Source organism: Pristiophorus japonicus, chromosome 7 (assembly GCF_044704955.1).
Source record: "Pristiophorus japonicus isolate sPriJap1 chromosome 7, sPriJap1.hap1, whole genome shotgun sequence".
Lineage (NCBI taxonomy): Eukaryota > Metazoa > Chordata > Chondrichthyes > Pristiophoridae > Pristiophorus > Pristiophorus japonicus.
This window is the reverse complement of record NC_091983.1, coordinates 172,335,253-172,479,431: the sequence shown is the minus strand read 5'-3', so window position 1 is coordinate 172,479,431 and position 144,179 is coordinate 172,335,253. Positions and strand designations below refer to the sequence as shown.

Genomic DNA, 144,179 nt, shown 5'->3' with positions numbered 1-144,179 from the left:
CATTTTCTCCTGCTATGAAAACAGAGACATTGGGGGTGATTTTCATTTTACTACTGCCCCGTTTGCATCTAAAATTGGATAAGTAGTGGGGCAAAAATCGTGTGGGAAGCAAAACCACAGACTTACCACTGGTTGTGTGTCTGTTCCAATATTCCGGTGGACATCGATTTAGGCAGCCAGAGCTCCCGCCAGAGGCCTAATAAATAAATGTTAATCGGGGTCAGATGATAGGGCAAGGATCCCCAAGGCCATTTTCATTTCTTCCCACATTGTGACTGCTTGATCGCAAACTCACTCACAGACCATGGGCAGTACAAGTCAGGAGATGGCCATTACAAGTGATATTTAAAGCAATCGCTGGCCTGTTCTCAGGTAAAACATAAACATTTTAGATGTTTTGTTTATATTACATGGTGATTATTTGCTGCTTAGACCGTTTAAAAAAGGCTTATACTGGTTGTAGAATGTTCTGAACTTTTAAGGGGCTTCTGGCAATACATTTTTTCTTCAATGTCGTCCATCTGACAATTTCACTCGGCAAGAGAAGGAGCAGTTGGAGGAAGAAGAAACAAACTGAAGAGAGCAAATAAAAGGCATGTGCTCACATGAATTCTCACCCTCCTAAGAGATTGTCAGCCCAGCACAACTTAGCTGCAGTGCATAAGAATGCTGCACTTCTCCAGGAAGTTGCCACAGAGTTGTGTACATAGGATTACGTAGGATATATGGCACAGAAACAGACCATTCGGCCCAATCAGTCCATGCCGGCGTTTATGCTCCACTCGAGCCTCCTCCCGTCTTTCCTCATCTAACTCTATCAGCGTAACCCTCGATTCCCTGTTCCCTCATATGCTTGCCCAGCCTTCTGCAACCCATTACCATGGCCAACACTGCATCAGTGACTGTTGCAGTAAAGGTCACTGCAACTTTCAACTTCCTTGCTTTCAGTTCCTTCCAGGCTACCACAGGGGATATTATTAACATCAGTCAGTCTGTAGTGCATGATTGGATTAAGGAGGTGAATTATGCCATTTTGCAAGAACAGACACTTCAATCACTTTCCCCATAGACAACCAGAAGTAGCAAGATATGTCTCTGGGATTTACACAGATTGCAGGCTACCCCAAGTCTTGGTGTCATTGACTGCGCCAAAATCATCCTGTGGACTCCGTCACATGGCCCCATTGCCCTCATGAAAAGCAAAGGCTTTCGCTCTATTAATGGACAACTGGTGTGTGATAATGGACAGTGTATCACACAAGTCTGTGCCCACTTTGCTGACAGTTGCCATGACATCTTTATTGCGGTAATCCTCCATTCACATCCCCCCATACCCCTTGTAAGGACTGGAAGCATCGAACCCCTAAGGATTTATTGGACATTGTCTGGACATTGCGTTTAATATTTTTCTCACCACCGAAAGAAAGCTGGAAGCTGTTTGTGGGAGGGGCCCAGGTGCGGCTCCATGTTGGACTTAGAATGATGGGCAGGGAGTCTGGAATAACAATGACCAACATAGGCAGGAGGTGGGCTAATGGAGTCCATTGTTAGGCAAGGTGACCTCGTCAATCAGTGATTACGTGGATGAGTTACCAGAACAATGGAGAGCCATTAAGCCCAGAATGCCTGGAACTGAAAATCCATCACTGGACTCAAACACAGGAAGCCTCGAAAACAAGGAACTTTATTGGGTAAAAGCAGAAGACACACCCACAGGAAGCCTCGAAACAAACTTCATTCAGCCTGAAAAGGCAAACGAATTTGGGATATAAAAGCATGCCATGTGGACACAGCTCTCTCTCTTGCCTCGCTGCTTCGCCCCTACAAGAATTCAACCTTCCGTATTGTGATGGAGAGCAGAAACCAGAAGATACACCTTTTCATCAGAAGAAGCAGCAAGTACGCCAGTGAAATCGGTGAGCATTTCTGCACTCACATCTTTTAAGATCACAGCCAGGGGGTATCGTGTGTTCTCCCAACCAAATTCTTAGGGGTTTACAGGGGCGGTGTTTTAGATGTTGGGGTACTTTGCATTAGGGGCCTGTTAGACAGGCCACACTGTGTATTGTACTGCATTTGTTTGTGTTACACACCAGAGTGTGTGTGGTTTTACCGGGTGTAGATGTGTGTTTTACTTTAATAAAGCATTGCCGGTTGAGACCGAGGTATTTGTCCGTGACTCATTCATCTGTTCAGTACAGTAATCACTCCCAGGTCTAGAACTAGTGTAATGTGGGGGTGCGTCAAAAATATCTAAGGGAAACCACTTACACCCCGCACACATTCTTTGCCTTGCATAGCAATTGAGAGGCTGGCTGCGTGGGAACAAGAGCTATGTCCTGCTCATTTGGCTCATGACTCATCTCGGCAATCCACACTTGATGGATGAACTGTGATACAATCAGATCCATGGCTCAACTACAGCCTCACTGAGAAAACCTTTGGAATCCTCAAGCACTAACTCTCCTGCTTGACAGGTCTGGTGGTTACCTGCAATACAGCCCCGAGAGAGTATCCCATAGTAGAGTGGTTTGCTCCATGCTGCATAACATACTCTGCATGGGGACAAAACATGGAACCATCATTGGACGAGGACCTTCATCATCATGAGGGGAATGACACTGATGGTGCAGAGGATGGCAAGGAAGCAGGAGGGCACCAACAGTTGCCTGCAGCAAGAGCTCTTTGGCAGCAGCTCATTAAAGTGTGCTTCAGTTGAACAATCCTTACTCCTCTGCATTAACAGTCATGTGCCACATCTGTCTCAGTCATGCCACCCTCAAATAAATTGTATCTGCCCAACATTGGGGGTAATATACTAGTATGGATTGAGGATTGGTTAACGGACAGAAAACAGAAAGTAGGAATAAATGGGTAATTTTCAGTTTCGCAGGCTGTAACAAATGGGGGGCCACAAACATCGGTGCTTCAGCCCCAGCTATTCACAATCTATGGGCTCAATTTTCCCCAATGCTGTTTTTTGGCTTATTTCAAGAGTTATGCCTGTGATTTTTGACCCCGACTACTCCAAAAAAATAACTATCTAGTTTCCCCGTTCTAATTTTTTTAATTGGCGCTGCGCAGCCTATCCCTTAGCTTCGGGGTTGGAGCCTAATGTTTGCGCCAAAAAGATGATGTCCACACTTCTGCGCATGCGCGGGGAAAAAAATGATGTTTTTTACACACCTGCTGTGGGCGCGCATGCCCAGTGCACCTCCCGGTCTGCATTCGGCCATTTTTAAAGAGTCAGTTGTGTGTGAGAACTTTAATTCTCGGTGGAAAAATTGGAGCTGCAATACAATATGCAATGTGGCTCAAGGACCAAGAATTTCTTACAGGATGAAGTGGAGGCACTAGTTACTGTAAGTGAGGCCAGATGGCACGAGCTGAACACCAGCGGAGGTCACATAAAAGTTTCACCAAAAGAAATGAAGAAACGCTGGAACCAACTATCACAAGATTACTGTGCAATGGTGACCACCCCGAGGTCTGGAGGCCAGTGCAAAAAGAAGTGGCAGGACCTTGGTCAAGTAGTTAGTGTAAGTAATATTTTCATTTATTTAATGGAATTGCAATTGTAAATGTGACCATCTGTATGTCCCACCCAGCAGAAAGACACCCTCTCTAAAAAGTTGCATTTTCATCTTTGCAGAGAAAGTTGGCACACAACAAAAGAGAGAGAACTCGAATAGGAGGAGGCCCGCAAATCTGCACCCACTGACACACTTGGAAGAGAGGGTCGCTGTTTTAATGCGTCCTGCCTGCAGAAAAGCAACCACCACTGCACAAGCTCACACTCGAGGGAGAGGGTAAACCCTGCAAACTTCACAGTCTGGCTTTTCTAAAAGTCATGTACCATGCGGGCTAGCCATGCTTCGGTTCATGGGGATGTCTCCGTCAGCTACGCTTCGGTTGATGCAATGTGCTATCATTCATCGTGGTCCTTCAAATCAGCCTACTGCCTGCGCTGTGTGTCCCTACTCATACCACCCTGCCCCCTCCTCTGCTGCTAACCATTTGTCTGTTCTGTTATATTTTGCAGTATTTGAGGCCAACCCTGACAAGGCTGAAGCCGATGCAGAAGGAGTTTCAGATGCAGACGAGGCTGAAGAGGAGAACATCTTCCAATCCCACCTTCCAGACCAAGAGCATGGGGGTGAGGGGGAGGGGCAGGGAGAGGGGGGGAATGAAGCCCCCACTGTTGTACTCACTCTGGAGGAGGTGCATATGCCGCCTATTGAGGTGCCAACCCCTTTCCTGAGTAGTACAAGTGTTGGGACATTCCATGGTTTCGCACAGTCCGAGGCTGCGGGTCCCAGTGCGATGCAACGAGCTACACCCAGGGTGAGGAGGGGAGGGAGAGCTCGACCACACTCTCCTGAGGTGCAGGATGTAACAGATGTGGTTCAGATTATGTCATTGAGTGTGGAGAGCATTGACCTCACGTGATCACTCCTGAATACCACCAGTGGGGTGGGTGATGAGATATCGAGACTGTCGGGAGAAGTAACAACACTCTCATGAGAAATGGGAACACCATCTGGGCACATGAGGGAGGGAATGTCACAGGTAGCTGAGACACTGTCAGGGCACATGAGGGAGGAAATGTCGGAGTTAGCTGCTGCAAGAGGGGAACATGCCCAGACCCCACCCCACCCGGCCATTGACGGAATCAGCTGCCACTCCCACTCCATTCCCCAGATCAGCCTCTGAAGAGGCCCAAGCCAGGCCTTCCATACTACTGCCTACCCACGCCTCCCATCAAGAAGTGTGCATTAGCCGAGATGCTCAAAAGAATAAGCTTGGTACCAACCCGAGAAATGCTAAGCCACCGCCTGCGGGCAGGGATGGAATCACCAAGACCAAGCGCAGCGGGCGGTCTTAGATAAGATGGAGGAGAGATGGGTGCAGCCTTTCTTTGCTGCTGCTGTTGTTGTTGTTATTATTATTGTTGTTACTGTTGTAACTGTTCTCAAATTAAAAGTGTTTTGTAGGTGATGTAAATTTACAAGTGAGAGGGGGGAGGCTGGGGGTAGGGAGTTGGCGGATGGCAGAAAATGGTAGTTGTTCAGCAGGGGAGCTCCCGAGGGAGCTGCCATCCCAGCGGCCATCTTAAGATGCCAACAAGGCTACGGAAGTGGATGGAACCCCTGCTGAGGCACTAAAGTATAGCGGAGAAGCGCTGTTGGTGCGGATACATGACCTCATCTCTCTCATCTGGAGGGAGGAGAGATTGCCGGGAGATCTCAGAGATGCAGTGATCGTGACCATCTTTAAAAAAGGGCACAAGACTGCGGTAACTACAGAGGAATCTCCCTGCTATCGGCCACTGGGAAAGTTGTCGCTAGAGTCCTCCTCAACCGTCTTCTCCCTGTGGCCGAGGAGCTCCTCCCAGTGTCACAATGCGGATTTCGGCCCCTGTGGGGCACAACGGACATGGTCTTTGCAGTGCGACAGCTGCAGGAAAAATGCAGGGAGCAGCACCAGCCCTTATACATGGCCTACTTCGACCTTACAAAGGCCTTTGACACTGTCAACCGCGAGAGTCTAAGGAGCGTCCTCCTCCGTTTCGGATGCTCACAAAAGTTCGTCAACATCCTCCACCTGCTCCACGACGACATGCAGGCCGTGATCCTTACCAACGGATCCATTACAGATCCAATCCATGTCCGGACTGGGGTCAAACAGGGCTGGGTCATCGCCCCAACCCTCTTCTCAATCTTGCTCACTGCCATGCCCCACCTCACAGTCTACAAGCTCCCCACTGGAGTGGAACTGAACTACAGAACCAGTGGGAAGCTATTCAACCTTCGCCGTCTCCAGGCCAGGTCCAAGACCACCCCAACCTCTGTCGTCGAGCTACAGTACGCGGACGACGCCTGCGTCTGTGCACATTCAAAGGCTGAACTCCAGGACATATTTACTGAGGCATACGAAAGCATGGGCCTTACGCTAAACGCCCATAAGACAAAGGTCCTCCACCAGCCTGTCCTTGCCGCACAGCATTGTCCCCCAGTCATCAAGATCCACAGTGCGGCCCTCAACAACGTGGACCATTTCCCATACCTCGGCAGCCTCTTATCAATAAAAGTAGACATTGATGAGGAGATTTAACACCACCTCCAGTGTGCCAGTGCAGCCTTCGGCCACCTGAGGAAAAGCGTGTTTAAAGACAAGGCCCTCAAATCTACCACCAACCTCATGGTCTACAGGGCTGTAGCAATACCCGCCCTCCTGTATGGCTCAGAGACATGGACCATGTACAGTAGACACCTCAAGTCGCTGGAGAAATACCACCAACAATGCCTCCGCAAGATCCTACAAATCCCCTGGGAGGACAGACATACCAACATTAGTGTCCACAACCAGGTCAACATCCCCAGCATTGAAACACTGACCACACTTGATCAGCTCCGCTGGGCAGGCCACATTGTCCGCATGCCAGACACGAGACTCCCAAAGCAAGCGCTCTACTCGGAACTTTTTCATGGCAAACGAGCCAAAGATGGACAGAGGAAACATTACAAGGTCACCCTCAAAGCCTCTCTGATAAAGTGTAACATCCCCACTGACACCTGGGAGTCCTTGGCCAAAGACTGCGCTAAGTGGAAGAAGTGCATCTGGGAGGGCACTGAGCACCTCGAGTCTCATCGCCAAGTGCATGCAGAAAACAAGCGCAGGCAGTGGATAGAACGTGCGGCAAACCAGTCCCACCCTCCCTTACCCTCAACGACTGTCTGTCCCGTCTGTGCCAGAGACTGTGGCTCTCGTATTGGACTGTTCAGCCACCTAAGGACTCATTCCAAGAGCAGAAGCAAGTCTTCCTCGATTCCGAGGGACTGCCTATTATGATGATGAAATTTACAAATTTAAAAGTTTGTAAGTGATCTTCAAGCTTTTAAGTGATCTTAAAGTTTATAAGTGATCTTAACTGAAAATGTTAAAGTTTGATACAAGAATATTTTTATTAAAGTTAAGTTAATTACAAACAAGTGTTAAACTTTTGAATAAAATATATTTTAAATTATAACTGAATCATTTCCATTATTTGTTCCATTATTAACACAACTTTTTGAACTAAAGAAGAATCATTTCCATTAGTTGTTCCATTAACACAACACAACATTACGGAACAGGTCCAAACAGTAAACGTGGTCCATTTGGAATAGTTGCCGCTGAGCCTTCAGGGAGCAAAGCATTCACAGATGAGCTGCTGGCGCAAGGCTCGAGCAATCGTTAAAGGGGCACGGCGGCCCGCCCTCGTCAGCCATCGTGCTTCAGTTCAGGTAGTTGCATGGCTTCCTTGTCCTCCTCCTCCGTTTTCTCGTCATCTGCATGTTCCTCCTCATCAGCCACTCTCACCTCAGGTGGGTCTTCTACTACCAGCTGCTGCTGCCTCATGATGGGTAAGTTGTGCAGCATGCAGCATACAACAGTGAACTGCCCGACAATCTCAGGGGAGTATTGCAAGTAGCCTCTGGAATAGTCCAGGCATCGGAAAGGCTGCTTCAAGATGCCATAAGTCCTCTCTATTATGCTGCGCATCGCAATGTGCGACATGTTTTATTCCCATTCAGCTTCTGTCTGGGTTATGTGTAGGGGCGTCATGAGCCAGATGGTGAGGCTGCTGCTGAAACATGGCAGATATAGCACTCATGTGTAGGATGAATGCATCATGAGTGCTCCCAGGGTATCTTGCATCAACTGCCATGATGCAGTACATGTCATCACACTCGAGCTGAGGAGAAATTTCTTCACTCAGAGGGTGGTGAATCTTTGGAATTCTCTACCCCAGAGGGCTGTGGATGCTCAGTTGTTGAGTATATTCAAGACAGAGATGGATAGATTTTTGGATATTAAGCGAATAAAGGGATATGGGGATAGTGCAGGAAAGTGGAGTTGAGGGAGAAGATCAGCTAAAATCTCATTGAATGGCGGAGAAGGCTCGAGGGGCCGAATGGCCTACTCCTATTTCATATGTTCTTATGTTCTTATTTTCATGTTATCTGACATTTCAGGGTCACCAATGATTACTGGAACATTCTCTGCTCACAAAGATTTTGAAAAATGGTTTTCATTTTATTGCCTTAAAGAAACGCCTACAAACTAATTATCAGCCTAGTGTGCGGCCCTAGTGCCTATCTTAAATGATCACTTTCCTACTCTACTACTCATACAAGGTACTGTACCATTGGCTGCAGCATGGGCAATTAAGGCTGCTGTGGCTCAGACTAGGAGTCTTGAGATGTTCATGGTCGGTGAGCTCTAGTAGCTCATCCTGACACTCGGGACCCTGCCACAGACTGCAGCAAATCAACGGCTGCCAGGGCAGTCTGACCCAGATGATGTTCTGGCACCAGGGTGGTAATTGTTCAGGGGACTGAGAGGGTCCAGACATGGTGTCACCCTGAGAGATGTTCCATTCACATTGCAAGAATGCCCCTGCTATCAGGCTGCGGCTCAGCACTCCCAATGACCTGCAGTAAGGCAAACAGTGGGGCATCCATGATGTAGATGAAGTCTCTATCCGTTCTGTCTCTCAGCTTGTCCAAGGTGGAACAGATGTTTAAGCCCAGAGCCTGTATGGCCCCAGTAGGATCATTTCTGAGTGATACTATTGCTGTTGTCACTGACTCCTGAAAGGAGGGTCCATCTGCAGCATCTGCACCAGAATCCCACGTTGGTAATGGACACCTGCACATGCTCTGAGATGTTGTGGTACCTCCCTGGCAGGCAGGCCAACGCATTGAGCATTGAGGGTGTGAGTGCAAGCAGAAGATGGTGCAAGCAGTGAAGTGTCCATTTCTGATTGAAAGATAGGCATGAGAAGCAAGGAAGAGAAGGATTGGTCGTACTGAGGTTAAAGTAGGGTAGTGAGGGGGTTTTCAGGAGTGATGTAAGGGAGAGACTTACTTTGGCAGTCTTAGTGGATTTATTCCTGTGCTGCAGCCAAGTGCTGGGAACAATTTATTTACATGTTCCGCCACCTTTCTTCACCGCTGCTGAGAAATTTGCCTGGGAACCTGTCACACTTCAGAGAGGAAGAGGAACTCTTTCCTGCTGCTGGCTTGATCTATGAGCACTTTCACTGCTGCAGCTGAGAATCCGGGGACACTGATTCTCACACTGCCACTGTTGATCCATCCACCATTAAAAAGGGCGCATCCTCGTTAAGGTGTGACGGGCTGCCTTTCAGTAGCAGCTACCATGCCAGATTTCCTGCACTCCCAACCGACAAACTGCCTGCAGGGAGCGCAATTGGCATTGGCAGCTCGTCGATTGCATTTAAGTTATGCCTGGCTACGAAAATGGCATGGGACCCCATGCTAACTTCATCAGACGGATAAATTGCTGTCCTACCCATCGCTTGCCCGATTCATGCCACATATGAAAAGCGGCCCCATTATACAGAGATGATACGCATCCACCCACTGTCATTCAGGCCCTGTGCTTAGATGGCGAGCATAAATTGGCACGCTCCTCGACAAGAATTTGGCGCAGAATGACATGAAAGTAGAGTGGAATCATTAGCAAAAGAGTGGATTATTCCTGAGAAATCTCATTAGCAAAATCTCTCTCAAATGATCTTTTTCCCAACAAGATAACAGACTCATCAAGAATACTTTATATTCTCAACTTTCCTTTTTAAAATTCATGGATAGTTTTGGTCTCCTTGATCCTAAAACCAAATTGTGAAACTATTTTATTTGGACCACAGAAAGGATACAAACTCAGTAATAAAAACTTTATTCAACGTAATATATATACCATTTTAAAAAGTGGTGAGGTTGGAAGGTAACAATAAAAGGGAAGGGCCACATAAGTGTCAATCAATGTTTGCACGCTCTCTTTCACTATGACCTTTCAAATTCTCTGAATTGTCATCTTTTGTCTGTGTGTTTACTGTTTAAATTTGTCCTCTTCATGCTGCTAGATAGTAAACAATAAGTAAGTAGATGAAGTAGGTGAATATGGATTAAGTAGGATTAGCAGGGGTAAAGTGAAAATGATAACTATTAAACAATTAAAATGCGATAAGAGAACATTCCTTCAGAGGGACAATGGTCCGGACTTTGCTCTCAGCGGCGAAGGAATGGTGCCAGCCGTTCATTACACTTGCACTTGCCCACAGACTTTCGCTGGGACTTTGCACTGGAACTTGCTATAAATTAGAGAGCCAAAATTGCACAGTGCCCTCGACAGAAGATCTGGGACCTCTATGAACAGAGTAAGCAACGGTGTATCTCCTTAACCATTCAGGTTGAAGAATCGTTAATGAGCAGCGCAGAGTCTGAACCAGGAAGTGTAAGTTAGAATATTTAATTCAATGTCAAATCAGGCACAGGAAGTGAAATAAAGAGAGGAAAAGAAAGATTGGATTAAGAGGGCAAGATGGAAGAGAGAGCGAGATGAAAAAGACAGAAAGGAAAGTAAAAAAAATTAAAATGTATAATATAATAACTAAATCAGGTAAGTACAGCAACGTCATGCTATTCAATGTATTTGAATGGTGAGCCCTTCAGCAAGATACCATTCTCATGGAGCATCTGGAGGAGCAGGGTATTTCAGAAAGTAACTTCCTGATTTCCGCGTTTAACCGCGCATGTGCAGTCGCCGAAGGTTGCTGTTTGATTTGCACTTTAATAACAGTGACCACTGTTAGCTTTACTGTTATGATGTCAATGTCTCATCTCTCTCATCTTGAGGGAGGAGAGCATGCCGAGAGATCTCAGAGATGCAGTGATCGTGACCATCTTTAAAAAAGGGAACAAGTTTGACTGTGGCAACTACAGAGGAATCTCCCTGCTATCAGCCACTGGGAAGGTTGTCGCCAGAGTGCTCCTCAACCGTCTTCTCCCTGTGGCCGAGAAGCTCCTCCCGGAGTCACAGTGCGGATTTTGCCCCCTACAGGGCACAACGGACATGATTTTTACAGTGCGACGGCTGCAGGAAAAATGCAAGGAACAGCACCAGCCCTTATACATGGCCTTCTTCGACCTCACAAAGGTCTTTGACACTGTCAACCGTGAGAGTCTACGTAGCGTCCTCCTCTGATTTGGATGCCCCCAAAAGATCGTCACCATCCACCGGCTGCTCCACGACGACATGCAGGCCGTTATCCTTACCAATGGATTCATCACAGACCCAATCCACGTTCGGACCGGGGTCAAACAGAGCTGAGTCATCGCCCCAACCCTCTTCTCAATCTTCCTCGCTGCCATGCTCCACCTCACAGTCAATAAGCTCCCCGTTGGAGTGGAACTAAACAACAGAACCAGTGGGAAGCTGTTCAAACTACGGTGTCTCCAGGCCAGGTCCAAGACCACTCCAACCTCTGTCGTCGAGCTACGCGGACGACGCCTGCATCTGCGCACATACAGAGGATGAAATCCAGGACATAGTCGACGTATTTATTGAGGCGTACAAAAGCATGGGCTTTACGCTAAACATCAGCAAGACTACCAGCCTGTCCTTATCGCACAGCACTGTCCCCCAGTTATCAAGATCCATGGCACGGCCCTGGACAACACGGACCACTTCCCCTATCTCGGAAGCCTCCTATCAACAAGAGCTGGCACTGCCGACGAGATCCAAAACTGCCTCCAATGCGCCAATGCAGCCTTCGGCCGCCTGAGGAAAAGAATGTTTGAAGACCAGGCCCTCAAAACTGCCACCAAGCTCATGGTCTACAGGGCTGAACGAGCGTACTATGCTTAAACAAAGGGGACGACAGTGGGATGAGGGCAGAGTTGGCTAAAGTAAACTGGAAACACAGAATAAACCGTGGCACAATTGAGGAACAGTGGAGGACTTTTAAGGAGCTCTTTCATAGCGCACAACAAAAATATATTCCAGTGAAAAAGAAGGGTGGTAAGAGAAGGGATAACCAGCCGTGGATAACCAAGGAAAGAAAGGAGAGTATCAAATCAAAGACCAATGCTTATAAGATGGCCAAGGTTAGTGGGAAACTAGAAGATTGGGAAAATTTTAAACAACAACAAAGAATGACGAAAAAAGCAATAAAGAAAGGAAAGATAGATTACGAAGGTAAACTTGTGCAAAACATAAAAACAGATAGTAAAAGTTTTTATAGATATATAAAATGGAAAAGAGTGACTAAAGTAAATGTTGGTCCCTTAGAAGATGAGAAGGGGATTTAATAATGGGAAATGTGGAAATGGCTGAGACCTTAAACAATTATTTTGCTTCGGTCTTCACAGTGGAAGACACAAAAACCATGCCAAAAATTGCTGGTCACAGGAATGTGGGAAGGGAGCACCTTGAGACAATCACTATCACTAGGGGGGTAGTGCTGGACAGACTAATGGGACTCAAGGTAGACAAGTCCCCTGGTCCTGACGAAATGCATCCCAGGGTATGAAAAGAGATGGCAGAGGTTATAGCAGATGCATTCGTTATAATCTACCAAAATTCTCTAGACTCTGGGGAGGTACCAGCGGATTGGAAAGCAGCTAGTGTAACGCCTCTGTTTAAAAAAGGGGGCAGACAAAAGGCAGGTAACTATAGGCCGGTTAGTTTAACATCTGTAGTGGGGAAAATGCTTGAAACTATCATTAAGGAAGAAATAGTGGGACATCTAGATAGGAATAGTGCAATCAAGCAGACACAGCATGGATTCATGAAGGGGAAATCATGTTTAACTAATTTACTGGAATTCTTTGAGGATATAACGAGCATGGAGAATAGAGGTGTGCCGATGGATGTGGTGTATTTAGATTTCCAAAAGGCATTCGATAAGGTGCCACACAAAAGGTAACTGCAGAAGATAGAGGTACGCGGAGTCAGAGGAAATGTATTAGCATGGATAGAGAATTGGCTGGCGAACAGAAAGCAGAGAGTCGGGATAAATGGGTCCTTTTCGGGTTGGAAATCGGTGGTTAGTGGTGTGCCACAGGGATCGGTGCTGGGACCACAACTGTTTACAATATACATAGATGACCTGGAAGAGGGGACAGAGTGTAGTGTAACAAAATTTGCAGATGACACAAAGATTAGTGGGAAAGCGAGTTGTGTAGAGGACACAGAGAGGCTGCAAAGAGATTTGGATAGGTTAAGCGAATGGGCTAAGGTTTGGCAGATGGAATACAATGTCGGAAAATGTGAGGAAAAAAAACAGTAAAAGGGAATATTATTTGAATGGGGAGAAATTACAACATGCTGTGGTGCAGAGGGACCTGGGGGTCCTTGTGCATGAATCCCAAAAAGTTAGTTTGCAGGTGCAGCAGGTAATCAGGAAGGCGAATGGAATGTTGGCCTTCATTGCGAGAGGGATGGAGTACAAAAGCAGGGAGGTCCTGCTGCAACTGTATAGAGTATTGGTAAGGCCGCACCTGGAGTACTGCGTGCAGTTTTGGTCACCTTACTTAAGGAAGGATATACTGGCTTTGGAGGGGGTACAGAGACGATTCACTGGGCTGATTCCGGAGATGAGAGGGTAACCTTATGATGATAGATTGAGTAGACTGGGTCTTTACTCGCTGGAGTTCAGAAGGATGAGGGGTGATCTTATAGAAACATTTAAAATAATGAAAGGGATAGACAAGATAGAGGCAGAGAGGTTGTTTCCACTGGTCGGGGAGACTAGACCTAGGGGGTACAGCCTCAAAATAAGGGGGAGCCAATTTAAAACCGAGTTGAGAAGGAATTTCTTCTCCCAGAGGGTTGTGAATCTGTGGAATTCTCTGCCCAAGGAAGCAGTTGAGGCTAGCTCATTGAATGTATTCAAGTCACAGATAGATAGATTTTTAACCAATAAGGGAATTAAGGGTTACGGGGAGCGGGCGGGTAAGTGGAGCTGAGTCCACGGCCAGATCAGCCATGATCTTATTGAATGGCGGAGCAGGCTCGAGGGGCTAGATGGCCTACTCCTGTTCCTAATTCTTATGTTCTTATGTTCTTATGTAATACCCACCCTCCTGTATGGCTCAGAACCATGGACCATGTACAGTAGACACCTCAAGTCACTGGAGAAATACCACCAACAATGATTCCGCAAGATCCTACAAATCCCTTGGGAGGTCAGGCGCACCAACATTAGCATCCTCGACCAGGCCTTGGGCAGGCCACATAGTTCGCATGCCAGACACGAGACTCCCAAAGCAAGCGCTCTACTCGGAACTCCTTCATGGCAAACGAGCCAAAGATGGGCAATGGAAACATTATAAGGACACCCTGAAATCCTCCCTGATAAAGTGCAACATCCCCACTGACACCTGGGAGACACTGGCCAAAGACCGCCCTAAGTGGAGGAAGCGTATCTGGGAGGGCGCTGAGCACCTCGAGTCTCGTCGCTGACAGCGTGCAAAAATCAAGCGCAGGCAGCGGAAAGAGCGTGCGGCAAACCAGTCCCACCCACCCCTTCCCTCAATGACTATCTGCCCCACCTGTGACAGAATCTGTGGTTCTCATATTGGAATGTACAATCACCTAAGAACTCATGTTAAGAGTGGAAGCAAGTCTTCCTCAATTCCGAGGGACTACCTATGATGATGATATTTCTACAGCAAAACCCAACCCCATTAAATTGCACAGGAAACTGTTGCATTAATATTAGGTAATAATGTATAAATTTATCTCTTTAATATACCAAAAATAAAGGCCCAGAAATTGCAGTCGGGATATTCCCATTCATACTTGAATGGTGAGTTCTGATATTCAAAATCACCATAAGTATGAATGGAAATACCCACAAAAACACAAACACTGAAAATAACTTTTTATAAAAATCACATATTTCAAATTAATAAAAATGGAATTTAATTAATTATTTAAAACAAAAATGTAATTCTTTGAAAAATAAATTGATATATTTTAAAGGGTCTAAAAGTTAACTTACCTTATTTTAAAGGAATTTAAATGTTCAATTTATTTTAAAGTATTTTTCTGTACTTTAAAATATTTATGCTGATAAAAGCAGGTCTTACGCCTGCTTTCATCAGTTGTAAGAATTTGAAGGGCATTTTCTGGGCAGGAGTTGGATAAATAGTCCAACACTCCGCCCACAGAGGCCTTTTACTTTTGGATGTGGTGGATCTGTCGAGAGGATTCACGACAGATCGCAAGTTCCGGGTTAAAGCTTCACATACCTAAACCCAGAACTTGCGGGGCCCTTACGGGCACAGGCACACCTCGCATGCAGCCTTACAGACCGTGAATTCAGGCCCCTTATCTCTGCACTCACATCCTGCATATAAAACTTTATTTCCAATGTCACTTGTTTCTCACAATTTTGTGCCAACGTTTTCCATTCTAAATTCCTATGCATATATTTATAATGAACAAGGTTGACCAATCCATCAACCTTCAACACCACTCCTCCAGTGTCCAGCTCAATGCGACTACCCTCGCATGTTTCCACTCTTAAATATCAAATCGTACACAGAGCATTTCCAGCAATAGCTTCTTATCGTGCCACCGCTCTGCTACCTTTGAAGTCCCCCAAGACTTAGCCTTGGCCTCTTTCTATTCCTCATCTACATTCTGCACCTTGGCATCTTCATCCACACACAAGATCCACTTCTATATGTAGGCTGACTATACCCAGCTTTACCTCTCCATCGCCTCTTTCAGACCCTCCACCACTTTTGGTTTGTCAGACTGCTTGACCAACATCCAGTCTTGGATAAGCAGAAATTTCCTCTAGTTAAACATCAGGAAGACTGAAGCCATTGTCTTCAGCCTCTGCCACAAACTCTGTTGCTTTGCCAGCAATTCCATCTCCCACCCTAACCACGGTCTCAGACTGAACAAGATTGTTCATAACATCAGTGTCCTACTTGACCTAAGCTGAGCCCCAGCCACAAATTGTGGCGTTAAATAAGTCAGATAATGTGCAGGACAAGGTTGTGCAGATGCCCTGATTTTTGTTGATTACGCTTGTCAATAGTTTCTTTGATTGAAGGCACATCATTGTTGTTCAGTACCCTGGAACATAACGTTGTCTATTGTATGGTTTTCTTTTGGTGGGGGGAGTTTTTGTTGCTTTGTTGTAATAAAATGGTCTGTTTGATCCTTTCCCATTGGTGTCTTGTGTATCATTGCAATATTCACTGGAGATGTGCCTTTATGGGGCCATACAGTGTGTCCAGTATTAGCTCCATCCCTCAGTTTCCTCCATTTAGGAGGACCGGTACATTATGAGCTGGCAACATGTGACTCTTGGTCTGGCAGTATCTCCACGCTGCCTCCCAGGTGAGTAGGGTGGCTATCCAATCGGGGCCTCACCAGGCTCCTCTTCGTCATCTTCCTCCTCCTGAGGTGGGCCTGCAATCCCCACCAGCAATGTCTGGCACCTCATAATGGCCAAGTTGTGCAGCATGCAGCACACCACAATGAATTTGGAAATCTGTTGATGGGCGTAATGATGGCTGCCTCCAGAGCGGTCAGGCATCAGTCTGCCTGTACAAGAGGACATATCTCTGTCAGCACTTCCTTCCGGAAGCGTAGCCTTCTCACACAGAGAGAGCTGGAGGTATGAGCGTTGGTGTCTGTACACCCGTGAGGGGTAAGCCCTCCTTCCCAGATGTCTTCGGCCTCTCCTCATCCGTGGCCCGACATGGCCAAGAGCCCTTGTTATATCTTGATTCCGCCTAGCAATAGTATGGAGGATGATACGCTGGCAAATGAGTAATTCCCCCATTAAATTCTTTCAGTGAAGATATAGGGAGACTATAATGGCAGATAAAAGTACCGCATTCAAGTCAGAGCTTCATGTTGCGTGCTGTGCACAAACGTTGCAGTCAATGTGATGTTGAAGCCTCCTCCCTCAAATTACAAATGCTGCAAATACTGCCTACTGGACCATGGGAACGTTTGTTTTTTCAGGCGTTTCCTGGGGTGTATAATGGGCATTCAGGCCTAATTTTGCACCCGGTGGGTCGCGGAGCATTGCACAACGATTGATGTCATGATTTTACTGAAACTGGAGGGCGGGGCGGTAAGTTTTTGCACTGTCGCAAAGCCTGAGCCGAATTTGCCAACCGATCAATAAAAGCTGGGCATCCGCCGTTATGCCTAAAAACACACTTTACCGCCCCTCCGGGGTGCTATCAGAGGCGCAAGGGAGCCAAAAATTCAGCCCTATACGTCTTGCATTCATTTCTAACATTACCTACTTTAATTTCCACATGTATACTGAATTTTCACCACATTTTCCAATAATAAATTAAAACAAATGAGGTCGACATGACCATCTTTTTGACATCAGTAGGTAGAAACTCCAGTTTCCTAATGAGTTTCTAAAAGTTGTGCAGCAATCTGAAATGTCACAGGTCACTGTTTAAATCTTAGATAAACCCACCAGATAGAAGCTTGAGAACAATTTCCAACACCATGTTGCATACAATCTAATAAAGCAAAGTTTTAATAACAGAGATCCAGCAACAGCTGAAATGCACCTCTACTAATACATTAATGTTTTGAATCTCAACAAAGTTCTCCTGATCTCCTGCTGTGACTTTGATGGGAAACCAGCAGAACCTTCTGCAGAAACAACATAAATGATCTTTCGCAGCCACTGCTGCTGTTTCTCTGGGGCTTCTGCTAATCTCACGTCGAAAAGACTTGCGTCTACTGCAAACTTTGCAAAATTTGTTTCATATAAAAGTCACGCTTTTCAATCATGCTTCTCAGTCACGCTTATTCATAGTCAAATTTATTCGAATTCTCCCCAAATTTATTGTAATCGACTCACCTCTGAATGATCCCATTTTAACACATGACCCAGGCTCGCACACTCAGCTGTATCACGCACTTCGTTAGTAACTACCACTCAGCACATGACTTTCTCCCTGCTGCACAAGAACATTTTACAGGTAAAAATGCTCTTACTCAATCCATAATAAAATTATTTTCCCAGCAACTAATAATACTATTCTGCCAGGTGATCCCTGTTTCTCGGCCTTGATTCTTCCTATACTGTACTATCAAATAAAATTTGATAGTTGTATGAACTAATAACTGCTGAATTAATAATCAATTATAGTTACATTTATTATTTAAACTAACAGATCTCTTGTGGGGTTGCTTATGGTAGGATAGAGGTTTTATAAGAATAGGGTTATATGCTAACTGGGACACTGACTTATTGACTTTGGTATTGATCCTGGAACCTGGGAAAGGGTTTGTCGGCACTGGGGGTTGGGAGGGTGAGTGATTCTACAAACACCAGAGGAAGAGGTTCTGGTGACAATGGCACTGGTCATGGGATCTGGGAGAATTGAAGAGGGAGGTCTCAGGGTCTGTCCGCACTGGGAATGGTTTTGGAATCTGGAAACATTGGGAATAGTGAGCATTGAGAGGGACTTTCAGGATCTGGGAAGTAGGTGGATGAAATCTGACAAGAAGATCCTTGGATTCAGCCTAGGGAGGGGATTTCAGAACGTTTGTGGGAAGACGGGGGGTGGGGTGTGGTGGATGACAGTATCTGGCAGTATTGTGAGGGGAGCAGAGTCTAGCAGCCTTTTGGGGGGTTAAAGGCCCATATGAATTGGATGCAAATTGCCCTTTGTACCTTTTGGAATATCAAATGCCACCGCCGCACCACATTCCCACTTAGCAGACTCTTCCTCAAACCATCCAAAGTCCCTTTTCTGCAGACTCAAGGTCCCCCCTGCTGCTTTTTCCACCATCAGTGGTTCCAGTATTTACATTCCTACCTTGAAGCATTGAAAAGTAAATGTTCTGGTTCTGCTCCTGGCACACACTCGAGCACATATCAGGAAATTGTACACTTCCAAGCAGTGATTTTCCATCCATTAAAATTAATGGATCGAAAGTCACAGGCTGGAGCTACATAATCTACCCAATATGCGCTCCTGGCGTGTGCCTGAAGAATATTAGAGGAAATCATACCCTCTATCTCACTATATGTGAGCTTGCCGACGTACACAGTCTTCAATAAACATAAATTTCCATAAACAAACACAAATGAGACCATAAAACATTCAAAAATTCATTATATATAAAAACTTGGAAACTATAAATTAACATTTTCCTTGTCCAAAAAACTGGTTTAGAAAGAAAACTCTTAATTGAATTTTTCACAAAAATTAACAGGTGACATAAAATTGTTTCTCAGTATAACAACAATTTGCATTTATATAGCACCTTTAACAGATGAAAACATCCCAAGGCAGTTTAGGAGCATAATCAAATAAAACAATAAATAATCTTTGTTTCTAACTGTTAACAATCATAAATATTGGGTATGGTAGTGTGGTGGTAATGGTAGTGTATTGGGTACAGAAGTGTGGTGATTATGGTAGTGTTTGGGTATGGTAGTGTGATGGTTATGGTAGTGTATTGGGTATGGTAGAGTGATGGTTATGGTAGTGTATTGGGTACGGTAGTGTGATGGTTATGGTAGTGTATTGGGTACGGTAGTGTGGTGGTTATGGTAGTGTATTGGGTACAGTAGTGTGGTGGTTATGGTAGTGTATTGGGTATGGTAGTGTGGTGGTTATGGTAGTGTATTGGGTACGGTAGTGTGGTGGTTATGGTAGTGTATTGGGTACGGTAGTGTGGTGGTTATGGTAGTGTATTGGGTATGGTAGTGTGGTGGTTATGGTAGTGTATTGGGTATGGTAGTGTGGTGGTTATGGTAGTGTATTGGTACGGTAGTGTGATGGTTATGGTAGTGTATTGGGTACAGTAGTGTGATGGTTATGGTAGTGTATTGGGTACGGTAGTGTGATGGTTATGGTAGTGTATTGGTACGGTAGTGTGATGGTTATGGTAGTGTATTGGTACGGTAGTGTGATGGTTATGGTAGTGTATTGGGTACAGTAGTGTGATGGTTATGGTAGTGTATTGGGTACAGTAGTGTGATGGTTATGGTAGTGTATTGGGTACGGTAGTGTGATAGTTATGGTAGTGTATTGGGTACGGTAGTGTGATGGTTATGGTAGTGTATTGGGTACAGTAGTGTGATGGTTATGGTAGTGTATTGGGTACAGTAGTGTGATGGTTATGGTAGTGTATTGGGTACGGTAGTGTGATGGTTATGGTAGTGTATTGGGTACAGTAGTGTGATGGTTATGGTAGTGTATTGGGTACAGTAGTGTGATGGTTATGGTAGTGTATTGGGTACAGTAGTGTGATGGTTATGGTAGTGTATTGGGTACAGTAGTGTGGTGGTTATGGTAGTGTATTGGGTACGGTAGTGTGATGATTATGGTAGTGTATTGGGTACAGTAGTGTGATGATTATGGTAGTGTATTGGGTATGGTAGTGTGGTGGTTATGGTAGTGTATTGGGTATGGTAGTGTGGTGGTAATGCTACTGACTAGTAATCCAGAGAAGGTGAATGCAAATCCCACTATGATAGTTTGAGAATTTGAATTCAGTTAAAAAATATCTGAATATATAAAGCTAGTATCAGTAAAAAGTAACAATGAAGCTATGATATTGTGGTAAAAATACACTAATGTTCTTTAGGTTGACTCTCAGATGTACCAAACCGCTAATGAAGAATAGGAATAAAACGGATGCACCTCCCGGCTGCTACCTAGGCATCGGATCAGGACACGATGAAGACACTAAAATCTGTGGACTGGTCCCACAAGCGACCTAACATAGTCATACTTACAGAATCATGCCTATCAGCCATCCCAGAGTCCTCCATCACCAAACTTGGACAGACACATGAGAAGAAGGTTATGCAATCGTGTGGGAGTGCCCCTGGGAGTTCTCAACATTGACTCTGAACCTCATGAAGTTTCATGGCATCAGGTCAAACATGGGCAAGGAAAACTCCTGCTGATTGCCACTTTCTGTTCTCCCTCAGCTGATGAACTCTTCCATATTGAATATAATTTAGAGAGAGCATTGATGGGAGCAAAGATGGGGAACTTCAATGTCCATTACCAAGAGGAGCTTGGTAGAACCACCACTGATCGTATTGGCCGAGTCCTGAAGGATATAACTGCCACAGTGGGCTTGCGACAGGTGTTGAGAAATCCAACATAATGGAATAACTTACTCAACCTCATTCTCACCAGTCTACCTGTTGCAGATGTATTGGGCAGAGTGACCATTGCACATTCCTTGTAGAGATGAAGTCCTGTCTTCACACTGAGGACACCCTCCATCGTGTTGTATGGCACGACCACTGTGCTAAGTCAGATAGATTAAGAACAGATCTAGCAATTCAAAACTGGACATCCATGAGAAGCAATGGGGCATAGGCAGCAGCAGAATTGTATAGCACCACAATGTGTATCCTCACACCTGGCATATATCCTCACTACTACATCAAATTAAGCCAGCTGGCCAACCCTGGTTCAATGAGAAATGTAGAAGAGCATGCCAGGAGCAGCACCAGGCGTACCTGAGAACGAAGTGCCAAACTGGTACAACACAGGTCTACATGCATGCTAAACAGCAAACAGCACATGGTAGAGACAGCTAAGTGATCCCAAAGCCACCAGATTAGGTCAAATCTCTGCAGTCCTGCCACATCCAGTCGTAAATGATGGTGGACAATTAAGCAATTCACGGGAGGAGGAAGTTCCATGAACGTCTCCATTCTCAGCATGGTGGAGCCCAGCACATGAATGCAAACGCCAAAGCTGATGCGTTTGCAACCATCATCAATCAGAAGTGCCGAGGTTGATCCTTCTCAGCTTCCTCATAAGATCCCCACCGTCACAAATGCCAGTCTACAGCCCAATTAGACTCACTTAACAGGGCATCAAGAAATGGCTGAGTCATCATAGGCAGTCCCTCGAAATCGAGGAAGACTAGCTTCCACTCCAAAAGTGAGCCCTCGGGTGACTGAGCAGTCCAATACAGGAATTACAGTCTCTGTCACAGGTGGGACAGACAGTCGTTGGAGGAAAGGGTGGGTGGGGAGTCTGGTTTGCCACATGCTCCCTCCGCTGCCTGCGCTTATTCTCTGTATGCTCTCAGCAATGAGACTCGAGGTGCTCAGCGCCCTCCCGGATGCTCTTCCTCCACCTAGGGACTCCCAGGTGTTGGTGGGGATGTCGCACCCCATCAAGGAGGCTCCACGGGTGTCCCCGAAATTCCTCCCCTGCCCATCTGGGGCTCGCCCGCCATGTAGGAGGTCCGAGTAGAACGCTGGCTTTGGGATTCTCGTGTCGGGCATGTGAACAATGTGGCCCGCTCAACGGAGCTGGTCTAGTGTGGTCAGTGCTTCGATGCTGGGGATGTTGGCCTGATCGAGAACACTAACATTGGTGCGTCTGTCCTCCCAGGGGATTTGCAGGATCTTGTGGAGGCATCGCTGGTGGTATTTCTCCAACGATTTGAGGTGTCTACTGTATATCGTCCACGTCTCTGAGCCATACAGGAGGGCGGGTATCACTACAGTCCTGTAGACCATGAGCTTGGTGGCAGATTTGAGGGCATGAACTTCAAACACTCTCTTCCTCTGGTGCACTGGAGGCGGTGTTGAACCTCGTCGTCAATGTCTGCTCTTGCTGATAATAGGCTCCCGAGGTATGGAAAGTGGCCCACGTTGTCCAGGGCCGCGCCGTGGATCTTGATGACTGGGGGGCAGTGCGGTGTGGTGCGGTCAGGTTGGTAGAGAATCTTTTTCTTATGGATGTTTAGTGTAAGGCCCATGCTTTCGTATGCCTCGGTGAAGATGTTGACGATGACTTGAGTTCAGCCTCTGAATGTGCACAGACGCAAGCATCACCCACATACGGTAGTTCGACGACAGAGGATGGGACAGTCTTGGATCTGGCCTGGAGGCGATGAAGGTTGAACAGTTCCCACTGGTTCTATAGTTTAGTTCCACTCCAGCGGGGAGCTTGTCGACTGTGAGATGGAGCACTGCAGTGAGGAAGATCGAGAAGAGGGTTAGCACGATGAAGCAGCCCTGTTTGACCCCAGTCTGGACATTGATTGGGTCAGTGATGGATCTGTTGGTCAGGATCATGGCTTGCATGTCGTCGTGCTGCAGGCGGAAGATGGCGATACACTTTTGGGTAAACTGAGTCTAGGGCCTCGACAACAGCCAATTGTAATGCTGAAGACCTGTGATACAGAAGTAGCCATGGCCCTTGCCAAGTTGTTACAGTACAGCTATAACACTGGCATCTATCTGATAATGTGGAAAACTGCCCAAGCATCTTCTGTCCACAAAACATAGAAACATAGAAAATAGGTGCAGGAGCAGGCCATTCAGCCCTTCTAGCCTGCACCGCCATTCAATGAGTTCATGGCTGAACATGAAACTTCTGTACCCCCTCCTGCTTTCTCGCCATACCCCTTGATTCCCGAGTAGTAAGGACTTCATCTAACTCCCTTTTGAATATATTTAGTGAATTGGCCTCAACTACTTTCTGTGGTAGAGAATTCCACAGGTTCACCACTCTCTGGGTGAAGAAGTTTCTCCTCATCTCGGTCCTAAATGGCTTACCCCTTATCCTTAGACTGTGACCCCTGGTTCTGGACTTCCCCAACATTGGGAACATTCTTCCTGCATCTAACCTGTCTAAACCCGTCAGAATTTTAAACGTTTCTATGAGGTCCCCTCTCATTCTTCTGAACTCCAGTGAATACAAGCCCAGTTGATCCAGTCTTTCTTAATAGGTCAGTCCCACCATCCCGGGAATCAGTCTGGTGAATCTTCGCTGCACTCCCTCAATAGCAAGAATGTCCTTCCTCAAGTTAGGAGACCAAAACTGTACACAATACTCCAGGTGTGGCCTCACCAAGGCCCTGTACAACTGTAGCAACACCTCCCTGCCCCTGTACTCAAATCCCCTCGCTATGAAGGCCAACATGCCATTTGCTTTCTTAACCGCCTGCTGTACCTGCATGCCAACCTTCAATGACTGATGTACCATGACACCCAGTTCTCGTTGCACCTTCCCTTTTCCTAATCTGTCACCATTCAGATAATAGTCTGTCTCTTTGTTTTTACCACCAAAGTGGATAACCTCACATTTATCCACATTATACTTCATCTGCCATGCATTTGCCCACTCACCTAACCTATCCAAGTCACTCTGCAGCCTCATAGCATCCACCTCGCAGCTCACACTGCCACCCAACTTAGTGTCATCCGCAAATTTGGAGATACTACATTTAATCCCCTCGTCTAAATCATTAATATACAATGTAAACAGCTGGGGCCCCAGCACAGAACCTTGTGGTACCCCACTAGTCACTGCCTGCCATTCTGAAAAGTACCCATTTACTCCTACTCTTTGCTTCCTGTCTGCCAACCAATTCTCAATCCATGTCAGCACACTACCCCCAATCCCATGTGCTTTAACTTTGCACATTAATCTCTTGTGTGGGACCTTGTCGAAAGCCTTCTGAAAGTCCAAATTACCACGTCAACTGGTTCTCCCTTGTCCACTCTACTGGAAACATCCTCAAAAAATTCCAGAAGATTTGTCAAGCATGATTTCCCTTTCACAAATCCATGCTGACTTGGACCTATCATATCACCTCTTTCCAAATGCACTGCTATGACATCCTTAATAATTGATTCCATCATTTTACCCACTACTGATGTCAGGCTGACCGGTCTATAATTCCCTGTTATCTCTCTCCCTCCTTTTTTAAAAAGTGGGGTTACATTGGCTACCCTCCACTCCATAGGAACTGATCCAGAGTCAATGGAATGTTGGAAAATGACTGTCAATGCATCCACTATTTCCAAGGCCGCCTCCTTAAGTACTCTGGGATGCAGTCCATCAGGCCCTGGGGATTTATCGGCCTTCAATCCCATCAATTTCCCCAACACAATTTCCCGACTAATAAGGATTTCCCTCAGTTCCTCCTCCTTACTAGACCCTTTTATATCCGGAAGGTTGTTTGTGTCCTCCTTCGTGAATACCGAACCAAAGTACTTGTTCAATTGGTCCGCCATTTCTTTGTTCCCCGTTATGACTTCCCCTGATTCTGACTGCAGGGGACCTACGTTTGTCTTTACTAACCTTTTTCTCTTTACATACCTATAGAAACTTTTGCAATCCACCTTAATGTTCCCTGCAAGCTTCTTCTCGTACTCCATTTTCCCTGCCCTAATCAAACCCTTTGTCCTCCTCTGCTGAGTTCTAAATTTCTCCCTGTCCCCGGGTTCGCTGCTATTTCTGGCCAATTTGTATGCCACTTCCTTGGCTTTAATACTATCCCTGATTTCCCTAGATAGCCACGGTTGAGCCACCTTCCCTTTTTTATTTTTACGCCAGACAGGAATGTACAATTGTTGTAATTCATCCATGCGGTCTCTAAATGTCTGCCATTGCCCATCCACAGTCAACCCCTTAAGTATCATTCACCAATCTATCCTAGCCAATTCACGCCTCATACCTTCAAAGTTACCCTTCTTTAAGTTCTGGACCATGGTCTCTGAAAAAGCAGGATAAATCCAAATTAGCCAATTACTGCCCTATCAGCCTACTTCCAGTCATCAGCAAAGTGACAGAAGGAGTCATCAACAATGCTTTCAAGTGGCAGTATTTATTCAGCATTAACCTGCTCAATGATGCTCAGTGTAGATTCCACCAGGGCCACTTGGCTGCAGATCCCATTATAGCTTTGTTCCAAACGTGGACGTGAGCTGAATTCAAGAGGGAAGGTGAGAGTGACTGCCCTTGACATTAAGCCTGCATTCAACTGAATGTGACACCTAGGAGCCTTAAGAAACCTGAAGTCAATGGGTATCAGGAGTCAACTCTCCAGTGGCTGCAGTCATACGTGGCACAAAGTAAGGTGGTTGTTGAAGGCCCCAGGATATCATTACAAAAGTTCCTCAGGATAGTGTCCTAGTTCTAACTATCTTCAGCTGCTTCATCAGTGACCTTCTGTCCAACATTTGGTCAGATGTAGGCTGTTTTCTGATGATTGCACAGTGTTCAACTCAATTCGTAATTCATCAAATAATGAAGTCGTCCATGTCTGCATACAGCAAGTGCTAGACAACATCCAGGCTTGGGCTGATAAATGGTAAGTAACATTCGTGCCACACAAGTGCCAGGCAATGACCATCTCCAACAAACGAGAGCCTAATCACCTCCCCTTGATATTCAACGGCATTACTAGCGCCGAGTTCCCCCCACCATCACTATCCTGGGAGTACAATTAACCAGAAATTCAATTGGACCAGCCAGATAAATGCTATGGCTATGAGCAGGTCTGAGGCTGGGTATTCTGTGGTGAGTGGTTCACCTCCTGACTTCCTAAAGCCTCTCCACCACCTTCAAGACATAAATCAGGAATGTGATAGCATGCTCTCCACTTGTCTGGATGGGTCCAGCTACAATGACACTCAACCAGCTCAATACCATCTGGGACAAAGCAGTCTACGTGATCGGCACCTTATCCACTAATCTAACCACCTACCCGCTCCACCACCGACATACCACAGCTGCAGAGTGTACTACTTACTGGATCCGCTGCAGTAATTCACCAAGGCTTATTCAGCAGCACCTTCCAAACTCATGGCCTTCACCAATTAGAAGGACAAGGGCAGCAGGTGCATGCAAACACCATCCTGCCCAAATCCCACACCATCCTAACGTGGACATATATCGCTGTAGCTTCAACGTCACTGGGTCAAAATCCAGGAGCTCCCTACCTAACAGCATTGTGGGAGCACTGTCAATGCATGGACTGCTGTGGTTCAAGAAGATGGCACACCACCAGCTTCTCAGGGCAACTAGAGATGGGCAATAAATGCCGAGAATAAATAATAAGAAAAATAAGTGCTCAGCTGCTCCAGCTGAGTTATTTGGAGCCCACTATATTTGCATCACATTTGGAGCCCTGTTGAGCTTTGCACAAATTCAGTGTGCAGGTACCCAGTGTAGTTCCTACCTTTCACTCACTGTATGTGAAGCCCCATACACTGTGCTACTGTTTTTAGAAGCACCCTAATCATAATGTTGGCTCTATTGTCTTAGGACTATATCTTTCTATATCACTGCATTATTATTCTGTTTGTAGGACAAGTTGACCTTTAGTTGCTTCAAACAAACCCCATCATAAATGGAGTTACCCCCTTTCAAACAGAAACCATAGGTTGGGAAAGCGTAGAGGGAGAGGAGGAGGGTGAAGCCAGAAACTTTCCCTGAGTCCCTAACTAGTACCAGAACATAACAGACAATGATACGAGTAGTGCTTGAAGGTAGTTAATTTGATATTTTGTTCTCTTTTGAATTCTTAGGAATATCAACTACTTAGGAACAGAAAGAAATACTGCTGCCTCAACCAGTGCTCCAAGCATGCCCGCAACTCATAATAACCTACATCATTATTTCACCAACTTTGCTAAGGAACAGCACAGCTCGACTCACTTGCCACTTTAAACTTATTCCATATTGAATTGCATCTCCCACCTATTGACCCAGTTATCTAAACAACCTGAATCCTCCTAAATACATTTGACCTGGTCCTCTTTATTTTGAATATGAATAGGATTAATTCTATGATGCCATGTTCCTAGCTGGGAGCCATACTCACAGGGAAGATTGGTTGGAGAAGTAGGACTACAATATTGTAGCTCTATCATTGGTCAGTGCCATCTTCAAGCATTGCTTCCTTGCAGGGAGTGAGGGATCATGGAGCTAGCCCTTATGTTCCATGCTCTGAAATAGGTCACCCATAACTTCATTCCTGCTTGATATCCATGGTCGGTGCTTCAAAGCAGCAGACCAATTCAATGAAAGACAATAGACTACACAATCGTATAACTCTTTATTGCAATTCATCAACACCCTGCTTGACGCCAGACTGGAGGATGAAATGGAATCACAGTGAAAAATAAATTTAATACAATGAATTTGAAAATTCTGAATATTTGGACCCAAACAATGGACTGGACAAATGAAAGGAAACTAGTCAAAGGCATGAAGTACTCTTGGTGAAAAAATTAAATTGGCCCAAGACAGTAAACTTAATTTATGTAATTTTGTTAGAACTTCACGGAGTATTTAAGCTGAATAACCTAAAAGCTGTTGTAAATGTATCACAATATCATAGCAGTTTGGGCCACAGATAGTGAACTGAATATTTTATAGAAGTTTGAAAATACTTAGTGGTATTTAGACAGTATTCTATAATGTGCAACTTTGCTGAATACAAGTCTAAATAACCAATAGGATGTACATTACTCATAACAGACTGTACAGAATTGACATATCTGCTCAAGACCTGAGACAGAGGTGGAGAATCTGGTCCACCTCTAATCTAGCTGCTCGAAGGTACGTCCTTCCAAGAACTAGCTGTTTGTAAAGTTGGAAAAAAATTCAAGATGCATGTTCATCCTGTTGCCTGGTCATGCCATGCTTCATGACCCATATTTGGTATGCAAGACCTAAGCATAGAATCCGTACTGTCCAGTCTTCTAGTGACCCCCAGAGTTATCTGAAAGAATTGAAAGAGCAAAGCAATTATTAGCCTGTACAGGTGGTAATAGGAACCAACTTGTTATTTGATAAGACTACTTAGTGACTTATCAAAAGGAGCCTCAAGTACTTTAGTGAGTGACAGAGACAAAAATGCAAACAGAACAATTTGCATGTCAAGAGGCCATCCATCCACCCCTATTGACTAGCACGTGCTACTTGTTTTCAATGCCTTAGTTATAACTGTGCTTCAAATAGATGAATTGTTAGTATGTCGTCAGTGACATGATGGTAATAATTGTAGCATTTGATCTACCAGCTGTGCTTGCAAAGGAAATGTCACGATCCTCATGTCCCAGTGTAATGATATTTTATATTGATAGCCCTTTGGTGGCAGTTTTGCATTAGTAATACATAGTACTACATTACATAGAATTTACAGCACATAAACATTTAGCCCAATAGGTCTATGCTGGTGTTTATGGTCCCACCTTACTTCATCGTACCCCAACAGCATATCCTTCAATGTCTTTCTCTCTCATGATAGCAATAACTGAACCTACTTTCCTTGTGCATTTTTATATCTTTTTTAAATTTATATTTTTTGGCAGTATTTTTATGCTGATCAAGATGAGAGATGTCAGCACTCCAAGGGTGGGAATAATATAGGAATAACAAGGGTGGGAATAACATAGGAATAACAAGGGTAGGAATAACATAGGAATAACAAGGGTGGGAATAAAATATGCAGAACAATACTCACACTGCTCTGCCACAACAATGTGCCTTTAGCCCAACCTCAGAATTCTGGATGTCTGTCTGCAGACCTGCACCCACTGGGAGCTGGGTGGATTACCCAACTTTTGTTCCTTAAGAACTTTCCGTCCAACACACAGATGGGAGAATTCCACCATTTCAGGACTGGGACAAATTCAAACCCATTAGAATCATAGAATCATAGAAATCTACAGCACGGAAGGAGGCCATTTTGGCCCATTGTGTCCGGCCGGCCGACCAAGAGCTATCCAGCCTAATCCCACTTTCCAGCTCTTGCTCCATAGCCCTGTAGGTTACGGCATTTTAAGTGCACATCCATGTATTTTTTAAAATGTGGTGAGGCTTTCTACTTCTACCACCCTTTCAGGCAGTGAGTTCCAGACCCCCACTACCCTCTGGGTGAAGAAATTTCCCCTCATATCTCCTCTAAACCTCCCCCAAATTACTTTAAATCTATGCTCCCTGGTTGTTGACCCCTTTGCCAAGGGAAACAGGTCCTTCCTATCTACTCTATCCAGGCCCCTCATAACTGTATACACCTCAAACAGGTCCCCACCATGCTTCCTCTGTTCTAAAGAAAACAGACCCAGCATCTCCAATCTTTGCTCATAGCCAAAATTATCCAAAGCTAAAAGCTCAGTTTTGAATCTTCTTTGGGAAATAAGGGTATGAAGGGATAAGGAGAAAAATCAGGGAATTGAGATCAAAAGGATAGACATGGTATGGCCAACAAAATGGCAGAACAGGCCTTCTCCTGTTCTTTCATGTGCTAATCCACAGTGTCCCTCCACCCCTCCTCCACACTATTTTGTGCCAGTTCTCCAAATGCATACTACTGACGGGAAACCTTGCCCGCAGGTGTGGATAATGAGAAATTGTGGACACATTAATTTTAGGGAACATTCAGAAAATCGGCCTATGTAAGTAAAAGTCAATACACTGACTGAATACACTGACTGAAGTATAAGCAAGGTTATATAAATACCATATACAGTTTAGCATTGCCAGAGGGCTGGAACAGAACTGCAGTCTATCCTTTCAACTAGGGAAAGTATATGGTGCAGGAAGATTTGTGAGCTTAGATGTGTATGAATCAAAAAATGTTGACTGACTAAGTAAATGGAGATGCATGCTATTTTTACAGCTGCTGTACTCACCAGATGCCAATCAAGTGAATGTCCAACTCTCAGATATCAGCCACTTTGCTATGGGGGATTAAACAATTTGCGCAGTTTGCGATATATGTACAGGGATTGACGCTGAGATTTTCACAATCTAGATGTAAGTGAATTGTCAGCCTTAAGTGGGTGTACTGAAGCAGCCTAACGTTGGTTGTCATCACAGGGATCAATCGGCAAGCAAAGGAATAAAAATCTGAGCCGTTGCTTGCTTGACCTTTGCTCAATATATTACACATGTAAGTCACATAGATCATGTGGGCATGTAATGCATTATGATAAAAGCAACTTCGTTAACTTCTGCTTGTGGCTGGGGAAGAGTTTCTGCTGAATTCAAAGAACAATCTTTGACCTTTGAATTTTAATTGTACCTGTACCAGGTTAAATGCTGATGGTGATATTCTGCCTCATTTCTCAATCATCCTTGTTCAACATATTTCTTTCTATCTATCTATTTATCTAGTTTAAGCTTTTGTATCTGATGTTTGTCGTAGAGCAGGAAGTGTTGATTCGCTGAACTGTTTCATTGACAAAAACCAACAAAGTACAAACCACTATCTATTCTGCAAACCATACTGATTGGCTGAAAGCACACTATTTACTTAAAATTAACCAATCAGAAAACACTATCTGTCAGGGGCACAGATGGGGTGTTCAGGGTGTTCAAAGTGGTCACAAAGTTCGATAATTTTTGTATAGGACCACCCCCTCAACAAGGAACGAATCATTCTGAGCCAATATGTTGTAGGGTCAAAAGTGGAAAAATACAGCAGAGTATCCAAACTCTGTGATTTGTGCTCTTTCCCACTGCTTTATCCAAATGTGCACAAACTTCCACAAATCTTAGTTACTTTACCAGTTTCAACTGCCTGCTCTGAAAAGTCTTTTTCCACAGTTTAGGCAATAAACCCAGTTTAGGCTTGGACCTTGTTCTTTTCGAGTTTTTGTTCGACAAAACTGTGTTTTTCTTTGCATTTGCATTATTTGAATTGTTAGATTAATGGAAGTAATAATGGCTTGAAATTTGCGGTTGGTAATGACGGCGAACAAACAGCATTCGTCGTCATTACCGCTCTGAAAGTGACCGTAACTTCAGGATTTAGCGACTGCGCATCGAAACACAGATAATCTGAATGTTGTGGTTAGTCATTCACTGCTCCGGCATTGGCTGCGCTGTGCCTTTATCCACCACCCCCATCCCCTCCCTTACCCCTACACCGCTTACTGCCCCCGCCCCTTGCCCCCCTCCTGCCCACCCCCACCCCTCCCACCTTCATTTCCTGGTTTGCTGTCTGTGAGAATTCTGCATTGCGATTGGCTGCTTAGATAGCTTGTTGATATTACTGCAGTTCCTCGCTTGGAATCCCCACTACACAGTGCTACAATCAACTGCACATCGAGAAAGGCCGACTTCTCACCACAGTGGTCACGAGATCTCTGTGGGGCAGCTTTCTTTGGGGTCAGCGGGCCACTGTTTCTATTTGAGCCTTATTGTGAAATTCCTGTTGGAAAAATAGACCATTTTAAGTCGTTTTGTTGATCTGGCAAACCTATACCCTGCCATGTATCCTACGTGGCTACTGTTGGTACTATCGCGAGGTGTGCTACCAGAGGGCACAGCAGTGGGAGACTCGTAGGTTACCTGTACAGATGTGCCTGGCCTAGTATAAATGGCAAGCCACCAGATGTGATCCTCACTCTGGAGTTAACTAATAAAGGACAAAGGTCACTACAGTTCAAGTACAACACACTGCCTCATGAAGTCATTATTAGAGCATCTAAGGACACTACAATTGGCGACGAGATTACGAACTTTCACGCGGAAATGGCTACCCTTGGTACCTTGCAGCAGTTCGCCAATGTTGATGATTGGGACGCCTTTGTGGAGAGGCTAGAACATTTCTTCACAGCAAATGACCTGGCAGGAGACAACCCAGCCACACTGGCTGATAAGCGCTGTGCTACCTTGCTAACCAGTTGTGGGCCCAAAGTCTATGGCCTCATCAGGGACTTGCTGACACCAGCGAAAACAACGACCAAGTCGTACAAGGAGCTCGTAACCCTGATCTAGGAGCAACTCAAGCCAAAGGAGAGCATCCTCACAGCCAGACACCGGTTTTACACCCACTGACGGTCTGAAGGCCAGGAAATTGTAAAGTATGCTGCAGACCTCAGAAGGCTGGCGGCACCTTGCGAGTTCGGCACCCACCTCAACGAAGCACTGCGGGACATTTTTGTCATTGGAATCGGCCATGAGGGCCTTCTGCACAAGGTATTGTCGGTGGATACCATAGTCACACTGCAGAAGGCCATCTCTGTGAGCCAGTCATTCATGACCTCGACCTGCTGCTCTCGGCAGATGTCTCACCCTCAGGACTCAAACCTGGCAGGTACTGTGCACAGAGTGGCGCTATTTAGAGGCTGGACTGTAGAGCGTGAACCCTCTCAGGAAAGAGAGAACAGGCCCCTGAGTCCCTTAACTCAGTCCGCCGAGGGGGGCTAATCGGGTAGCACCATGCTGGCATTGCGGAGGGAATCACAGGGCTCACCAGTGCCGCTTTAAAGACTATGTGTGTAAAGGCTGCAGCACAAAGAGCCACCTCTAGCGAATGTTTAAGAGAAACATGACTCACTGTGTCGATGAAGATTCTGCAGGTGGCCATGAATCCAGGGCGGATTATGAAACGATAGGCAGAGAGGCAGCTCAGCCCCACGATGAGGTATAGAGCATGTTTACCTGCACCACCGACTGTTCCCCGCTGAAGATGGAAGCTGAGACAGAGGGAGTTCCAGTCTTCATGGAAGTGGACATGGGGGCAAACCAGTCAGAGATGAATCAGGGAATCTTTAAGAGGCTATGGGACAATCCGGCTGAACGACCAGAGTTGGTTCCGGTTCAGGCAAAGCTGTGCACCTACACCGACGAAATTATCGTTGGTAGTGCGAATGTAAAGATACTCCATGATGGTGCAGTGCACAAGTTACCTCTGTGGATTGTTGCAGTTGATGGACCAATGCTGCTAGGTAGATGGAGAAGATCCATTGGAAATGGGAAGACTTCACCCCTCCAGCAATCGAAGCCCTCTGCGCTCAGAGGCAAAGCAAGCCCTCATCTGAGAGTGGCCCTGGCACCAGAGAGAAGACCAGCACAGCACCCGAGACACAGACTGCTCAGCACGACTGCGTGGAGATAATCCAGCTGAGACGACCTGAACGCACCTTCCAGGCTCCAGTGGCAGGACTCCGGAGGAAGAAAATTGGATCCAGAAGCAACTTCCCAACTTTGGAAGCAGAACCCGGGGAGAAGAGGATCACCACAGTCGACATCGTGGATGGAGGAAAGATGGCGCCCAAACCACTAGATGAGGTGCTGAAGACAAAGATGGCGGCGGCCAGACCACGAGGTGTAGCACTGATGGAGCAACATGTGGCACCAACAGAGAAGAGGATTGGGGTAAAGCAAGCAAGGCTCTCTTAAAGAAGGCCTGCAACCCACTACAATTAAAGGGATAGTTCCACACATTCAAGCACTGTAATAAGAACTGTAAATCAGAGCCAAATTGTGTAACTGATCATGTAAAATGTGTAACTGATAATCTGAATTGTGTATATGCAACCAGCGAGGAAAAGTCGCGTGATTATGTAAAATGTGTAATTGATGATTTGAACTGTGCACATGCAACCAGCGAGGAAAAGTTGCGCGATCACGATCGGACCCACAGAATGTCCATCATAAGTAAGGAAAAGCTGTACGATGCAGGATTCCCACTGCACGCAGCCAGTGCAGACACCCATCGGGAGCATACAGGTCCAGCGAGCTACCCAATGCTGTAGCCTGCATCCCGGGGACCAGAGTCATGCACCAAGAAGTGTGGCCACAAACAGCCAACACACACGAGCTGCACAGCAAGCGACCTCCGCAGGGCAATGGCACTGATATCGATACCATGCCCCTGGTCGGCTCGACCTCTCAGGCAACCGATGGCATCAATTGCCACGAGGCTGAAGGAGCAGACTGTACTAAGGCGCAGTCTCCAGACCCCATCGCCACCAAGGCTATACCCCTAGGGTCACCCGCCACTGTTCCCCAAAGGAAAGAGGCACCAGCCAGGATTCCAAACCAAACAACGCTCAGGCCAGCAAGTCAGCAGTTCCCTGGGCACTCCTTGACGACAGCTCCTCAGGGAGCTGCAGCCCCCTGGGGCACAAAGAAAGGACAGGGAGGTCACAGGCATTTGTGAACTATCTCGATGCTCGGGACCACGGCAACAGCCCCGAGAGCAGGCCACGCGAGACAACTGGGTTCACCCTGCCAGCACCGGGCACTGAGCTGCCACCAGACTGCAGGGACACAACCTAGCAGCTCCGGAACTAGCTTGCCCTCACACACTGTCACTGCATCGATAAGGCATCTAATGCACTTGTCGCACCACGGAACCACACACAAAAAAAAATGCAAAACCCACTTACCGGAACTTGAATGTACATGAATGCCAGGAGCCCTCGCCATAATCGATGTGGGAAGGGGGGAGAATGGAGTGGTCAGGGACACAAACACACTAACAGCAATCACCAGCACACTATTGCACCAACTACTCACCCAAGCTTGAAGTGACCTGCTAAAGGTCAACCAGACAGAGCCCACATAGAGCTAAGCCCAGAGTACAGTCAATGCAAAGGTGATTTGCACTGAGGGCTCAGGGGGGAGTGATGTCATATATCCGATATGGCTACTGTTGGTACTATCACGAGGTGTGCCACCAGAGGGCACAGCAGTGGGAGACTCGTAGGTTACCTGTACAGATGTGCCTGGCTTAGTATAAAATGCAGGCCATCAGGTGTGATCCTCACTCTGGAGTTAACTAATAAAGGACTAAGGTCACTACAGTTCAAGTGCAACACACTGCCTCACTGAGTCATTACCACAGCATATAAGGACACTACATACCCAAACAACCATTGAAAATAAATCCTGCCTACACCATTGACATCTGTAAAAAAAGCATTATGGGGTGGAATTTCTCCCCAGCTAGCTGGAAGACTGAATGCACTGGCTGGCCACTCAGCAGCCCTGGTGGGAGGCCCAGTCCAGTTTGAGGACTGAACTCATTAGCATCAGCTCAACCGGTTGTAGCAAGGTATCGAGTGTCCTGAGTGGCAATATCGGACAGCCTCTGGGCCAGAAGAACTAGGACGATGGAACAGGCATAAGGAGGGGGCTTAATTTCTGGAGGGGGGGAAATAGCGGCACTAGCAGTCCAGGCTGGTTTTCATGGAGCCTGAAAGGCCACTGTTGCTTCCACTGGTCCCGCAAAAAAAAAGAGCCAACTCACCTTTTGGATGCTCTTTGGCCAGGCCGCCAGTTGATACTTGTCGGAGCCTGTACAGCACACGCTCCACCCGGTTCGTTCCCGAAATGTCAATCAGAACCTACATTGCCTTCTGGTCTGGAAAAGCCTCGATTTTAAAATTCTCATCTTTGTTTTTAAATCCCTCCATGGCCTTGTACCTCCCTATCTCTGTAATCTCCCCCTCCTCCTACAACACTCAGAGATCTCTGCGCTCCTCCAATTCTGGCCTCATGCACAGCCCCGATTTTCACCATTCCACCATTGGTGACTGCACATTCAGTTGCCTGGGCCCCAAGCTCTGGAATTCCCTCCATGAACCTCTCTGCCTCTCTAGCTCTTTCTCCTCCTTACAATGCTCCTTAAAAACCTATCACATTGACCAAGCTTTTGGCCACCTGTCTTAATATCTCTTCAAGTGACTCTGTGTCAGAATTTGCCCGATAACGTTCCTGTGAAACACTTTGGATCATTTTTACTACGTTAAAAGTGCAAAATAATGCAAGTTTTTATGTACATTGTTTAAATTTTAAATAGTGCTACCGGCTGGCTCCGGGGGCCACTCCAGTTGCCCAGTGGTAGGCCAGGGGGAACCTTGGCTTGATCACAATGTCGGTGGCAATAGGGCATCAGGTCATAGCCCAACGATTTCAAAGCGATGCCAACCTGTTTCCATCAGGCAGAAGTACTGAAAGCTCAGCCCTATATCTCGTTGTTAACATTTCTATTCACTAATTGCTTAATAAAAGCTGCCATCGCATAAGTAATCAATCCAATCAATTATTTTTTTTAACTCATTTGAGCAGGTTGCTTTCACCCAGTCAACTATATACCCCAAAAATATAAATAAAATTAAACAGCTGTGAAAAAAGTTCACAATACTTCCCCCCCGCCCCTCCAAATTTATCAATTCTATATTCCAGTCGTCCCAAACAATTTGTTTCCTCTCGCAGAAACTCGGATATTGTGTTCCAATATTTTTTGTGTTTTACCCACTTAAAGTATCTTTAAGTGTGCAGCCTCTGTCTCTGATTTCAGTGCCACTCTTAATGCTTTAGTTGCTTTCTTTTTGGGAAACATATTCTGCAGCGACCTCTCAATTCTGGACATGCTCCTCAGATTCTCTTCTCTTTCCATGTCTTGGACCCCCCTATTCCCTTTGTACGGCCAAGTGCCAGCCACCCACTTTCACCAGTCCCCAAATCTACCCCACCACCCGTCTATGCCAGCACTGTCAGGATCCAAACACCTACCCTGCTTAACGCTGCTATACAAGAGTTCCCAACCCTGAGTGCTAACAGACCCCCAGCACGTGTTGTACAAACTCCTAAACAGCCAATCTTCTGCCTGATCATTTTATGCATCTACAAAGCTGTAAATGTTGGCTGTGCATTCTGGACTTTAACAAGGCCAAGTCATAGGGATTGAGTGTGTGTGTCATTAGTGGAACGTGTCTGAGACACACACGCACACAGTCAATGTGAAACGTGGAGTAGTAGCACCTAAAGGAAAAAAGTGTGGAGAATCACGAGCAAGGTTCCATGCCTGGACTATACATTTATAAAATTAGTCCTATTGTATAATAAAATGTTGGCCTAGAAGTTGAATCACACTGTGCTGTTTTACAGGTGTAAAGCAGGCGCTTAAGGATCCAATATGGCATTCCACAGTGGAAGTGTACTGTCCGCCTTATTGGTAACGGCTTCTCCAGACATATTAGGCCTTTTGCATATGCAAATAGGAGGGCTGACATGTGAGCCCACCTTTTGCAAATTGGATTGTGCATGACCCGCATGGCACATGCTGCCGACAGTTTCTTCAAGCATTTGTTCCTTAAAGGGACCTCTGGAAGTTGCCACCGGAAAGGTACATTTAAATTTATTTTACTTTGTTTATTATGGAGCGGGAAGGAACAGGAGTACCACCACCTTAAACCTATGGAAGAAAGAGAGAAAGAGAAAAAGAAAGAGAAAACGAAAGAAAGAAAAAGAAAGAAAGACTTGCATTTATATAGCGTGTTTCACAACCTCAGGATCTTCCAAAGTGCTTTGCAGCCAATGAAGGAGTGTAGTCACTGTTGTAATGCAGGAAATGCGGCAGCCAATTTGTGCACAGCATGCTCCCACAAACAACAATGTGAAAATGACCAGATAATCTGTTTTATTGATGTTGATTGAGGGATAAATATTGGGCAGGACACCAGGTATAACTCCCCTGCTCCTCTTTGATATAGTGCAATGGGATCTTTTACATCCAACTGAGAGAGCAGACGGAGCCTCAGTTTAACATCTCATCTGAAAGACAGCGTCTCCAACAGTGCAGGACTCCCTCACATTGCCTGAACCCACAACCTTCTGATTCAGAGGCGAGAGTGCTACAAACTGAGGGGCCGATTGGGGGTGGTAACCTTTCTGAGGCTGGACATTCTGCGACTGGTGCAGAAGTTGTGCCCCGGAAGCGAAATTGGGCTTACCACCCCGACAGGAAGTGGAGCGTAATGTCGCTCGCTCCACTTCCTCTCGCGGCGGGTTCGGGGGCACCAAGCATGCGCAACATGGAGTGCCACGTGGCCTCTCCAAGTAGCACTGAAGCGTTCCATGGGCCCTCCCCTTCCCTTAATGGGAAGGACCCAGCGAGCTCTGCATGGCTCTTGATGGGCATCCATTAGGTCACCGTTAGGGGTCCATTTGGGGTGCCGGGCTGCAGGATCGCGGCACCGACTCCGTGATATCTGCAGAGAAAGGCACGACTGGTAAGTCGGCAAAAAATAATGGCAGTGCGCAGTGGCGCGCACCTCCCCTTTAAATTTCGCCCGTGACCGGAATATGGCCCAGTTCGCGATCTGTGAGGCTGGCGCTGACATTGCCTGCGGCAACATCATGGAGCGCTGCCCAATTTCTGCTGCAGGACAAAAAGGGGTCGCCATGCATGCCGATGACATCATCGCAGGAGGCGCAGTGGCCTGGGGAGCTACCAGTGGGGGCGCAGCACCTCTGATATCGAGCCTCTGCTAACTTTGCGGGAGCTGGTAGCCCCAGAGACGCTAACGGCAGGCACACAGCAGGGGAATTCCTCCCCCCGAGTCACGGTTGACACTTATTCATCATTAAAGGGAATCTCTTTGGTGTCTATTTAAAAAGTCAGAAGTGAAAAGTTTTTTTGAAATGTTTTGGGGAGGTTTTTTTTACTTTTCAAGTAATGCCTAGATTTTTTTCCTCAAATTTTCAGTTGGTGCTGCATCTTTCTTTGCTGAATTTTATGGATCAGACCATGGAAGAAATGTTAGTGTAATGAGAGAAACAGCTGAATCAGTATTACAAATCTTGCAGACAAACTGACCGTACAGTGGCTCTTTCCAAGTGTTCTGCAGAGCAGGAAGGGGGCCCTGAAATTCCTTGGCCCGGATTCCGCCAATGATGCCAGGATTGGCCAGACCTCTGGCACTGACCCCATTGGAGAATGCAGCTCAGCTGCCGAGGTGGTGGGCATCCTTTCCACACGGTCCACACGTCAGCTGCCCACCCACCTTCTCCGAAAGGCTGCAAAATGTGGCTTTTTGAAGCAGAAGGCTAACAGTAAGAATTTTTTTTGTATTTAGTTGCTGTATCCTCTTGGTGACTGGATGAACTCCTTTTAGCAAAAGAGACTATTTGTTCTAGTATTGGGTAAGAAAGGGAAGGTTGGAATTTATAGATACAGCGGTATAGATATAGTTATGTTTTGGGCAGGACAAGATTGGTATCTAGTATACCTTTCCAAACAGTCACCAAGAGGAAGCAGCAACTAAAAAAAACTAACCACATCCACTAATCATTTTTAAGGATATATCTATCCAGCATGTTCAAACGAGGCAAGACAGCTTGGTGTGGATTGAAGACCAAGGCCCCTGTTGCAGCAGTCATACTCCCAGTCAGCTTAAGATGTCAGTCACTAGGGACGCCACTGTCGATGTCCCTAGAGTTACCATGCATTCCATGGGGGACTGCAGCTTATTAAGCAGTTATATGTGACAGTACAGATATGGATAGTGGACCCCCTGCAGCCACTACTAGACTTTGCAGGGTGCTTGGCACAACCTCTAATGTGCGGGTCAGCTGTAGCTCAGTGGTAGGACTTTTGCCCCGGAGTCCAGAAGGTCGTGGGTTCAAGTTAAACTCAGGTAGGCACTATTTTGAAGAAGAGCAAGGGAGTTTATTTTTCAATATTGCAATACTGTAAAATGCAATCACAAACCCTGTCACATCTGGAAATCAATCCTTCTTTATGCAAATAAGAAAGGTTTCATTCTGTTCAGACTATTATGATGATCTTGTGGACTATTTAGAAGAAGAGCAGGGGAGTTCTCCCCGGTGTCCTGGCCAATATTTATCCCTCAACAAACATCATCAAAACAGATAATCTGGTCATTATCACATTGCTGTTTGTGGGAGCTTGCTGTGCACAAATTAGCTGCCTCATTTCCTATAGTACAACAATGACTACTTTCTAAAAGTATTTCATTGCTGGTAAAGCACTTTGGGACATTCTAAAATCGTGAAAGGCGCTACATAAAGTTCTTATTCTTTTTCTAAATACGAAAATATATTGGTAGCCTTGCTGTTGCCTGCACAAATTGTTCGATTTGTTAAATATTTTTGTGCCTCCTCATCAGCCTGTGCAAGGCCACACTCCATGAATGCTTGCACAATCCCTCGTTACCAAACAAATATTTGAGGCCACCCTCTGCCGACCTTAGAACGGTGGATGCCTGGTCCTAACAGGCGTTCTTTGTGTCCAGTATTCAAAGGATGAAAATCACGAGAATTGCAAGCGAGAACATATTTCTCGGATTTGAACTGGGAAATTGGGAGGGTGGAGAAAGGTTCAAATTCACCACCAAAAATTCACCAAAAAATTGAGAGGGAGCAGGGGGAAAGGTCAGGGTCATTCTTGTTTTCTTATGCTTTATTGTTATTTAATATGCAAACTAATGCCGTAATAATTTTACACGATACCTATCTGGTCCTTGATCAGCTGCTCTCACTTTCTGAAAAAATCAATGGGCATCCTGTATAAATTCCAGTGTACAATTTATTGCAGTTTGCTTAATTATGGACCTACCCAAAGAATTAGCATCTGTAAGGGTAGAATTGGTATGAAACACTTTGCCAGTTTGAACACAATGGGCTAGAAATCGGGAACTAGCGCTATGACCGGTTTTTGGCCAGTATTTGAGGATTTTAATTTTTTTTTAACTGCCGGAATACCGGAAGGCTGTAAAATTTGGTGAGTAGCGCTAGCGGTAGCGGTACAATCCGATCTTACATGATGGGATTTGTGCACCGGAGTCAAATTCAGTGATGTGAAAAAAACGCACCTTCTGTGCATACGCAACTGTTTTTTTTCACCGAATTTTTTTTTCCAATTTTTTTTCCCCCCCCCGATTTCTTTTTCCCCACGATATTGGTCAGGTGTCAGGGTGTGTCCACACATGCGCAGTACACCCGGCTCTCAATCAGACATTTTGCAGACACAGACATCATGCAGCACGTTGATAGAGCAATTTAGTTTTGACATCAATGAGGCTCACATTACAGCCATAGAGTAGATGGGGGAGTTTAACAGGAGGGGTCGAGGTAAACCTTTCCAGTACGCCGTCGATGCCTGTGTCTGCGCACATTCAGAGGCTGAACTTCAAGTCATCATCAACATCTTCACCGAGGCGTACGAAAGCATGGGCTTTACACTAAACATCCGTAAGACAAAGGTCCTCCACCAACCTGACCCCGCTACACAGCAATGCCCCTCAGTCATCAAGATCCACGGTGTGGCCCTGGACATTTTCCATACCTCAGGAGTCTATTATCAGCAAGGGCAGACATCGACGACGAGGTTCAACACCGCCTCCAGTGCACCAGTGCAGCCTGCAGCCACTTCGGAAGAGAGTGTGCGAAGATCAGGCTCTCAAATCTGTCACCAAGCTTATGGTCTACAGGGCTGTAGTAATACCCGCCTTCCTGTATGGCTCAGAGACGTGAACCATGTACAGTAGACACCTCAAATCACTGGAGAAATACCACCAACGATGCCTCCACAAGATCCTGCAAATCCCCTGGGAGGACAGATGCACCAAAGTCCTTGATCAGGCCAACATCCCCAGCATCGAAGCACTGACCACACTCAACCAGCTCCGTTGGGTGGGCCACATTGTTCGCATGCCGGGCACAAGACTCCCAAAGCAAGCACTCTACTTGGAACTCCTACACGACAAGCGAGCCCAAGTGGGCAGAGTAAATGTTTCAAGGACATCCTCAAAGCCTCCCTGATAAAGTGCGACATCCCCACCAACACCTGGGAGTCCCTGGCCAAAGACCGCCCTAAGTGGAGGAAATGTATCTGGGAGGGCACTGAGCACTTCGAGTCTCATCGCCGAGAGCATGCAGAAACCAAGCGCAGGCAGCGGAAGGAACATGCAGCAAACCAGTCCCACCCACCTTTTCCTTCAACGACTGTCTGTCCCACCTGTGACAGAGACTGTAATTCCCGAATTGGACTGTTCAGTCACCTAAGAACTCACTTTTGGAGTGGAAGCAAGTCTTCCTCGATTTCGAGGGATTGCCTATGATGATTAACAGGAGAGGTCGAGGTAAACCCCCCACCCATTGTAAGAAGATTTTGGAACGCTGTTGCTGAGAAGGTGCCCTCAGTGGATGATAATCCTAGGAACTACCAGCAATGTCAGAAGAGGTGGAATGACCATTGCAGAGTGGTGAGAGTTAGTAATATTTTTGTTCATGCACTCGTTGATTACTTAAATTGTAAATCTGACACTGTAAGTAGATTTACTGCTGCAACCTTATTTGCCATGAATGATCGTTACAGACTATTAAGACTGATTTTTGACATCTTAAAAGATGTTTCTGCACGTCGATGTCTTCCTCATGAACCACGTGGAATTACCAGGGCTATTAAACAGAGGACTGTATTAAATGCACACAGTATGGTATAAGTGCTTTAATGGCTATCTGTGTGTGCCACAAGAGCAGAATAGCCCTCTGATAACCATCCCTATTGTCATTTTTGCAGAAAAAGCTGTAACACAATCTGCGCGAGCAGCGACAGACCTGTAAAGCCCTTACTCTACAGCATGAAACCACACGAGGCACATTCTGGGGACGAGGTCACTCTGTGACCTGCTCTCTTTATTTACAGGACTCCAAAGACGATGACCCTGTGTGGGACCTCCCTTTTTATACCTGTGTGATCAGGTAAGGAGTATCTCCCACAAGTTCACCCCTTCTGGTCAAGGTGTGCATCTATGTTGAGTGTATACAGTAATACATTGGTGTTACATTGTGGTTACATACATGACATCATCTTCCCCATCCAAAGTCTTATTGGGATCATTGTTTAGTCTTTCAGGTGGTCTACGCTCCCTCGTGGAGTGCCGCAGTTGGGGCTCTGGTTGTTGGACACTGACGTGAGTGTCTGTCACCTGTGGTGATTCCGGCCGGTCCGGGCTGACCACAGGGACTGTGCATTCTTCTGAATGCTCTTGTTGCTCGTTCACTGGTGGTGTGGTGAGCTCCATCTCATGGTCTTCTTCAGGTTCCTCCGTGTCGATGCTGAACCTTTTTTTCACTTGGTCCAGATGCTTACGGCATATCTGACCATTGTTGAGTTTTACCACGATGACCCTATTCCCCTCTTTGTCAATTACAGTGCCCTCAAGCCACTTGGGCCCCATGGCATGATTGAGGACGAATACACGATCATTTATTTCTATACACCTCCCCTCGAATTACGGTCATGGTACTCATTTTGTGACTTGCGCTTGCCCTCAAATATGTCGGTCAGGACTGGGTGAATGAGGGACAATCGAGTTTTGAGTGTCCATTTCATTAGTAGCTCTGCGGGCGGGACCCCCGTGAGCGAGTGCGGTCGGGATCTATAGGCCAGCAGGAGGCGCGATAGGCGGCATTGTAGGGAGAGTCCTTGAATCCCGAGCATACCTTGCTTAATGATTTGGACCGCACGTTCCGCCTGGCCATTGGAGGCCGGCTTGAACGGCGCAGTCCTGACGTGCTTGATGCTATTGCCCGACAAAAACTCTCGGAATTCGTAGCTTGTGAAACATGGGCCATTATCACTAACCAGGATGTCCGGCAAGCCATGGGTTGTAAAGATCACACGTAGGCTTTCCACAGTGGTGGATGACGTGCATGAATTCAGAACGATGCACTCGATCCATTTCGAGTACGCATCTACCACAATAAGGAACATCTTACCCATGAACGGGCCCGCGTAGTCAACATGAATGCGTGACCATGGCCTGGTGGGCCAGGGCCACGGGCTGAGCGGGGCCTCCCCGGGGGCATTGCCCAGCTGGGCACATGTCGTGCACCTGCGAACACAGTGTTCCAGGTCTGAACCAATTCCAGGCCACCAAACGTGTGACCGGGCAATGGCCTTCATCAGCATAATGCCTGGGTGCTCGGTGTGGAGTTCCCTGATGAACGCCTACCATGGGGCAGCCGGGTAGTTATGCCCCAGAAGGGCAGGGAGGCAGTCGACTTGGATGGAGAGCTCATCCAACCGTCTGTGGAACGGTCACAGTCAGGACACATTTCTTAATCAGGGATAGGAGGGGATCTCTCTTCGTCCAGATATTGATCTGGCGGGCTGTGATGGGGGAGCCTGCGCTGTCAAAGGCATCGACAGCCATGACCATCTCGGTGCTTTGCTCCGCTGCCCCTTCAGTGGTGGCCAGTCGAAGCCTGCTGAGCGCATCAGCGCAATTTTCAGTGCGGGACCGGTGCCGGCTGGTGTAGTCATAGGCAGCCAGCGAGAGAGTCCATCGCTGTATGCGAGCTGATGCGTTGGCATTGATGGCCTTGCTGTCTGACAACAGGGATGTTAATGGCTTGTGGTCCGTCTCTAATTCAAACTTCCTACCAAGGAGGTACTGATGCATTTTGTTTACACCATAGACACATGCAAGCACTTCCTTCTCAACCATCCCATATCCCCGTTCTGCTTGAGAGCGCGACCTGGAGGCATAAGCCACAGGTTGCAGTTGATGCTCAGCATTGCCCTGCTGCAACACGCACCTAACCCCATAGGATGATGCATCACACGTCAGAACCAATTTTTTTACAGGGGTCGTAAAGGGTCAACAACTTGTTTGAACAAAGTAGGTTTCACGCCCGATCAAAAGCCCGTTCCTGACAGTCCCCCCAAAACCAATCGCAACCCTTACGCAGGAGCACGTGTAGCGGCTCCAGCAATGTGCTCAAGTTCACCAAAAAGTTCCCAAAATAGTTCAACAGTCCCAGGAATGAACGCAACTCCGATATGTTGCAGGGTCTGGTTGCTCGTCGAATCGCCTCTGTTTTGGATTCGGTGGGCCGAATCCCATCTGCAGCAACCCTCCTGCCCAGAAACTCAACCTCAGGAGCTAAGAACACACATTTAGACTTCTTGAGTCGCAGGCCTACCCGGTCCAGTCAGCGTAGCATCTCCTCCAGGTTGTGGAGGTGTTCCTCGGTGTCTCGACCCGTGATGAGGATGTCGTCCTGGAATACGATCATTCCAGGAATGGATTTAAGCAGGCTTTCCATGTTGCGTTGAAAAATCGCGGCCGCTGATCGAATGCCAAACGGGCACTTGTTATAAACGAACAGTCCCTTGTGCGTGGTGATGGTGGTCAGTAGTTTCGATTCGTCGGCCAGTTCCTGGGTCATATAGGCTGAAGTGAGTTCCAACTTGGTGAACAGCTTGCCACCTGCCAGCGTGGCGAAGAGGTCCTCCACTCTCGGGAGCGGGTATTGATCTTGTAGGGACACCCGATTGATGGTGGCCTTGTAGTCGCCACAGATCCTGACAGAGCCATCCTCTTTTAGGATAGGAACAATGGGGCTCGCCCAGTCGCTGAATTCGACAGGCGAGATGATGCCCTCTCTCAACAGCCGGTCCAATTTGCTCTCGATCTTTTCCTGCATCACATACGGCACCGCTCTGGCTTTGTGGTACACTGGCCTGGCGTCCGGGGTGATGTGTGTCACTACTTTAGTGCCTTTGAAAGTCCCGCGCCCGGTTGGAATAGTGAATCGTATTGTTGTAGGACTTGTGAGCACGAACTTTGCTCCACAGATGACATTGCGTGAACATCTCCCCATTTCCAGTTCATCTTGGCTCACCAGCTCCTTCCCAACAGTGCGGGACCATTGCCCGGGACAATCCAGAGCGGCAACCGATTCACTAACCCATTGTGTGTGACAGCCAACATTGCACTGCCTAGCACCAGAATGATTTATTTGGTGTAAGTCCGTAATTGTGTCTCAATACCTGCTAATTTGGGTCTACTGGCTTTAAGTGGCCATAGCTTCTCAAATTGCTGAACTCCCATGAGTGACTGGCTGGCCCAAGTGTCCAGCTCCATGCGTTCAGTGATACCGTTTAATAAGACCCTCATCATCATTGGTGGCGTTCTGGTGTACAAACTGTGAATATCCGCCACATGGACCCGCTGAACCTCGGTGTCCATCAATTTGCCCCAAAAGTCATCCTGCCTCAAAGAACCCTCTTCTGGTCCATCCGCCTCATATTAGCCTTCCTGCACATTCGAGCAAAATGGCCACTGAGATTGCAGTTCTTGCAGACAAACTGTTGAAATCTGCAAGATCTAGCTGAGTGTTTTCCCCCACACCTCCAGCAGTTAAAGTTTCCATTGTTGGGGATAAAGGGACTATGGCCAGGCATTCTGCACTGACTGTCCCTTTGACTGCTCTTAAGTACCCTATTAGTGGGTGTCAATGGCCCCATTCCGGGTCGCATTGTCTACTGTGATGGCGTGAATGTCCGTTCAGCCTGCCATTGCCTCTGTTGTAGTCCTGCTCTGGGGTTTATTGCTGCCTGGGGAATGTCGGACTGCTGAGTCGCACTGATGATGTTGACTCCCTAATCCATCGCCGCGTTAGAGGCAGAATTGCGCGCGTATATTATTTTCGTCTCTTTCTCCCCCACCTTGAAAGTTTGCCGCCGCTTCCAAGGTCAAATCCTTGATCTCAATTAATTTGCGGAAAATTCCCGCATGACCGATGCCCTCGATAAAGAAGCCCCTTAGCATCTCCACCCTGCAGGCGTCTGTGAACTTAGAGGCTGGCCAAACGCCAGAGGTCCGCTACGAAGTCTGGTATGCTCTGTCCTTCACGACGCCGGTGGGTGTAGAATCTGTGTCGGGACATATGTATGCTACTCGCCGGTTTGAGGTGCTCCCTGATCAATTTTTAAAGTTCGTCAAAGATTTTGTCCGCCGGCTTTTCGGGTGCTAGTAAGTCCTTCATGAGCGCGTAAGTCTTTGGTCCGCAGCTGGTCAAAAGATGGCCCTTCACTTGTCGGCCGCTGCATCCCCCAGCCATTCTTTCATAACAAAGCTTTGCTGAAGCCTCTCAACAAAATCGTCCCAGTCTTCCCCAACACAGTACCGTTCCTCTGTGCTACGAGTGGCCATTCTCGTGGGCTGTGAATTCCCGTTTCTCGTCGCCAATGTAAAGTCCTTACTCTACAATATGAAACCACACGAGGCACATCCTGGGGATGACCTGCTCTCTTTATTTACAGGACTCCAAAGACGATGGCCTTGTGTGGGACCTCCCTTTTTCATACCTGTGTGATCAGGTAAGGAGTGTCTCCCACAAGTTCACCCCTTGTGGTCAAGGTGTGCATCTAGGTTGAGTGTATACAGTAATACAGTGGTGTTACATTGTGGTTACATACATGACAAGACCCACCCAATATACATCTTTTGACAGACTTGGAGGAACGCCTGGCAGGCTTAAATCGGTGCCCACGGGAGATCAACTACCCATGTGGTTGCTGAGCCCATGGTTAAAACTGAGGGTAAGTCCTGCCAAAACCCTGGGCTGGGTTGGGGTCATGTCATGTAATGTCTGTGGAGTCAGATTTGGGTAATGTGATGCAGTGTCTCTCGACGACATATAATGCAGTAGTGGTGGTCCTTCAAATAAGCCTGCTCTATGTAACCTTACTCATGTCACCCTGCCCCCTCCCCTGCTGCTAACCACTTGCCTGTTGTTTTCTATTTTGAAGATGAGGATTCTGAGGTGCCACATCATCCGATGCAAGCCTCCACCTCAGCCCATCATGAGTGGGTCAAAGACGAAGATAAGGGGCGCGCTGAGGACGCTCCATGGGAAGAACAACATCCCCAAACTGTTGCAGTGTGGGGTGTTGTTAGTGGTGGTGGAGGAGGTGATGGGAGTGGAGGGGGTGCTGGGAGTGTAGGGGGTGCTGGAGGTGGAGGGGGTGGAGAGGGTGGAGAGGGGTAGAGGGGGTGGAGGGGGGTGGAGGGGTTGCTGGGGGTGGAGGGGTTGCTGGGGGTGGAGAGGGTGGAGGGGGTGGAGAGGGTGGAGAGGGTGGAGGGGGCTGCTGGGGGTGGAGAGGGTGGAGGGGGTGGAGAGGGTGGAGAGGGTGGAGGGGGCTGCTGGGGGTGGAGAGGGTGGAGAGGGTGGAGGGGGTGGAGGGGGCTGCTGGGGGTGGAGGAGGTGGAGCGGATTTCTGGGAGTGGAGGTGCTGGGGGTGGAGGGGATGCTGGGGATGGAGGGGTGGAGGGGTGGAGGGGATGCTGGGGGTGGAAGGGGTGGAGGGGATTGCTGGGGGTGGAGGAGTTACTGGGGGTGGAAGGGCTGGAGGGGATTGCTAGGGGTGGAGAGGGTTGCTGGGGGTGGAGGGGTGGAGGGGTTGCTGGGGGTGGAGGGGGTTGCTGGGGATGGAGGGGTGGAGGGGTTGCGGGGGGTGGAGGGGGTTGCTGGGGATGGAGGGGTGGAGGGGTGGAGGTGTTGCTGGGGGTGGAGGGGGTTCCTGGGGGTGGAGGGTTGCTGGGGGTGGAAGGGGTGGAGGGGTTTCTGGGGGTGGAAGGGGCGGAGGGGATTGCTGGGGGTGGAGGGGTTGCTGGGGGTGGAAGGGGTGGAGGGGTTGCTGGGGGTGGAAGGGGCAGAGGGGATTGCTGGGGGTGGAAGGGGCGGAGGGGATTGCTGGGGGTGGAGGGGTTGCTGGGGGTGGAAGGGGTGGAGGGGTTGCTGGGGGTGGAAGGGGCGGAGGGGATTGACGGGGGTGGAAGGGGCGGAGGGGATTGCTGGGGGTGGAGGGGTTGCTGGGGGTGGAAGGGGTGGAGGGGTTGCTGGGGGTGGAAGGGGCGGAGGGGATTGCTGGGGGTGGAAGGGGTGGAGGGGTTGCTGGGGGTGAAAGGGGCGGAGGGGATTGCTGGGGGTGGAAGGGGTGGAGGGGTTGCTGGGGGTGAAAGGGGCGGAGGGGATTGCTGGGGGTGGAAGGGGCAGAGGGGATTGCTGGGGGTGGAGGGGTTGCTGGGGGTGGAAGGGGTGGAGGCGTTGCTGGGGGTGGAAGGGGCGGAGGGGATTGCTGGGGGTGGAAGGGGCAGAGGGGATTGCTGGGGGTGGAGGGGTTGCTGGGTGTGGAAGGGGTGGAGGGGTTGCTGGGGGTGGAAGGGGCGGAGGGGATTGCTGGGAGTGGAGGGGTTGCTGGAGGTGGAAGGGGTGGAAGGGTTGCTGGGGGTGGAGGGGGTGGAGGAAGCGATGCAGTAAGCACGTGTTTTAGCTGCTGCCCCAAGTTCTTCGGAGGAAGCCACTTTTACAGGCTTTGTCCCATCTGAGGCAGTGGGACCAAGTGGTGTGCAGCAACGCAGCCCCAGGGTAGAATCTCGTATGCCATCTCTGCGGAGGTGGAGTCAGCAAAGCCGGTCGACTGAAAGACAGGCAGACGCATACCTCGATATGGTAGGACAGTCAAGGGAGAGCATCGAACTGGGTCGAGAGCTCCTCCAGGCCCTGGATGGCATTTCCAGCAACATCACCGCACAATCTGCTGCAATCTGGGAGAACACTGAGGCTATCAATGCTCTGTGTCCCCCAATCTCATTCCACCCAAACCGACAGCACCTGGCCTTCTATACCCCGACCTTCTCCAGCAGGTCCAATGGCGACTCCATTGTCTCTCCCCCAACAACAGCAGCGCCCTGCGCAGGGCATCTTGCTGCATACAGCCTTGGTGCCCACATGGGTAGGAGTAGGGGCAAGAAGCGAGGCAGGGGTGGGGTGGGGGAGGGTTTAAGATCGGGAGGAAAGGTGGCTGCAGTTAAATAGAAGTTCAGTGCAGGGTGTGTTGTTTTGTTCCTCTTTTGTTTTGTAAGATTTTTACAAATTGTTTCAAGCAAAAAATGTATTTAAATTTCAAAATTAAAGTTTACCAACCAAGTTTCTACAATATAAAAATGTTTTAAAAATGTAACAATGTTTTAGAAAATCTTTTGTACACCTTAACAATTCTTGTGCAGTGTCTCATTTGTCGACTAAGAGGGGTAAAACTCAACATGGTGGGATAGTGGGCAGGCAAAGGTGAAACGTGCCTTTCACTGTTCAACAAAGCGTTCATTTATGAGCTGCTGACGTAAGGCTTTTGCAGTGGTGAAATGGCCACAAGGCCTCCCCTGTGGTGGTGGCATGGGTTCACCGCCAGGCTCCTCGTCTTCTTCCTCCTCCTCCTCATCCTTCTCCCCTCTCTCCTCAGGTGGTCCTGCAGTTCCCAATGGCAATTCTTGTCCCCTCATGATGGCTAAGTTATGTAGCATAGAGCACACCACAACAAACTCAGCGAGCTGGTGAGGGGATTATTGCAGGCAGCCTCCAGAGTGGTCCAGGTATCGGAAGCACTGCTTCAGCACTCCAATTGTCTTTTTGACGATATTGCATGTGGCTATATGGCTGTTATTATAGTGATGCTCGGTTTCAGTCTGAGGATTCTGGAGGAGGCTCATGAGCCAGGTGGCAAGGCCGCATCCTTTGTCCCCCAGCATCCAGCTCTGACCTTGTGGTTGACGCTCGAACAGGCCTGAGACAGTACTCTCATGCAAGATGAAAGCATCATGGATGCTCCCTGGAAACTGGGCACTGACTGCCATGATACGCGGTGTATGGTTGCAGACGATCTGTATGTTCAGGGAGTGGAATCCCTTTCGGTTTCGGTAAACCTCTGGCTCCTCTAAAGGTGCTCGCAGGGCAATGTGCGTACAGTCAATGACACCCTGAACCTTGGGGGAAGCCAGCAATTCATGTAAAACCCACAGCCCTGTCACTCTGTGCCTCCCTGGTCATTGGGAAGTTAATAAAGTCCATCCTGCGTGCGTACAGTGCAGTAGTCACCTGGCGATGTGTAGCATGCTGCGAGATGCAGCATATGTCCCCTGCTGATGCCTGAAAGGAGCCGAAGGCATAGAAGCCAAGTGCCGCAGTCACCTTTACCTCGACGGGCAGTGCAGTCCTGTTCCCACTGGTAGGCTATAGGTCTGTCTTTATGAGCTGGCATATCTCTCTGACCATCTCTTTTCGAAAGCACAGCTTTCGAACGCACTGTGCCTCAGAGAGCTGCAAGTAAACTCGTGGGGGCAAAGACTTCCTCCCCATACGTCTGCGACCTCTTCGGTTACACTCATAATACTGCTATATGCTGCATAGAAAAAGCAGCCAGCATTATTGGCAGAGATATTATAGTCCCTGTCATGTATTCAACCATCATTGTAACCCATGTATAAACTGACCTAAGTTGTACACTGTGAGAACTAGGTGGTGAACTTGTGGGAGACAGCCCTAACCTGAACTTTCAGGTATAAAAGGGGAAGCTCAAGCATGGGCCTCATGTGCATTTATACTGTATAGTAAGGATATATCATTGGCGACGAGAAACTGGGATTTAAACCACGCGAGCATGGCCACTAGCAGCAGAGACGAGAGGTACTGTGTTGGGGATGATTGGGACTATTTTATTGAGAGACTACAGCAAAGTTTCGTCACTAAGGAATGGTTGGGCCAGGAGTCGGCCGACAAGGGCAGGGCTCATCTCTTGACGGTTTGTGGATCCAGGACGTATTCCCTGATGAAGGACCTTCTAGCACCAGAGAAGCCGGCGGACAAGACGTTTAAAGAGCTTAGTAAGTTGATCGGGGAACACATTAAACCGGCGAGCAGCATGCACATGGCGAGATGATGCCTTCCCTCAGCAAGCGGTCCAATTTACATTCTATCTTTTCCCACATCACGTACAGCACCGTTCTGGCCTTGTGGTGTACTGGCCTGGCGTCCAGGTTTATGAGAATCACTACCTTGGCCCCCATGAAAGTGCCAATGCTGGGTTGGAATAGTGAATCAAATTTGTCCAGGACCAGGATACTCACTCCACAGAAAAAATTGCATTGACATCGCCCCATTTCCAGTTCATGACAGCAAGCCAGCTCCTCCCCAGTAGTGCAGGACCGTCCCCCGGGACAATCCAGAGTGGCAACCTGTTCTCCGAATCTTTGTGGGTCACGACTACCGTGGTGCTGCCTAGCACCGGAATGATCTCCTTTGTGTATGTCCATAGCTGTGCGTCAATCGGCGATAATTTTGGCCTCCTGGCATTGGACGGCCACAACTTGTCGAACTGTTTGATGCTCATCAGGGACTGGCTGGCCCCCGTGTCTAGCTCCATTGATACTGGGATGCCATTGAGGAGCACTTTCATCATTATCGGTGGCGTCCTGGTGTATGAACTGTATATGTTCTCCACATGAACTCGCTGAACTTCAGCTTCCAGCGATTTCCCCCAGTGTTCATTTGGCCTCCTGGGGGTAACATCGGGCCCGTCCTCCTCGTATATCAGCCTGGCTGCAGGCTTCCTGCACATACGCGCCAAGTGACCGCTGTCGAATTCAGTGACTGGGCGAGCCCAATTGTGTCGGTGCTCAAGGCGGATGGGTCGGTCAGGATATGTGGTGATTACAAGGCCACCATCAACTGGGTGTCACTCCAAGACCAGTACCTGCTACTGAGAGCGGAGGACCTCTTTGCGACGCTATCCAGTGGCAAACTTTTTACAAAATTGGACCTGACCTCAGCTTACATGACCCAGGAGCTGGCGAGTGAGTCGAAGAAGCTGACCACCATCACGACACACAAGGGGTTGTTTGAGTACAACAGATGCCCATTCGAGATTCGTTCGGCCGCCACGATCTTTCAACGAAATATGGAAAGCCTCCTCAAGTCGATTCCAAGGACAGTGGTTTTTCAAGACGACATCCTCATCACGGGTCGCAATACTGAAGAACACCTCCACAACCTGGAGGAGGTGCTACACAGACTGGACCAGGTAGGGCTGTGACTGAAAAAGGCGAAGTGCGTCTTCCTAGCTCCAGAGGTAGAATTCCTGGGGATGAGGATAGCAGCAGACGGGATCAGATCTACCGCGTCCAAGACGGAAGCGATCCAGAGAGCACCCAGACCCCATAACACAATGGAGCTGCATTCGTTCCTGGGGCTCCTGAACTATTTTGGTAACTTTCTTCCCAAATTAAGCACGCTGTTAGAGCCGCTCCTACGCAAAGGTCGCGAATGGGTTTGCGAGGACAGCCAGGAAGGGCTTTTAATAGAGCACGCAATTTGTTATGCTCAAACAATCTGTTAACGCTATATGACCCATGTAAGAAACTTGTGTTAACGTGCGATGCGTCGTCCTATGGTGTCGGGTGTGTGTTGCAGCATGTTAATGCCAAGGGTCAGTTACAGCCGGTAGCTTATGCCTCCAGAAGTCTGTCCCAGGCAGAAAGGGGTTACGGGATGGTAGAAAAGGAAGCGCTCGCACGTGTATATGCAGTAAAGAAAATGCACCAGTACCTGTTTGGCAGGAAATTTGAGCTGGAGACAGATCACAAACCCCTAACGTCCCTTTTTGCCGACAACAAGGTCATAAATGCAAATGCATCGGCCCGCATACAGAGGTGGGCACTCACGTTAGCCGCCTATGACTATACAATTCGGCACAGACCAGGCACCGAAAACTGCGCCGATGCACTCAGCAGGCTCCCACTAGCCACCACCGAGGGGGCTACCGAGCATGCTGCTGAGATGGTCATGGCAGTTGAAGCTTTCAAAAGCAAAGGCTCACGCATGACAGCCCATCAGATTAAAGTCTGGACAAATAGAGACCCGCTACTGTCTTTAGTCAAGAAATGTGTCCTGAATGGGGACTGGGCAGCCACGTACAGGGCATGCCCTGAGGAATTTAAACCATTTCACAGGCGCAGGGATGAACTCTCGATTCAGGCCGATTGCCTACTGTGGGGAAACCGTGTAGTCATGCCCCAGATGGGCAGAGAGGTGTTCATCAGAGAATTCCACAATGAGCACCCAGACATTGTCATGATGAAGGCAATTGCCAGGTCACACGTTTGGTGGCCAGGGATAGATGCAGACCTGGAACTTTGTGTTCGCAGGTGCAACACGTGTGCCCACCTGGACAATGCGCCCAGGGAAGCCACCCTTAGCCCCTGGTCCTGGCCCGCCAAGCCATGGTCACGCATCCATGTGGACTACGCAGGTCCTTTCATGGAAAAATGTTTTTGGTTGTAGTAGACACCTACTCCAAATGGATCGAGTGTGACATTTTAAATTCAAGCACATCCTCTGCCACGGTAGAAAATCTACGGGCAATGTTCGCCGCCCATGGTCTACCGGATGTCTTGGTCAGCGACAATGGCCAGTGCGTCATTGAATTCCAGGACTTCATGGCAGGCAATGGAATTAACCATGTCAGAACGGCACTGTTCAAGCCGGCCTCTAATGGCCAGATGGAATGAGCAGTGCAGATAATCAAACAGGGGATCCAAAGGAGTTCCCTACAAAGCCGCTTATGACGCCTCCTGTCGGGCTACAGATCCCGCTCTCACTTGCTCACAGGGGTTCCACCCGCAGAGCTGTTAATGAAAAGGACGCTCAAAACCAGGTTATCCCTTATACGCCCTACTATGAAAGAAATTGTTGAGAGCAGGCGTCAGTCACAATGTGACTACCATGACAGGAATGCGAGGGCGCGATGTATTGATGTAAATGACCCTGTTTTTGTCCTCAACTACACTCCAGGGCCCAAATGGCTCGCAGGCACTGTGATTGCCAAAGAGGGGAATAGGATTCTGGTAGTTAAACTTACCAATGGTCAAATCTGCCGCAAACATATGGATCAAACAAAAAGGAGGTTCAGCAACCCCATAGAAGAAGCAGAGGAAGAACACGATGTAGAGTTCACTCCACCACAGGTGATCGAACACCGGAGCCGAGTGGAGGAGAGCCCAGTCACTGTGGGCAGTCCGGACAGGCCTGAGGCACCGCAAACAGCAGACACTCAGGCCAGCGCCCAACAACCAGAGCCCCAACTCAGGTGCTCTACAAGGGAGCGTAGACCACCAGAGAGACTCAACCTGTGATCCCAATAAGACTTTGGGGGGGAGGTCATGTCACGTATTCAACCATCATTGTAACCCATGTATAAACTGACCTAAGTTGTACACTGTGAGAACAATGACCACTAGGTGGTGAACTTGTGGGAGACAGTCCTAACCTGGACTTTCAGGTATAAAAGGGGAAGCTCAAGCATGGGCCTCGTGTGCATTTATACTGTACAGTAAGGATATATCAGTCCCTATTCTTTTAAATGTCCTCAAATGTCCTCCAATGTGCTCAAATAGCCAAAATAGCCTTAAAAATGAACTATGAACTCACATAAAGCTCACTGTGTAAAACACAGCCTTCTCTCAAAATCCTTTTAAGCACTGAACGTTGGCTCCATTTTTCAAAATGGCATTGTTAGCGCTGGGTGCATCGTGGGTCCGAGCAGGAAGACTTGAGTTTTCATGCCCGTTTTTTTAGTGGGCGGTAAAACTGGAGGTATTGGTGCATTTCCCACCCGTGGCGATAGTGGGGCATTGCATGCCGATATATGTCATAAAAACGGTGAAAAAAAAGGGTGGGCGGTATTTTTTACTGCCGGCGGATAACCACTGGTGAATTACTTTTTCCGCCCAAAAACAGCGGTAAAATGGTGGTAAATGGGCGCAAACCTTCCGAATTTCTAGCCCAATGGGATCCAATAAGATTCACTTGTAGGAAACACTATGCGAAGAGAAATATTGTTTCAAAAGCCTGAAGCATAACAATGGTAATTGGTTTAGTACCTTCGTAAATCACCACTAGTTAGGTGAATAGCATTCTGTGGACTCTGATTGTAAGAGCCTCGTTATTTATATGTTTGGTTGGTCATTTATGTGCAAACTGCAATACATGCATGCAATTTGTCAGTGGAAGATTGGTGTCACCAATCCTTTACAATAGGATAAATCAATCAAATAAGATTCCATTGCAATTATTGAGCCTAGTGATCAAATAATATAGGACCAGGCCAAAAGAACAATGTTGGATTAAAAACATAAATCCTTTCAGATTGGATTAGCATCTTACTAATACCTTTTATCTGGCTAATTTGAATTCTCTGAGAAGAGTGCAGTTGAAGAAAATAATGCAATATTTTTGTCAGGGAGCATGGCTTCATTCAACGGTGCTTACTTCAAATTACCTGATAATTTAAATTTTTAAATTTTTCTCGCACCACATTCCGATTGTGTTATTTAGATTGCGCAATTAAAACTGCTACATAATTTGAAAAAAAATATTGCATCCTTCTCAAAAGCAGCTAGTCCAATAAGCCTGGCAGCATTTTGCAGGCAAGAGTCAATTATCAGGTAGCATTTTCACAGATTTGTGGTTTTAGTAACTACTGCTGTATCAATGCCTATCTTGCCTAATCTGCTTGTCTATATTAGCTACTAATACTGTAAAATCCAACTGTACAGCAGCTCATTTCCCCCCTCGTACAGAACTCAAAGTGGCAACACCAGTACTGCATGAGCAAAGTAGAACCTGCAACAATGTTTTACAGGGGAAGACAAGTCAACAAGGAAACATTTCAAACTACCATGCTTTATATTTGTTCACAGAGGTCATTTACTGCTCCAAGAAGGAATTAAAATATCGCCTTACCAATGTTATCTGGAAATTGCTGTTGCTGCAGTATTAAGAGATTTATGCTGGGTATTAATGGATTTGAAGATGATTCTCACCTGCCATTAACTCCTGATACCTTTTGAGAGTCAAACAATCTACAACTGCTTAATCAGCTTCTAGCTCACAACTGTTTTAAAATCATACAATTCAACCATGTCCCCCCTTGTTAAAGAGGCACAACTACTAGAACCTGCAAACTAACCAAAAATGTTTAAGGAAACCTAACAAATCAAATCAAAATTTGGTTTCATGGGGCAATGACGCACTCCAGTCCCTCCGGTGCCCACCGGTTACTGAAGGCCTCAAGCATATCAGTGGACACCGTGTGCTCCATCTCCAGGGACACCCGGGCGTGAATGTAGCCACGGAAAAGAGGCAAGCAGTCGGGCTGGCTGACCCCCTCGACCTCCTGCTGCCTGGACCTGTTAATGGCCAACTTCGTCAGGTCCAGGAGCAGCCCATGAGGAGGCCTTCCGGCCTGCCCGCTTCCCCCCTCACTGGGTGCCCAAAGGTCAGAAGCGTTGGGACTGAAGAGCATCCAGAAATCAAGGAGCAGCCCCTTCAAGTAATGGAAGAGGGGCTGAAACCTCACACTTTCTATAAAAACATGGAACAGGGACTCCTTCAGGCCACAGAAAATGCAGGCGGCCTGGGAGTCCGTGAACCAACGTAAAAACTTATTGCACGGGACTGTCCCGTGCAACACCCTCCAGGCTAAGTCCCCAATAGATAAAGGAAGGACTCCCGCATAGAGAGTCCTCCACTGGGGACCCCCGCCACCTCCGGACGGCAGATGAGGATGGCAAAATGGAGGCTGTGCAAGAGCAGCCCGTACAGGAATCGCCTCCATGCAGAATGGAAAGGCATGGAAGAGAATTCCCAAAGGCGACTCAAGTTGTGAGGCACCGACTCCCGACTGATATTGCTGTTTTGAGAAGCGCATGATGCACGTGTGAGTTCCCGCCCATACAGCTGGTTGGCCAATATAGCATCAGCACTGATTGAGCAGCTGGGCAGCAGTTAAAAGGCCACTTTAACATTTGAATTTGTGGTGTGTCTGGAGATTAGCACTTTAACACTTTTTGGCAAATGGAGGCTTCCCATGTGAAAACCACTGGCTTTGATGATGCAGTGCTGAAGTGGTGGTGAGCTGCTTTATACAACTGAGTGGCTTGCTAGGCCATTTCAGAGCGAAGTGTGGGAAGAGAGGGTTGCCTTTGATGGCATCCTCCTCACATGCAGCTCGTCCAACAAACATGGCAGCAGACTGCAGACAGAGTCAATACTGTCTGCATGGCCCATTAGACCTGAATGCAGATCAGAAGCAAATGGCTGAAAAAGCTTGCTGAGGAAAATCTGCTTTCTGTGCCAAGTAGCTGCAGATCACATAACCTGTAATGAATTTTGTGCTACCTCATCCTAAGCATCCGTACAAGTTCAGCCTTTTTCAGTCCTAATAGGAGAGAATGAGCTCACATGAAGTCTGATTAAGAATGGTCACACTTACAGCCTGGGTCAATTACAAACAGCACAATAGGATTGAAGAGTAGTGAGATAGAAACGTTAAAATGGTTTGGCATGAAAAATCCTTGGAAGGCAACCCACCAATTCTCGGGCTCTGCTCTGCTCCCGCTGGGCTGAAGGCCTAAAAATTCACCCCGTGGCCTCTAAACTTGCAAAATCTCAAGCCCGCTTTTCTGCTTGCGGAACAAGATGGCAGATAATGAAGGGTAGCACAGCAAGACTCCAAGAGTCACAGGAATTTCAAGACCTTCACTGGATTAGAGGACTCCATCTTGGACATCACTGGGCACAACAGCATCGATGGAAAAATGAGAGGTGAAGACCTCCCCCACAAGCTCAGAGCTAGAATCATCCTATCTCATCATGTCTTGTCCTCCTTGCCCTCCCACTGACTAACACACAGGAGTTCCCTTCAGCTTCAAAAGCATCACACTCAGTATATTATAATGCAAGCACATTTGCTGGCTGCTTACCGTGCGACCCTTAGTCAGGCTCTCAGGTGGTTAAAATGCCCAACCTGCCAGGATTGCCCTGGAGTCTGCAGGAAGTAACAACTAATCTAAAGGACTCTGCTGCAAGCAACCCAGGAGAAAAATCATAGGTGCATTAAAAAAGTGCGGGGGGTTATTTCCTTTGAACACTTTAGTTTGCTAGTTATAAAAATATTGGTCATGGGGAAAAGGCTGTTTGACTAACAGCCAAGAATCATCCAATCGGGTAACAAAGAGTCTATTTGCTTTCTGATGGGTGTGAGAAGCCGGTGCACTGCAAGGATGGACATGTCGGGCGACCAATGGAGGAAGTGCAGGGCGGGGAGGTTGGAGGCAAAAGGTCATGTGATGACACCTCCAGCAATATGTTCAACCAGAGTTGGCAACCCTATTTGCCATATAAAAATATGTCTGTGCTCCTCTGGGACGAGTGACCTGTCTGTGCTTGTTTTCAGGTTAGTTAAAATGGTAGGAAGCAGCATGAACACCGCCCTCCCCCCCTCCCACGCCATCTTAAACTCCCCATCCTGTGCTAAAAGTGCAGGTGGGAGGGTTGATTGGAGAGCCCGGCGTAGGGTGAGGTGGGGGGGGGATTGGTGGGGGCTAAAAATCCCAATCATTTAACTGGCCCATAACTCACCTTAAGTGAGGGCAAAATAAAAAGCCTGAAACTTTTTTTAGAGGGTTCAGAGCACAACCTTCCCCAGGTGTGGCCCACTTCTGCCAGAGAATGAGCCATTTTAAAATAAATCATTCATGAGATATAAGCATCTTTGGCAAGGCCAGCATTTATTGTCCATCCCTAATTGCCCTTGAGAAGATGGTGGTGAGCTGCTTTATACAACTGAGTGGCTTGCTAGGCCATTTCAGAACGAAGTTAATAGTCAACCACATTCATAGAATCAGAGAATCAGAGACGTTTACAGCACAGAAGAAGGTCATTTCGGCCCACCGTGTCCGTGCCGGCCAACAAGAGGCTATCCAGCCTAATCCCACTTTCCAGCTCTAGGTCCATGACCCTGGAGATTACAGCACATCAAATGCACATCCAAGTGCTTTTTAAATGTGGTGAGGGTTTCTGCCTCTACCACCCTTTCAGGCAGTGAGTTCCAGACCCTCACAACCCTCTGGGTGAAGACATTCCCCTCAAATCCCCTCTAAGCCTTCTACCAATTACTTTCAATTTATGCCCCTAGTTGTTGACCCCTCTGCTAAGGGAAATATGCCCTTTCTATCCACTATATCTAGGCCCCTCATAATTTTATACACCTCAATGAGGTCTCCCCTCAGCCTCCTCTGTTCGAAGGAAAACAAATCCAGCCTATCCAATCTGTCCTCATAGCTAAGATTCTCCACTCCTGGCAATATCCTCGTAAATCTCCTCTGCACCCTCTCCAGTGAAATCATACCTTTCCTGTAATGCGGTGACCAGAACTGCACGCAGTACTCTAGCTGTGGCCTAACCAGTGTTTTATACAGTTCGAGCATAAACCCCCTGCTCTTGTATTCTATGCCTCTGCTATTAAAGGCAAGCATTCCTTATGCCTTCTTAACCACCTTATCTACCTGGCCTGCTACCTTCAGGGATCTGTGGACATGCACTCCAAGGTCCCTTTGTTCCTCTATACTTTACAGTGTCCTACCATTTAAAGTGTATTCCCTTTCTTTGTTAGCCCTCCCCAAATGCATTACCTCACACTTCTCCAGATTGAATTCCATTTGCCACTGTTCTGCCCACCTGACCAGTTGATTGATATCTTCCTGCAGTCGACAGCATTATCAACCACACAGCCGATTTTAGTAACATCTGCAAACTTCTTAATCATACCCCCTATATTCAAGTTTAGATCATTGATGTATACCACAAAAAGCAAGGGACCCAGTACTGAGCCCTGCGGAACCCCACTGGAAACAGCCTTCCAGTCACAAAAACACCCATCAACCATTACCCTCTGCTTCCTGCCTTTGATCCAACTTGCCACTTTGTCCTGGATCCCATGGGTTTTAACTTTCATGATCAATCTGCCATGTGGGACATCAAAAGTCTTACTAAAATCCATATACACTACGTCAAATGTACAACTCTCATTGACCCTCCTTGTTACCTCCTCAAAAAATTCAATCAAGTTAGTCAGACACGATCTTCCCTTAACAAATCCATGCTGACTATCCTTGATTAATCCGTGTCTTTCGAAATGAAGATTTATCCTGTCCTTCAGAATTCTTTCCAATAATTTTCCCACCACCGAGGTTAGGCTAACTGGCCTGTAATTACTCAGTCTATCTCTTTATCCCTTCTTAAACAAAGGTACCACATTACCACTCCTCCAGTCCTCCAGCATCACACCTGAAGTCAGAGAGAATTGGAAAATGATGGTCAGAGCCTCTTCTATTTCCTCTTTTGCTTCGCTTAACAGCCTGGGATATGTTTCATCCAGGCCTAGGGACTTATCCACTTTCAAAGCTGCTGAACCCCATATTACCTCCTCTCTCACTATGTTTATTTCATCTAATATTTCACACTCCTCCTCCCCAATAACAATGTCTGCACCACTCCACTCTTTTGTGAAAACAGACGCAAAAAGTATTCATTAAGAACCATACACACATCTCCCGCCTCCACACACAGATTACTCTCATGGTCTTGAGTAGGCCCTGCCCTTTCTTTAGTTATCCTCTTGCTCTTAATATATTTATAACTTCTTGCTCTTAATATATTTATAAATTCACATTGTTGTGGGTCTGGAGCCATATATAAGCCAGACTGGGTAAGGACAGCAGATTTGTCTCCCTAAAGGACATTAGTGAGCCAGATGGGTTTTTCCCGACAATCCGATAGTTTCATGGTCACCATCACTGATACTAGCTTTCTATTCCAGATTTATTTAACTGAATTTAAATCCTCAGCTGCTGTGGATGGCAGAGGAGGATGGATCATGTGTCCAGGCTACCGGATTACTATACAGTAACATTACCATTATGCTACCGTACCCCATATAATCCATCATGTCTCACACAGCAGGCAAGCCTGCTGCCCATCCACCAGGCCAGAGACAAGGCAACTCCTGGTTTGGGAGGTGAGACAAGGGATCATATTTCGGGCGGGCGGAGACTCCGTTCCAATGAATGCCACACAGTAGCTGCCGGGGTAGGCCAGAACCTGGTGTATTTTGGCATCAAATTAACTTGCAATCCCCTCCATTGCACTCCCCAGAGAGACCGAGGAGGCCAGGGAGGTAATAATACATCCCAGTTACCATCACAGAGTCATGACTTTGGCAAGAGTTGTCTTGGTGAAGGGCAAGAACTGATCTGAAGTGATTTAAACAGGAGTTTCAGTGAGAGATAGGCATGGATAAGTTTAAAACTTACCTTTGTAAGACCTCCTCTTCGTCTGGGACAGGTTTTACTGAGTGGGTAGTGTTATGTATGAAGAAAGAGTCAGACTGAATATTGTGAGCTCAAAGTAAAGTCTTTTATTGCAGGTCTCCAGAGTGCCTCTCCAACCTGTGAGGCCTCCTTAAATACCTGCACTCCCAAGGGATTATAGGATCCCTTGAGACTCCAGGGGATGAGCCCTCTGGTGGCTGTACAGAGTATATACAAGTTTACATATATAGCAACACTCCCCCCCCCAAACTCAACAGTATAACTATTTACAAGGTGAGTCGATCTGAGGCCCTTCTTGCACTGGTTGATCGTCTCGGGGCAAATGCTGGTATTGATGAATCATCTTTTGGGCCCTCGCTGGGTTGCTGTGCAGCTGGCCTTGTTGGGCTGCCTGGTGTGGTGAGTCCTGCTGGGCTGCTGAGGATGATGCTTCGTGGTCTACTGCTGTGTCGGTTGTCACTGGTGTGTATGTTGGGGGGTCAAAGAAGATAGGGTCCAAAGGGGGTTGCTCAGGATAGTCCGTGAATCTGAGTTTGATTTGGTCCAAGTGTTTCCGGTGAATGAGTCCATTTGAAAGTTTGACCCGAAACATCCTGCTCCCCTCTTTGGCCACAACAGTGCCAGGAAGCCACTTTGGGACCTTGTCCATAATTCAATATAAATACAGGATCGTTGATTTCAATCTTGCGTGACACATTTGCGCTATCATGATATTGACTTTGTTGGAGCCGCCTGCTCTCTACCTGTCGATGTGGTGAACTAACAAGAGCCTTGACTTAAGTACTCTTTTCATGAGCAGTTCAGCAGGTGGGATCCCAGTGAGCGAGTGTGGTCTCGTGCGGTAGCTAAGCAGGACTCGGGATAGGTGAGTCTGCAGTGAGCCTTCCGTTACCCTCTTCAAGCCCTGCTTGATGGTTTGCACTGCTCTCTCTGCCTGACCATTGGATGCTGGTTTAAACGGGGCAGATGTAACATGTTTGATCCCATTACAGGTCATAAATTCCTTGAACTCAGCACTGGTAAAACATGGCCCGCTGTCGCTCACCAGGACTCATGCAGGCCTTGCATGGCAAACATGGTCCGCAGGCTTTCAGTGGTGGCAGCGGACGTGCTTGCCCACATTATCTCACATTCAATCCATTTGGAGTACGCATCGACAACCACAAGGAACATTTTACCCAAGAACAGGCCTGCATAGTCGACATGGACCCAAGACCACAGTTTGGAAGGCCATGACCATAAGCTTAGTGGTGCCTCCCTGGGTGCATTGCTTAGCTGCGAGCATGTGTTACATCTGTGCACGCAGGACTCTAAGTCCGCATCGATACTGGGCCACCACACGTGGAATCTGGCTATTGCTTTCATCATTACGATGCCTGGGTGGGTACTGTGGAGGTCACTGATGAAGGTGTCTCTGCCCTTCTTGGGAACCACTACCCAATTACCCCACAGAAGGCAGTCTGCCTGTATAGACATTTCATCTTTGCGCCGCTGGAACGGTTTTATCTCTTCCTGCATTTCCACTGGGACACTGGACCAGCTCCCGTGAAGCACACAGTTTTTGACTAGGGACAATAAGGGGTACTGGCTCGTCCAGGTTTTAATCTGCCGGGTAGTGACGGGTAATTGCTCACTCTCAAATGCTTCCATAACCATGACTAAATCTACGGGCTGCTCCATTTCCACCACCATGGTGGGCAATGGCAGCCTACTGAGAGCATCGGCGCAGTTTTCTATGCCTGGCCTGTGGTGGATTGCATAGTTGTATGTGGACAACGAGCCCCCATCTCTGGATGCAGGCCGATGCATTAGTATTTATCCCCTTACTCTCGGAAAACAGGGATATAAGTGGCTTATGGTCAGTTTCCAATTTGAATTTTAGCCCAAACAGATATTGATGCATTTTCTTTATCCCATAGACACACGCTAATGCTTCTTTTTCAATCATGCTGTAGGCTCTCTCAGCCTTAGACAGACTCCTGGATGCATAAGCAACCGGTTGCAATTTTCCAAAATCATTAGCTTGTTGCAATACACAACCGACGCCATATGACGACGCATCACATGCTAGTACCAAACGCTTACATGGATCATACAACACAAGCAATTTGTTTGAGCATAACAATTTTCTCGCTTTTACAAAGGCATTTTCTTGACTTTTGCCCCATACCCATTCGTCCCCTTTACGCAGTAAGACATGCAGTGGTTCTAACAGTGTGCTGAGACCCGGTAAGAAGTTACCAAAATAGTTCAGGAGTCCTAGAAACAACAGCAGCTCGGTCACATTCTGTGGCCTCGGTGCGTTCTCGATTGCCTCCGTCTTTGAATCAATAGGCCTGATGCCATCTGCCGTGATCCTCCTCCCTCGGAACTCCACTTCAGGAGCCAGAAAAACGCATTTTGAGCGTTTTAACCTGAGCCCCACGCGGTTGAGTCAACTAAGAACCTCCTCCAGGTTCTGCAGATGCTCGACTGTGTCCCGACCTGTAACCAAGATGTTGTCCTGGAAGACCAGGGTGCACGGGACCGACTTCAGTAAGCTTTCCATGTTTCTCTGGAATATCGCCGCCGCCAATCGGATTCCAAACAGGCATCTGTTATAAATAAAGAGACCTTTGTGCGTGTTGATGGAGGTGAGGGCCTTCGATCACTCCTCCAGCTCCTGCATCATGTAGGCTGGTCAGATCCAGCTTTGTGAACGTCTTTCCTTCTGCCAGCATTGCAAAGAGCTCATCGGCCTTTGGTAGTGGGTATTGGTCCTGCAGGGAGAAACGATTGATAGTTACTTTGTAATCGCCACAGATTCTGACGGTGTCATCTCCCTTAAGGACTGGGACAATCGGACTGGCCCATTCGTTGAATTCGATCGGTGAAATGATGCCCTCTCTTTGCAGCCGGTCTAGCTCGATCTCTACCCTTTCTCTCATCATATACAGTACTGCTCTCTCCTTGTGATGGGTGGGTCGCGCCCCTGGAATTAGGTGGATCTGCACTTTTGCTCCTTGAAATTTCCCGATGCCTGGTTCGAACAGCGAAGGGAACTTGTTTAAGACCTGGGCACACGAAGTGTCGTCAGCAGGCGATAGCGCTCGGATTTCATTCCAGTTCCAGCGTATCTTTCCCAGCCAGCTCCTGCCGAGCAGCGTGGGACCATCGCCCGGTACCACCCAGAATGGTAGCTTGTGCACCGCTCCATCGTAGGAGATCTTTACAGTAGCACTGCCGATTATGAGAATCAGTTCTTTTGTATAAGTTCTTATTTTCGTGCGAATTGGAGTTAAGACTGGCCTTGAGGCCTTGCTGCACCGCAACCTTTCGAAAGTCTTTTTGCTCACACCCGTGTCCGGCTCCATTGACACTGGGAGTCCATTTAGTTCAACGTTCATCATTATCAGGGAACATTTTGTGGTAAATGTGTGCACCCCATGTACCTCTATCCCTTCGGTCTGAGGCTCTGGTTCATCGTGATCCACCGTGGATCTGTCCTCCTCTGCAATGTGGTGGTTTGCAGGATTACAGGATTTGCAGCTTGCCTGCACATACATTGGATGTGTCCCATTGTTCCACAGCCCTTGCAAATGTACCCTTTGAAGCGGCATGAATGGAAACAATGATCACCCCCGCAGCACCAACAAGCTGTTAATGGCCTTGCATTCATCACTGTTAATGGTAGACTCTGAGACATCTGCAGATGTGCAGCTGCAGGCATGTGTGACCTGGCCTGTACGTTGCGATTTGAAAACAACATCACTTTGTTCACAGTACTTGTAGCAGCACTTGTGTGCTGAGATTTGCTTAGTATTGTCATTGGTGGCAATGACCGCCTGGGCTATCACTATGGTCCTACTCAAGGTTGGGGTCTCTACAGTCAAAAGTTTGCGAAGTATAGTTTCATGGCCAATGCCAAATACGAAAAAGTCTCTAATCATGTGCTCCAAATGTCCTTCAAATTCGCAATGTCCTGCAAGGCGTTTTAACTCGGCGACATAACTCGCCACTTCATGGCCTTCAGACCTTTTGTAGGTGTAGAACCGGTACCTCGACATCAGAATGTTTTCCTTCGGGTTCAAATGCTCCCGAAACAGTGTGCACGAATCATCGTATGATTTCTCCATGTTTTCGCTGGAACAAGCAGATATTTTGTGAGGCCATACGTTGGTGCCCCGCAGACAGTGAGGAGAATCACCCTTCGTTTGGCAGTGTTCTCTTCTCCATCCAGCTCATTGGCTACGAAGTATTGGTCGAGTCGCTCCACAAATGTTTCCCAATCATCTCCCTCCGAAAATTTCTCCAGGATGCCCACTGTTCTCTGCATCTTTGGGTTCGCTATCTGTATCTCGTCGCCAGTTGTTATGTATGAAGAAAGAGTCAGACTGAATACTGTGAGCTCAAAGTAAAGTGTGACCTTGGTCTTTTATTGCAGGTCTCCAGAGTGCCTCTCCAACCTGTGAAGCCTCCTTAAATACCTGTGCTCCCAAGGGATTATGGGATCCCTTGGCACTCCAGGGGATGAGCCCTTTGATGGCTGTACTGAGTAAATACAAGTTTACATATATAACAGGTAGGTCGTGGTGGGCACTCCACTCAGTCGCTTGTTAGAATGCCATCGGGATCCTAAGAGATTCGTAGGACCCCAATTTTGATGTATTAATGATGTGTTCAGAAACTGTGCAGTTCCTCCTCTCTATCCATTTGTGACAAACTTTAGACATTGGACAGTAGTGGGAGACGATAGAGCAGCACTCACTCACAGGAGAGCGCACCTTGGGAAATAAGAGGCACACACCCATTGTTTCTAATGGCGGGGGGAAATCACAGGCTGTATGTTCATAATTTTCTGTCCTCTGGTGCTGCAGAATCAAACCTTAAGCGAGTAGGAATCAATACTAATTGGAACTAGAGGCACATTCAACACTTTCCTCTTGATTTCATGAGAATGATTAAGCAGTGCCTCAATTTATTGGCCTGGAAATCCCGACCTCCCCAGGTCCATACTGAATGTCTACGGACCCCGGGAGGCATCGCAAAAGCTGGTTTTCAGCACACAATGCACATGCGCTAAAAACTGGCTTTTCCCATCTGTCAAACTGGAGCTTGACAGATCCAATGCATATCGGGAGCGAGGACATTTTCATGGGCAAGATTGTGGGATTTACCCATATCTTCCCCAGCAAATGTCCTCAAAACTCTTGCGCCTGATAAAAGCAGGCGCATAGCCTACTTTTACAGGCGTAAGTGTTTTAAAACATACAAAAATATAATTTAATTTAATTTAAAAAACTCATTTCATTGTTTAAAAACCCTGCCCACTAAGGTAAATTTATTTTTAACCCCAATTACAAAACTTTTTTAAAAATCGGAAAAATATATTTTTTTCTAAGGCATTTATTAACTTTAATTTCAATTAATTTTAATTATATGAGGTGTGTTTTTAATTTTTTATTATAGTGTTTAGTGTGTTCGTGTTTTTTTTAAATTAATAGCAATGAGAACTTGTAGATACGGAGTTCTCATTGCTATTAATGAGAATGCTGGGGAATACTGTACCTGATTGGCTGAGCAGTCACACATGACTGCACCATCTGCGTTCGATCCTGGAGGACGGGAGCGCGCTTCGCAGCGTGGGAAGAAAAGGCCTCCCCAATGGAATCCCACACTCCTCTGGGACCACCAGGTACTTTCATGGAAATTTTCCAGGTCGGAGGCATCCGCCCGCGGGAAACCTCCGACCGCAATTTCTGGGCCAATACGTGCATTGAAGTGAACAATTACAAGTAATACATAATTATAAGTGCCCTCGTACACAAACTGGTTTAGTTGGAAATGCCATGCTTTATATTTGCATAGACCAGTTTTTAACAACGTCAAGTGCTCGATACTGGCTGGAATTCTAACAGTTAGTAAATAATTACCTCTGTTGATATGTGCTCGATAGAATAGACTTCCAAACAAATGAATGGATGGAATCTTGGCTGCACCTCAAATTTACCAGCCATGCTTACAATGACAAGTTCCAATGGTTCCTGGTTCAGCTGCCAGTCTATTTGGGAGTGTTCTGCAAGAACAGGAACTGAAAGAAAATTACTGGCACGGCACATCTTCAATTTGCAGCCAACAAGACTTCCTTTGAATAAACTAGGAAAATCTGACTGAATTTGTGGAGAAATTTACAGCTTGCTCCATTCATCTTCCCACTTGTGAGGCAGAGTGCCTGGAAGCACCAGTCCATCAGAGAAAGAGATAGAGAAGTTACAGGAGGCAAGGAGGAGAATAAAAATAGAAAGAAATGGAATTTCCAGGAAATGTTGCAGTGGCAATGAAAAGGAATTATTTATAAATATTAATATGAGTTTAGCTACATAAATAATCTATGTCTATATATGTATGTGTTAAAAAAGAATGTGTAATATTCACACTTTTTGATTAACTAAAATTAAAAAAGCAACAAATAACACGCTGTAACTATTCTGGCTCACCTGTAACAATGTAATCTATGCAGAGACACAAAAATGGACCTAATCTAATAATCATAAGAAACATAAGAACATAAGAAATAGGAGCAGGAGTAGGCAATTTGGCCCCTTGAGCCTGCTCCGCCATTCAATAAGATCATGGCTGATCTGATCATGGACTCAGCTTCACTTTCCTGCCCGCTCCCCATAACCCTTTATTCCCTTTTCGTTCAAAAATCTGTCTATCTTAAATATATTCAATGATCCAGCCGCCACAGCTCTCTGGGGCAGAGAATTCCACAGATTTACAACCCACTGAGAGAAGAAATTTCTCCTCATCTCAGTTTTAATAGGCAGTACCTTATTCTAAGACTATGTCCCCTAGTTTTAGTTTCCCCTATGAGTGGAAATATTCTCTCTGCATCCACCTTGTCGTGCCCCCTCATTATCTTATAAGTTTCAATAAGATCATCTCTCATTCTTCTGAACTCCAATGTGTATACTTACCTACCCAACCTACTCAATCTATCCTCATAAGTCAACCCCCTCATCTCCAGAATCAACCTAGTGAACCTTCTCTGAACAGTCTCCAATGCAAGTATATCCTTCCTTAAATACGGAGACCAAAACTGCATGCAGTACTCTAGGTGTGGCCTCATCAATAACCTGTACAGTTGTAGCAACCTCTCTTTCCCACACAGCCTCTTTTTCCCTCGGGCTAAGCTGTCCTCTCTCATACACATAGACACTCTCTGGCCCATATGCATATTCGGAATTTTCTTTTTACCGGGTGCAGATTTCCTTAGTGTCAACCCCCGCCCACAACATCCTCATTTGAAGCCCAGGCCTTACATACACCCAGCCCGCCAGCTGCCTGCCTGAAACAGGCATAAAGAAGTAGCTGGCCGTATGCTGGTGGGCAAAGTTCTGGCAGTCCAGGGGCTCAGGTTAGCTATGGCGGGAGGGTGTCAGCCAGGGTTTCATGGGTGGAGGGGAACTCAGGGTAGTTGAAGTCCAGACTTTCCTTGTGGAGTCTGGAGGAGCCTTCCTGCTCCACCTTGACCCCACAAAGATAAGTTTTAAACTTCCCTTTTGGGGTCTCCGCTTCTTCCCGGACAGATCTTACTGTGCGGGCAAGGCCGTGGTGGGCACCCTCTCAGTTGGCGGTTAAAATGCTATCGGGATCAAAATGACATCATAGGACGCTGATTATGGCACTTCAAAAGATACTTTGATCAAAGATACTTTGGCCGAGAAATTCATGGCTGCCATGAGAGTTGCCGGTGTTACCGAGGTCTCGGGTTAACGGCCGTTAAAAATGATCGTGGTGATAAGTGGAAAAGATTTGCACCGGGGACCAAAGATTTGTAGCCCAGTGCTAACTCACCATGTAGCGTCTCCTGGTGGTATAGTGCAGGCATTGGAGGTGAAGTTGGTGCCCAGAAGCGGCGTTCCATCTTCCAGCAGCCTCTGAAGTGAGGCTAAGTTTACTAGGCATTGTGGGATAGTAAAAGGGCAAAGACTTCTGAACTGATAAAAAATAAAAATGAAGGAAGAAAATGCAGTTTTCAGCCCTTACTGCCTTTTTAAAAAATTAACATTAAAAAGATCCAAATGGAAATCTTCAGCTCTTAAAGCTGAATTCCCTTCTGCACCTTGAAAAATGGGAAATGTGCCTCAGCTCTAACACAAATGGCTCAACAAGCTAGGGAAGAGGCACCCAGGCCTTGCAAGCAGCACTCCATTTTGTAGAGTAACCTGTACCAATCATGAGGCACACCTCCCATTCTTAGCCTCACCTCACTTCCTTGGAGGAGACGGTGCAGGCCATTCTTTGCAGGGGCATCGCTGAGCTATTGGCCAGCAGCAGGGCTGAAAGGATAAATGATACTGATATCCTCATATGTTATCCTCCTTCCGGCATGCACCTCTTGCTTTCCAGCCCTCCCCTCACCACAACTCCACCCTTATGCCTTCTTCATTTCACACGCCCAAGAAATTCAGCCTGCCCAGCCAATGGTTGACGAAGAAGAGGGAGAGGGGAGAAGGAGAGGGAGAGAGGAGAGGGAGAGGGAGAGGGAAAGAGGATAAGCAGAGAGAGCAAGGAGAGGGAGGGATGAGAGAGAGAGAGGAGAAGGAGAGGGAGAGAAGAGGAGAGGGAGCGAGAAGGAGAGAGGAGAAGGAGAGAGAGAAGGAGAGGGAGGAGGAGGAGGAGGAGGAGAAGCAGAAGAAGAAGAAACACTGTCAATTTGCAGTACTTCCACCAGCCGTGCTGCAGCCACTGAGGCAGCACTGTGTGACATCAGTAAGATAGGCAAAGGCATGCACAAGACAGTCACTAAGAGAATGCATAAGGTCGATGAGCTGATTTCTTGATGTCATATTGGATGGATAGATGTATAAAGTTGGATTGGAAAGTTTGCTTTGTGGTGGGTTTTAGTTCAGCATTGTGACCAAGGTCAGTAACACATGGAAGGTAAGGTGTGGGACAAATGTTGAAAGGGGAATTGAGGTTGTTGTCACTAGTACCACAGACAGATGATTCAATCCCGGATATCCCAGCCAGAAAGGGGCTGTCTGGTTTGCATCCTTCCTTCTGCTTTTCCCTTTCTCCTTCCTCCTCTTCGGCTTCTTCTTGTTTTGCATCTTCCTCCTCCCTCTGCGAGTGGATGCTGTAAATCTGAAATAACAGCATAAAATTCTGGAAGTACTTAGCAGGTGAACTCTGTTTCTCTCTCCACAGATGTTGCCTGACCTGCTGAGTATTTGCAGCATTTTCTGTCTTCTCAGAGGCCTTCCTTTACCATCCAAGGCCTTGAAAGTGTCCAGCAGCATTCCCTACACACTTAAAAACACTTTTAACATGTATTGCAGCAAGCCACTACATAAATAACATTTTTAAAATCCAGTCCAAATGCTTAAATACCTGACAGGTATGTGTGTCCCTTTAAGAGTTGCTGACAGCACCTCTGAGTCTGCTGAATGCTGTGTTTTCATGGCGAGCTTAGGACCCAATTCAGCGTTAGGGTTGAAATTCACTGAGAACATAAGAACATAAGCAATAGGAGCAGGAGTAGGCCATAAGGCCCTTCGTGCCTGCTCCACCATTTAATACGATCATGGCCGATCCGATCATGGACTCAGGTCCACTTCCCTGCCCGTTCCCCATAACCCCTTATCACCTTATTGTTTAAGAAACTGTCTATTTATATCTTAAATTTATTCAATGTTCCAGCTTCCACAGCTCTCTGAGGCAGTGAATTCCACAGATTTACAACTCTTTGAGAGAAGAAATTTCTCCTCATCTCGGTGACGTTATCTCTCTCTCATTTAAATCTGCAGGGCCATCAATCTTACCAGTAGCACTGCCGGACCTCAGAAAATGTAAGATGCTGCACACCCATCACCAGCTGGCAAAAGAACGGCAGCCATCCTCCTTTTGCTAGTTTTTGAGGTAATAGGTGGCGTAAAGCCCCCAAATTTTTAGCCCTAATATTTCATAGAAAGATAGAAACATAGAAATTTACAGTGCAGAAGGAGACCATTTCGGCCTGTCGTGTCCTCGCCGGCCGACAAGAGCTACACGGCTCTCAGTCAGCAGTCCTGAAGGTTACATATAAACCTATTAACAATGGTGGACAGGTATAGAGCATCCAGCCCAATCAGTCCGTCCCACACAACTGCGATACCGCATGTATCGCAACATTTTACACTCCACCCCACCTGGAGCCATCCAATCTCCTGGGAGAGGCAAAAAAACCAGATAAAAACCCAGGCCAATTGGGGAAAAAAATCTGGGAAAATTCCTTTCATGGTATATCGTTTCCCTCATTCCCTTTGATTTACTGCAAGCATTTTCAAGGGGACTCCAGCGTAATATAAGCCTACTGTGTATTTCTGTATGTTTCATTGCAAGTGTCACACTTACATTTTTGCATCACGTTCAAGGCAAAAGTAAAAATTGACAGCTGTCTGAATCCACCCAGTATTTACTTCCCAGAAATTAGACCTGGTAGCCTTGAAGAAACATATGGTTATATTTTAGCACAAGAATAATGATCTGCAGCATGAAATCTCCCCAGTCTTATTTATGCCAAAATCATGCTGATATTTATGCCATTTCCTACACCGATCATGCCATGTTTCCTGTAGGGTCTCATTTGCCTACGGTGGAACATAAAAGCCGGCGTAAAACACGTGCAAATTTACCATAGCCAATGGGAGCTCGAGGAAACAAGGGCAGAATATATATCGTTCTTCTGAGTTAGATTTGCAAGTTGGCGGTGTGTCAAACTGCTTCTCTCTTTTATTGTTATTCAGTGGAGTTCAACAGCATCTCCATTTTCACAGAGAGAAGCAAGACAGCAGAGAGGAGGTAACTGCAACTTCACAAAGCAATTGAGATAAGGAGTGACTGACTTCTTGGGAGCAGGAAGAACAAGCTGATGCCTGGAGAGAGGTGGCATTGGTTCTGAGTGCCAATTCCTTGACCTCCAAGACCTTGGAACTGTGTTGAGAAAAGTTTAATGACCTGACCAGAGCTGGCACTCAGCACTCTCTCCCATCTTTCCTTCCTTCTGGCCACCATAATACTCTAGACTCTGTTAAAGAAGCACTCACACAACTGACACTTCAGACTGCACTTGGCTTAAGGATACCTCTATTATCCAATCCAGCAGTTTAAATGCCTGCATAGCTCCTCTAGTCACACAGCATGCTACTAGCACAATCCCCAAACATGGCCCACCAGCTTGGTCTTCCTGCTGTCAAGGAGTCGGTCCCTCCTCATTCTCAGACCTCTTGCACATCACCTCTACAATGGCATTTGACACACAGTGACCAACTGCAAACCTCACCTGCAGTCTCTTTTCTCTTTGGAAGATTAGTTGATGCATGCCAGAGAGAGGAAGACTACCTGGGGAGAATCCCCAGAACAAGAACCCTGACCTGCCCCTCCATGAAGACAAAGCTGACCAGCCCTTGGGCTGTGACATCACAACTGCTGTTTTGTTAGGAGCCAAGGTCAGCAGCATCATGTCGTCACAAGGCATGTACCCAAACCCCTGTCCACGGCAGCCTTTTGCACGTTTACACTGACCCAGCTTTCTAATCCCTTTAAAATGGAGACTGCATCCCAACCTTCCTCTTCTTCCTACAGATCCAACATGCATCAGCAGCTGAAGAGGAGGGGAGAGGGAGGAGCAGCTCCAGAAGGAACAGCAAATGGACCCCCCCAAGGTTTGGGTGGGGGGGGGTGGGGTCAGCCAATTAGTCAGAACCAGATAGGCTCACTGACTGAGTCTGATAGTTCGGGACACCAGAAAGAGTGAGTAATGGCCACTTCTCCATAGAGACAAAATAGAAGATAGCTAAGAGCTAAAGAGTCATGGGACCTTGACCTTATGGGTTCTCACCTTAAGAGATGCGTGTTCCACCAACGTGGATGCTCTGGGAACTATTTCCCGTGCTCTGTGGCAACATACATGTGTGACTAAAGAGGCCACAGTTCTGATAAGCGGCAACATCAGGAACTGGTATCCACTCTGCATGAATCAATACAGCAATTGGCAACTACATTGAGGCATGCAGTAGATCCCCAGGTGGGAGGCAGAGAGAGACCAGTCAGGGCCTCCACCTCCATGGGAGCTCAAATTGCAGCTCTGGTGCCAGTAGGAGTTAGATTGGAGGGAAATTCTTGGAACAATGTAATGAATCAGGGCTTCCAAGATTTGATGGCTGCCATCCCACCAGCCATCCAACCAATGATTGAGGCCACAGATCCAGGACCAAGTAAGAGGGTGGCAGTTTCAGTCCAAGAGCCTGATGCTGTCGACTCTCACTTGCCATATATCCAAAATGTAATATATACAAGTTTGCTGATGATACAAAGCTAGGTGGGAATGTAAGTTGTGAGGAGGATGCAAAGAGACTTCAAGGGGATATAGTCAGGCTAAGTGAGTGGGCAAGAACATGACAAATGGAAAATAATGTGGAGAAATGTGAAGTTATCCATTTTGGTAGAAAAAATAGAAAAGCAGAGTATTTGTTAAATAGTGAGAGATTGGGAAATGTCAGTGTTCAGAGGGTCCTGGGTGTCCTTGTACACAAATCACTGAAAGTTAACATGCAGGTACAGCAAGCAATTAAGAAAGCAAATGGTATGTTGGCCTTTATTACAAGAGGATTTGAGTATAAGAGTAAAGACATCTTATTGCAATTATATAGGGCCCTGGTGAGACCGCACCTGGAGTATTGCGTATAGTTTTGGTCTCCTTACCTAAGGAAGGATATCCTTGCCATTGAGGGAGTGCAATGAAGGTTCACCAGACTGATTCCTGGGATGGGGGAATGTCTTTTGAGGAGAGATTGAGTAGACTAGGCTTATATTCTCTAGAGTTTAGAAGAATGAGAGGTGATCTCATTGAAACATACAACATTTTTCCAGGGCTTGACAGGGTCGATGCAGGGAGGATGTTTCCTCTGGCTGGGGAGTCTAGAACCAGGGATCACAGTCTCAGAATAAGGGGTCAGCCATTTAGGACTGAGATGAGGAGGAACGTCTTCACTCAGAGGGTGGTGAATCTTTGGAATCCTCTACCCCAGAGGGCTGTGGAGGCTCAGTCTTTGAGTATATTTAAGACAGAGATTGATAGAGTTTTGGATAGTAAGGAATCCGGGGATGTGGGGACAGTGAAGGAAAGTAGAGTTGAGGTAGAAGATCAGCCATGATCCCATTGGCAGAGCAGGCTCGAGAGGTCAAATGGCCTAATCCTGTTCCTAGTTTTTATGTTCTTATGTTCTTATGTCAGGGCTCCAGCATTCACCCTCAGACCACCCAGGACAGTGAAACAGGGCAGGCGAGACCAGGTTGCTCCTTCCAGAGATGCCAGGAACCAGTTGTCCTGGATCGAGAGCCACCTCAGTCCCAGGACTTTTTCATCCTGCATCAGGATCCCAACACTTCTCACATTGCTGGTCCTGTGGGCACTGTCAGATGGAATATTTGTTTGAAAGGGATGTCTAGGCACCAGGATAATGCGCATTGTCGTGAAACACTGTTTGATTGCATCTGGCTATTGATCATGTATAGTTCAAAGGGCACATACTTTGCTCGTTCCTATTCTTGGAAGCTGCTTAATATATTTCCAGAACTACAGGACAGTTGACTGTGTATGTTTTTTGTTCTGAGTTACTGATGGAGCCTGCTTATCTTTGACCATTTCTATATTAAGGCTCAATGTGCACTTTTGCATGAATCATGTTTTTTTAAATCTTGCAATTAATGTACGCAATTTGACAGTGCACTTATTCTGTTTTGAGTCATTAATACAGTTCGATGGAGAATGCTCTGGATCTTTCTACATTCAGATTAAAAGTTTGCTAATTGTGTGCCTTGTCATTCATGGAGTTCTGTTTGTGCTCTGCTTATTGTTGTATCATAGTTGAATTATCATTTTTATTTTGTTTGTTAATCATTGAAATCACATTCACACAGGGACGAATGCTTCTGATTTGTTTAGTCAGCTGATGAAAATTGCAACAGTCATGTGTGCGGGTAAGAGGGCTGATGCATTGTCATGTGCTTGGGTGGACAATGCTTTCAGTCGATCTTTATTGTCTGAGAGCGAGGAAGAAGGTTCTGTCGATGGAGGCGATCAGGTGCTGAACGCCTCTGTCATGAGCTACCCTCTGCCAGTCCTGGCAGCACGAAGTGATGAAACATCTGAGTGGACATCACCCATGGGCTCAGGATCACATGATGCCATGGGCTCCTCGCCAGGTATGTCCAGACTGATCCCATCCTATAAGGCAAAACTGTGAAGTGTACAGCAGGCCACAATTATTCCTGCCACTCTCTATGGCATACTCTGCAGGACAGCCCCTGACCTGTCCAGACATTGTAATTGGCCTTTCATTACCACTGTGGTCCTCCCCATCACCTGCCTGGCCTCTGTGTGGGCTTGATGGTAACGTCCCTCGGCTTCATTGTGGCTCGCACAGAAAGGCCTTTAGCCATGGCCTCAGGAAGTAAGCCTTGTCCTCCAGGGTGCATCTGTCGAATCACCTTTCCTCTCTGAATAGTTTGTGTGATGGTTGAATGTGGCGGCTTCCCAAATGCTGCGCGTTGATGGGCAGTAACCATTGCAAGGGCGTCACAGGCAATCTGAGAATTATCTGAGATTCCATATACACTACTACAGGATAGTGTTGTCCAATAGAAATTGTTCATTAGCCACAGCTGTGGCTATGGTGACACCATTTTAGCCACATACACTAATTATAGGAAGAAATCTCTTATCTGCACTCACACAATACAGGTAAATGTACTTTGCATATGTACATTTGCTGAACAAACATCTACCGCCATTTAGTAACCAAGGAAGTAAAGCATTCATGTTGATTTTTTTAAAATCACTCCCGCACTCTACTTTTTCCTTACCATTTTAAGAAAGACTTGCATTTATATAGTACTTTTCACAACCTTAGAATGTCACAAAGCACTTTATAGCCAATGAAATATTTTTTGAAGTGTCGTCACAGTTAGAATGTAGGAACCGCAGCAGCCAATTTGTGCAAATCAAGGTCCCATAAACAGCGAGACGACAATGACAAGATAATGTGTTTTCAGTTGTTGGTTGAAGGATAAATGTTGGCCAGGACACAGGGGTGCACTTCCCTGCTCTTCTTCAAAATCGTGCCATGGGATCTTTTACGTCCACTTGAACGGGCAAATGGGGCCTCGGTTTAACATCTCATCCAAAAGACGGCATCTCCGACAGTGCAGCATTCCCTCAGTACTGCACTAGAGTGTCAGCCTAGATTATGTGTTCAGAACCTACAACTTTCTGACTCACAGCCAAGATTGCTCCCAACTGAGCCACGGCAACAAAGACATTAAAAGGTTAAACTACACATGCACAAGCCGTGTGAATATGAGCATTGAGATCACATGTCGAAAGATTACTCATTTTAATTAGAAATACAATTAGCCACATCTGAATTCCCAATTAGCTACATGTGGCTAGTGGCTCATGTATTGGATAATACTGCCACTGGAGAGCTACCTACTTGTATGTATATGTATTTAAAAGCTTTGCATCTAGCCAGCAAACATCTAGCCATAAACAACCATCAGTTGTATAGCATTCACATCCCAGATGACTCGAAAGTGTTTTCACGGAGAAAGGAAACCAATGAAATCAGTTCAAATACTTTTTGAATATACTTTGTTACAGGGTCCGACTGTCTGGGAAACTTATTTTCTTTACCAACAGTAGTTCTTGAACAATCCGCGTTTCAAACACTTTTGATAACACAAAGCAAAATCACAAAGCATCTTTCATCTCTTCAACTCCCAGCCTCTTACAGGGCCTACTGTTCTTGAAACTTCCCTTTTATGCTTAGCTGGCTGGGGATAGTCTCCTCCCACTCCAGGTGCAATAATCTTTTGGGGGGGGGGGGTCTTAAAGGGGCCATACCCTTCCTCTGGGATCAGAACCCTCATCAACCTGCGGCTGACATACAGCTCCTCAATCACCCTGCTTTTAGTGGCCATGTTGCTCCTTAGCCAGATGACGATACCTAGATAAGAAGCACAATTTATAGCATAACAAATATATAACGAATTTGCAAAAAAAAAATTAAATGATTCAGATTGTTGTGCATGCATGCCTGTTTACTGTGTGATGTCTGTAACACTGTTATGCAACACTGAATGTGCCCTTACACTGTACACACCTTGCCTGTACACCAGAGGGTGCTGCTGCTGGAGACCTAAGGGTTGCCTGCACACGGCAGGTAACCCAGTATAAAAGGGAACTCACAGCTTGTTGTCGTCACTCAGGAGCTGCAAATAAAGGACTACAGGTCTACACAGTTTAAGTACCATACCCTGCCTCGTGGAGTCATTGCTAAAGGTGCCTACATACACTATACAGATAATGGTCACAATCGTTGGCTCACTTCTTTTCTTGTCCCACCAGATCTATCCGATTATTTCCCAATTCCATCCCATTCGCTCTGTTCCTCTGTTGTCATGCTTTTGTCCGACTGTATCCACTTGATTTTTTCGCACAATCAACAAGCTCTTATCATCTCTGGAATACCGCTGCAATGCAGTTATTGTGATTTCTCCCTGAACCAATTACACAAGTTAAATGGTCTTTAAATTATGTGGAAAGAATTGCCCTCAATGGAGGTGGCCCTTGTATTAAATATGCGCAAACAGAAAATATCTGACCAAGCCATAGGTTATAATTCACATTGCACCTTGTATTTTATTGCTGCTGATAATGTAAGGCATCCAGTGGCACTAAGGTGATAGTATCTTAATAAACAAACATTAATGAACAATATACTTTGTTAAACAAAGTGTAATTTATGACAAACAGGAGGGTAAATTGTCGAAACTAGCATCTAAGTCCAAAGTTACATACTAGTCGAACAACTTATAAGAAGAAAAAGGGGATAACCTCAGATCTGCCACATGAACAATCTCTGGTCCTCAAAAAGGCTGGGTTATTCCAGCTTAAACAATAAACAGAGTGCCATATTACCAGTGAATCTGGTGAATGTGGATACTGGCTGAATGACCATAACATGGTAATGCCAATATAATGTTCTCTTGTAGTTGCCTTCCTGAAAGCAAATACAGTTCAAAGTCTAAGGTTCAAAAATGACTCTTCTCAGATGACAACTATCACACGTATATTCACAGTTACATTGAATTAAATAGAATTCACAGTACAGAAACAGGCCATATGACCCAACTGGTTCATACTATGCTTATACTCTCACAGATGATTGAAGCACATCTCCAATCAATGATTGAATCACCTCTGAGGAAGATGAATCCCAAGATTTGGAGGAAGAGGAGAGACTGAATTTTTATCAGCATCAGAGCTCGAAAAGGAAAGGGTCATAACATAACCAGGAAAAAAAATAGGAAAATGTCAGATAAGGCCAAAAGCAATAGGAGCAGGTGTAGGCCCTATGGTCTATAAGTGGTTTCCCTTAGGTGTTTGCGACGCACCCCCACTTTACAATCGTTCTAGCGCTTGGAATTATTACTGTACTGAACAGATGAATGAGTCATGGACGAATACCTTGGTCTCAACCGGCAATGCTTTTATTAAAGTTAACGCACACACCTGCACTCAGTAAAACCATGCACACCCTGGTGTGTAAAATAAACAAATGCAGTACAACACACATTCTGGCTCATCTAAACAGGCCCCTATCGTGAAGTACCCACGTTTAAAACCTCTCCGAAAACCCCAAAGATTTGGTTGGGAGAACCCACGATACCCCCTCACACTGTGGCTGTGATCTTAAAAGATGTGTGTGTAGCGATGATGCTCACCAATTTATTGGCTTACTCGTTGCATCTCCTGATGTAAATGTGTCTCTTCTGGTTTCTTCTCTCTGTCCCACACGGAGGGTTCGGTTCCTGTAGAGGCGAAACAGTTAGAGCAAGAGAACGAGCTGTGGTCACACGGCCTCTTTTATACCCCCAGTTCGTTTGCCCTTTCAGGCCGAATATAATTTGTTGTTGTTTCGAGGCTTCCTGTTTTGAGTCCAGTGATGGGTTTTCGCTTCCGACCGGTCTGAGCTTAATGGCTTTCTATTGTTCTGGTATCTCATCCAGGTACTGGCTCGATTACTGATCAGTTCATCTGATCTACCTTTGACAAGTTCACATTGTTTAACAATGGACTTTTCATTTGCCCATCACCTGCGATTAATTGTCTTATCTTGGCCATTGTCTTCCCAGACCCCCTGCCCAGCATTCTAAGTCCAACATGGAGAAGTACCTGAGCCCCTCCCACAAATAGTTTCCAGTTTTTTTTACAGTGAGAAAAATATGGCCAACAAATCCTTGGGAATTAAAACGCAAAATCCAGAAACTGCCCAACAAATTCTTGGGGATTCGATGCTTACAGTCCCCCCTATGGTATTTCAAGCGTCTTCTAGAACATATCAACGTCTACAGATGAGCAAGCATCTTGGTTCCTGTCATGTTTGTAACCTTCATGTACCTGTAACCTTCATGTAACAACACTGTATACTGTATACACCTAAGAAATGCACACCTTGACCACAGGGTGTGAACTTGTGGGAGACACTCTTAACCTGGTCATCCAGGTATATAAAGGGAGGTCCCATGCAGGGTCATCACTTCTTGGTCCTGTGAATAAAGGTTAGGGTAAGAGAGTGACCTTGTCTGCAGAATGTGCCCCGTGTGAATTCATAGTAGTGTGTAAGGACACAACATTTGGCGACGAGAAACGGGAATCAACGACTCACGAGAATGGCCAAGAGTAGCACAGAGGAACGGTGCTGTGTTGGTGAGGACTGGGACAATTTCGTTGAGAGGCTCCAGCAGAGCTTTGTCACGAAGGACTGGCTGGGAGAGGCAGCGGCTGACAAGTGAAGGGTGCATCTACTGACCAGCTGTGGACCTAAGACATACGTGCTGATGAAAGACCTGCTCGCACCCGAGAAGCTGGCGGACAAAACCTTTGAGGAGCTCAGAAAACTGATCGGTGAGCACCTCAAACCGGCGAGCAGTATACACATGGCCCGACACCGATTCTATACGCACCGACGTCGGGAAGGACAGAGCATACCGGACTTCATTGCAGACCTTCGGCGCTTGGCCAGCCTCTGTAAGTTCACTGACGCCTGCAGTGGGGAGATGTTACGGGATTTCTTCATTGAGGGCATTGGTCATGCCGGAATTTTCAGAAAGCTAATTGAGACCAAGGACATGACCTTGGAAGCAGCGGCATTGATGGCTCAAACCTTCATGGTGGGGGAGGAGGAAACCGAGATGATATATGCGCACAACTCTGCTTCCAACGTGGCGATGGAGCAGGGAGTTAACATTGTAAACGCGACTCAGAACCCCGCAGGCAGGCAAGGGCAATTCGACACCACCCAGGCAGTAACAGACTCTAGAGTGGGTCCTCAACAGAGACAATGGCAGGTTGAATGGACATTTACACCATCACAAGGGACAATATGTCCCGGGATGGGGCCATTGACACCCACTAACAGAGTGCTCAAGAGTAATCAAAGAGACAATCAGAGAGGAATGCCTGGTAACAGTTCTTTTGTTCACAACAATCTCAGCTCATGCTGGAGGTGCGGGGGCAGACATGCTGCAAAAACCTGCAGGTTTCAACAATTCATCTGTAAAAATTGTAACTTCAGTGGACATTTAGCCAGAATGTGCAGGAAGCCCGCAGCAAGGCTAATTTACGAGGCAGATGAACCACAAGAGGGGTCTGCAAGGCAGGTTTATGCTTGGGACACAGCAATGGACGCTGAAGTTCAGCGGGTTCAGGTGGCAAACATCCACAGCTCATATACAAAAACGCCACCTATGATGATGAAAGTACTATTAAACGGCATCCCGGTATGCATGGAGCTGGACACAGCGGCCAGCCAGTCACTTATGAGTATCCAACAATTTGAGAAACTATGCCACTCAGAGCTAGCAGACCCAAACTAGAAAGCATTGACACGCAATTACGGACGTACACCAAAGAGATCATCCCAGTGCTAGGCAGTGCAATGTTGGTGGTCACAGATAATGGATCAGAGAACTGGCTGCCACTCTGGATTGTCCTGAGAAATGGTCCTGCGCTTTTGGGGAAGAGCTGGCTAGCTGCGATGAACTGGAAATGGGGTGATGTGCACGACATTTCATCTGTGGAGCGAAGATCATGTTCACAGGTCCTACAGAAATTTGAGTCACGATTTCAACTTGGTGTCGGGACTTTCAAAGGTACCAAAGTAGTGATACGCATCACCCCGGATGCCAGACCAGTGCACCACAAAGCGAGAGCTGTGCCATATGTGATGTGGGAGAAAATTGAGAGTGAGTTGGACAGGTTGCTAAGAGAGGGTATAATTTTGCCCGTTGAATTCAGCGACTGGGCAAGCCCCATCGTCCCTGTCCTAAAAGCGGATGGCTCGGTCAGGATCTGTGGCGACTACAAGGCCACTATCAACCGAGTGTCACTACAAGACCAATACCCGCTTCTGAGAGCGGAGGATCTTTTTGCCACACTGGCAGGTGGCAAGCTGTTCACCAAGTTGGACCTCACTTCAGCCGACATGACACAGGAACTGGCCGAAGAATCCAAGCTACTGACCACCATCACCACGCACAAGGGGCTGTTTGTCTACAACAGGTGTCCATTTGGCATTCGATCAGCGGCTGCTATCTTTCAAAGGAACATGGAAAACCTGCTCAAATCCATCCCTGGAACAATCGTATTTCAGGACGACATCCTTATCATGGGTCGAGACACCGAGGAACACCTCCACAACCTGGAGGAGGTGCTACGCCGACTGGACCGGGTAGGCGTGCGACTAAAGAAGTCCAAGTGTGTGTTTTTGCCCCAGAGGTCAAGTTTTTGGGCAGGAGGGTTGCCGCAGACGGGATCCGGCCTACCGAATCGAAAACGGAGGCGATTCGTCGTGCGCCCAGGCCCGGCAACACATCGGAGTTGCGTTCATTTCTGGGACTCTTGAACTATTTCAGGAACTTTCTGCTGAACTTAAGCACATTGTTGGAGCCACTACACGTGCTCCTGCATAAGGGTTGCGATTGGTTTTGGGGGGACTGTCAGGAATGGGCTTTCAATCGGGTGCGGAACCTGCTTTGTTCTAATAAGCTGTTGACCCTGTACAACCCCTGTAAGAAATTGGTTTTGACATGTGATGCATCAACCTATTGTTGGGTGTGTGTTGCAGCAGAGTAATGATGAGGGCCAACTCCAACCTCTGGCTTATGCCTCCAGGTCGCTCTCCCAAGCAGAAAGAGGATATGGGATGGTTGAGAAGGAAGTACTCGCATGTGTCTACGGGGTGAAAAAGATGCACCAATACCTTTTTGGCAGAAGGTTCGAGTTAGAAACGGACCACAAGCCGTTAACATCCCTGTTGTCAGACAGCAAAGCTGTCAATGTCAATGCGTCAGCTCGCATAAAGCAATGGGCTCTCACGTTGGCTGCATATGACTACACCATACGGCCAAGCACCAAAAATTGCGCTGATGCGCTCAGCAGGCTTCCACTGGCCACCACTGAGGGGGCAGCGGAGCAAAGCGCTGAGATGGTCATGGCTGTCGATGCTTTCGACAGCGCAGGCTCCCCCATCACAGCCCGCCAGATCAAAATCTGAGCCAACAGAGATCCCCTCCTATCCTTGATTAAGAAATGTGTCCTGACTGGGGATTGGGCGCCCGCACACGGAGTATGTCCTGAGGAGGTCAGACCGGTTCACAGACGGTTGGATGAGCTCTCCATCCAAGCTGATTGCCTACTATGGGGCAGCCGGGTAGTCATGCCCCAGAAGGGAAGGGAAGCATTCATCAGGGAACTCCACAGCGAGCACCCAGGCATTGCGCTAATGAAAGCCATTGCCCGGTCACATGTATGGTGGCCGGGAATTGACTCAGACCTGGAACACTGTGTTCGCAGGTGCACAACGTGTGCCCAGCTGGGCAATGCCCCCAGGGAGGCCCCACTCAGCCCGTGGCCCTGGCCCACCAAGCCATGGTCACGTATTCACGTAGACTACGCGGGCCTGTTCATGGGAAAAATGTTCCTCATTGTTGTTGATGCGTACTCGAAATGGATCGAGTGCTTCATATTGAATTCGTGCACGGCATCTACCACTGTGGAGGGTCTGCGTGCGGTCTTTGCGACCCACGGCTTGCTGGACATCCTGGTTAGCGACAACGGCCTGTGCTTCACGAGCTATGAATTCTGGGAGTTCATGTCAGGTAATGGCATCAAACATGTCAGGACAGCACCGTTCAAGCCGGCTTCCAATGGCCAGGTGGAACGTGCGGTCCAAATCATAAAACAAGGCATGCTCCGGATTCAAGGACCCTCCCTTGAATGCCGCCTATAACGCCTCCTGCTGGCCTATAGGTCCTGACCGCATTCGCTCACTGGAGTCCCGCCCGCGGAACTACTCATGAAACGCACACTTAAAACTCGGCTGTCCTTCATTCATCCAGTCTTGTCAGACATTGTTGAGGGCAAGCACCAGTCCCAAAATGAGTGCCATGACCGTAACTCAAAGGGGAGATGTATAGAAATCGATGACCCTGTATTTGTTCTTAATCACGCTTTGGGGTCTAAGTGGCTTGAGGGTACTATAATTGGTAAAGAGGGGAATAGGTCATAGTGGTCAGACTTAACAATGGACAGATATGCCGCAAGCATCTGTACCAAGTAAAAAAAAAGATTCAGCATGGACACTGAGGAACCTGAGGAAGATCATGGGGATGCTGCCCACACCACTGCCAGTGAACGAGCAACAAGAACTTTCAGCAGCATGCACAATCCCTGCGGCCAGCCCGGATGAGCCGGAATCACCACAGGTGACAGAGATGCATGCCAAGGCTCAACAACCAGAGCCCCAACTGCGGCGCTCCACGAGAGAGCGTCGACCACCCGAAAGACTTAATCTTTGACCCCATAAGACGTGGGGGGGGAGGTGATGTCATGTTTGTAACCTTCATGTACCTGTAACCTTCATGTAACAACACTGTATACTGTATACACCTAAGAAATGCACACCTTGACCACAGGGGGTGAACTTGTGGGAGACACTCCTCACCTGGTCATCCAGGTATATAAAGGGAGGTCCCACGCAGGGTCATCACTTCATCACTTCTTGGTCCTGTGAATAAAGGTTAGTATCAGAGAGTGACCTTGTCTGCATAATGTGCCTCGTGTGAATTCATAGTAGTGTGTAAGGACACAACAGTTCCCAACCAATCATATCCCTTTTTACTTTTAAAATACCCCAAATATACTTCGCTGAAATACAACCTTGCATCGCACTGTTACCATATAAGAACTTAAGAACATAAGAAATAGGAGCAGGAGTAGGCCCCTCGAGCCTGCTCCGCCATTTAATACGACCGTGGCTGATCGAATCATGGACTCAGGTCCACTTCCCTGCCCGCTCCCCATAACCCCTTATTTCCTTATCGGTTAAGAAACTGTCTATTGCTGTCTTAAATTTATTCAATGTCCCAGTTTCCACAGCTCTCTGAGGCAGTGATTTCCACAGATCCACAACCCTCTGAGAAAATAAATTTCTCCTCATCTCAGTTTTAAATGGGCGGCAGTTTATTCTAAGATTATGCCCGCTAGTTCTACTCTCCCCTATCAATGGAAACATCCTCTCTGCATGCACCTTGTCAAGCCTCTCATAATCTTATACGTTTTGATAAGATCACCTCTCATTCTTGTGAATTCCAATGAGTAGAGGCACAACCTACTCAACCTTTCCTCATAAGTCAACCCCCTCATCTCCGGAATCAGCCTTGTGAACCTTCTCTGAAATGCCTCCAAAGCAAGTATATCCTTTAGTAAATATGGAAACCAAAACTGCATGCAGTATTCCAGGTGTGGCCTCACCAATACCCTGTACAACCGTAGCAAGACTTCCCTGCTTTTATACTCCATCCCCTTTGCAATAAAGGCCAAGATACCTTTTGCCTTCCTGATCACTTGCTGTACCTGCATACTAACCTTTTGTGTTACATGCACAAGTACCCCCAGGTCCCGCTGTACTGCAGCACTTTTTCTCCATTCAAACATTAACCTGCTCTTCGATTTTTTCTGCGAAAGTGCTTGACCTCACACTTCCCAACATTATACTCCTACTGCCAAATTTTCGCCTACTCACTGAGCCTGTCTATGTCCTTTTGCAGATTTTTTGTGTTCTCCTCACACATTGCTTTTCCTCCCATCTTTGTATCGTCAGAAAACTTGGCTACGTTACACTCAGTCCCTTCCTACAATTCGTTAATATAGATTGTAAATAGTTGGCATCCCAGCACTGATCCCTGTGGCACCCCACTAGTTACTGATTGCCAATCCGAGAATGATCCATTTATCCTGACTCTCTGTTTTCTGTTCGTTAGCCAATCCTCTATCCATGGTAATATATTACTCCCAACCCCGTGAACTTTTATCGTGTGCAATAACCTTTTATGTGGCACCATGTCAAATGCTTTCTGGAAGTCCAAATACATCACATCCACTGGTTCCCCTTTATCCACCCTGTTCATTACATCCTCAAAGAATTATACAAATTTGTCAAACATGACTTCCCCTTCATATATCCATGCTAACTCTGCCTGACCAAATTTTGCTTCTCCAAATGTCCTGCTACTGCTTCGAAACATAGAAACATAGAAACATAGAAAACAGGTGCAGGAGTAGGCCATTCAGCCCTTCGAGCCTGCACCACCATTCAATAAGATCATGGCTGATCATTCACCTCAGTACCCCTTTCCTGCTTTCTCTCCATACCCCTTGATCCCTTTAGCCGTAAGGACCATATCTAATTACCTCTTGAATATATCCAATGAACTGGCATCAACAACTCTCTGCGGTAGGGAATTCCACAGGTTAACAACTCTCTGAGTGAAGAAGTTTCTCCTCATCTCAGTCTTAAATGGCTTACCCCTTATCCTTAGACTGTGTTCTCTGGTTCTGGACTTCCCCAACATCGGAAACATTCTTCCTGCATCTAACCTGTCCAGTCCCGTCAGAATTTTATATGTTTCTATAAGATCCCCTCTCATCCTTCTAAACTCCAGTGAATAAAGGCCCAATCAATCCAGGCTCTCATCATATCCTCAGTCCAGCCATCCTGGGAATCAGTCTGGTGAACCTTCGCTGCAATCACTCAATAGCAAGAACGTCCTTCCTCAGATTAGGAGACCAAAACTCAATACAATATTCCAGATGAGGCCTCACTAAAGCCCTGTACAACTGCAGTAAGACCTCTCTGCTCCTTTACTCAAATCCCCTAGCTATGAAGCCCAACATACCATTTTCCTTCTTCACCGCCTGATGTACCTGCATGCCAACTTTCAATGACTGATGTACTATGACACCCAGGTCTCGTTGCACATCCCCTTTTCCTAATCTGCCACCATTCAGATAATATTCTGCCTTCGTATTTTTGCCCCCAGAGTGGATAACCTCACATTGATCCACATTATACTACACCTGCCATGCATTTGCCCATTCACCTAACCTGTCCAAGTCACTCTGCAGCCTCTTAATGTCCTCCTCACAGCTCACACTGCCACCCAGTTTAGTGTCATCTGCATACTTGGAGATATTACACTCAATTCCTTCATCTAAATCATTAATGTATATTGCAAATAGCTGGGGTCCCAGCACTGAGTCCTGCGACACCCCACTAGTCACTGCCTGCCATTGTGAAAAGGACCTGTTTATCCCGACTCTCTGCTTCCTGTCTGCCAACCAGTTCTCCATCCACGTCAGTACATTACCCCCAGTACCATGTGCTTTAATTTTTCACACCAATCTCTTGTGTGGAACCTTGTCAAAAGCCATTTTGAAAGTCCAAATACATCACATCCACTGGTTCTACCTTGTCCACTCTACTAGTTACATCCTCAAAAAATTCCAGAAGATTTGTCAAGCATGATTTCCCTTTCATAAATCCATGCTGACTTGGACCGATCCTGTCACCGCTTTCCAAATGTGCTGTTATTTCATCTTTAATAATTGATTCCAACATTTTCCCCACTACTGATGTCAGGCTAACCGATCTATAATTACCCGCTTTCTCTCTCCCTCCTTTTTTAAAAAAGTAGTGTTACATTAGCTACCCTCCAGCCCATAGGAACTGATCCAGAGTCGATAGACTGTTGGAAATGTTCACCAATGCATCCAGTATTTCTAGGGCCACTTCCGTAAGTACTCTGGGATGCAGCCTTTCAAGCTCCGGGGATTTATCGGCCTTCAATCCCATCAATTTCCATAACACAATTTCCCGCCTAACAAGGATATCCTTCAGATCCTCCTTCTTACTAGACCCTCGGTCCCCTAGTATTTCCGGAAGGTTATTTGGGTCTTCCTTCGTGAAGACGGAACCAAAGTATTTGTTCAACTGGTCTGCCATTTCTTTGTTCCCCATTATAAATTCACCTGAATCTGACTGCAAGAAACCTACATTTGTCTTCACTAATCTTTTTCTCTTCGCATATCTATAAAAGCTTTTGCAGTCAGTTTTTATGTTCCCGGCAAACTTCCTCTCATACTCTATTTCCCCCTCCTAATTAAACCCTTTGTCCTCCTCTGCTTAATTCTAAATTTCTCCCAGTCCTCAGGTTTGCTGCTTTTTCTGGCCAATTTATCTGCTTCTTCCTTGAATTTAACACTCTCCTTAATTTCTCTTGTTAGCCACGGTTGAGCCACCTTCCCCGTTTTATTTTTACTCCAGACAGGGATGTACAATTATTGAAGTTCTTCCATGTGATCTTTAAATGTTTGCCATTGCCTATCCACTGTCAACCCTTTAAGTATCATTTGCCAGTCTATTCTAGCCAATACCATCAAAGTTACCTTTCCTTAAGTTCAGGACCCTATCACTGTCACTCTCCATCTTAATAAAGAATTCTACCATATTATAGTCACTCTTCCCCAAGGAGCCTCGCACAACAAGATTGCTAATTAGTCCTTTCTCATTGCACATCTTTAATAATCTGGACTCCAACATCTTCCCAACCACAGATGTTAGGCTAACTGGTCTATAGTTTCCTGTTTTTTGTCTGCTCCTTTTTTAAATAGGGGCGTTACATTTGCAGTTTTCCAATCTGCTGGGACCTCCCCAGAATGCAGGGAATTTTGGTAAATTACAACCAATGCATCCACTATCCCTGCCACTACTTCTCTTAAGATCCTAGGATGCAAGCCATCAGGTCCAGGGGATTTATCCGTCTTTAGTCACATTATCTTACTGAGTACCACCTCCTTAGTGACTGTGATTGTGTTAAGTTCCTCCCCCGCTACAGCCCCTTGATACAGAAAGTTACCGATATCGATACAGAAAGTTACATTCAAGGTTCGTTAACTATGGCCTCCCATTGATTCCGAAGCACCTGACTTCTCTTTTTACAAGAAATACACAACAGGTATATCACAATTAAAACTGTACAATGACAAGAGCATGTGAGCATATCCGGATCCACGGAGGAACCTCCACACTTATCACAAGGTCCCACGAGGGCGGGGAATTTATCCCTTTAATTCTTTCCCCTGTGTCCTGGTTTGTCTGTTCCAATGTGAAATAACGTTTTTGGTATAGCTCAACGGCCTTTAATAACGTTGTTAGGTGTTCCGGCAGAAAAGGAATCTGATACCTGAACTGGGTAATGTACTATTGCAGATTCGGGATTGTGTCATTTACCGTAACGTGTATCATGGAGGGTTCTGAGATCGGAATAATACGTTTCTGTGTCACTTGAACTTCGGCGTGGGGTTTGAAGCAGAAAGTGCTGTCGGTGACCGGACATCAAGTGTCCCGGTGCAATCGATACCGGTCCACACTCGTGGTTACGCAGTATATCCCGCTGCCCGCATATGCTGCCTGACGTGGAACGTGGCTCTGGGCCCTCACCTCCATGGTGCAATTGATGGGCCCTCGACTCTCGGATTCAAACCCGCACTCTGGCCAATCGAATGCATTCAAATGCTGGGGACACAAAATGATGTGTACACCCCTGCTCTGGCACCCCTTGAGGTCAGTGCCGGTCGTGGCATGCTTCCACTTTATAACAAATGGTGGGACTGCATGATACCGCACGTGCACCCCTTTCCCATATGACCCCAGTGTTCTCCACCCTGTATACCGGCGCTGGTTGTGATGCCCTGCCCATTACCGACATACGCAAAACTATCCCCATGATTGTGTGGTTGGACCAATCGCAATCCACTTGGACTGGGTAGGCTTCGGAGGCTAGACGGAGCTGACACGAGCTCATCAAATTACTGTACGGGCTGAGCGCTGCGAGGTGCCGGTTGCTGATCTATGATGGGACACGACCTCGCTGGAGGTCCTCTAATTTACTGCGCCCCTCGTTCAGCAACCAGGCACCGTACAACACGCACACTTCAGTTCGTGCTGCCTGCGCCGAGGCATTCCTGTCCTCCCGTATTAATGCATTTACAGTCTTTGCATGTGTCTCCAGCTCTGCGATAACCTTTAAATGGACAGTCATTGCCTGGTCCTCCTCTAACCCCGATCCTACCACCGCGTTTCCTTCCCCCAGGATTTTCCGCAGGTGGTCCTTTAAACCATCTGCAGCTGCACATCGACCATACTGTTGAGGAGAGATGTACCCACGCTAAACAACGTAGCGACATCATTGAGCACCCCTCGCCTCTGCCTCCCCGGACCAACGTTTTCCCTCGCTCCCATATTGTACAATCTTTCCCGATTCACATCCCCGTAACTGAGTTCAAAGAACTGGTGGAACATTTCTTTATTGAGCGCCTCATACAGCTGTTCAGTTTCTTTTGGACACCACTCGGGCAGATGTACCCCAGTTAGATTTAAAATGACTGATGCGACCACGTAATGCATCCCCTGGAATAAAACCTTTCCAGTCGGGACTAAAACTAAACCATTCCCTGGGTCTGGTGTGGTGGCTGGACACCTAACTTCTGTTGTCTGTACCGATGGGGCTGTGGGCAGGGGCTTCCTCTTGTATGCTACAAGTTCAGTGGCATTTATTGTGATGGGAGGGTCTGGGATCACGCAGGAGTCCATACTCTGATCCCATTTGATCCCAGCCCCGGATTCCTGCCATTACGGTGAAAAGGCAATCGATACACCTGCTGGGCAGATCTGCTCCGACCCCCACATACACACATAAATTCCCTGTTCCTCCTACCACCACTTGTCCCAGCACACATCCACTCCCCCCTTTGACCCCGTGATCTGTCTGTACATATCGTTTTGCAGTTGTTCCCAGTCCACTGTCAGGTTCCCCGTGTCCTGATTCAATTTCCTGAGCCACCACCACTGTCCCAGGGGAATGTGTCCCTTGCACTTCAAGCATATGCGCTTGCCCTCGGTCACCCCAACCCGTGTGGCTGTGACCTTCAGTCTGGGACACAGTATGGAAGCCTCCCCGTATGTGAACCCGGCGTGGCTGGAGTATTTCATCGAATTCGACCCCAGCCACCCTGGCCACCTTCCCTCGTGGAAGTAGGCTTCCATCCCGTCCGCGTCCCCTGTCCTAACCCCCTGTGTCATGGTGGGTCCATTCCCCCAGTACATCCATAGAGGAAGGACAACTCGGCGTCCCCCCTCCTGCTGTGCCCTGTTCCGGCCAAGCTCCAAAGATCGATTACCAGGGTTGTCTCCATCTTTCTCTCGACTTCCTGTGAAGATACAAAGAAACAACAACCTTTCTGTGAGAGGGTATATCTCCACAGGTCTGGCTTCATCAAAAACACACTCTGTAAAACACAAAACTGAGAAGGAGACTATATACACCGCCACCGGTCTCTGGGTGGTCCCACTAGGTCTCTACGACCCTGGGCCTTTTACAGCTCCTCGGCGGCGTGTAAGGAGGTGACCATGACGCTCTCGGCCATGGGATCCTGCTACTCCTCCTAACCACCACCACGGGCTCCTCACTGTCCCAAACTATGGGAGGAAGACCTGTGTCCACCATGCTGTTTACAGCGTCTTGGTGCTTCTTTCTGTTTTTCTTTGCGCAACTCATCTAAAAGCCTCGTTCCTACCACGGCCCTTGCGGCTGACTGCTCCTCAGACTCTTTGAGCTCTGCCTTAAGCCTACCAACCTGCTCCCTAAGCAGTTGGACTTTCTTCTGCTGACACAGGAGCCAGATGACCTTTTCTTTTGCCTTTCTATGCTCCTTACTCCCCGTCCATTCAGCAGCTTTGTCCTCCGGACTCTCAGCCCGCAAAAGATCTAGTACCCACTGCTGTGTTACATTAACTTTCCCAAAGATATATGAGGAAATCCTATCCCCCATTGCCGATCACTTGGCCTTAATATCTTCCATAAATCTCTGTTCAGTACACTCAGTGTCCTGCCGTAGTCACCAGATTCTGTAAGTGTTTTCGATGCACCTCATTTTACAATCGTTCGAGAGCTGGGATGATTACTGTACTGAACAGATGAATGAGTCAGGGACGAATACCTTGGTCTCAACCGGCAATGCTTTTATTAAAGTTAAAGCACACGTCTGCACCCAGTAAAACCACACACATCCTGGTGTGTAAAACAAACAAATGCAGTACAATACACAGTCTGGCCCATCTAAACAAGCCCATATCGCAAAGTACCCATGTTTAAAACCTCCCCTGAAAACCCCTAAGATTTGGTTGGGTGAACCCACGATACCCCCTCACACTGTGATCTTAAAAGATGTGTTTGTAGAGATGATGCTCACCAATGTATTGGCTTACTCACTGCTTCTCCTGATGAAAACGTGACTCTTCTGGTTTCTTCTCTCCATCCCACATGGAGAGTTCAGTTCCTGTAGAGGCGAAGCAGCGAGAGCAAGGGAGCGATGTGTGGCCACACGGCCTCTTTTATACCCACAGTTCGTTTGTCTTTTCAGGCAGAATAAAGTTTGTTGTTGTTTCGAGGCTTCCTGTTTTGAGTCCAGTGATGGGTTTTCGCTTCCGACCGGTCTGAGCTTAATGGCTTTCTATTGTTCTGGTATCTTATCCAGGTAATGGCTCGATCACTGATCAGTTCACCTGATCTATCTTTGACAAGTTCACATTGTTTAACAATGGACTCTTCATTTGCCCATCACCTGCAATGAATTGCCTTATCTTGGCCATTGTCTTCCCAGACCCCCTGCCCATCATTCTAAGTCCAACATGGAGAAGTATCTGGGCCCCTCCCACAAATAGCTTCCAGTTTTTTATGCAGTGAGAAAAATGTGTCCAACAAATCCTTGGGGATTAAAACGCAATGTCCAAATAATGACCAACAAATCCTTGGGGATTCGATGCTTACAGGTTCTTCGAGCCTTCTCCGCCATTCAATAAGATCATAGCTGATCATCGACCACAACTCCACTTTTGATGGACTGATGGACTGCATCCCAGAGTACTTAAGGAGGTGGCCTTGGAAATAGTGGATGCATTGACAGTCATTTTCCAACATTCCATAGACTCTGGATCAGTTCCTATGGAGTGGAGGGTAGCCAATGTAACCCCACTTTTTAAAAAAGGAGGGAGAGAGAAAACAGGGAATTATAGACCAGTCAGCCTGACATCGGTAGTGGGTAAAATGATGGAATCAATTATTAAGGATGTCATAGCAGCGCATTTGGAAAGAGGTGACATGATAGGTCCAAGTCAGCATGGATTTGTGAAAGGGAAATCATGCTTGACAAATCTTCTGGAATTTTTTGAGGATGTTTCCAGCAGAGTGGACAAGGGAGAACCAATTGATGTGGTGCATTTGGACTTTCAGAAGGCTTTCGACAAGGTCCCAATCAAGAGATTAATGTGAAAAGTTAAAGCACATGGGATTGGGGGTAGTGTGCTGACGTGGATTGAGAACTGGTTGTCAGACAGGAAGCAAAGAGTAGGAGTAAATGGGTACTTTTCAGAATGGCAGGCAGTGACTAGTGGGGTACCGCAAGGTTCTGATCTGGGGCCCCAGCTGTTTACATTGTACATTAATGATTTAGACGAGGGGATTAAATGTAGTATCTCCAAATTTGCGGATGACACTAAGTTGGGTGGCAGTGTGAGCTGCGAGGAGGATGCTATGAGGCTGCAGAGTGACTTGGATAAGTTAGGTGAGTGGGCAAATGCATGGCAGATGAAGTATAATGTGGATAAATGTGAGATTATCCACTTTGGTGGTAAAAACAGAGAGACAGACCATTATCTGAATAGTGACAGATTAGGAAAAGGGGAGGTGCAACAAGACCTGGGTGTCATGGTACATCAGTCATTGAAGGTTGGCATGCAGGTACAGCAGGCGGTTAAGAAAGCAAATGGCATGTTGGCCTTCATAGTGAGGGGATTTGAGTACAGGGGGGATGGTGTTACTACAGTTGTACAGGGCCTTGGTGAGGCCACACCTGGAATATTGTGTACAGTTGAGGAAGGACATTCTTGCTATTGAGGGAGTGCAGCGAAGGTTCACCAGACTGATTCCCGGGATGGCGGGACTGACATATCAAGAAAGACTGGCTCAATTGGGCTTATATTCACTGGAGTTCAGAAGAATGAGAGGGGATCTCATAGAAATGTTTAAAATTCTGACGAGTTAGATGCAGGAAGAATGTTCCCAATGTTGGGGAAGTCCAGAACCAGGGGTCACAGTCTAAGCATAAGGGGTAAGCCATTTAGGACCGAGATGAGGAGAAACTTCTTCACCCAGAGAGTGGTGAACCTGTGGAATTCTCTACCACAGAAAGTTGTTCAGGTCAATTCACTAAATATATTCAAGAAGGAGTTAGATGTAGTCCTTACTACTAGGGGGATCAAGTAGGAAAGCCATTCGACCCATTGAGCCTATGCCAGCTATGTTTCTATGTTTCTATCTTCCAAACCAAGATCCTTTCTCTTTACTGTCCTTATGTCATCCTTTATTGTCAGAGCAACCATCCCTCCTTTACCATTCTGCCGGTCTTTTTGAAACGTCAAGTACCCTGGAACAATTAGTTCCCAACCTTGGTCACCTTGCAACCATGTCTCTGTAATGGCTTTGGATCAAAGCCCTTTATCTCTATTTGTGCCATTGAGTTCATCTATCATATTACGAATGCTCCATGCATTCTGATAAAGAGACTTTAATTTAATTTTTTTATCATTATTCCCTGCTTTGACCTTATTTTCTGCTGCTACCATTAAACTCTCTGTCCCTTCCTGTCACACTCTGCTTATTTTTATCCAAATCGCTACAATGCTCTATTGAATTGACCTTTCTCTTTAGATATTTACGTTCCCCTTACCTGACCCCTCCCCCCCATTTCTTAGTTTAAAGCCCTATCTACAGCCCTAGTTATTCAATTTGCCATCATAGGCAGTCCCTCGGAATCGAGGAAGACTTGCTTCCACTCTAAAAATGAGTCCTTGGGTGTCTTAACAGTCCAATACAAGAGCCACAGTCCCTGTCACAGGTGGGACAGAGATTCATTGAGGGAAAGGGTGGGTGGGACTGGTTTGGCTGCCTGCGCTTGATTTCTGCATGCTCTTGGCAATGAGACTCGAGGTACTCAGCACTCTCCCAGATGCACTTGCTTCACTTAGGGCGGTCTTTGGCCAGGGACTCCCAGGTGTCGGTGGGGATGTTGCACTTTATCAGGGGGGCTTTGAGGCTGTATTAGCATCAAAAGCTAGCTTTAGTCAGGTAATCTTAACCAAGAACTGGTGAAATAAATCCACCGACAACAGCTGGCCTAGAAATTCACTGTCTAGATTTACGTATGAAGAATTGCCAATTGAGAGGCTTTGGAGGGTGCCTGGTGTCTCGGCAAGGAGTCAATGCCCAGGACAGAAGATCGGGATGGGGGGCGGGATGGGGGGAGGGTGGGTACGGTGGATTGAGTTTAGGTAACAGTTGGAAAGATAAAAGGAAGTAAGAAACCTGGCTTAGCACCTCATTCAACTGAGGTCTTCCAGTTGTGAGCACCAGGTGTTTCACTGCTGGAATTACAAGCTATCAACTAACTCCCCACTCCCCAATAAAACACTTGCTTAAGATTGTACCATATGTTTTCTTCACACAATACTGCTGTTGTGCTCTGTAATATCCATTTAAAACTCCCTGTTTGGAATGAAAATTCTCTCTTTTTGCTCGAAAATTATAACACATGTCTTCCAGTCTGCTTCTTAGGAATTATGTTCATTCCACATATTAAAATAAATTTGCAGTTTGTCTCCTTTTTGCTCAAACTTCCCTTTCTCTTTCTCTCCTATGTGCAAAAGTTACTAAGCAAACTATATGCAACATTTTTTTATAGAATATTTATAAATACAAAAGTCCTGCATCTTGTGTACATCCATCAAACCTCAAAGTGCCGTAGTTGAAAGGCGTCATACGTACAAGTGTAGACCTGATTGGCTCAAATATAATTTTTATAAAACACCAAGGGCTAGAAATTCCATTGCGCCTCATTTGAAGCGATAACTTTTGAAAAGTGAGAAAAGTATTGCCAGGCGATAATCGTTTTTTCATCCTGGGAACTTCAGCTTTAGAGCTCCAAGAGGGCCCACCTCTCTTAGAGCGCTAAAGTGTGTGAGAGGGACAGTAGTGACAAAGCGCTGAAGAATGTTCAGTGCAGTGCTGCCGGTATCAGAGGCTCCTTCCCTTGCTTAAAGAGAAGGGCCAATGATGGGTTGCAACATTCTTATTATTAGGGGCCATGGGACCTGCCGACTTCCATGAAAGCTCCAAGCACTCTAACAGAGTGGAGGACTGAGAAATTGCACAGCAATGAACCGTCAAAAACATTCAGCAGGCACCAGACTGGTGCAAAGAATAAAGTTTTCCCTACCTGACCACTGCTGCCTTTAACTATCATTCCCCAAGCAGCCAGCTGAGGTGACAACGCCTCCTGCAACTTCACTGTTGTTGATGCTCGGCAATGCAGCAGTGGGTGGGAGCGAATTTCATATCTGGGGCAGTAACAAGGCTTTGCGCATCTGATGACGTCACGATCTCCGGGGTGCAAGAGAACAAGACGGTAAGTGTTAGCGGCAGCGCAAAACCGCCAGGGAAGTTTGCGGGCGTCAGTGCATTCACCCCTTAGTGCCCCATTATCGCCCCCCGCAGGCACACTAACAGGAGGCGCAAAGCAGTCGAATTTCTCCTCCCAACTATTCACAGCTGAACAAGCAGAGGACATAAACATACAGTTTAACAAGTAGCAATGGAGAATGAAAACTGCCAATAATAAAGAGGAACAAATGAAATTGCTCAAAATATTTTTTACAAATAATTTACAAAAAAACTTATAATAATGTTATCAGACATTAATATGGCTGAAATTTTGAAAAGGAAAATAACATAAAGAATTACATTTTTAAATATTTATTAATAGTTCAATAATTCATCAATAAAAAATGACACCTAAAAGATTTATTGAGATTTATCGCTCAGAAGCTGATGTAACAATTCATTTTCAAAAACCCTTTAGCAAAGACTCTATTGTATAAAATGACAGAGAGAGAAAGAGTCTGAAAGCTGAAGTATAACCTCGTAGTTTGGATGACTTGTCAAAATCACTCAGGTTTCAATCTCATTGTCTTATTAAGTTATTAATCATGTTAAAGACGTGTAACTCTTTCCAGGTGTGAGGCATTTGATAGATTTGGGGCATCCGTTCTAAAGCAGTTGTTATAACTGTCATAGAATGAACATTTCATGATTACAGTAGTTGTGGCAAAATATTTGATGGTTGATATCGCATGATTAGATATCACAGTCAGCAATGAAAGAGACATTAAGAAGATAAAAAGCCAAAAATTATAAATTCCCAGTCTTGACTGATATTCCTATTTTATGTTCCGCAAAAAAGAATGGCAGGAAGGAAAATTGGACCGGACAAGAAGAGCCAGCAGACATGTTCAACTGTGTCTTTGCATCTTTGGACGTTTTGCTACGTTAAAGGTGCTATATATACACCTTATTGGACAGGGTTTTTAACGTAAAAATGTGTTTTCAAATTTTATTTTGAATATGTTTTTATATGTTTTAAAACTCTTACGCTGGTAAAAGTAGGCTTTGTGCCTGCTTTTACCAGGCGCAAGAGTTTGAAGGACATTTGCTGGGCAAGAGATGGGCAAATAGTGCAATCTTGCCCATGCGAATGTCCTCCTCCCGAAAATGCAGAAGATCTGTCAAGCCAGAACTTGACAGATCGTAAAAGCCAGTTTTCGGCGCATGCGCATTGTGCGCTGAAAACTGGCTTTTGCAATGCCTCCCCGTACACACTCCGTACGGAACCAGTGCGGCCGCGATTTCAGGGCCATTGTCTCTCTTACCAATATGGTCTCTCACTCTCCCCTTTACCCAGGCTCTCTCTTCACCACTACAACAGGCAAGATGGGCAAAAGTTTTTTTTAAGTTTAAAAAAAAAAGAACTACTCAAACTCCCATCCTCATCTCACGCTTTGCCTACATTCAACCACGGCAGTCATAGCTCCCTCATATATAGCTCAACTCTTACTCACATAAGTTCCTTTCTTTTGCAAGCCAAGATGACACATAATAGGAGGGAGCAGCAGAGGACTGGCGATGGGGAACTTCAACTGCAGGTGCTCTCTGACCTGGAGGAGCGAGTGCTGTAGCTCATTGGGTCACAGGTGGTGAGCGTTGTGACCGGCGGAGACGTCAATCCCGTTGGGGGCAACAAAACTACCTTTATCCCCTCTCCTTTTCACATCCCACTTTCTCGTCACACCAAAAGGCTTTATCACTTTCCAGCTCTTGATAGTTTCTACCTTTGTTACTCCATTTCTGTCCCCCTGACCTCAACTTAATGTGAGTCTTGTGTCATTTATGCTTTCAGATAACCAGGCAGCAGCTTGTGGAGCCTGAACCTGAGCCCCCATCACACTGAGGAGGGAGAAGAGGAGGAATAGGAGGAGGACCCAAGCACTGCATCATTGCATCTCTCACCCGCAGGCACCAGCTTAGAGACTGGCACTACCTGGTCCTTAGAGGTTAGCTTAGTAGAGAGGTCTGCAATGGGTGATGCACCAGGGCCTAGCAGGCTGCAGCAAGGTCAAGGGTAACTCGGGAGCCAGCTCCCAGGAGGGAGATTTCGCATGCGAGTTCTGTTGCACAGGACTCGGATAAGGACCTCGATGGGAAGGTGTACACAAGAAGGGTGTACACTCCGACATGATGGGTGCAATGGCAAGGCTGCCCGAGAGCCTCTCCACTATGGTAAGGAGCATGGAGAAACCGGCCTCCAGCATTGCACAAAGCTCTGTGCACACCATGGAGTCCATCATTTCCAGTCTACAGACAATGATGGATTACCAGAGAGACCATTTGGATCCAGACCTCATGATGCATGTCATGGGCGATGTGGTAGCTTCCATTGCAGGAACAATGCAATGTCTTGGTGCTGTAATGCAGACAATGGTTGGTGGCATCAAAGTTCAGCCTGCTCTCATGCAGTTTCAGCTGGATGCCACGCAAGTTCTGACTGCTGCCATCGCTGCTGGGTTCACCACAGTCCACTGGGAATCTCAGTGTCGCAGCAGCCCATCAATCTGTGCTCCATCGGGAGTTGCAAAGTACCCGAATTTCACCCCCAAAGAGTTTCTTCATTATCTAGTTGCATCATTAAATCGGTTTTATAATTTCATCTACACAGTAAAAGCAAGTTGCAGTCAGTCCTTTCACTTGTTGCATGCAGCTCTTTATTGCCATGGAGAGACTCTCAAGATTCCTTTGGCATAGTTCATGGTGTCACACTACTTACTGCAAATTACATCAAATTCTCAGTGATAGTTACCTTGTGTGTTTTCGTTAGACTGTGTGACATTACCTAGTGACGAAAGGCCACTACTATTCCTGAACAAATTGCGCAAAGGGAAAAAAAACATTCACTTTGAATCTTGCCTTTCCTGCGTAGATGAAATGCTAAACGGAGCGTACAGCACAATATGAAAAATATCATTGCATGTCAAGCTCAACACACAACTCATAAAAGACAAAGTCACAACTAGTCATGCATGAAGATATTTGTGGTATCACACTGCTGCTTGCGACGTGCTCTATTTAAAACATTTATAGTGTGCTCAGAATTGCAGTGTTGGAAAGCCAGCCACAGCTGCTTTGTGATATCATTTTGTCATTGTGATGTCATGTCACTAAGAACAGGAGCAGTATTTCTCTTGAGAGAGAAGTGTGTTAGAAATAGCTTTTGACATCTCTGGAGGAAGCTCACAGCACTGAGGAATCTGGGTCATATGTATATTAAAGCTGTTCACAACAACACAACTAATAGATAATATCAACTGTACAACAGAAAACCTAATTGCATGGGTATTTAATGGTGACCAGCCAGTGACAAAAGTGGAATATTAGATACAGTCCCGACCACTTTCACCATAGACGCTTATGAAAGGCAGTCGTCTATATTAGGAAACAGCACTAACAATGGTCAGAATTTTCCCATGCAACAGTGACTACACTCCAAAAGTACTTCATTGGCTGTAAGCGCTTTAAGACGCCCGGTGGTCGTGAAAGACGCTATATAAATCCAAGTCTATCTTTCTTTCTTTAAAGAAAGGGTATGTTTGGAGCATTGGAGCAATTAAATTGTTAAAAATGGGATTCCCGACCTGATCGTGCCTCCAACCCACATATTTCTGGTTTTATCGCGGTGGGATGGGGGCGGGGCATGGAGGGGTGGGGGGGCGGTGACCAACCTGCTTCGAGGGGGCGCAACATCAATTGAAATATTATAAGAGGCTGGAAGCCTCTTTTTTAACCCCAATTTTGAATTTAACGGCATGTGGACGGGTTTCACACAATTCGTGAAACCTGGTAGTTAAACAGAGGTGGGGACTGCTGCATCCAGGAGGTAAGTGGCTTTACACCTACCTCCTGGATCCAAGGTTCCTACTTAACCTACCCGCCACGACCAGATCACACCCCCAGGCCTCCAATTCCCACGATGAGGCCTCCTTCCCATGTCACCCCACCAATGATGCTGAGACCGGCCACAATACACCAGTGGCCTGCCCCGATCCTCTTTCTCCCCGCCCCCCACCCCCGCCAATCCCCGACCGACTCCCACGCCCCCCCCACCAATCCCCGACACCTGACCGACACCCCCGTTCCGTAGCCAACCCCCCCCCCATTCTGCTGCCGACTCCCCCGTTCCCTGATCGCTGACCGACCCCCCCATTCCCGCACCGACCCCCCCAATCCCTGGCCAATCCCCAGATCCGTGACCGATCCCCCCCCCGATCCCTGACCGACCCCCCCCGAACCCTGACCGACCCCCCCGATCCCTGACCGACCCCCCCGATCCCCACACCGACCCCCCCGATCCCTGACCGACCCCCCCGATCCCTGACCGACTCCCCCGATCCCCACACCGACCCCCCCCGATCCCTGACCAGCCCCCCCGATCCCTGACCGACCCCCCCGATCCCTGACCGAACCCCCCCGATCCCTGACCGACCCCCCCCCGATCCCTGACCGACCCCCCCCGATCCCTAACCGAACCCCCCCGATCCCTGACCGACCCCCCCCCGATCCCTGACCGACCCCCCCCGATCCCTAACCGAACCCCCCCGATCCCTGACCGACCCCCACGATCCCCACACCGACCCCCCCCGATCCCTGACCGACCCCCCCCGATCCCTGACCGACCCCCCTGATCCCTGACCGACTCCCCCGATCCCCACACCGACCCCCCCCGATCCCTGACCGACCCCCCCGATCCCTGACCGACTCCCCCGATCCCCACACCGACCCCCCCCGATCCCTGACCGACCCCCCCGATCCCTGACCGACCCCCCCGATCCCCACACCGACCCCCCCCGATCCCTGACCGACCCCCCCGATCCCTGACCGACCCCCCCGATCCCCACACCGACCCCCCCCGATCCCTGACCGACCCCCCCCGATCCCTGACCGACCCCCCCGATCCCTGACCGACCCCCCCGATCCCCACACTGACCCCCCCCGATCCCTGACCGACCCCCCCGATCCCTGACCGACCCCCCCGATCCCCACACCGACCCCCCCCGATCCCTGACCGACCCCCCCGATCCCTGACCGACCCCCCCGATCCCCACACCGACCCCCCGATCCCTGACCGGCCCCCCCGATCCCTGACCGAACCCCCCCCGATCCCTGACCGAACCCCCCCGATCCCTGACCGACCCCCCCCCGATCCCTGACCGACCCCCCCCGATCCCTAACCGAACCCCCCCGATCCCTGACCGACCCCCACACCGACCCCCCCCGATCCCTGACCGACCCCCCCGATCCCTGACCGACCCCCCCGATCCCTGACCGACTCCCCCGATCCCCACACCGACCCCCCCCGATCCCTGACCGACCCCCCCGATCCCTGACCGACTCCCCCGATCCCCACACCGACCCCCCCCGATCCCTGACCGACCCCCCCGATCCCTGACCGACCCCCCCGATCCCCACACCGACCCCCCCCGATCCCTGACCGACCCCCCCGATCCCTGACCGACCCCCCCGATCCCCACACCGACCCCCCCCGATCCCTGACCGGCCCCCCCGATCCCTGACCGACCCCCCCGATCCCTGACCGACCCCCCCGATCCCCACACCGACCCCCCCCGATCCCTGACCGACCCCCCCGATCCCTGACCGACCCCCCCGATCCCCACACCGACCCCCCCCGATCCCTGACCGACCCCCCCGATCCCTGACCGACCCCCCCGATCCCCACACCGACCCCCCCCGATCCCTGACCGGCCCCCCCGATCCCTGACCGAACCCCCCCCGATCCCTGACCGACCCCCCCCCGATCCCTGACCGACCCCCCCCGATCCCTGACCGACCCCCCCGATCCCTGACCGACTCCCCCGATCCCCACACCGACCCCCCCCGATCCCTGACCGACCCCCCCGATCCCTGACCGAACCCCCCCGATCCCTGACCGACCCCCCCCCGATCCCTGACCGACCCCCCCCCGATCCATGACCGACCCCCCCCCCCGATCCCTGACCGACCCCCCCCCGATCCCTGACCGACCCCCACCCCGATCCTTGACCGACCCCCCCCCCGATCCCTGACCGACCCCCCCCCGATCCCTGACCGACCCCCCCCCGATCCCTGACCGACCCCCCCCCCCCGATCACTGACCGAGCCCCCAATCCCTGACCGACCCGCCGATCCCAGACTGGCCCCCCCGATCCCTGACCAACCCCCCGATCCCTGGCCGATCCCCCCCTATTCCCTGACCGACCCCCCTATTCCCTGACCGACCCCCCCCGATTCACTGACCGATCCCCCCATTCCCTGGCCGACCTCCCGATCCCGGACTGACCCCCCCCACAATCCCTGGCCGACCCCCACAATCCCTGGCCAACACCGCCGATCCCTGACCGACCCCCCCGATGCCTGGCCAATCTCCCGATCCCTGACCGACCCTCCATTCCCTGACCGACCCTCCATTCCCTGACCGACCCCCCCATTCCCACACCGACCCCCCCCGACCCCTGACCGACCCCCCCGACCCCTGACCGACCCCCCCGATTCCTGACCGGTACCCCGATCCCTGACCGACCCCCCTATTCCCTGACCCCCCCTCCCCAATCACTGACCGATTCCCCCATTCCCTGACCGACTCCCCCCATTCCCTGACCGACTCCCCCCATTCCCTGACCGACCCCCCCATTCCCTGACCGACCCCCCCCATTCCCTGACCGACCCCCCCCATTCCCTGACCGACCCCCCCCCGATCCCTGACCCAACCCCCCCCGATCACTGACATACAAACATAGAATATAAGTGCAGGAGTAGGCCATTCGGCCCTTCGAGCCTGCACTACCATTCAATAAAATTATGGCTGATCATTCACCTCAGTACCCCTTTCCTGCTTTCTCTCTATAACACTTGATCCCTTTAGCCATCGGGACCATATCTAACTCCCTCTTGAATATATCTAACTAACTGGCATCAACAACTCTCTGCGGTAGAGAATTCCACAGTTTCACAACTCTCTGAGTGAAGAAGTTTCTCCTCATCTCAGTCCTAAATGGCTTACCCCTTATCCTAAGAATATGTCCCCTGGTTCTGGACTTCCCCAACATCAGGAACATTCGTCCTGCATCTAACCTGTCCAGTCCCATCAGAATTTTATATGTTTTATAAGATCCCCTCTCATTCTTCTAAACTCCAGTGAATACAGGCCCAGTCGATCCAGTCTCTCCTGATATGTCAGTCCTGCCATCCCGGGAATCAGTCTGGTGAACCTTCGCTGCACTCCCTCAATAGCAAGAACGTCCTTCCTCAGATTAGGAGACCAAAACTGAATACAATATTCCAGGTGAGGCCTCACCAAGGCCCTGTACAACTGCAGTAAGACCTCCCTGCTCCTATACTCAAATCCCCGAGCTATGAAGACAACATGCCATTTGCCTTCTTCACATGCCAACTTTCAATGACTGATGTACCATGACACCCAGGTCTCGTTGCATCTCCCCTTTTCCTAATCTGCCACGATTCAGATAATATTCTGCCTTCATCTTTTTGGCACCAAAGTGGATAACCTCACATTTATCCACATTATACTGCATCTGCCATGCATTTGCCCACTCGCCTAACCTGTCTAAATCACCCTGAAGCCTCGAAGCATCCTCTTCACAGCTCACACCGCCACCCAGCTTAGTGTCATCTGCAAACTTGGAGATATTACACTCAATTCCTTCATCTAAATCATTGATGTATATTGTAAATAGCTGGGGTCGCAGCACTGAGCCCTGCAGCACTCCACTAGTCATTGCCTGCCATTCCGAGAAGGACCCGTTTATCCCGACTCTCTGTTTTCTGTCTGCCAACCAGTTCTCTATCCACGTCAATACATTACTCCCAATACCATGTGATTTAATTTTGCACATCAATCTCTTGTGTGGGACCTTGTCAAAACCCTTTTGAAAATACACCACACCACATTCTCTGACCGTCCCTCCGATCCCTGACCCGCCCTCCCCGATCCCTGACCCACCCCTGCATTCCCTGGCCGACCCCTCAGGCTGAACCCCCCCAACGATCCCTGAATGACACCCCTCTGATCCCTGAACAATACCCCTGTTCCCTGGCTGAACCCCCCCTCCCCCCTGATCCCTGACCGACCCCTCGATCCCTGAACAAACCCCCCCTTCCCTGGCCGACCGCTCCCCCGATCCCTGACCGACCCACCGATGCCTGAACGACCCCCCGATCCCTGACCGACCCCCGCATTCCCTGAGCGAACCCCCCAGATCCCTGACCGAACCCCCGATCCCTGACAGGTCCCACGATCCCTGACCGACTCCCGCATTCCCTGGCTGACCCCTCCGTTCCCTGGTCTACACCCCGATCTCTGATTGACCACTCTGTTCTGCGGCCGACCTCCCCATTACCTGGCTGACCCCCCATCTCTGGATGACCCCCCCCCCACCTCCATCCCCTGGACAAACCCCGGTCGCTGGCTGACCTCCCCGATCCCTGGCCAACCCCCTTATTCCCTGGCCGATTCCCCCCACCGATTGCTGCCCAACCCCCCCCATTCCCTTACCGACCCCCCCAATCCTTGACTGACCCCCACCCATTCTCTGACCAAACCTCCGATCACTGACCGACCCCCAATCCATGACCAACCCCCCAATCCGTGACTGACCCCCCCGATCCCTGACCGACCCCCCGATCCCTGACCAACATTACTCCCACTCCTCGACTGAACTCCCTCCCTCCACCCCATCCTTCCTGTGGATTGAACTCCCCTCCAACTCTGCAGCTGCAGGCCTTCCTGCCCGCTGCCAGCCAGCCTCTCAATCTGGATGGCTGCGGGCAGGAAACCGAGGCCTCACATGCAAATCAGGCCCTGCCGGATTTCCCGCCCAACTCGGAGGCACCCCCTCCCGCCAAACCCTTCTACCTCCAGAAAATTACGGCCAATTTGTCAATACCATTGGAGTCAATTACACTTATAAATTATTAAGAGCACTGGCTATTTCAGGTCATTCAATAAATTCATCGCCCTTCATTAATTCCCAGTACTTAGTTACTTAAAAATCTCTGCTGATTTCAGGCAGATTCGGGTCTTCAAGCAGCTTCACTCAGTGGTTTGCCCTTGTAGTGTGATTTCTTTAGTGGTGAGATTCTTTGCATTGGTATTGATTCAGAGGCAACTGCTAACAACTACAAGAGGCCAGATGAGGTTATCGATGTGGCTATGCCATTGGTTATGTTCGACCAGGACACACTGTTTTATTGCTACAATTTATTGTTTTACTGTTAACCACATACAGAGGGAAAATAGTGTTAACACCACCGCATCCAGCGGTGGGGAAGGTAATACATATCTGCAGTGACCTTTAAGTTCCATGGGGGTTCTCCCTATCTTCTGCCATAACTTCAGTGGGAGTTTGATGAAAGCCCCAAGGAAGCAGCATCAACTGCCGTTCATCCTGGTTCTCTGGGGGCTCCCACTGGTCTCCCAACAATGTTATGGGAGACCAGGAGAAAGCCCATGTACTGATGCTAGGAATGCTCCTGAGTTTGCAGTTATAGATATTAAATTTAAATATTGATTATATTATTTATGCATCATAACAATTTCCCGATATCTACATTGGTATGTAGCTCAATCCATCTGTCTGCCCATGTAAAATGGGACGCATGGGCTGATAGGATGAGCTGTTTATGGAAGTGAATTTAGATGGCTCAGTGATAAGATTCATTGTAATACTCTCGTTTCACTTAGTTGGTCAGGAGACATTATGCCAAGCATTCTGTCACTGTCAATTTTCTTTTGTCAATCCATGATGATAGAACAATGGGTTTCTGTGTAGGAATCCTTCTTTACTTAGGCTTTTTGGAGGATGATGGGGCGATTCCACAAAGGTCAAGTTGTACCAGGGGCAAACTGCGCCCACCTGCTGGTACTCTCTCACCTACACTTACAGGCAGGACCGCAACTACTTGGAAATGATTGCGCGCTACTGGCTATACAGGCTCATGGCCATTCGGTAACCAGGTGTGAAGCTCCACCCTCTGATGCAAGGGCACCTGCAGCTTACAAACACTGTAGACTTGGCACTGCCAGAAGCTGAAAGTCTACTGCAAGTCCTCTTCCTCTGCTTCCTTTGAAGGATGATGTTCGATGGGGAGTGTGCCCTGGTGTGGCAAGTCAGGCCAGCCTGTTCACGAGCACCTCATTCCACATTACTTCCACTTCACCAGCCATCAAATGGGAGGGTTAGAGTTTTGCGCTGTTCCGCCACTTGGTCACAGGTTTGGTTTCCTTATATTTTGCCAGCCGTAGGATTTTGCCAGACATTTTTGTTATCCAAACAGCCTTTGCAAAGGCTGAAGTATATATTAAACGTCAGCAGTCTTTGTTAAGTCTATCAAACTATTTATCCTCAATTAGCTCACATCTGCTAGCTTGTATTCTTTGACAACTATCTGATAGGAATTCCCAAAATGAAACATCCCGTTCCGCAAAGGATGCATGATTTGGTAAGCAGAGCTCAAAAGGCTACTACTCAGCATGAGTCAGAGGTCCCAGCTTCACGTTCCAAGCTGCCCCTGGTGAATCGTTAGCTGATGTTGATTTTAAAACTCCCAGAGCATTTAAAAGTATCTAACATAGAGGCTTTTATCATGTGAAAATGAATATATCCAGGTCCATGACAATCAGCTGTGATAGCCTTTTCCCTGCGTCACCCCTCTCCAATCTCAGACCATGCTCAGTATAGAGCAAATTCAGCCCCAGCATGAAGCCTCATTCGATTGGATTGTAACTTGGAAAATCAGGGCTGTCGTGTGCTCCTTTATGTAACAATACAGAAAATAACTTTCTTTTTGAAAAGATACTAATTTTAAAACTATTTTATTATTTTTCTCTCTTCCTCACTCCAGATGTGTCTAAGAATATCCAACATCTCCAGTTAAATAGAGCAAGCTGAAGGCCAGGGGTCCATCAGTCTTACTCTGTAGCTGGTTTATTGATGGTACAAAGGAAGGACTTGGGATGATTCGTCCTCCTTTTTCTCTTCCTTATTTTGGATTGCACTTGGCAGTTCCCTAGATCTTTTAGTTGAACTATTCCAGATACATTGTATAAAATTACAAATATATGGGAGGAGACCAATGGCTTTGATATAACCCAAGAGTTCAGATAACAATCACAAACCACTCATACCACAGAGTTGTGGTTTATCATGTTATTTGAAACCCATGGTTGAATACATCCTTGTAACTCCCTTCCATGTTACTATTATTCAATGTTAATTCCATTCCTTTATTGGCACTGACTGAAACTTGTGTTGTATGCTTAATTCTTTACTTGCAAAACAGGCATTGAAAATGTTTTTGTTTCCCCAGCAGGTTATTGTTAATGTTTCACTCTCCTCGGGTACTGACCCCCTCTCCCTCAAATCTGTCATCATCATTTCCTTTCTCAAAAAAAAATTCATGGCCCCTCCGTCCTTGCAAACAACCGCCCCATCTCCAACCTCCCTTTCATTTCCAAGTCATTGAACGTGTTGTCACCTCCCAAATCTGTACCCATCTTTCCTGCAACTCCATGCTTGAATCCCTCCAATCAGATTTCCGCCCTGCCACAGTACCGAAACAGATCTTATCAAAGTCATAAATTATATCCTTTGTGACTGCGACAAAGGTAAACTATCCCTCCTCGTCTTTCTCCACCAGTCTGCAGCCGGTCACCGGATGCTGACCACACCATCCTCCTCTAACGCCTCTCCATCTTCTTCGTTTCACTATGTTAAATGTGCTATATAAATACAAGTTGTTGTTGTTGTAACATTCAGATGACAACCAACATATGGCCAAGTTGAAACTCTTTAAATTGTCCTAACTCATACCAAGTCACACTCCTTAAAATCTACTTCTTTGACCAAGCTTTTGTTCACCTGCCCTAATTTATTTTATCTCATAATACTCCTGTGAAGTGCCTTGGGATGTTTCACTATGTTAAAGGTGCTATATAAATGCAAGTTGTTGTTATGTGGCTCGGTGTCAATTTTTTTGTCTCATAATACTCCTGTGAAGTGCCTTGGGAGGTTTCACTGCGATAAAGGCACTATATAAATAAAAGTTGTTGTTGTTGCCTGTTGCACAGTTTGAGCTTGCTCGGTTATTTGATATGGATATGTTCCTTGTGAATAAACAATTACAGATTTCCGAGGCCCTGCCACCCTTCACCTCCAAACTTTGACGGTTTTAATGAAACTAATTAAATAAAGATTAACTTCTCACTTCTTTCTTAGTTAGTGGCTTGTTTTGAAAGTCCTTGATCTCAGCAGTCACTGCCCCATCGCCCCCCCCCCCAACCCCTTTATTTGGCATTTGCCAAATTGCTGAAAATATCAGACTTTTTTTAATTAAAAAAATAATATATCGATAGAGACAAAAATACAAATATTGTGGAGAACTGGCTCAGTTCCATCTGAACCGTTGCCACAGACACTGTCTGGGAACTGCAAAAAGGCTCCCTCTTACCTAGCCATGAAGTTTGCACATTCACATGTTTGCACTAATATGTGATTATCTTGGCAGTGCATTGTGTGGAGCGCCTCACAGACCAAAGGCAAATCTGTCAGGTTTAATGACGCTAAGCTTCAGGATGCCTGGATAATCATCAGGCTCAATTATATGACATTGGATAGTACAGTTAAGTCCATTCCCATTTCTTCCTCAAACCAGGGAACGCAAAATGAAGCATACGGCAAGCGTTATCTTACTGTGAAACAATAATGCCTAAAGTACTGTTTGGATTTTTTGGATAGCAATATTAATTGATTTCACCTGCATCATACATTTCTGCCAATTGTATTACACTTTAGAAGATCACATCAGTTTACATTCAGAGGCAGGCCTCTGTGCTAACAGTTTTTGGTCTCTACAGAATGAACAGAAAGGATCGCTACTGTCGTTTTCAACAGGTTTGCTGCATTGGGCTGGGTAAACAAACGTCTCTCCATGACAGTAAAAGTGTGCAACTAAAGCGTTCAAATGTTTGACTAGTGCTTCCCTCTCAGAATGCAGAAATCCCTTTTTGGTCCAATTCCAGTATTGCAAATGATCTGCATAGACCGCAGTGTGACGTACCCTTTAAACTTTACATATGGGCTCCAAGAATTCTCTTAAAGGCAAATATTTAACATTTTGTTCAGCAAGTCTTTAAATACAAATTTTAGCTTGGCCTAGCTCTGAGCGCGCTATCAGTCACATTGCAGCAGACAATGCAATTCATCTCCACAACTGTTGTTCATTATCCTTCTTTTTTCGAGTAATGTCCCTTTCCACAAGAATGGGTTGCGTGCCTGCTTCCTACAGGTTAAGATTCGGCCTCTAGCTCCGTTCACTGTCTGCGTTAGTGCCTGGCATGGGATATCTTTCTCATTCATTTCACCAAGGGCCTGAAAATTAGAACATCGTTTGTGGAAACAGACGCAATCTGCATTAAACGGCACATCATGTTTCAAGTTAAATTTCCTCGCCGGTGGCGATCTGTTTTATAAAAAAACAAACAATAAAATGAATATGTGGGAACGTCAGGAATAATAGAACCTCTGGAGGTTTTGTTTGTCTTCTCTTCCACAGCTAAATGTGTACATTTACACAGCGATAACCAAGATCGTGGAGTTTCACTGCAAAGAAAATGAATGAATGTCTTTAAACGTGGCTCTGGCAACTTCTGATTCGGAGGAAATAGCACTGCTGCAAACCTCTAAAAATATTTTTTCTGCAATTTAAAAGAAAAAAATCAATTTAATACAGAAACAATTTCTCATCTAATTTCGACATCATTTTGCAATTCATTATTGGTGCGTACAATGAGCTCTCTGTCAGCAGATCTGAGAATCTGCTTCCTTTAGCTCTCCTTGATCAGCCTACAGCTAGTGGCTTTTTCTCAGAGGCTGGCAACATCAGCGCTTTCATCGCCGAAGCTTCTGTTAACTGATTGTTTTGCCGTTAGAAAGCACACTTCCATCTGTGGCCAAGGCCGCTGATTTGTGGTTTTCACAAAAAAAATGGATAGATTTGCAGAATCCAATCCCCCCAAAAACTCTGGCAAAATTCATGGAAAGTCCCGTAATCCCATATAATAAAAAAATAATTTGCCCTATTCAGTCATTGTAAAACACTGGCTCTAATTATAAATGGGTGTGACTGTGGAATGCCTTCCTCGAACGGGATAAAAACCCCATACCCCGGATAATAAAAGTGGAGCATCACTTATTAACCCAAATTTTTCAATCGGCATTATTTTAATCACATTTATTTTAAGTGGGTTAATGCAGACACTGATTCAAAAATCTAGACCATCCAGTCATTGTTAAACAGTAGCCTTGGCTATGGTATGGTTACAGTTTACTTTGATCACAGCATAAGTTTGTTTTTCATATCAATACACAAAACCTTACTTTTTTTAAATATAGGAAATGATATCTTTATGTTAGCAGAGCCTTTTCTATTGTGACTGTTGACAAACAGCCAGCAACCTTTTAATATGCGAGTACACAGCTGGCTCGGAATTACTAAAGGTAACTGGAGACGAGAAGAAGGAAAAATAACTTTTGGGGATCGACAAAAGCTCAGTTTTGAGCTGTTAGTGAACTCTTAGATTGAATGCAGCAAAAAGCAAAGACTCAAGCTGGAGGATGTCGTTGCCTTTCTCTGGATCGGCTCCGACTGAAGATGATCAAATGCACGGGCGACTTCCAGAAACAACTAACCGTGCACTGCATAACAACTTAGATTTCTTAAATTAGAAAACAAAATGAAACCGATAAAGCTAAGCGGATCCAAGCAAGCCAATCTATTTAAGAGATATAATAGCTATGAATCATAATATCTAAGGTATGTATATGAGCATAATGAAGGAAGGCAGCAATTGTGTGCGTGTGTGCCGTGGGGATCGGGGTGGGAGGAGGAAAGAGCGTTTGAGCGAGTTGTCAACATCTGACCTGTCAGTCGCTCAAACAACATCAGGATGAATGGTTGACATCGAGATTTCGACATCGAGGACCCAAAATTATGCTACATTTGTACAGGGCCTTGGTGAGGCCACACCTGGAGTATTGTGTACAGTTTTGGTCTCCTAACCTGAGGAAAGACATTCTTGCTATTGAGGGAGTGCAGCGAAGGTTCACCAGACTGATTCCCGGGATGGCGGGACTGACCTATCAAGAAAGACTGGATCAACTGGGCTTGTATTCACTGGAGTTCAGAAGAATGAGAGGGGACCGCATAGAAACATTTAAAATTCTGACGGGGTTAGACAGGTTAGATGCAGGAAGAATGTTCCCAATGTTGGGGAGGTCCAGAACCAGGGGACACAGTCTAAGGATAAGGGGTAAGCCATTTAGGACCGAGATGAGGAGAAACTTCTTCACCCAGAGAGTGGTAAACCTGTGGAATTCTCGACCACAGAAAGTTGTTGAGGCCAATTCACTAAATATATTCAAAAAGGAGTTAGATGAAGTCCTTACTACCAGGGGAATCAAGGGGTATGGCGAGAAAGCAGGAATGGGGTACTGAAGTTGCATGTTCAGCCATTAACTCATTGAATGGCGGTGCAGGCTAGAAGGGCCGAATGGCCTACTCCTGCACCTATTTTCTATGTTTCTATGTTGCTATCACTTAAATGTCTCAATCGGGAAACTGGAGCACACATTTGAATATACTGAGGGAATTGAGCTGTCCATAATTGGTCAAAAAAGGGGTGAAATTAGCTCTGTGGATAACTTTTCGTAAAAAAAAGTTGGTGTGACTACAAAGCAAGGATTCACAATTATACCAATATTTTTGCCAACATTACTAACAGCAGGAATTTCACCGCCAAATTGGCTCAGTTAAATTGCGAATGTTCTTTTGTGGAGTTCTATTAGACAGCAACATTACAAGACAGGGAATTGCAATTTGGTCACCAGTTTAATTTAAATATTAGATGATAGAGAAGATGTTCATCAAGACAAAAACTCAACTTCAGCTATCTTGAGATGCGCTGGTTAGTGGATGTGTATTTTGGATCTCGTACATTTTAGTCAGTGGTGGACATGAAAGTAATGAAGGGGAGGCATTAGGTACAGTTCTGCTTCAAACTTCATAGAAACATAGAAAATAGGTGCAGGAGTAGGCCATTCGGCCCTTCGAGCCTGCACCACCATTCAATAAGATCATGGCTGATCATTCCCTCAATACCCCTTTCCTGCTTTCTCTCCATACCCCTTGATCCCTTTAGCTGTAAGGGCCGATTCTAACTCCCTCTTGAATATATCCAATGAACTGGCATCAACAACGCTCTGTGGTAGGGAATTCCACAGGTTAACAACTCTCTGAGTGAAGAAGTTTCTCCTCATCTCAGTCCTAAATGGCCTACCCCTTATCCTAAGACTATGTCCCCTGATTCTGGACTTCCCCATCATCAGGAACATTCTTCCCACATCTAACCTGTCCACTCCCATCAGAATTTTATAAGTTTCTATGAGATCCCCTCTCATCCTTCTAAACTCCAGTGCATAAAGGCCCAGTTGATCCAGTCTCTCCTCATATGTCAGTCCCGCCATCCCGGGAATCAGTCTGGTGAAACTTCGCTGCATTCCCTCACTAGCAAGAACGTCCTTCCTCAGATTAGAAGACCAAAACTGAACACAGTATTCCAGGTGAGGCGTCACCAAGGTCCTGTACAACTGCAGTAAGACCTCCCTGCTCCTATACTCAAATCCCCTAGATATGAAGGCCAACATACCATGTGCCTTCTTCACCGCCTGCTGTACCTGCATGCCAACTTTCGATGACTGATGAACCATGACACCCAGGTCTCGTTGCACCTCCCCCTTTCCTAATCTGCCGCCATTCAGCTAATATTCTGCCTTCGTGGTTTTGCCACCAAAGTGGATAACCTCACATTTATCCACATTATACTGCATCTGCCATGCATTTGCCCACTCACCTAACCTGTCCAAGTCACCTTGCAGCCTTCTAGCATCCTCCTCACAGCTCACACCACCCCCCAGTTTAGTGTCATCTGCAAACTTGGAGATATTACACTCAATTCCATATCTAAATCGTTAATGTATATTGTAAAGAGCTGGGGTCCCAGCACTGAGCCCTGTGGCACTCCACTAGTCACTGCCTGCCATTCTGAAAAGGAACCGTTTATCTTGACTCTCTGCTTACTGTCTGCCAACCAGTTCTCTATCCACGTCAGTACATTACCCCCAATATCATGTGCTTTAATTCTGCACACTAATCTCTTGTGTGGGACCTTGTCAAAAGCCATTTGAATGTCCAAATATGCCACATCCACTGGTTCTCCCTTGCCCACTCTACTAGTTACATCCTCAAAAAATTCCAGAAGATTTGTCAAGCATGATTTCCCTTTCATAAATCCATGCTGACTTGGACCGATCCTGTCACTGTTTTCCAAATGCGCTGCTATTTCAACTTTAATAATTGATTCCAACATTTTCCCCACTACTGATGTCAGATTAACCGGTCTATAATTACCTGTTTTCTCTCTCCCTCCTTTTTGAAACAGTGGTGTTACATTAGCTACCCTCCAGTCCATATGAACTGATCCAGAGTCGATAGACTGTTGGAAAATGATCACCAATGCATCCACTATTTCTATGGCCATTTCCTTAAGTACTCTGGGATGCAGACTATCAGACTGGGGATTTATCGGCCTTCAATCCCATCAATTTCCCTAACACAATTTCCTGCTTTATAAGGATATCCTTCAGTTCCTCCTTCTCACTAGACCCTCGGTCCCCTAGTATTTCCAGAAGGTTATTTGTGTCTTCCTTCGTGAAAACAGAACCAAAGTATTTGTTTAACTGGTCCGCCATTTCTTTGTTCCCCATTATAAATTCACCTGAATCGGACTGCAAGGGACCTACATTTGTTTTCATTAATCTTTTTCTCTTCACATATCTATAGAAGCTTTTGCAGTCAGTTTTTATGTTCACAGCAAGCTTCCTCTCATACTCTATTTCCCCCCTCCTAATTAAACCCTTTGTCCTCCTCTGCTGTATTACAAAATTCTCCCACTCCTCAGGTTTGCTGCTTTTTCTGGCCAATTTATATGCCTCTTCCTTGGATTTAACACGATGCTTAATTTCCCTTGTTAGCCACGGTTGAGCCACCTTCCCCATTTTATTTTTACTCCAGACAGGGATGTACAATTGTTGAAGTTCATCCATGTGATCTTTAAATGTTTGCCATTGCCTATCCACCGTCAACCCTTTTAAGTATCACTCGTCAGTCTACTCTAGCCAATTCACGTCTCATACCATCGAAGTTACCTTTCCCCAAGTTCAGGACCCTAGTCTCTGAATTAACTATGTCACGCTCCATCTTATGGAGGCATTAGATACAGTTCTGCTTCAAACTTCACTGGTTATTGTTCTGAATCCCAAAAATATACAGCTTCAAACCAAGGCTAGGTTTATTTATGGTATTTTTCGTCCTAGCTTGGCGTATTCCACCCGACATAAACTAGAGGTGATCAAAACTCGGCTGCCCGTGTCCTAACTCGCACCAAGTCCCGTTCACCCATCATCCCTGTGCTCGCTGGTCCACATTGGCTTCCGTTTAAGCAACGCCTCGATTTCAAAATTTTCATCCTTATTTTCAACTCCCTCCATGGCCTCGCCCCTCCCTATCTCTGTAACTTCCTCCAGCCCCACAACCCCGCCCAGATGTCTGCGCTCCTCCAATTCTGTCCTCTTGAGCATCCATGATTGGTGGCCATGCCTTCTGTTTCCTAGGCCCTGGAACTCCCTGTCTAAACCTCTCCGCCTCTCTACCACTCTTTCCTCCTTCATGACGCTCCTTAAAACCTACCTCTTTGACCAAGCTTTTGGTCACCTGCTCTAATTTCTCCAATGTGGCTTGGTGTCAAATTTCTTGTCTCAAAGTACTCCTGTGAAGCACCTTGGGACGTTTCACTATGCTAAAGGCACTACATAAATACAAGTTATTGTTGTTGTATGACTGGAGGAATAATTTTCTCAGCACAACACCTCCAGTGAACTTACTAATAAGAGGTGTTGTGTATCTGTAAAGCATGCACTCCCACGTTCTGCCACCAGGAAGCTCATCCCCTGAAGTCCCAAGGGATCCCAGCATCCCTTGGGAGCACTGTATATAAGCCGGCCCCTGAGGCCTGTTCCTCATTCTGGAGTGTCTTATTAAAGACTGAGGTCACTGTTACTTTAACCTCCCTGTGTGCAGCCTCATCTGTGTTAGGAATACAATAACTGGCGACGAGAATACGAATTCAACGCAAAGATGCAGCAAACTGTGGGCATCCTGGAGAAGTTCTCGGAGGGTGAGGACTGGGAAGCCTAAGTCGAATGGCTGGACCAGTACTTTGTAGCCAACGAGCTGGACGGAGAAGTAAGTGCTGCAAAAAGGAGAGTGGTCCTCCTCACAGTCTGCAGGGCACCGACCTACAGCCTCATGAAGAATCTTCAGGCTCCGGTGAAACCCACAGATAAGTTGTATGAGGAGCTGCGTACACTGGTTCGGGAGCATCTTAACCCGAGGAAGAGCATGCTGATGGCGAGGTATCAGTTCTACACGTGCCAGTGATCTGAAGGTCAGGAAGTGGTGAGCTATGTTGCTGAGCTAAGGCGACTTGCAGAACAATGTGAGTTTGATGGCTACCTGGAGCAAATGCTCAGAGACTTTTTTGTACTGGGCATTGGCCACGAGACCATCCTACGAAAACTTCTGACTGTAGAGACACTGACCCTCAGTAAGGCCATTGCGATAGCACAGGTGTTTATGTCCACCAGTGATAACACCAAACAAATCTCTCAGCACACAAGTGCTAGCAATGTTCATAAATTAACTGGAACTGTGTTTGCGAGCAGAAATGTAAAGGGCAGAACCCACGAGTATGTAACTGCCAGCAGACCTCAGGTGACCCAGATGACTCAGAGTCCGCAACAAAGGATGAATGCAAGGCAATTCACACCTTGTTGGCATTGTGGAGGCTTCCATTCAGCCTATTCATGCCGCTTCAAAGGGTATGTTTGCAAGAGCTGTGGAACAATGGGGCACCTCCAACGAGCTTGCAAACGAGCTGCAAGCTCTGCAAAACCTGCTAACCACCATGTGGCAGAGGAAGATCGGTCCATGGTGGATCAAAGCAATTTCGAGCCTCTAAGAGAGGAGGCAGATGCTGAAGTAGACGAGGTACACACATTTTCGACGAAATGTCCACCTATAATGCTAAACGTAAAATTGAATGGCTTACCCGTAGCCATGGAACTGGACACTGGTGCTAGCCAGTCTATCATGAGTAAAAAGATGTTTGAGAGACTGTGGTGCAACAAGGCATTCAGACCAGCCCTGAGCCCCATCCACACGAAACTGAGAACGCACACCGAAGAGCTTATCACTGTCCTGGGCATCGCCATGGTCAAGGTCACCTACGAGGGCATGGTGCACGAACTGCCACTCTGGATTGTCCCGGGCGATGGCTCCACACTGCTTGGGAGGAGCTGGCTGGGCCAAATCCGCTGGAACTGGGATGACATCCGAGCGCTATCACATGTCGATGAGGCCTCATATACCCAGATTCTTAACAAATTTCCTTCCCTTTTTGAGCCAGGCATTGGAAACTTTTCTGGGGTGAAGGTGCGGATCCACTTGGTCCCAGACGCACGACCCATTCACCACAAGGCGCGAGCGGTACCTCACATGATAAGGGAGAGAGTGGAAATCGAGTTGGACAGGCCGCAACGCAAGAGCATCATCTCCCCAGTGGAATTCAGCGAGTGGGCCAGCCCGATTGTTCCAGTAGTCAAAAGTGATGACACGGTCAGGATTTGCGGCGATTATAAAGTAACTATTAATCGTTTCTTGCTACAGGACCAATACCGACTACCTAAGGCAGACGACCTATTTGCGACGCTGGCAGGAGGCAAGATGTTCACCAAGCTCGACCTGACTTCAGCCTACATGACGCAGGAGCTGGAAGAGTCTTCGAAGGGCCTCACCTGCATCAACATGCACAAGGGACTGTTCATCTATAACAGATGCCCGTTTGGAATTCGGTCGGCTGCAGCGATCTTCCAGAGAAACATGGAGAGCCTACTCAAGTCGGTACCACACATGGTGGTCTTTCAGGATGACATATTGGTCACGGGTCAGGACACCGCCGAGCACCTACAAAACCTGGAGGAGGCCCCCCAGTGACTGGACTGCGGCTGCGGCTGAAGAGGTCGAAATGCGTCTTCATGGCAACAGAAGTGGAGATTTTGGGGAGAAAGATCGCGGTGGATGGCATTTCGCCCAAAGACGCCAAGACAGAGGCTAAGAGGAACGCACCCAGGCCACCGAACGTCACGGAGCTGCGGTCGTTCCTGGGACTCCTCAACTATTTTGGTTACTTCCTACCGGGGTTAGGCACCCTTTTAGAGCCCCTACATGTGTTATTGCGCAAAGGTGAAAACTGGGTATGGGGAAAAAAACAAGTAATTGCTTATGAGAAAGCCAGAAACATTTTATGCTCCAACAAGCTGCTTGTATTGTAAAACCCATGTAAAAGACTTGTGCTAGCATGTGATGCGTCGTCGTATGGGGTCTCGTGTGTATTACAACAAGCTAACGTTGCGGGGAAGTTGCAACCTGTCGCCTATGTTTCCAGGAACTTGTCTAAGGCCGAGAGGGCCTACAGCATGATTGAGAAAGAGGCATTAGCATGTGTGTTCGGGGTAAATAAAATGCATCAGTATCTGTTAAGCCTCAAATTTGAACTGGAACCCAATCACAAGCCCCTCACATTCCTGTTCGCTGAAAACAAGGGGATAAATACTAATGCCTCAGCCCGCATACAAAGATGGGCAGTCGTGCTAACTTGTTGATGGTGGCGCAGCCTGCAGACTTGTTGATGGTCATGGAAGCATTTGAAAATGATAAATCACCTATCACGGCCCGCCAGATTAGGACTTGGACCAGCCAAGATCCTCTGCTGTCTCTAGTAAAAAAATTGTGTACTGCATGGGAGCTGGGTCAGCATCCCCGTTGAAATGCAAGAGCCAATCAAGCCATTTTCGCGGCGAAAGGACGAGCTGTCCATTCAGGCAGACTGCCTGTTGTGGGGTAACCACGTAGTACTACCAAAAAAGGGCAGGGAGACATTCATCTCGGATCTCCACAGCACACACCCGGGTATAGTAATGATTAAAGCGATAGCCAGATCCCACATGTGGTGGCCCGGTATCGAATCTGACTTAGAGTCCTGTGTACGGCAATGCAGCGTATGTGCTCAGTTGAGCAACGCGCCCAGAGAGGCACCACTAAGTTTGTGGTCCTGGCCCTCCAGACCATGGTCGAGGATCCATGTTGACTATGCTGGCCCGTTTCTCGGTAAAATGTTCCTGGTGGTGATGGATGCTTTTTCAAAATGGATTAAATGTGAAATAATGTCGGGAAGCACCGCCACCATCACCATTGAAAGCCTGAGGGCCATGTTTGCCACCCACGGCCTGCCTGACATACTGGTCAGTGACAACGGGCCATGTTTCACCAGTGCCGAATTTAAAGAATTCATGACCCGCAATGGGATCAAACATGCCACCTCGGCCCCGTTTAAACCAGCCTCCAATGGACAGGCAAAGCGGGCAGTACAAACCATCAAACAGAGCCTTAAACGAGTCTCAGAAGGCTCACTCCAAACCCGCCTGTCCCGAGTACTGCTCAGCTACCGCACGAGACCCCACACGCTCACAGGGGTGCCCCCGGCTGAGCTACTCATGAAAAGGACACTTAAAACCAGACTCTCGCTGGTTCACCCCAACCTGCATGATCAGGTAGAGAGCGCGCGGCAGCAACAAAATGTAAATGATGGTCGCACCACTGTGTCACGGGAAATTGATCTGAATGACCCTGTGTATGTGCTAAACTATGGACAGGGTCCCAAATAGATCGCGGGCACAGTGAGAGCTAAAGAAGTGAATAGGTTGTTTGTCGTCAAACTAGACAATGGACAAATTTGCAGAAAGCATCTGGACCAAACGAGGCTGCGGTTCACAGACTGCCCTGAACAACCCACAGCAGACACCACCTTTTTCGAGCCCACAACACATACCCAAAGGATCAACGACACCACGCCGGATCAGGAAATCGAACCCATCACACCCAACAGCCCAGCAAGGCCAGGCTCACCCAGCAGCCCTGCAGGGCCAACAACACGCCAGCCCAGCGAGGGCACAGCCAACACACCAGAACAGACATTTGTACCGAGGCTGTCCACCAGGGAAAGAAAGGCTCCCGACCGTCTCACCTTGTAAATAGTTTTAACTTTGACTTTGGGGTGCAGGGGGGGGTGCGAGTGATGTTGTGTATCTGTAAAGCATGCACTCCCATGTTCCGCCACCGGGGAGCTCATCCCCTGAAGTCCCAAGGGATCCCAGCATCCCTTGGGAGCACTGTATATAAGCCGACCCCTAAGGCCTGTTCCTCACTTTGGAGTGTCTTATTTAAGACTGAGGCCACTGTTACTTTAACCTCCCTGTGTGCAGTCTCATCTATGTTAGGAACACGATAAAAGGTACTTTTCTTTTCAAATCTGGTTAACGGCTGCTGGGTCAATGCTATCAGAAGGCGCAATGTTTGTCTTTCAAATAATGTATAAAGCAGATTCTCCATTGGAATACACATCATTTCTGGGCTTAATTCCCTGGATAGGTTCATCATATTGCAAGTCAAATGTCAGTCAAAATGAATTCAGAAAAAAATCAACCATGATGATTAATATATTCTGAATTACCAAGATTAGTAATTATGATTATCAGTATACATATTATAATAAGCTATTATATACATTGCAATTAACTTATAAATGCTCAAATTTACATTTTTTTTACTGTATCTATTTAAATTTATTTTGAGGCTGGGGGAGGAGTTCAAGAATGAATCATTCCAACGTTTTGGAATTCAAATGTGATTCTATTGCATAGAGAACTTTGTCTCTCAAATCTCCCGTCTTCCACCCTATCATAGACCTTCCCTTTTACTCTTTCCTCCCCTCCCCCTTTCACTGCTCTTGAAGAATCTGTTCTTTCGATCATTCGCCAATTCTGACGAAGGGTCATCGACCCGAAACGTTAACTCTGTTTCTCTCCACAGATGCTGCCTGACCCACTGAGATTTCCAGCATTTCCTGTTTTTATTTCAGATTCCAGCAACCGCAGTATTTTGCTTTTGTTTAGTGATTCTAAGCCATATTGGTGTTTAACTGTAATTAACATATAATGTGTGTATTCAAGGTGTTATAAAATCCATGTAATGGAAAATAGTTTTATCTAATTATCGCAACTACAGAATCTCAAACAACAAATTGTTGGAACTAAAAGACTTGCATTTATATCATGCTTTATAGTCCTCCAAAGATCTATCACCACCCCTCCCTATTTCTGTAACCTCTTCCAGCCCTACAAACCCTCCGGGATCTCTGTGCTCCCCTAATTCTGGCCTCTTGTGCATCACCGATTTTAATCACTCCACCATTGGTGGTCGCGCCTTCAGCTGCATAGGTCCTAAGCTCTGTAATTACCTCCCTAAACCTGGCCGCCTCTCTCTCCTCCATTAATACGCTGCTTAAAACCTACCTCTTTCACCTATTCTAATATCGCTTTATGTGGCTCGGTGTCAAATATTGTTTGATAAAGCTCCTGTGAAGCACATTAGGGACATTTTCATAGAATCATAGAAATTTATAGCACAGAAGGAGGTCATTTGACCCATCATGTTTGTGTCGGCTGAAAAAGAGCTATCCAGCCTAATCCCATTTTCCAGCTCTTGGTCCGTAGCCCTGTGGGTCACAACACTTCAAGTGCACATCCAAATAATTTTTTAATGTGTTGAGGATTTCTGCCTCTACCACCCTTTCAGGCAGTGAATTCCAGACCCCCACAACCCTCTGGGTGAAAAAGTTCTCCTCAACTCCCCTCTACTCCTTCTACCAATTACTTTAAATCTATGCCTCCTGTTTGTTGACCTATCTGCTAGGGGAAATAGTTCCTTTCTATCCACTCTATCTAGGCCCCTCATAATTGTAGACACTTCAATTAAGTCTTCCCTCAGCCTCCTCTATTCCAAAGAAAACAACCCGAACCTATCCAATCTTTTCTCATAGCTAAAATTATCCAGTCCTGGCAACATTCTTGTAAATCTCCTCTGTATCCTCTTTAGTCTAATCACATCTTTCCTGTAATGCGGTGACCAGAACTGCACGCAGTACTCTAGCTGTGACCTAGCTAGGGTTTTATACAGTTCAAGCATAATCTCCCTGCTCTTGTATTCTATGCCTCGGCTAATAAAGGAAAGCATCCCATATGCCTTCTTAACCACCTTATCTACCCATCCTGCTACCTTCTGGAATATGAGGACATGCACGCCAAGGTCTCTTTGTTCCTCTACACTTCTCAGTGACCTACCATTTATTGTGCATTCCCTTGCCTCCCCAAATATATTACCTCACACTTCTCTGGATTGAATTCCATTTGCCACTTTTCTGCCCACTTGACCAGTCCATTGATATCTTCCTGCAGTCTACAGCTTTCTTCCTCATTATCAACCACACAGCCAATTTTTGTATCATCTGCAAACTTCTTAACCATACCCCCTATATTGGTCTAACTATATTAAACTAAGTTTTACTATGTTAAAGACACTATATAAATGCAAGTTGCTGTTGTTAACACATCTCAGAAAATTTGCTTTTGTTAGAGCAATAATCAAATTCTAAATCATAAAATTTCAGGTAAATAATTTACTCTTAAATGTTTTAGAAATGAGATGATCTTATTGAAACGTATAAGATTATGAGGGGGCTTGACAAAGTGGATGCAGAGAGGATGTTTCCACTGATGGGGGAGACTAGAACTAGAGGGCATGATCTTAGATTAAGGGGCCGCCCATTTAAAACTGAGATGAGGAGAGATTTCTTCTCTCAGAGGATTGTAAATCTGTGGAATTCGCTGCCTCATTGAATAAATTTAAGACAGAAATAGACAGTTTCTTAAATGATAAGGAGATAGGGGTTATGGGGAGCAGGTGGGGAAGTGGAGCTGAGTCCATGATCAGATTAGCCATGATCTTATTGAATGGCAGAGCAGGCTCGACAGGCCTACTCCTGTTCCTATTTCTTATGTTCTTATGAGCATTTGGAATCAAAACCATTTCAAACAATTTTCATATGCATTATTAAAAAGTGAGTTTTCCCCTTTAATTTTCTCTCATTTGGACATCTTCAGAAAAGGATGGATAATGATCATTTTTATGTTAGTACTTTGAAGGCTAATTGATCATGATGGGACATCCATCTCAGCTGAGCTCTGATCCTGTTCTTGTCCAATACCCCTACCTTTTCCAGCAGAAGTCACTAGACAGTGATCGAGAGAGGGAACCATGGCTGGGTTCTCCTCTGTTTTGTCCACGAATACCAAGGCCCAATTATAGCACCTCAATTATCATCTCAATTAAGATCAGCTAATAGGAATCAAACCTGGGACCTTCCTGACCGAACACCTCACCAAGATTCATTGCCCACTGAATGAGCCTAGAATAATTTTACTGTGGTCTATGCACTACCCAATACTTTACCTTAGGAGTTCCATTTTAAAAAAAGTGTATTTTAATGTACTTATAGTTCTTGGCTTTGACAGCAAAATATATAGTGATCTTAAAAGGTTGTTAAAATTTAGTGGTTACATAAGAAAACATGTGCCCAGACTTTTAAACCTAACTCACTTTGCTCTTGGTGAGCACTTCTTTTTGCAGTTAATTTTCATTTTCTTTCACAGACCCCAACTCGAAGGTAGTTTATTGCACAAAATTTAGTAATGCCAACATCAATGTATAATTAAATTAGTGATGCAAACATCAGTTTATAAACTGTAAATTGTCAACGAGTCTTTAATTGATCAGCCATTTCAATGCCCAGATTGAAGAGTAAAGCTGGAATGTACAAAATTAGTCAGAAACCATTCCATTTGCTCTCTAATATTCTAGGGGACAATTTATACCCTAGCGCATAGAAGGAGTCTTACAAAAGCATGCTTATTGTGCTCTTAAATACTATACTGAAATTATGGTTTGAACTTCGAAATTCACCTAAATTATACACAATGAACTAACCTCATTTTTAGTTTGAGATTTGCTTCATATCTTCTCATTCCTTTCATCACTTTTTAAAGCCATATGGATTACTTTGACCTTTTTATTCCTGAGAATTATGGATAAATGTAACTGAGGACTTGCAGTTTCTCCACAAGGTCTGGCCTCCTTCATAATTTAAATGATGAGAGCAAAGGAAGTGGGATTTAAGCAAGAATTGAGCCTGTAGTAACACTTATTTTCCCAATATGCTTTGCAAGAAAAATCAATGTCCCAGCAACTCGTGTGATCCGAATAAAGGAGCAGACTCCTCTAATTAGAGGAATAAGAAACAGCTGAGAAAACATTCACAATCATAAAATGAAAGAAAAGAAGTGAACAATATTATGAAAGGACTACACCACTGGCGTTTAGCTCCCTATTAAAATTTAATAAAAATACACTACTTTTTGACAAGCTTTCAGGATGAAAAGGGTGCATTGTGTAGGTTTGAGTGTTACAGTCTATATTAGGCTTATGTTCTCCCACGGGAATGACAAGGTGGTGTGATTATGGGAACAGTTTGCCCACTGGTGTAGAATCAGCCCAATGCAAGTCAACGATGTTGACAAAAATGAGTTCTCTTCATGTATATGCATTCTTCCCCCAAAAGGATTTATAGGAATATATAACTAACTTTTAAAATTCACTGAAGAATCTTTATTGTAAACACTGAGTGTGCTCTCATTCTCAGTGATATGTTTGCAATCTAAACCAGATGCTTTCTATAAACAGAAATTATTGGGTAGTAAAACCAGAATGATTTTAAGATAACAGAGCATCTTTAAATCAGTCCCGAGAAACTTCACACCTTTTTTTTCTTCATCAGATTTTCTATTTTTTTTTAAAGAATTTATGCCTCAAATTGTAGTATTAAGTAGCACATGCCAAATTCAGTAAGGTTAATTATGGTTAATATTGATTACCCTGGTGTAAATCAGTTCGAGGACCAAATGCAGTCACAGTTTAAAACCAAATGCAGCAAGGTCCTTCAATAATCTCCACCTTAAGTGCCAAAGCACCGTTTAAAGACATTTTTTCGAAGTTCAGTGAGCCAAGTAGTTTAAAAAAAACAAGTCACACTGGTACAGTACTTCATGCTTTCCTATGAGAGAACTCAAGCTGAAGTGTGAGGTGAGAATTCAGGAAATAACTGAAAGGGTGAGCATGCCTGAACATAAGAACATAAGAAATAGGAGCAGGAGTAGGCCACCTGACCCCTCGAGCCTGCTCTGCCATTTAAAAAGATCATGGCTGATCTGATACTGGACTCAGCTCCACTTCTCTGCCTGCTCCCCAAACCCTTTATTCCCTTATCGCTCAAAAATCTGTCTATCCCCGCCTTAAATATATTCAATGACCGAGCCTTCACTCTCTGGGGCAGAAAATTCCATAGATTTACAAATCTCAGAGAAGAAATTCCTCCTCAACTCAGTTTTAAATGGGCGGCCCCTTATTCTGAGACTATGTCCCCTAGTTTTAGTTTCCCTGATGAGTGGAAATATCCTGTCTGCATCCACTTGTCGAGCTCCCTCATTATCTTATATGTTTCGAAAAGATCACCTCTCATTCTTCTGAACTCCAATGAGTATAGGCCCAACCTACTCAGCCTATCTTCATAAGTCAACCCCCTCATCTCCGGAATCAACCTAGTGAACCTTCTCTGAACAGCCTTTAATGTAAGTATATCCTTTCTTAAATATGGAGACCAAAATGGTATGCAGTACTCGAGGTGTGGCCTCACCAATACCCTATACAGTTGTAGCAGGACTTCTCTGCTTTTATACTCCATCCCCCTTGCAATAAAGACCAACATTCCATTTGCCTTCCTGATTACTTGCTGTACCTGCATACGAACTTTTTGTGTTTCATGCACAAGGACCCCCAGGTCCCTCTGTACTGCAGCACTTTGCCATTTTTCTCCATTTTTATAATAATTTGCTTTTCGATTTTTGCTGCCAAAGTGGTTAACCTCACACTTTTCAACATTATACTCCATCTGCCAAATTTTTGCCCACTCACTTAGCCTGTCTATATCCCTTTGCAGGTTTTTTGTGTCCGCCTCACAATTTGCTTTCCCACCCATCTTTGTATCAGCAAACTTGGCTACATTACATTCGGTCCCTTCATCCAAGTCATTAATATAGATTGTAAATAGTTGAGGCCCCAGCACCGATCCCTGCGGCACTCCATTAGTTACTGTTTGCCAACCGGAAAATGACCCATTTATTCCGACTGTCTGTTTTCTGTTAGTTAGGTACTCCTCTACCCATGCTAATACATTACCCCCAACCCCGTGAACTTTTAGCCTGTGCAGTAACCTTTTATGTGGCGCCTTATCGAATGCCTTCTGGAAATCCAAATACAACCACATTAACTGGTTCCCCCTTATCCACCCTGCTCGTTACATCCTCAAAGAACTGCAGAAAATTTGTCAAACATGATTTCCCTTTCATAAAACCATGCTGACTCTGCTTGATTGAATTATGCTTTTCCAAATGTCCTGCTACTGTTCCTTATTAATGGATTCCAGTATTTTCCTGACGTCAGATGTTAGGCTAACTGGTCTACAGTTTCCTGCATTTTGTCTGCCTCCTTTTTTAAATAGGGGCATTATATTTGCGGTTTTACCAATCGTGCATTCGCAGTGCAATATATGAGGAAGCCGGAAGAGGGGCCGAATCACGTTTCTGAGCCTGGAGCTCATTCCTGCTCGAGCCTGTGCCTGCAACTAGGGCCTTTGGGTTATCTTTCAAAAATCAATGACTGTACTAAAGGAGCCTCCAGGACTTTTGCCCAAAATACTGCTGTGATTATCGACACAAAAACGTTTCCGCGGCCTTCTGAGAGAGGTTGGAAGTGAGAGAGAGCGAGAGAGAGAGAGCGTGGGGGTAGGGAGAGAGAGAGATTCAGAGAGAGAGAGAGAGAGAGAGAGAGAGAGAGAGAGAGAATGTGTGGAGAGATGGTGTGGGGGGGAAAAGAGAGTGGCAGTGAGAGAGAGAGAAAGACTGGGTGAGGGGTGGGGAAGAGAGTAGGTGAGGGGTGGGGAAGAGAGAGAGCGAGTGTGTGGGGGAGAGAGAGAGAGAGCGCGCGTGTGTGGGGGAGAGAGAGAGCGCGTGTGTGGGGGAGGGGGAGAGAGAGAGAGAGAGAGAGCGTGTGTGGAGGAGTGGGAGAGAGAGAGAGAGAGAGAGAGAGCGTGTGTGGGGGAGGGGGAGAGAGAGAGAAAGAGAGAGAGAGAGAGAGAGTGTGAGAGACTGGGAGAGAGAGAGAGAGAGAGAGAGAGAGAGAGAGAGACAGACTTTGAGAGAGAGAGTCTGATTCCTGGGATGGCAGGACTGTTGTATGAGGAGAGATTGGGTCGACTAGGCCTGTATTCACTAGAGTTTAGAAGAATGAGAGGGGATCTCATTGAAACATATAAAATTCTGACTGGGTTGGATAGACTGGATGCGGGGAAGATGTTTCCCCTGGCTGGGAAGTCTAGAACAACGGGTCACAGTCTCAAGATACGGGGTAGGAAATTTAGGACTGAGATGGAGAAATGTTTTCACTCAGAGGGTGGTGAACCTGTGGAATTCTCTACCACAAAAGGCTGTGGAGGCTAAGTCACTGATTATATTTAAGGAGATAGATAGATTTCTAGAAACAAAAGGCATCAAGGGGTATGGGGAAAAAGCAGGAATATGGTGTTGAGATAGAGGATCAGCCATGATCATACTGAATGGTGGTGCAGACTCAAAGGGCTGAATGGCCTACTACTGCTCCTATTTTCTATGCATGTTTTATTTTTACCAACTTCCATGCGTGCATGAAGGATTTACGCCACCGCTATTGAACCCCTTATCCACACCATTTTCTAAAGTCCTGCTTGCCAGTCTCCACTGCCTCAACTCTCCACAAATTACAACTGATTCAAAAATGCCACAGCTCATTTTCACCCACAAGGTACCGTACTGCCATTGACCCCTTCCACTGGCTTCCCATGCCCCAGCAAACTAACAAGAGCTTAATTCTTGCATTGACACACCCAATCCTACATAGAAAATAGGTGCAGGAGTAGGCCATCTGCAATCTATTCCACGCATACACCCTTTGTTGCTCAGAAATAAGATTATACCTTATTCCCCATTCCTTCCACTCTGCCATCAATGGTTTCTCTTTCAGCCATTACGCTCCTACCTTCTGCAACTCTCTCCCCAAATTCCTCTGCCTCGCCACCTCCCTCTCCACTTTCAAAAGCTTCCCAAAAAGCCCTTCTTGTGGACAGGGCCTTCCCTAACTTTGTTTCCTATTTGGACTTTCTTGCTCCAGAATCTTCTATTATCTTGTAAACTGCCTTTCTGTATGCAACTAACACAGAAATGCAAGTTGTTAGCTTGTAAATACTTAGTTATGTTGCATGAAAGAGACAAGTGTATTTCTAGATTGTAGTAAATTTGACTCCTCCTCTAAATAGAGTCAGTGGCATGAAGAAAAGTTCATGGTCATTTAACCATGGACTTTTTAATGAACAGCATTTCTGGAGACATATTTACTTAAATTTAGCTTAGTCTACACAATAAGCAGCTGTGTATAAAGGAAAAAAATCAAAAGCAAATGGTCATTATTTCAAAGGATTCCATTTTCATATAGTTATCATAATCTTAAAATCACTGATGGAGACAACTTAAAGCAGCATCAGTTTTAAGTCCAGACTGTGAAGGCATTCAACGCGTGCAGTCCCTCACCTATACAGCCTATCCCATAATCATGCAAAATTAATATCCCATTATAATGTAGGATTAGGTTGGTTACATTGTTACAACTCAAGTGCTCAATACTCCTATTAACACCCCTCAGAAATATGCAAGCATGAAGCATCTATTTATGCTTCACTGGGGCCATGGCTCATGAGTGGTGTAGATGATCTTCACCAGTGGATAGAAATGGGTTCAGCCGCATTTGCTCAGTAAATGCCTGAATTTTTAATTACAACATTGAAGCCACTAAGCGACTTTAACATGCAACAATATTGTGAAATCACAAAATGTGTCAGCCAGTTGCAAATCACTTGCTATAAAACTCTCATGCTGGGTGCACCTGTTAAGCATGTTTTTTTTTTATATATACAGTAAAAAAAATATGAACTAGTGCTGGCCACATTAAAGAAACAAAAATAAGCTAAAATACTACAACTGGCCACAAGTCCTTATAAATAACAAACTGCTCTTGAAAACTTATATAGGATTTCTGCTATGCAAGAATTCATTTTCTGAAAGTATCCACCAAGGAAGTCGGTTCAATAAAATCCGTGTTTTTAAAAAGTTGTAGCGCGGTTGATTTAAAATTTAGGTTCTTCTATATTTCACTCCACTCCCCACAAAAAAAAACTAGTTGCCATAACTATCTTTCTTCTTCCCTGTTAAGTTACAGATTAATTATGGTCAGTAACCAAAATGACTATACAAGCCCATTTATCCTCATTCATTCCCAGTCACCCCTCCCAGGGAAGGGGCAGAGAAGAAAAGGTTAACCTGCTAAAATCTAAAGTGCTACACAAGCCAAGAATTTCTGGCAGCAATTCTCGTTTATTTTGAACTGCTTGAACCAGCTCCACTTGGCTGGTGACGCTGGATTTTGCCTATTTATTGAGTTGCAGTCAGAACCTGCTGAATATTCAGCTTCTCTGAAAGTGCTGCGCTTGGCTTTTAGCAATGAAAGCAATGCTTAGATAGATTAGAACATAACCGTTAGCTCTTTTATTTTTAAACACACATTAAAGACACCAGACACATCAATAGAAAAAAATAACTTCCTTTTATTTACCAAAAAAACAAAAATCCAAATATTGGATTGTGTAAACAAAATTCACAATCTGTTCCCTTTGTGACTGACACAGATGCTTAAGTCTTCAAAGTCTAGGTTCCATCAGCTCCTCGATTTCCTCTTTGACAGAGCCTCCAGTCACTGAAAAGTCCAGCAGACAAATCCAAGTCACAGTTTGCTGCAACAGGAAGCCTCTCAGAAGCCAAATATATGTGTGGCAGTTGAAGAGAAAGTAAATACACAGAGCCTCCTTCATATTCCAAGATTCGCAGCGAGCTAACTAAGATGTTGTGGAGTCTTGAGGGCGTTCAAACTGTTCATTTTGCCCACAAGCCCTTGTGATAGAATCTTTTTTTTTGGTGGGGGGGGGGGGGGGGGAAGGGGTGGAGGAAAGAGATTACAGAACATTCCAAAAGCAATAATCACAAAACAATTACAATTTGTTTAGCTTCTTAAAAACTTAAAATTTGCAAGCTGTAGCACCCTTTACCTCAGAACTTCAGTTGGTACACTTTATTTCAAGATAAAAGTTCTCCTCTCCCACTAGTGGTAAAAGCAACTGGAATGGGGGGGGGGGGGGGGGGCGGGGGCAGAAGGGGGGTGTTGGGAAGCACATGCATGTGCATTTCTAAATTATTCTATGCATCTCTTGTATACTGTAGAGGACACAATGTTTTGTATTAATTATACTTTTGAACTACAGCCAATCCAATTCAAGGATGTAAAAGACAGATTTATCCACTATTGAGATTTTTATTTTTATAAAAAGCACACTTCAGCTACTACTGCTTGTATTGTCACTTACATTTAAATTTAAAAAAATCTCCTACACTGCAATGGTAGTTAAAGTGCCATGTCCAGCTGATATCCTGGTCACCATTACAGAAAAATGTTGACAGTTCAGTCTCTCGTGTTGCTACGTGTTACTATTGTGTTGCTACATGTGCTATTAACTGGAATTCTTGAGAATTCTCTCTTTCTCCCCCCCAAAAAAAGTAAAGCACATATGGATCTTCTGTAGTTCCCAGCCTCCAATATCAATTTCCATAAACTCTGGCAACTTCTCAATATTAGCCACACCACTGCATTTTACTCATTCTTTACCACTTTGGTAGTGTGGCAGTGATACATTTTAGAATCAGTTTAGATCTCCTACAATCTTCTCTTTCCATCATTTCCTCCCCCCCCCCCCCCAACCCCCAACCCTGTGCTTAAAAAACACCGTTCTCCAAAGTTCTAGCTTTGCAGGGTTTTTTTATTTAAATATAAAAAGGTCTACTTAATGCCTACGGCCTGCCTTGGAAGTAATGTTGATCCTAACAAAAGATGACTCATTGATGAAGAAGGGCCTCTGAGAACTCCAAATAAATGTGATAAGAATGAACATACCACATCACCAGCTGATCCCATTTCCCCAGCCCTTCTCTCCGTGCTTCTATTCAATGCCTCTATAGCAGCCATCAGTGGTATTGCGATTCTGACAGGTACATCTTACTTCTGATTTGCATCTACTGGTATGGACTGGAGGAAACAAATCCTTCCTTTGCAAGATTAATCACTGGAGCATTACACTGAACAAACAGCAAGATACAGGTCATCCAATGGCAGACAGAGAAGGTATTCCCCCCACCTCCCTCAAGTAAACATAGCGTGCTACATTTCAAGAGGTTTGTCAGGCTCTGCAGAATGTATAAGTGATGTGCAACAGTAAACAAATCAAGCCCTTGATAAACCACTGAGAATATATATTGGTACAGTAAAGTCTCGTCCTGTGCATTTTTAACCCACTTCCACAATAAAAAATTTTCATTTCCAAGTCACAGACCTCTTTTCCCCCCAGAACTGACTGTATTCCGGAAAGCATTTCTTTTTAATATAAATGGAACAACTTCATCAACCTAGCACTCCTCCTCCCCCATTGTAAATTAGCCACGGTTTCTCCAAGTTCCTGATTGTAACCGTACAAAGTGCTTAGCTTTTATTCCCTCCCAGCTCAAACTCTTGCAATATTCAAACAGCTTACAATAACTGTGTTTGCTGGATCCTGTGGTTTCAAACCTTAGTAGAAATGCGCACCACTAAAGAGCAAACTTTGAACAAAGGCAAACATTAGGATTTTGGGATAGAGGATTAGAGTATTACAACAGGATAAAAAAGGTTAGTCACAACCCTCCTGCTAGCAGTCAGTCATTTGGAAACAAAATTCATTTCACAATTTACTGTAATTTAAAACTGCATCTTTAAACAAATTTCTAAATTAGAAAATTGTAGGGGGGAGGAATAGCAATATCTGGAGCATAACATGCTTTGGTCAAAAAGTTAAAATATCTTAACACGTCAATGCAATTTAGAGTTGCTGTTGTTGCCTTGGGTCAAACAGCTGACAGAAGAAGATTTTTCCTTCATTACACCACAGTGTTTGTCAAATATGCACAACCAGAGAATCTTGAATGCATTGTCACTTTCCAATTTAGTCACTGGCTTGTGCTCAAGTATTCCCTGACTAGATTAGTCAGATGCCAATCACTTCATTAGCTTCAAAGCCAAAGTCAGGGTTTCCTCTTTTTTTGGTGGTCAAACACAAGTTTGTTCCCAACAATTGTCAAATAAAATAAGCATATAATCCTGACATAGCAACGACATACTAGATCGACCACATCCAAATGTATTACTCTGAACGAAGCATTGGGACAGCTGACCTGGTCATACGCGAGCCTGCTTATGAGCAACTCTGGTCTGTCCCAACCTCGCACTTTGAACAGGTCTCCACTGGATTACTTTGCTAAATTATCGACTTCACAATTAATTTGGTGCTATAAGCAAACAACAACATTTCACAGTTCTCTCCCACTTATTCCCAGACACCCATCTGTACTCGAAGTTCACAAACTCAAATGCAGCTGCAGCACACCATATATCGTACCTTCTCTCTGTGAGGAAAAACAAGTGCCAAGGAACCTCTTATTACAAACTGGAAAATATAAAGTACTTTGTTTAAACACTTTCCTAAGTGCTACACCGTCCAAGACAATACATAATTTTAAACTATCACATAAACAGCAACTTTTTTTTAATACAAGTATTTTCCAAGAAAATAGGGAATTTAGTAATTCGTGCAAGAACACGTTTTTTTTTGTCCCTGATAAAGAAAAATGTGGATTAAGCCACAAGATCTGAATACAGTATCTCCATTCCCATTTTTATAGGCAATAGGCACTTTTGATTCATGTTCATGTAGACAAATATAAATTAGCCACATCTGTTCTCGTCCTTGGGTTTTTTTTTTGTTGAGCTAGAGATATATATATATATAAAAAACACAAAAAATCTTTGGTCCTTGAACATTTGATTAGCCACAGCGTTCTACACACTTCCACCTTCAAAACAAAGTGAAGTGTACGTTATCTCGAACCGGGAGCCATGGATAGCACAATAGCGACTTCTGTCGTCATCTGTTAACAATCTTGCATTTGGCTGTCTGGAGCAGACCATTAGATTTTTTCGAAAGCACTCTTTTTTTTTTAAAAAAAGCAAGCAACCGCGATGAAGCAGTTTTACTTGGTATATCATCCCATACATGGCGTTCGCAAGCCCAAAATGCAGCCGTTCCCCCACCCCGGTTACAGAAGGCAATACACGACTGCGTTTGGCTTCTTTGCTACACGAACTTCTCGTCAGCCAGGTCGGAGAACAGGCGAGTCGGGAAAGATCGGAGCGGTTCCCTCTCCCCCACAAATCAGCGTCCATAAAAAGAGGCTGCTCAGTCCTCCCCACAAGCGGGTGTTCAATGTTGACATTTTAGGCTAACCCCCAAAGTGGGAATGGGGGGGGGGGGGGGGAAGTTATTTTATTTTCAATATGTCATGTCCACCTCTTGGCTCGGGGTTGAATCCGGGGTTTTTTTATATATAAAGTAAATCATTCGATCTGGCTCAATTGAAAACACGCGAGCTATTTCTTTTAATAAAATAAACTCAAAACTTGAGCAGATCAACATTGCACAAAACAAACCATGCCTGGAACAAACTTTATATTTTTTGTATGTTTCTCCCACCCCTATTTTTAATGACCAATCCAGATCACAAGTTGTTTTATTTCTCTCTCTCTACCCCACCCCCTCCCCTCCTCCTCCTTCCTTCTCACCCGCTGTTCCTCAATTGCAGGGTAGCCAGGTGGAGTAGGTGTGCTGTTGACAGGTAAACACGGGCTGCACATGGGCGATGTAATAGTTGTTGAAATTGGCGTCGGTCACGTAAGGAGCCGGCTGGTAGTAACAGGTCACATTGGCCACATTGGGGATGATGTTCTGCTCGGCCAGGACACGGAGGGCCAGCATGGTGATTAGGTTCAAGGTCTGTCTCCTCTCGTGTCCCATCAGGCAGACGGTGCTCTCGTTCACAACCCTCTGCAGGGTCATCAGGTAGTCGTACTTACGGTCCTCCAGCCCCATGAAGTGGTTCTGCAGGTAGGACTCCAGTTTCCGCTGCTGCTCGCCGATGTCGGAGAAGTCAATGAAGAACCGGGAGCACATGTACCTCTGCAGGGCTTTCATCTCGGTCTCGGAGGCCGCCCTGAAGCCCCGGACCAGCAGGTTGCAGTACTTCAGCAGCCCCCCGCCCCGGATCTCCTCGGGGTTCCTGGTGGCGATCACCTTGTGCTGCAGATGTTCCAAGGCTTCCTCGAAGTCGCCGTAGACGCTCTCGCCCAGGATGGTGGGGTGGAAGTGCTCGGACATTGGGTTCTCCGAGCACTCGTAAAAAAGCAAGAGAGAGTCCAGGTTGATCTGGAAAGCGTCCACGCTGAACTCGAACTGCCTCCTCAGCGAGTCCACGAATTTCAGCTCCACGTTCTTGCCGCTGTTGTTCGACAAGGAGATGAGGCTCCAGCGGTCGGAGTCGTTGCAAACTTTGACCATCTTCTGCACGTAAGCTTCCTTCAGGGTCAGCGGGGTGATCTTCTCCTTGTTGACCCCCTCCGGCAAGAAATCCAAGAGGCAGTCCAGCACCACGTTCTTGACGGTCTGGAACTCCTTGTCGCCGCTCAGGTCAGCCCGGAAGATCAGGTCGAGGTCCTTGTAGCCCAGCCCGCTGTGCTGGTGCAGGACGTGGCTGGCCGCCGAGCCGTTCAGCCTCACATCCCGCACACGGATGCGCTTCTCCTCCAAGCGACTCCGCACCACTTGCACGATCTGCCGGGGCTTCACCTCCAGGGTCGGGAAGTTCCCTCGCCCGTGGATCGGGATCGTCTCCGTTAGGATCCTGTCCAGCCGCTGCACTTGCTCCCAGTTCAACACGTTAAAACTGTTGCATTTATTATTACTGGCATTCTCATCAGCCATTGTAATGTGCAAGCTCACTTTAAAAAAAATGCAGACGTGACCAGGGTTTTTTTCCACTCTTCCTTTTTTTTTCCCCCTCTCTGCTTTTATTCCCTCGGCTGTGCACACAGTCTGCAAAGCTTTAGCTATCTGCGTATTAACTCTCCCATTAGTTTTTATATGGCTTCTGTGTGCAGTTCCGGTTGTGAGTCACGGACATGGCACGCCTATTGTATTTGCATAAATTGCTGAGTTCTGGTCCTGTTGGGGAGGGGGAAACAGACACATTAAACAACAAATAACAATGCATACATTTTTTTCTTTCTTTTTTCTTGGTTAGCATTCAGACCCGGATTTTAAAACTGAAACTGGGTTCAAGTCAGGCTTTAGAGCGAGAGAGAGGAAACACTGAATATGACAGTGACTAACTCCCAGCAAGTGGCGAGCTGGAGGGTCCAGAGCTTGATTAATTGATACGCGTTCTGACCAATGAAAAGCCGAGCTTGCATTCCATTGACGTCAATCAGCCAATCAGCGCCGCGCATGGGCGGGACGACGAGCGGCTGGACTGGGAGAGTAACTCACTCGCCAGTGAAATTCAATGAAAAGTGAAGGCAGCACTAGAGCTAATGAGAGAGAAATACACAGTGAATCAGCTGCTGGTCGCCCAACCCCCAAACGGCACTTTCAGTGCAACTCGAAACAACAACAAAATGTATCCCACTTGTCTTCCAATGGGGATGATTTTAATTTTAAAGAAATGTTGGCAATTCTGGAGTTACCTGTAACCTTCGGGCCCGTGGGACCTGCTGGGAATGGGAGAAAGGGGCGGGCGTTAGATTTTCTATAATGGAAACCGGATCAAATCATTATAAAGGATGCAGATATAATTATTTATATTAACACCAGAGACACCGTCATTTTTCTGTCATCCTTATTTAGCGAGAACTTTAGCAGTTTCCCGTTTTTTCTCTTCCCCCCCACGCCCCCACCCAAAAAAAATATTGTGTTGGCTTTTAGAGGAAAAGAAAGTGAATTAACCCGCATGCAAAATATTCGCTGATATTCGTAACATAAATTGAATTTCGCTTCGCGCCTGGATATTGTCGATGCAAATAGATTTCAGACCAGCGCTGAGTAATTCCGCCCGGTTATTCTGAAGCTCTCCGTATTTCCCATGAAGTCGAGGTCAGCTGTATGTGTGCGTCATTTTTGTTATAAAACAATCTGCTTGCATCCCTGGAATCCAAGCAAATACGCAAACCCAGTCAAAGTATATCCTTGGAAGTTCTGATCATTCCAAAAGGATTTGATGAGTTTAAAAGTTTAATGTAACATATCTCCCACATCTTTTACAAACTGCAATTTGTCTAACCAACCCGCTATATAAAAAAACTTTAAAATCAGAAACGTGCCTGGACAATGTTGCCAATGTCCAGCCCCAGTGCCAGTGTCTGCAGCGTGGTAGCTGCGCCTCCTGTTGGCAGTGTCACAAATAGCGACAGTCACACACTTTATTAGTGGAGATTCCGAATCTCTGGTTCTTGTATCAATGAAAAGGGCCCTTGCAGGCTGAACTAAACGATAGAAATTGATGAGATTAACTCTTCAATTGCGACCGTTAGGGGAAGGATGAAATAGCAGTAGCTCTATTCCTCTGATACCATTACAATGAGACCTATATTCAGCAACCATCCAGAGAGAATACCAGCTGAGGAGAGCAGTAATAATAAGGTCCAGACTATACACTATGGTGCACATATATATATATATATATGCTACGAATATATTGACCCATGGTTCTTTACATCTTTCCAAGTGGTTATTTAATCCAGTGCATTGAGGGATACTGAGGAAGAGATTTGTGACGCACCGACGATCGTTATGGGGAGCAGTAGATTGGTAAGCAATAACCAAACAAGACACGGGCAATTACAGATGCATTGTTCTTGCTTCCATGTAAAATAATGCAATTAATTATCAGAAGTAAACTTGGGAATCATTTTGTACAACAATAACCTAGTTAACAGCGGTCAGCATAGATTCAGAAGGGGAGATCCTGTCTAATCAACCTTTTTGAGGAGGACAACTCAAGTAGACTGTGGAAACCCTATAACATGGTAGGCTACAACGTTCAAAAGGCTTTTGATAACATTGCAATTGAAAGGCTACTGATTAAACTCAAAAGTGTGGACATTCAGGGCAAGTCCTGGGAATGGGTAAGAAAAGAAAGATTTGCATTGGTATAGCACCTTTCACGACCACCAGATATCCCAAAGAACTTTACAACCAATGAAGTACTTTTTAAGCGAATGGGCTAAGGTTTGGCAGATGGAATACAATGTCGAAAAATGTGAGGTCATCCACCTTGGGGGGGAAAAAAACAGTAAAAGGGAATATTATTTGAATGGGGAGAAATTACAACATGCTGCGGTGCAGAGGGACCTGGGGGTCCTAGTGCAAGAAACTCTTTTAGGAGTAAACAAAAAACATTAAACCGTGCCCCCCGATCTGGGGGAAACACCAACATTTACAAGGCCCTTTTTTTTATTGGCACAGAATCAAATTTTTTTCCAAGTGCCCCCTGTAAAAGGGGAGGGAGACACTAAAAGCACCGGCTCCTAGTGCAAGAAACTCTTTTTGAGTTTACCTGAAAAAAACATAAACATTAAACTGTGCCACCCGCCCTGGATGACACAGCAGACATTTTCAAGGCCCCCTTTTTTTTTTTCCTTTTTTGTGTTTTTTTTCTTCTTTTTTTGGGGTTTTTTTCTGGGCGCTAAAATCACATTTTTCCAAGTGCACACTATAAAAGGGGAGGGGGACACTAAAAGCACCGGCAATTAAAACAAATTAAACTTTAAAACGTAAAATCAAATTAAAATTTGGTTGCCGGGCGTGATGATGCACTCCAGTCCCTCCGGTGCCCACCTCTCGCGGAAGGCCGCGAGCGTACCGGTGGACACCGCGTGCTCCATCTCCAAGGACACCCTGGACCGGATGTAAGAGCGGAAGAGAGGCAGGCAGTCAGGTTGAACGACCCCCTCGACCGCCCGCTGCCTGGACCGGCTGATGGCACCCTTGACCGTGCCCAGGAGCAGTCCTACGAGGAGGCCTTCGGACCTACCCGCTCCCCTCCGCACAGGGTGCCCAAAGATCAGGAGAGTGGGACTGAAGTGCAGCCAGAATTTCAGGAGCAGCCCCTTCAAATAATAAAACAGAGGCTGCAACCTTGTGCATTCCATAAAAACATGGAACACGGACTCTTCCAGACCGCAGAAATTGCAGGCGGCCTGGGAGTCCGTGAACCGGCTTAAAAATTTGTTGCACGGCACTGCTCCGTGCACCACCCTCCAGGCCAAGTCCCCGATGAATAGTGGGAGGACCCCTGCGTAGAGTGCCCTCCATCGGGGACCCCCGCCTCCTCCGGACGGCAAGATGGTACGCCATGGCGTGTCCGGACGGCCGGCGAGGATGGCAAAGTTGAGAGTGTGCAGGAGCAGCCCGTACAGGAAACCCCTCCACGCGGAACTGAAAGGCACAGAGGGGATTTCCCCGAGGCGGCTCAAGTTGTGAGGCGCCGGCCCCCAAGGGAGGTTCCGGGGTTTGGCGCCGATGAGGAATTCCGTCCGGACGGGGGTCAGTTCGGACGGGATCTCCCCACGTGCTTGAGTCTCCTCGATGCACCTAACGGAGTCAGGGCCCAAAGCTGTTTTTAGCGACTCGATGGCTTCGGTCGCGCGGCGGACGTCGGCTGAATTTAGGCGCCGCGCCAGCGTGCCTGGCGCCATCCAGCCCGCTCCTCCGCCATCGAGCAGGTCCCTGACCCTGGTCACCTCACCAGCCACAGCCCTCTCTTCCGACCGCCACATAAAACCTCGGTCGTGGAGGTACGGATTCCCGAGCAGCGGCTCCTGCAGGACAGCTGCCACTCCAGCCGGTGGAGAGCTGCGCTTGGTGGAGACTTTGTTCCAGACCCTGATGAGGTCCCTGTAAAAGACAGGCAGCTCCCGGAGGGTGGTCCTGACACCCCCCAAGTTCACAAACAGGAGCTGCGTGTCGTAGTTGAGGTCGCGCTGCTGGCGGAAGAAATACGTCGCCAGAGCGCACCACCTAGGAGGGGGCTCGACGTAAAGGTATCTCTGCAGGGTCTGAAGACGGAAAGTCGCGAGCTGGGCGCTGACGCACACCAACGACTGACCGCCCTCCTCAAGCGGGAGACTCAAGACCGTGGCAGAGACCCAGTGCTTCCTGTTGTTCCAGAAGAAGTCCACCAGCTTCTTCTGTATCTTGGCGACAAACGCAGGGGGAGGGGTCAAAGTGACCAGCCGGTACCACAACATTGCGGCCACCAGCTGGTTTATGACTAGCGCTCGACCCCTGTAGGACAGCACTCGGAGCAGTCCTGTCCAGCGCCCTAGGCGAGCGGCGACCTTGGCCTCCAGCTCCTGCCAGTTCGCCGGCCAGGCTCCCTCGTCGGGGCTAAGGTAGACTCCCAGATAGAGGAGATGGGTCGTGCTCCAGGCAAAAGGCCTGAGCTCCTCCGGCAGGGAGTCCACCCGCCACTGACCCACCAGGAATCCGGAACATTTCTCCCAGTTGATTCTGGCGGAGGACGCGGCCGAGTAAATCTCTTGGCACTCACGCATCCTCCGCAGGTCAGCAGGATCCTCTACCGCGAGGAGCACGTCATCGGCGTAAGCTCCTAGTGCAAGAATCCCAAAAAGTTAGTTTGCAGGTGCAGCAGGTAATCAGGAAGGCGAATGGAATGTTGGCCTTCATTGTTAGAGGGATGGAGTACAAAAGCAGGGAGGTCCTGCTGCAACTGTACAGGTTATTGGTGAGGCCGCACCTGGAATACTGCGTGCAGTTTTGGTCACCTTACTTAAGGAAGGATATACTAGCTTTGGAGGGGGTACAGAGATGATTCACTAGGCTGATTCCGGAGATGAGAGGGTTACCTTATGATGATAGATTGAGTAGACTGGGTCTTTACTTGTTGGAGTTCAGAAGGATGAGGGGTGATCTTATAGAAACATTTAAAATAATGAAAGGGATAGACAAGATAGAGGCAGAGAGGTTGTTTCCACTGGTCAGGGAGACTAGAACTAGGGGGCATAGCTTCAAAATACGGAGGAGCCAATTTAAAACCGAGTTGAGAAGGAATTTCTTCTCCCAGAGGGTTGTGAATCTGTGGAATTCTCTGCCCAAGGAAGCAGTTTTGGCTAGTTCATTGAATGTATTCAAATCACAGATAGATAGATTTTTAACCAATAAGGGAATTAAAGGTTATGGGGAGCGGGCGGGTAATTGGAGCTGAGTCCACGGCCAGATCAGCCATGATCTTGTTGAATGGCGGAGCAGGCTCGAGGGGCTAGATGGCCTACGCCTGTTCCTAGTTCTTATGTTCTTATGTTCTTATGTTGATATGTAGTCATTGTGTAACATGGCAGCCAATTTGTGCACAGCAAGCTCCCACATACTGAAATGTGATAATGACCAAATAATGTGCTTTACTGATGTTGTTTGAGGGATAAATAGTGGCCAGGACACCGGGCATAACTCCTCTGCTCTTCAAAATAGTGCCATTGAGATCTTTTACCACCACCTGGGAGAGCAAATAGGGCCTCGGTTTAACATCTCATCTGAAAATGGCACCTCTGACAGTGCCTCGCCTCCTAACTCCGTAAAACTTTACCAACATCTACAAGGCACAAGTCAGGAGTGTGATGGATGAGTGCAGCTCCAACAACACTTAAGAAGCTCAACACCTTCAAGGACAAAGCAGCCTGCTTGATTGGCACCTCATCCACCACCTTCAACATTCACTCCCTCCACCACTGGTGCACCGTGGCTACACTGCAGCAACTTGCCAAGGTTTCTTCAGCAGCACCTCCCAAACCTGCGACATCTACCACCTACAAGGACAAGGGCAGCAGACTCATGGGAGCATCATCACCTGCAAGTTCCCCTCCAAGTTACACATCATCCTGACTTGGAAATATCTAGCTGTTCCTTCATCGTCGCTGGATCAAAATCCTGGAACTCCTTCCCTAACAGCACTGTGGAAGTACCTGCACCAGACTGTAGCGGTTCAAGAATACGGCTCACCACCACCTCCTCGAGCGCAATTAGGGATGGGCAATAAATGCTGACCTTGCCAGCGACGACCATGTCCCATGAACGAATTTTTAAAAACTTGACACGGATGCAGAAGCTTCAATGCAAAATAGGAGCAAAACTAGGAAGGACAGTGGAATTGGAAGAGCCAGCTGAGAAATTACAAAATAAGTTGGTTAAGATATGTAAGTGGGCCAAACAATGGCAGATGAAATTTAATGCAGGCTAGAGTTCCTCCAACTAAATATTAGGAAGACTGAAGCAATTGTCTTCGGTCCCCACCACAAACACTGTTACCTGGCCACTGACTATATTCCTCTCCCTGGCAACAGACTGAGGCTGAACCAGACTGATTTCAACTTTGTGTTATATATGACCCCGAAATGAGCTTCCGACTACATATCCATGCCATCACTAAGACCACCTATTTCCACTTCTGGAACATCGCCTGACTCCACCCCTGCCTCAGCTCATCAGCTGCTGAAACCCTCATCTATGCATTTGTTACCTCTCGATTTGACAATTCTAACTGCTGGCCTCCCACATTCTACTCTCCGTAAACTTGAGATTGCCCAAATCTCTGCTGCCTGTGTTCTAACTCGCACCAAGTCACGTTCATCTATCACCCTTGTGTTCGCTGACCGACATTGGCTCCCTGTTGAGCAACACCTCCATTTTAAAATGCTCATCCTTGTTTTCAAATTCCTCCATGGCCTCACCTCTCACTGACTCTGTAATCTCCTCCAGCCCCCAACCTCCGAGATATCTGGGCTCCTCTAATCCTGGCATTTTGAGCATCCCCGATTGTAATTGCTCCACCATTGGTGGCCGTGCCTTCAGCTGCCAAGGCCCTAAGCTCTGGAATTCCTTCCATAAACCTCTCCACTTCTCTACCTCTCTTTTCTCCTTTAAGACGCTGCTTAAAACCTACCCTCATCTGCCCTAATAGCTCCTTATGTGGCTCGGTATCAAATTTTGTTTTATGGTGCTCCTTGAGACGTTTTACTTCATTTAATGCATTATATAAATATGTGTTGTTGTTGTTGAGTGAATTGCTACATATATAGGAAGGAAAAATGATTGAGATTCATACTCCCTGAAAGGTGTTGAAATAACTACAGATTAAGCTGATAGTCTTCGGAGTCATATTAGCCTTGGTGCTTAACAAGTTCAGGTAATGCAGAGCAGCAATCAGTCAGGATGTGGAACTATGCAACCAAAACAATGGAATATAAGTCAGAAGAGGTAGTAATCTCATTTTATAGTGTTCTGCTGAGATTGCACCTTGAATAGCACATTTGTCTGGTCACCAAGAAAAAAACAGAGACCTTCAAATAGTGGAGGCAGTGCAAAGAGCCATGAGAATGTGGTCTTAGTTATGAGGAAGGACTGGAGAAATGAGCTTTTTAGCCAGGAAAGGAAGTGTCTGAGTATTGAGACAGTATTGTTAAGGGAATAAAGAGAGAACTTGCATTTATATATTGCTTTTCATCTCAAAGTGCTTCACAGCCAATAAGTGTAGTCACTTTTGTAATATAGAAAAATACAGCGACCAATTTTGCACACAGCAAAGTACCGCAAACAGCAATGAAAGAAATGATCAGAGAATGTTTTGTTTAGTGATATTGAGGAATAAATATTGGCCATGACATAGGGAGAACTCTCCTGCTTTTCTTTGAATAGTACCATGGAATCTTTTACATCTATTTAAAAGGGAAGATGGAGCTTTGCTTTAATGCCCCTTTAAAGGAAGCACCTCCAACAGTGCACTGACTTTTTTTAAATCTCAAAATATACTTTATTCATATAAAAATTTGCATAATACATTCGAAAGTAGTTCAGTACATTTGGATGCGGTCAGCAATTCCATACGTTACATTTGGATGCTGACCGCATTTCCGTTCAATACATTTCTTTACTTTACATTTCAAGGTACAATTCATACAATCCAGGATATATTGTGGTACATTCATCAAGTTACATTACATGTGTCACTATACGGTACACAGTGTGAGTACTGTTACATTTATTTGCAACATACATTCCTAAACAGAACTTGCATTATACATGGCACTACATAGGTGTTTGCAGATCATGGTGCTCTATGTACACAAAGGGTTTACCATTGCAGCCCGAGTGGAGTTTTATACTGATACCAGCCCTTGGGTTTACAGTGGCAGAAGGGCTTTAAACTGTGGCTCTTCCAACAGTGCACTGACGCAACAGCCTAGATTATGTGCTGAAGACTCTAGAGTAGGGCTTGAACCCACCACTTCTGACTTGGAGGCAAGTATGCCACCATTGAGTCAAGGCTGCCACTTAGTAAAATTTAAACTGGAATATCACTTTAAATTAAATTGCTGGTGTTGAACAAATAAAAAGAGGTTCAAACTCGTAAAAGGTCATTTTAGGACTGATATCAGGAAATCCTTCTTTATACAAAGAGTGCTCAATTTGTGGAAGATATTTTCAGACAGAGAATTGGAAGCAAAAACTCTGGAATCGTTTCGTGAACAGTTTGATGCTTCAGTGGCGGGGGCGGGGCAGTGGGGGGTATAAGGATCTTTCTGGATGGTTGAACTAAGATATGCTGACTGGCCTTTCTCATCCATAATTAAACTGTGAACGTGTTGTTCTATTTTATAAACGTCTTTTAAAAACTTGCAGAAAATCATTGTTCAATTTCTGTTGTGTAACAATTTGAATATTTACAAAGCTGTAAATGGTGATTCTTTGTTAACAGAA

At 46.6% G+C, this 144,179-nt stretch overlaps 1 protein-coding gene across 1 annotated transcript; it reads right to left on the bottom strand.

The window, feature by feature from the left end:
* Positions 1-28,355: 28,355 nt before the first annotated feature.
* On the bottom strand, positions 28,356-135,534 carry tent5aa (terminal nucleotidyltransferase 5Aa). The gene is made up of 2 exons (XM_070885571.1): positions 134,141-135,534; positions 28,356-28,371 (listed from the first exon to the last, which is right to left on the bottom strand). The coding sequence occupies exon 1, from the start codon at positions 135,333-135,335 to the stop codon at positions 134,151-134,153; it is 1,185 nt and encodes a 394-aa protein (XP_070741672.1). The 5' UTR covers positions 135,336-135,534; the 3' UTR covers positions 28,356-28,371; positions 134,141-134,150.
* Between the last annotated feature and the right edge of the window lie 8,645 nt (positions 135,535-144,179).

Bases quoted from the DNA above. Each gene is read 5' to 3' on its own strand.
- tent5aa (XM_070885571.1), bottom strand. From the start codon at position 135,335: ATGGCTGATGAGAATGCCAGTAATAATAAATGCAACAGTTTTAACGTG.